Raw genomic sequence first — 101,746 nt, 5'->3', positions numbered from 1 at the left:
TTCCTCTCAGCAAATTTCAAGCTGTAGTAACAAAGTAGGATTAACTATAGCCAGCAAGCTGCACAGAGCTCCCCAGAACATACTCGTTTTATGTCTGAAAGTCTCTACCTTTGGATCAACATCTCCCATATATCTTCACCACGTCCCAGTTCCAGATAACCACCATTCTACTGTCTGGTATGACTAAGTGTCACTTCTTCATATTCCACATGTAAGCTAGCACATACGTGTTTCTCTCTCTCTTAATTCACTTACAATAATGTTCTCTACATTCATCCAAGTTGTCTTAAGTGACAAAAATCTACATTTTTATGGCTGAATAGTATGTCCATATATAGATATGTGTGTGTGTGTGTCTGTGTGTGTGTTAGTACATAACTTACCTGGAACCTTGGGGTCTTTAATTAATAGAAATAATTAACAGACCAGAGGACAAATTCAGGCAAGGCTTTATTGGGGCTCCTGCTGCAGTAAGAGCAAGAAAAAGTAGGTTTCCCTTGCTGTTTTCCAACAGGTGGGAGTGGGAGGTAGGCTGGTCCCCTAAATGGGGTGAGGGTAGGGGGAGATTGGTGGGTTGGGCAGGACGGAAGCTGAGGTGATCTGCCCCTCCACTCCACACCCTTTGGGGCTGTTGTGGGCAGACATCATGGGCACACCCCTGCTTTTGCTTCTGGAACCTCAAATAGCAGCTGGTCTGTGGCCTTTTAATTTCTTATTGTTCAGAATTGCCCTGAATGCGCATGTGGGTGACTACAGTTTCTTTCGTCCCTTCCAGTGTCTTTGTGTTCTGTTGCCCAAGGAGACATTTGTCCAGGAGCAAGCCCTGCAGTAAAGGGCCTCAGGTCCCAGTCTGTCTCACGTGCTGTGTGCTCAGACACTTCAGTCGTGTCCTACTTTTTGTGATGCTATGGACCTTAGCCCACCAGGGCCCTCTGTCCATGGGATTCTCCAGGCAAGAATACTGGAGTGGATTGGCATGCCCTCCTTCAGGGCATCTTCCCAACCCAGGGGTCAAACCTTCGTCTCTTATGTATCCGGTAGGGGCAGGTGGTTCTTAACCAATAGTACTACCTGGGAAGCCTGTCACACACACGTTTTTGTAATTGGCTTGTTTGCCAAAAACGTTTAGGTTATTTCTACAACAAATGATTGTTGTGGATAAAGAAATATTGGTTATACAAATGCAGGTAACTCGTTCAAATCACTGACTTTTCACAGGACATTCTGGTGGTCACAGGAATTCCACGTTAAGAATCTGCCTTGCAACTAAGAGAACTCGTGTTCAGTCCTTCGTAAAAGCAGGGCACACCTCTGCTTTTGCTTTCGGAGCCTCAGAAATAGCATGGGGACTTAAGCCTTTGACTGTGTGGATCACAATAAACTGTGGAAAATTCTGAAAGCAATGGGAATACCAGAGCACCTGACCTGCATCTTCAGAAATCTCTATGCAGGCCAGGAAGCAACAGTTAGAACTGGACATGGAACAACAGACTGGTTCCAAATAGGAAAAGGAGTACGTCAAGGTAGTATATTGTCACCCTGCTTACTTAACTTCTATGCAGAGTACATCATGAGAAATGCTGGACTGGAAGAAGCACAAGCTGGAATCAGGATTGCTGGGAGAAATATCAATAACCTCAGATATGCAGATGACACTACCCTTATGGCAGAAAGTGAAGAGGAACTAAAAAGACTCTTGATGAAAGTAAAAGAGGAGAGTGAAAAAGTTGGCTTAAAGCTCAACATTCAGAAAAAAAAGATCATGGCATCTGGTCCCATCACCCCATGGGAAATAGATGGGGAAACAGTGGAAACAGTGTCAGACTTTATTCTTTTGGGCTCCAAAGTCACTGCAGATGGTGACTGCAGCCATGAAATTAAAAGACGCTTACTCCTTGGAAGAAAAGTTATGACCAACCTAAATAGCATATTCAAAAGCAGAGACAGTACTTTGCCAACAAATCCATCTAGTCAAGGCTATGGTTTTTCCAGTAGTCATGTATGGATGTGAGAGTTGGACTGTGAAGAAGGCTGAGTGTTGAAGAATTGGTGCCTTTGAACTGTGGTGTTGGAGAAGACTCTTGAGAGTCCCTTGGACTGCAAGGAGATCCAACCAGCCCATTCTGAAGGAGATCAACCCTGGGATTTCTTTGGAAGGAATGATGCTAAAGCTGAAACTCCAGTACTTTGGCCACCTCATGCGAAGAGTTGACTCATTGGAAAAGACTCTAATGCTGGGAGGGATTGGGGGCAGGAGGAGAAGGGGACGACAGAGGATGAGATGGCTGGATGGCATCACTGACTCAATGGACGCGAGTCTGAGTGAACTCTGGGAGTTGGCGATGGACATGGAGGCCTGGCGTGCTGTGATTCATGGGGTCGCAAAGAGTCGGACACGACTGAGCAACTGAACTGAACTGAACTGAACTGAACTGAACTGAATAATTACAGAGCAGATCCAGGCTGATATCCCCCTTGAAGACTGGATGGCATTCCGATAATGACAGCAGTTCCTGGAGGATGGACCTGAGGCAACTTTACCCAGTCATAGCAACTGTTTACTTAGAATGTGGAAATATGTTCGCCTTAATAAAAAGGGACGGGCACTTCGGGAGGCCAAAAACAACTTTTTTTGACTCAGTATTAAAAATGGACCAACTTGCCAAAAAAAGAAATAATAATAATAAGAGTCAATTCTTGGTTGCTTAAGGCAAGTATGAAGTGTGTTTTCAGTAAAGAAGATATGAGGAATGGAATTGCACTTTGTGAAGGGAAAAGGAAGTAAGCCTGACTTACAGGTGGCTTTTTAGGATGGAAGAACAAAGTAATAGGTACAGAAAGTGATAAGGTTTGTGAAAAGTGAACCATGAGAAGTGAGTTTTGTACATGGTTTAAAATAAGTGTAAAATAAATTGAATTAAGTTCGCCTTTTAAATAAAGTAAAACTTATTTAGCTTTGAATTTTGCTTCTCCGTCTGTTGCAAAACTTGAATTTAGCTTTTCTGTCTCTTAAGATGACACATTTTCTTCAGATGGTGAACTGCATTTGATAACAGATTTAAATTTCTTTATCTCTTAAATGATCTGTTCTGAAATCTTTTATTGTTACCTTAGCTATGTGAAAAGCTATTGTTTCACAATGACCTATAATCCTATCTGACTGAATGTGCTAAACCTTTTTGATATTTGTTGACAAAACTTCCTAAGTCATTGTAATGAAGAACTTGATTTCTAGCTAACTTTTGGATGCTTCAGAGGACCCTGAAACACCCCAAAGAGAGATATTACACCAATTCGGCTCATGTTAGATACAGAATGATATGGGAAGTATTGTCAAGTGAGGAATAAGTATCGGGTTATATTGTATGGTAAATGTTACTAATATAGATATTGTAGAAACCATACGGCACTCCTAAAATTCTGATATGTTTGGGTAAAGTGTTATCAGGCATAATTCTAATTACTATCTCAAAATATTGTCATAGTACTAACCAAGTTTCACAAAAATACTTGCTCTTCAAGAAGATGTACAGAAAGGACTTTCAGATAAATACCACTTTCTGAACTGGGTAAGGATTCTAATGGAAAACCTGAAGACTTCACAAAGCTTAACAGAAGGACTGATGAATATGCTTATAACTTTTATGGTTTGTATCTGAAAAATTGCTGGTTAGAATAAGTGTATTCCAGGTGTAAGGGAAAAAAAAAACCTCCCCCTGAAACTAATTATGACAGCAATTTGGGAAAATTATATTTTATACACAAATTGAAACATTTATCTTTTCTCTCTAAATGAACCCTTTTGGAATGCAAAAGTAGGAAGTCAAGAAACACCTGGAGTAACAGGCAAATTTGGCCTTGGATTACAGAACGAAACAGGGCAAAGGCTAATAGAGTTCTGCCAAGAGAACACACTGGTCATTGCAAACATCCTATTCCAACAACACAAGAGAAGACTGTACACATGGACATCACCAGATGCTCAATACCGAAATCAGATTGATTATATCCTTTGCAGCCAACGATGGAGAAGCTCTATACAGTCTGCAAAAACAAGACCAGGAGCTGACTGTGACTCAGATCATGAACTCCTTACTGCCAAATTGAGACCGAAATTGAAGAAAGTAGGGAAAACCACTAGAAATCATTCAGGTATGAGCTAAATCAAATCTCTTATGATTACACGGTGGAAGTGACAAATAGATTCAAAGGATTAGATCTGATAGAGAGAATGCCTCAAGAACTATGGACAGAGGTTCATGACATTGTACAGGAGGTAGTGATCAAGACCATCACAAGGAAAAAGAAATGCAAAAAGGCAAAATGGTTGCCGGAGGAGGTCTTACAAATAGCTGAGTAAAGAAGAGACATGAAAGGCAAAAGAGAAAAGGAAGATAAACCCATTTGAATAAAATGTTCCAAAGAATAGCCAAGAGAAATAAGAAAGACTTCTTAAGTGAACAATGCAAAGAAAGAGAGGAACGCAATAGAATGGGAAAGACTAGAGATCTTTTCAAGAAAATTAGAGGTACAGAGGACAGAAATGGCATGGACCTAACAGAAGCAGAAGAGATTAAGGAAAGGTGGCAAGAATACACAGAAGAACTATACAAAAAGGATCTTAATGAGCCAGGTAACCATGATGGTGTGATCACTCACCTAGAGACAGACATCTTGGAATGTGAAGTCAAGTGGGCTTTAGGAAGCATTATTGTGAACAAAGCTAGTGGAGGTGATGGAATTCCAGCTGAGCTATTTCAAATCCTCAAAGATGATGCTGTGAAAGTGCTGCACTCAATATGCCAGCAAATTTGGAAAACCCAGCAGTGGCCACAAGACTGGAAAATGTGAGTTTTCACTCCAATCCCAAAGAAATGCAATGCCAAAGAATGTTCAAACTACCACACAATTGCACTCATCTCATCCGCTAGCAAAGTTAAGTTCAAACTTCAAGATTAGAAGTCAGCTTCCATCGTCAGCTCCGCCTCCTCATCGGGCGGGGGAATTTTCTTGTCCTTACATGGTCAAGCTTGGACTCTCATGGCTCAATGGAAATGCACAAAAATTTGGTAAATCATCTCAGGTTTCAGCATAATGTCACCTTTTCCTTATATTTTTGTTTTTAGTGCAGACAAAGAAGCATGTGCTAGGGGGTCATTAACTTATTGAGCCCACTGGGCAGGATGTGGGGCTCATGCCACTGCTGTTTTATTGTTTGGGGGCAGGTCCTGTGCCTTTGCCACATGGTTTTGTTGCTGAGCAAACCTGCTTTCTTGACTGATCATTTAACTTACAGAGTCTCCAATACTTTTTTCTTTACTTACAATCTCCTAGTGGGATTAACTATTTAATCACCTACTCTGTCTATTTTCTCTATCCTTTCCAACTTGATTTACTTTAGTCTACTTGCCACTCTGGGTGACCCAGGTTCCTGTGTAGGGTCCCCATGTGGGGAGGTCTGACAGCAGTCTTTATTTTTAGCATGAATCATGCAAGTTTGAGGGGCTTGCTCGGTGGTCTTCCACAGGTTAGCCTCCATTATGAGCTTGTGAATCCTTTGTGGCATCTCTCTTGGTGTGGGTGCTGTTACTGTGGTGTGGCATGGTGTGCAAGAGGGCCTCAGTAGTCAGGACAGTTCCACATGCACACATCTCCCCCGGGTGTGGTGTGGTCCAGAGTGAATCCCCACTCCTTTTCTGGATACACCACCTGGTATTTTGACAAGTTGATCTGCAGTGACCCTCTCATGGCTTGAGAATCGCCTGCCTTTGCTGCCTGCCTTTGCAGCGTGGTCAAGTGAGAGACGTACACAGTGGTGGGCTGCCCCAGGGTGAACCGCTCGGTTTCCTGAAGTCTGGCACAAGGAGTTGCCACAGCTCGAAGGCTAGGGGGCCACCCTGAACACTCTGTTTTGGTTGAGAAGTAAGTAGTGGGCCGAGGGATGTTCCCCGGAGCTTGAATTAATATGTGAGGCTCAGGCCTTGTCCCTCAGGGACTTACAGTGTGAAAGGTTTAAGTCTGCTAGTTCCAAAGCTGGAGCCGAGTCTAACCTTGTTTTTATCATTTCCCAGGCTGTTTGGTGCTCTTTTGTCGAAGTAAGAGCTCAACATATGTTCTTTTAAAGCCTGAATTCGAGATCCTAATTGGACAGAATCCTGTCTTTCCCAGAAGCCCCTCAGCTCTGTGTGTCTTGGGTGTTCCCAAGCTGGCAGTTGCCCATTTTCTGTCAGGCAGAGGATGAAACCCAAGTACGTGACTTGTTACTTACAGATTTGAGCCTTCTTCTGGGAGCCGTTCCATCCACAATTGGCCGAGTTCAGGGTTCTTATGGTATTTTTTAGACACTTTGCTTGTTGTGAGCAAGTCATCCACACACATTGGAGTATAAGCCCGAGCCAACATTTCCCCAAACAAGGTAGGGGAAATCTTCAGTCCCTGAGGCAACGCTGTCCAGCAGTACTGCTGGACTCCCTGTGTTTCTGGGTCCTGCCACCAGAAAGCAGACAGCTGCAGTGGTTCTTCTGCAGTAGGAATGCAGGGAAAAGCATGCTTCAAGTCCAGAACTGAGAACCAGCAGTATTGTCCCACAGTAGCTGTGAGCACAACATATATGGATTACTTACTACAGGCTGCCAATCTTGGGCTGTCTCACAAATGGCCCTCACGTCTTGGACAATGATTCATACACTGCTGAGTTCGCCTCTTTGGGAGGATAGGAGTTTGATATAGGAATCTACAAGGTTTAATTAGTCTCAGTTAAGCCAACTTTTCAAGAATTGTCTGAATTATCTTTGGGGTCTCTTGCCTCAGAAGGTATTGTTTTACATTAGATGTCCCAGTGTCCTTTTTTATTTTCTTTTTTAGCTGTCCCACACAGTTTGCAGGATCCCAAGTTCCCTCACCAGGAATTGAACCCAGGCCACTGCAGCAAAAGTGCCAACTTGTAACCACTGACCCACCAGGGAATCCCTCCAGTGTCCCTAATAACAGGATTTGTATTGGCCATGTGTTTGTTGGCCTTCCCTGTGGTGCTGTCAGTCCACACTTCCTGCCTTACCTTTCTGTATACTTGGGGAGGGGGAATCAGTCTCCTTCTCCAGAGTGTCCACAAACATCATCTGCCTGCTTACCGGGTGCCCTGACAGGATGCAGAGGTCAAGCTGTTCTGGTGAAAAAATCATTTGTGCATTTAATTTACAGAAGAGGGATTGGACATGTTGGCATATATAAGAAACTGTGTTTCAGGTTGAGGTCCCCTAATCGGCATTGCAGAGGTTGTAAGAAAGAACAGCTTTGCACTTCTCCAGAAACTCCTGTGACCGGGATGGACTGGGTCGTTCTCTGCGCCATCTTGCTGTCTACCAGAGTGTGCCGCACTGTAGCTATCAGAAGGTCAGTCAGCTTGTCCCCACTGTCACAGGTACCCGGGGCTCCCGGGGCATCATCAGAGTGTTCATCTCTTTCTACTGCAGTGACAGGCTCCTGTCTGTTACTGCTTTCCTTCTTACTCCTTAGCCAAGGACAGTCTGTTTCCCAGTGTCCTCCTTACACTAAGCGCGTTGTTGCCTCCCCCATGGTGGCTCACCTCTCCTCAGGTTACTCGTGCTCTGGGAATCCACTGCTGCCACCAGGTAATGTGGCTTTCAGTCTTGTATCTTCTTGCTTCTCTTGTTGTTCCCTGTTGTTGAACACTTTTAAAGCAACATCTGCCAGTTGAGAAGGGATCATTCCAAGTGACCTTCTAAGTTTTGTGATTTTCTCAAGTCTGGGGAGCTTTGTCCAATAAAGGTTATGTTTACCATTCTCATTATTTTCAGAGGCCTCAGGGTTTGCATCAGAGCAGTGCCTATAAGTATGATAAACTCTTTCTAGAAACTGATGGATTGTCATTGGGTTTTTGGTGTATCTCTTAAAGTTATCTAAGCTCTATTGCCTTGGTACTCCTTTTAAAAGTCTTTCTCAGATACACTTACTCTAATGCTCTCAGTTCAGTTCAGTCTCTCAGTCATGTCTGACCGTCTGCGACCCCATGGACTGCAGCATGCCAGGCTTCCCAGTCCATCACCAACTGCCAGAGCTTACTCAAACTCATGTCCGTTGAGTCAGTGATGCCATCCAACCATCTCATCCTCTGTCGTCCCCTTCTCCTCCCGCCTTCAATCTTTCCCATCATCAGGGTCATTTCCAATGAGTCAGTTCTTTGCATCAGGTGGCCAAATTATTGCAGTTTCAGCTTCAGCATCAGTCCTTCCAATGAACACCCAGCTCGGATTTCCATTAGGAGGGACTGGTTGGATCTCCTTGCAGCCCAAGGGACTCTCAAGAGTCATCTCCAACATCACAGTTCTAAAGCATCAATTCTTCGGCACTCAGCTTTCTTTATAGTCCAACTCTCACATCCATACATGACTACTGGAACAACAACAGCCTTGACTAGATGGACTTTTGTCGGCAAAGTAATGTCTCTGCTTTGTAATATGTTGTCTAGGTTGGTCATAGCTTTTCTTCCAAGGAGCAAGTGTCTTTTAATTTCATGGCTGCCATCACCATCTTTAGTGATTCTGGAGCCCCCAAAATAGTGTCTCACTGTTTCCATTGTTTCCCCAACTATTTGCCATGAAGTGATGGGACAGAATGCCGTGGTCTTAGTTTTCTAAATGTTGAGTTTTAAGCCAGCTTTTTCACTCTCCTCTTTCACTTTCATCAAGAGGCCCTTTAATTCTTTACTTTATGCCATAAGGGTCGTGTCATCTGCATATCTGAGGTTATTGATATTTCTCCTGGCAATCTTGATTCCAGCCTGGCATTTCGAATGATGTACCCTGCATATAAGTTAGATAAGCAGGGTGACAATATACAGCCTTGACGTACTCTTTTTCCTATTTGGAACCAGTCTGTTATTCCATGTCCAGTTCTAACTGCTGCTTCCTGACCTACATACAGATTTCTCAGGAGGCATGTCAGGTGGTCTGGTATTCCCATCTCTTGAAGAATTTTTCATAGTTTGTTGTGATCCACACAGTCAAAGGCTATTCAATGAAGCAGAAGTAGATGGGAGGACTATTCTATTTAAGGGGCAGGGTTTCTGGGGATTGGGCCTCTGCCTGCCTTTTGGCCTTTTGTGGTTATCCTGTGATCTATCATTGTGCCTGAGCATGTGTCATTTAGGGGATGTCTTAGAGTGAGAGTGTAATGAGGCTAAAGGTCAACTGGAAGTAGACTCTTCCACCATCTTGTGCCTAGTTTTTGCCATATCCTTTTTTTCTCAATGACTGTGGCATCCTGTCCTCCCACTTCTTTTAATGGTTGTGCCCTGCCCCCTTCCTTCTGTCTCATTGTGATCCTTTAGAATATTGAGAATGTTGTCTTCTAAGGAGTGATGTGGCTTGGTGCCAGAGGAAGAAAAATTGATCTTTATGGTTGAGCAGGTTCTTCCTTCGAGGTTTGGTTAACAGAGGGCTCATGCAAAAGGAAGGAGGGGGCCAAAATGGGCAGAGGGAAAGTTTGGATTTAATTTTCCTGTCTTGCCTTAAACTGTTGAGTTTTCATTTCATCAGTGCTCTCTCAGAAGGCAGACATCTTTGTGCATCCCACCTACTCTGAATGTGTGGGCAAGAGGGATCAGGAGACAGAGTGACTGAGAGAAATAGAAACGTGAGGAGAACAGAAGAGTGGGTGAGATCTGAGGGCAGTGTGGAGGATGGGTGTTTCACAAAGAGATGGTAAGAACGAAAGAATAAACAGTGAAAGAAGCAGATGGTAAAAAACAAAGTGAAAGAAAGCTGGGATCTCTTGGGACATGAAGGAGTAAAGACAGAATAGGAGAGGAGCCCCTGATCAGTATGAAAAGGGAAGGTTCGTCCCTTAGTCGTGTCTGACTTTTTGTGATTCCCATGGACTGTCGTCCACTAGGCTCCACTGTCCATGAAATTCTCCAGGTGAGAATACTGGAGTGGGTTGCCATTTCCTGCTCCACGGCTGATCAGTATAGTGAGGGTATAAAAGGGTGGAAGACATGACCTAGGGACAGACTTGATGCTGGGAGAGAAGGGCTGGAGTGGAGACAAAGTGAACAGAGGAAGAGAGGGTGGAAAGGTAGTTCGGCCACCAGAGGCGGGGCAGAGTGGGGTTGAAGGGCGTGTCACGTATTCCATGGTGGTAACCTGGAGGACTGAAAGAGAGGGACACAAGGAAACAGGTCAGAAAGGTTGAGGGGGAACAATGTGCAGAGAGGCAGGACAGCAGAGGGGAACAGAGAGACAAACCGAAAGGGAAAGACGTGGAAGTGAGGCGGTGGAGATCTGGACCCAGATGAGTGCTGAGCTGTTTGCTTATGCATGATTAAGTTGTGATGTATTTGATTTGTGGCTTTGGACTCCAAAAAATACCTTGTAAAATTATTCTGATAAGGATGAGAATTGAAACTGTCCTGTCTGTATGTGTGCATCTTGTAATTATTTGTATCATAATAGAGCTTCCATCTGCCATCTTGTTCAGCCCAGGGGACAGTTACTGGACTCAGACAGCTGTGGGTCACTCCTTCTGTTTCCTGGTGTGGAGTAGAGGATGGGGAGACTGGTGGAGCCAGAAATGACATCTGTCACCATGTGGTGCCTCTCTGAAGGAATGTTAAAGGTGCTTTTATTCCTTCTGGTGATGGTTTTGCTTTTTTGCTTTACATTGAATTGTTTTCTATAAAGAATTATTCTGAAATGTACTTTGCTGCCTTCCTATAATCCACTCATATTCTTATACTATATTCTAAAAGCTTTAGAATATAGCTTCATTGTAGCATGTGGGATCTTAGCCACTGGACCACTAGGATAGAAAGACTGTGACACCAGATTATTTTCTAATTAAAAAAAAAACTTTATAGTTTTTTTTTTTTCATTCATTTCAAGTTTAGCTCAGGACTTGTATGCTTTCTCCTCTTTATGTTACATTTGAAAAAGTTCGTTGGTAATAACTTAATAATTTTACACTTTTGATGAGTACCTGGTAAGAAGTATTACCAACTACTTGGAGTGTAGTCTGCCAGGCTCCTCCATTTATGGGATTTCCCAGGCAAGAATACTGGAGTGGGTTGCCATGCCCTCCTCCAGGGGATCTTCTGGACCCAGGGATAGAACCGGGGTCTCCGAATTGCAGACGGACTCTTTACCATCTGAGCCACCAGGAAAGCCCAGTAAAGAATGTTGATGATCATTTAACAGTCTCTTTTCTTCCCTTTTTAATAATGTAAAACAGTGAGCTGTGAGGTACTAAATAGACATTCACCTAAGTCCGTTCTCCGTAACTGAGAATCTGTCTATTCATGATGAGATACATAGACATGTCTGTTCAGCATATTTCTAACATAACTCCATTTCAGTGTTTTCCTGAGGAGTAGCTATGTTTTTGCAACTCAGTATTTTTTTTTTAAGTATTTTATTAGATTTTTCTGGCAAAGAGGAATTACATGGTTGTTATCTATGTGACTAGGGATTCCTTGTTTGCTCAGTGGTAAAGATTCCACCTGCCATGCAGGAGGCACGAAAAGACCCTCTAGAGAAGGAAATGTCAACCCACTCCAGTGTTCTTGCCTGAAGAATTCCATGCACAGAGGCGCCTGGCAGGCTCTATAGTCCATGGGGTGGCAAAGTTGGACACTGAGCAACTAAACCACCACCAGTGTGATCAGATCTTGAAAGAGAGCTTTCCTTTGTGCTTATGGACACAGACAATGGCCCCAGTGTTTTTAAGTGGGATGCACACTAAGGACAAATTCCCAGAGACTAGCCCATCATGTGACCTGTCCAGAATTCAGTTATACCTGGTTCTTTCACTCAACTCAAGACAGTTTCAGAAATGTCTCCCTGGTGGGCCTGAGGGAGATTGAGAGACCCCTGAAGTGATTGGCTCAGTTGGGTGTGTGTCTGTGTGTTCACGAGGGTAGTGCCTACTTCTAATTCAAATTTTGAATGGATCCCAATACATTCTCTGGCGGTCCCATGGTTAGGACTCAGTATTTTCACTGCCTCCAGCAGGGACTTAAGGAACTAAGATGCACAAGTCGTGTGGAATGCCAGTCCTTTCAGAATGAAAACCAAAAAATGCCAGAGTGCAGGCTGGTGGAGTCATATGTCTTTCTCTGCATTAGGATAAACATGAAAAATTATGTGCTCCACGGGCTTCTAGTTGTCTGTCCTCTGGACATGTAGTCACAACCCCACCCTAGGCATGGGCCGTTTTCCCATGGTTCACTCTGCTCCGGTCAATTTCACCTTTGCTTTCTCAAAGCTGAGTTTCCTGTTCCTCTCCTTTGTCTCTCAGATCTTCAGGTCTAGGCTCAAAGATATTTTCCCATCCATCATGTAATTTTACCATGGTTTTATGGCCTCCCTATCAACAACCTATCAACAACCACATCAGAACTGCCCATCTCGTTTGACTGAGTTTTCCTTCCTTTCTCTTTATCAATGGGCACATAATGTTTATTTTCTTCCCTGAATGCCTGCAACATGTCACTCTGGGGATGTGTGTAGGCATGTGTGCAGGGGTTAAGACAGTAATCCTTAGGAAAGACCAAGGGATCAGGGCAGGTCTGGATGGTTCCATATTTGTTCTGCAAAGTTCAAATGAACAACCAGTGTCCTTGGATTTGCAGCTTGTGTGCATTCCTGTTGTGACACCTGTGCCTGGAGGGAGGAGAGTGTGGTGCTCTCGAGGAACCCAGTGAATGGTGTGCATCACAGGTGATTGAGGGATCAAGCAGTGTGTGGGCGTCTCAGGTCTGATTGGAAGCCTGAGGCTGAGTTTATGGGTAGTTTCAGGATCAAGGAATTGGTGTGAGGTGCCACAGTGGGTGGTGAAACTCAGATTTGCATGCCTGGGGTTTTAACTGGGTAATTGATAATCATATCTGGCACAGAAAAGAAGGAAGCAGAATTAGGCAGAGAGAATATTATTAGAAACCAGCCTTGAGCTGAGCTCACATGCAGTGTGCTCAGTGAAGAACAGGGACCTTGGCCCTGTGATATTTATTCTTTTTGATATGGCAGAGTGGGAGTTAAGGAAAACTCCCATTTTCCTGCCATTCCTTAATTTCTCTTTCTGACTTTTAGCGTATAGAAAATGCAACAGATTTCTGTATGTTTAATATCCTGCAACTTTTATCAAGTTCACTGATGTGGGCTATAATTTTTGTTTTGGTGATACATATTTATAATGTCCCCAGACAGTGACAGTTTTACTTGAATAAAAGCGGTATTGGGCATCTTTGCCTTATTTTTTGATCTTAGAATGTTTTCAGCTTTTCACTCTCAACTGTGATGTTAGATGTGAATTTTATGAAAAGGTCTCTTTTGCATGTAACATTTACTTGACTGGAGTCTTTTCTTATGAATGCCACAGGTGTTACTTTGTTTCTGCAAAAATCCCACAATCAAAATGTTCATATGGTCTGGTATCACATGGATGAATTTACAATTATTGAATCTCTCATTGTGCCCATGGGAGATCCACTTGATCATGGTGTTGATTCCTTTTAACCGTTTCTTTTACCAGGGTGTTTGGTGGAGGCCTTGTTGAATAAGTCTTAGAAGCATCCTTCTCTCTAATTTTTGGGAATAGCTTGAGAAGAATCAGTGAAGTCTGATTTAGAAATCACCCTGTAAGCCGATCTGGTATTTTCTTTATGGTTCATATTTGTCCATTTCATTGGCCTAGAGTTTTTTTATTCTTATGTATTTTATGGTGTTGATTGTAATTTATTTTTCATTTTATTGATTTTGACCCTCTTTTTTCTTGACTTCATCAATCTTTTTATTATCTTCTAAAATTTCATTTCTGTCTGTTCTGATCTCTTTGGGTTTTCTTCTTTTTCTAGGTATAAAGATTCTTTGAGATTTTCCTTAGGTGGTAGGTATAAGTTTCCTGTTGGGAGCCAGCGTGGGGAACTCCGCCCATGGCAAAGTCATGAGGAAGGAAGCTTGGCATAGGCAAATTCGTGATCAAGCCTCAGGAAACCCCCTGTTCCTGAGCATTTACCCCCAAAACCAGAGTACTATATGGGGAGCTCTCCCTCATAACCATTTCTCTCAGAGAAGGAGTTAACTTGCAGCTCCAGTTAATAAAAATTCCTGGGCGTGACAAGAGTGTTTCAACTTATGAACTCTGAAGTTTCTCTGGCCTGCCTGATCAGGCTCGTCCGGCCGCATGTGATTGTTTACAGCCTCCCAACTGTGAGAGGCACGAGATGCTTTAAAACTTTCTAAATACAGACTCTTTTGAGAAGTTAGAAAATTATTAGTATAGTATAGTGGGTTGATTAGAAATTATATTGCTGAAGGGTTTTTTCATTTGTCGTGCCAATAATTACTGCTAATTCCCTGCCCTGGGTGTGACAAGGATGTCTCAGTTCAAACCTCTCTGCTGACAGACTAGCTCTTGTGACAACCTCCCAACCATAAACAGCACAGAGAGTCTGGAGTATTAGCGTAGAGCTTTTTTCATTGATGAGTCAATGATTGGCATCAGGCCTCCATATCCTTAGGCACCTGGGAATATATTAATCAATGTATTTGGAATATAGAAAAGGAAATATAATAATTTTTGATGTTAGCAATACTAGACTTTTTGAGTTAATGAATTTTCTCTTTTGTTATAGATCACTGTACTTTGTTATAAATCACTGTGTCCTTGCTATGCAAAAATGTAACTTTATCACTATCTTAAGACTAAATAGATCTTAAGGAAAACACTGGTGAAGGGTTTACATTTGTTGAGCCAATATTTGCTGCTAAATCTCCATATTCCTGCCCTTATAATGAATATAACTAGCATATAGGAGAAATAAGTATTAACCTTTAAAATTAATCATGTTAAACATTAGGTTAAGTAAATTCCTTTCTTGATTGTAACTCACTACACCCTCACCCTATAGGAATGCAACTTTATTTGGAGGGTGGTGCCTGATTTAAGAAAAAATCACCCCTGGAAAATAAGTTTTCTGGTTAACTGACCGGTAACAGAAAGGGCCATAAAATGTCAGCAGACCTCATGGACAGAAGATGATGAAACTCATAAGACCTTTGTATAATTTTAAATGAAGCACCTGATTGTGACAAGGGTCAGGTCTGCTGACCCCCGTGTGACTCTGTATTCACCCCTATGTATAACAAAAAGGTATATAAACAAACCTGAAAAACTAAGAAATCGGATCAGTTTCTGGAAACACTGATTCCCCCGTCTCGTTTCTTTCTCACTCCCTGTTTTCCTGGCTGAATTCCCATCTGGTACAAGGGTACCCACCAAGCCTACTCACTTTGCCGGGGCTTTTAAGATCGGACCAGGGAGGCCTCAGAGCCTCCTCTCCCTCGGGAGAATGGAAAGATGCCGTGGCCTTCGTAGGTGGTGATTAGTATTCCACATAAACCAGTTATTCAGCCTCCTTTTCTCCATTAATTCTACTACCCTATCTGTTTCTAATCTCCCTCTATATCTGTAATTAAATAAGTTTTTTCCAGGACGCCGATTCCATCCCCACCTTCAAATTACCCTGGATCTACTGGCAGTTTTCCACATGTGAATTGTGTTTTCCTTTCATTTTTGTCTCAGTTCAGTTCAGTTCAGTTGCTCAGTCGTGTCCGACTCTTCGCGACCCCATGAATCGCAGCACGCCAGGCCTCCCTGTCCATCACCAACTCCCAGAGTTCACTCAGACTCGCATCCGTCGAGTCAGCGATGCCATCCAGCCATCTCATCCTCTGTCGTCCCTTTCTCCTCCTGTCCCCAATCCCTCCCAGCATCAGAGTCTTTTCCAATGAGTCAACTCTTTGCATTAGGTGGCCAAAGTACTGGAGTTTCAGCTTCAGCATCATTCCCTCCAAAGAAATCCGAGGGATGATCTCCTTCAGAATGGACTGGTTCGAGCTCCTTGCAGTCCAAGGGGCCCTAAAGAGTCTTCTCCAACACCACAGTTCAAAAGCATCAATTCTTCGGTGCTCAGCTTTCTTCACAGTCCAATTCTCACATCCATACATGACCACTGGTAAAACCATAGCCTTGACTAGACAGACCTTTGTTGGCAAAGTAATCTCTGCTTTTCAATACGCTATCTAGGTTGGTCATAACTTTTCTTCTAAGGAGCAGGCGTCTTTTAATTTCATGGCTGCAGTCACCATCTGTAGTGACTTTGGAGCCCCCAAAAATAAAGTCTGACACTGTTTCCACATCTGTTTCTCATGAAGTGATGGGACCAGTTGCCATGATCTATGTTTCTGAATGTTGAGCTTTAAGCCAACTGTTTCACTGTCCACTTTCACATTCATCAAGAGGCTTTTGAGTTCCTCTTCTCTTTCTTCCATAAGGGTGGTGTCATCTGCATATCTGAGGTTATTGATATTTCTCCCGGCAATCTTGATTCCAGCTTGTGCTTCTTCCAGTCCAGCATTTCTCATGATGTACTCTGCATAGAAGTTAAATAAGCAGGGTGACAATATACAGCCTTGACTTACTCCTTTTCCTATTTGGAACCAGTCTGTTGTTCTACGTCCAGTTCTAAGTGCTGCTTCCTGACCTGTGCTGCTTCCTGACCTGCATATAGTTTTCTCAGGAGGCAGGTCAGGTGGTTTGGTATTCTGATCGCTTTCAGAATTTTCCACAGTTTATTGTGATCCACAGAGTCATAGGCTTTAGCATAGTCAATAAAGCAGAAATAGATGTTTTTTGGAACTCTTCTGTTGACTTCACAAACTAAACAGTTTTATCACTTACTGGATCTGAAAATGCCACACACCAGTGTACCACTAACTGAGAATTCAGCTTGTCTTTTGTGGCCTTTAACAAGCATGACCAAGAGGATCTGCCCACGTCCAAGTTCAGGGGCAGCAGCTGAGAGGACCTACCTCACGTCCAAGGTCAGGGTGGCGGTGGAGAAGAGCTACCCCATGTCCAAAGTTAGGGGTGGTGGCTAAGAGGAGCTACCCCATGTCCAAGGTAAGGAGCAGAGGCTGTGCTTTGCTGGAGCAGCCATGAAGAGATACCCCATGTCCAAGGTAAGAGAAGCCCAAATAGGACGGTAGGCACTGAGAGAGGCTATCAGAGGGCAGTCAGACTGAAACCACAATCACAGACAACTATCCAGTCTGATCACACGGACCACAGCCTTGTCTAACTCAGTGAAACTAAGCCATGCTATGTGGGGCCACCCAAGAAGGATGTGTCATGGTGAAGAGGTCAGAGAGAATGTGGTCCACTGGAGAAGGGAATGGCAAATCACTTCAGTATTCTTGCCTTGAGAACCCTATGAACAGTATGAAAAGGCAAAAAGATAGGACACTGAAAGATGAACTCCACAGGTCGGTAGGTGCCCGATGTGGTACTGGAGATCAGTGGAGAAATAACTTCAGAACGAATGAAGGGATGGTGCCATAGAAAAAACAACATCCAGCTGTAGATGGGACTGTTGATAGAAGCAAGGTTCAATGCTGGAAAGAGCAATATTGCATAGGAACCTGGAATGTTAGGTCCATGAATCAAGGCAAATTGGAAGTGGTCAAACAGGAGATGGCAAGAGTGAACATTGACCTTTTAGGAATCAGGGAACTAAGGTGGACTGAAATGGGTGAATTTAACTTTGACCATTCTATCTACTACTGCAGGCAGGAATCCCTTGGAAGAAATGGAGTAGCCGTCATGGTCAACAAAAGAGTCCAAAATGCTGTACTTGGATGCAATCTCAAAAACGACAGAATGATCTCTGTTCGTTTCCAAGACAAACCATTCAATATCATGGTAATCCAAGTCCATGCCCCAACCAGTAACACTGAAGAAGCTGAAGTTGAACTGTTCTATGAAGACCTAAAAGAACTTCTAGAACTAACACCCCCAAAAGATGTCTTTTTCTTTATCGGGGACTAGAATGCAAAAGTAGAAGTCAAGAAACACCTGGAATAACAGGCAAATTTGGTCTTGGAGTACAGAATGAAGCAGGGCAAAGGCTAATAGAGCTCTACCAAGAGTTTCTCTTTTAGTCCTCCATTAATAATAATATGATTCCTAATAGATAATAAATTATTGTTACTCTAAGGTGTTTTGTCTCTTACTCATGGTTCTCTTCTACACCTCAGCAACAGCAATCTTGTCCAATTATTTCAGTAGTTGGCACCAATTTACACTTGTTCTTCACTAAAAGGAAATGTGTCTTCTCTATCAATCAGAATGAACCACTCTTGCCTAAACAAATACAACGTCACCTTGGATAATCTCTCTTCTAGGATTATATGGTAATCAGTGTACCTACATCTTATTTAAACATTCATTGGCAACACTGACTGATGAAATGAAACTAAAGACATGGTCTGCGGATATTGTGGGTTCATTTCCGAACTACCACAACAAGGCACTTATCACTGGGTCATGGTGGTGCTAGTGGTAAAGAACAATTTGATCCCTAGGTCAGCAACATACCCTGGAGGAGAGCATGGCAATCCACTCCAGTATTCTTGCCTGTAGAATCCCATGGACAGAGGAGCCTGGGGGCGCTACAGTCCATAGGGTCACAAAAGTCAGGCATGACTAAAGCGCCTTAGCAAACACACATGGTGCATACAAAAGTTACATTTTCACTATTCTACAGACTAAACTATGCCACAGAATTATGTCTTTAAAAAAAGTCTAAATACATTAATGAAATGTTTATTCTTTTTCTTTTTCTTCTGGGAGGTGGCCCACTGGACCCAGAGATTTATTGGATTGGCCAAACAGTTTTGTTCAGGTTTTTCTGTTAAGTTCTTCCAACAAATCTTTGTAAGTACACTGAGGTCATCCTAACTGACCAGCAGCATTTGATTTTTGTGGGCACAGAGCTGGTGGATGGCCCTACTCTCTCAGAATTACTATATGCAGAGTCCACCTGCACCTGGTCTGATGCCTGAGGTGCCACCTCAGGTAACTTCCCCTCAGCTGTTCCCCCAGAAGTACAACTGGGACAAGGTGACTCGTCCCACGCTTTGTGCCTGCCTGCACTTCGGCCCTGTCAACTGCACCAAGAATTACTGTAGCCATGCCAACAACCTAGGCCTCAGTGTAGCAACATGGTGAAGAGATCTTTGAGGCGAGACAACGTGGATTCAAGCTCCAATTCAGTCACTTCCTGGGATGGGGTGCTTTTGTTCTGTTCAAGTTCCTTCATATGGGAAACGAGAAACAACGTCACTACTTATTTTGGAGTTCAAGTTCAAAAAGATAGCATGCATAAAGTATTAAAACAGGGATTCTCAAACTGTGATATAAAAGTGATTTTGAGTCGAATTTAACATCATTTATCAAGGAAAGTATTTTCTGTTGGGAACAAAGAACACATCTCACTTTCTCTGCAAGATCTTCGGGCTCTGAATGTGAACACAACACTGAGAAACGGCAGGATGCCTTGCAAGCATTTGGTACTGGAGACTATTTCCCTGTCACAAAATACAGTTGGAATCCGTAGTCACTCCCTTCACTGTGTGCTTGTTCAGTTCTGCTCACTTGACTTTCAAGCACCTGATCACAGCCAACTCCCAAATTAAACATTTCATTTCACCATTTTGCCATTTCAGTTTTTTCATGGAAGTGAATCCCACCCCTAAAGAAACTCAGCTTCTTCACTGCACCTACTTTGTACACGCCATGGCATTTATGAGCATATTCAGGTCACAAAAGTTTGAAAACAACCCACTGATTTATATATACCTTGGTGTAAAGAGGACAGACAGCTTCCGGGAGCACCTGTTCATTTACCATGTGGGATACTGACCAACCCATGAATCAATGAATAAGGCCATAGGTATCTTTTAATATTTACTTGTGAAGACCAGTGATCCCTGATTAAAGGAGCCCCACAGGAATGGGGAAAACAGAGACTTCACTCTTAACAGGTGCCGACGAAGCCTCATGCACACTGAGACGAAGCTGAGATGAAGAGCAAAACACAATCGTTTGCTAGGATCCTGGATGGTGTGACCTGCCTGCTGGTCTTGAAGGATCTCCGGGGGGCGGGAGGTGGGCTGTGGCTCACTGTGGGGACACAGATCCTGAGGGCAGAACTATGAGAGAGCACTCATCTGCGTGAGGTCTCCATCTTGGCCCGACACCGGCTCCACTCAGAACCTGTAGGCTACAGCAATGGGGCCCCTAAGGCCAAAGGATGAAAGGGCCAGGATGCAGCCCCAACCATCAGCAGACAGGCTGTCCAAAGGCTTCTTGTACACATGCCTTTCAATGTAACTCTATCCACAAAAGGGTCAAGACCCAGTTGTAACCATCACTGTGCAGGCACAAGCCTCCAGACCAGCCTCACCCAGCAGGGTTGTTGGTCAGCTGCTCAGTCGTGTCCGACTCTTTGCGACCCCATGGAGTGCAACACGCCAGGCTTCCCTGTCCTTCACCATCTCCTGGAGTTTGCTCAAACTCATATCCATTGAATCGGTGATGTCATCCGACCCTCTAGTCCTCTGTTGACCTTTTCTCCTCCTGTCTTCAAACTTTCCCACCATCAGGGTCTTTTCCAATGAGTTGGCTCCTCACAGCAGGGGGCAGACACCAAAAGCAAGAAAAGTAGAGACCCACAGCTTTAAAACCGAGTTCACAAATACACGTGGGACACCACCCTGGGATCAGATGTCCTCTGGCACTTGGATCGGGAGAAGGATGCCTGGGTTATCTTCTGCAGATGGCCACTTCTCCAAGGTCAAGAAACGTAACTACGCTACCAGAAAGATTAAAATACAAATAGAAATTTACACAAAATGAGGTGACAGAGCAATATGTTTCAGAGGGAGGAACAGGACAAAACCCTAGAAGAACTAAGTAATGTGGAGATAGACAATCTACCTGAAAGAGTTCAGAGTAATGATAGTAAACATGATCAAAGAACTTGGGAGAAGAATGCATGACCTGAGAAATGAGAAGTCTTTAACGAAGACTTAGAAAATATAACAACCAACCAAACAGAACTGAAGAATAGAGTAAATGAAAAGAATTAAAAAAAAAAAACAAAAACAGAAACTAAAATGAATCAGAACAGACTAAATGAGGCAGAAAACACATCAGTGAGCTAGAAGAAAGAGCACTGAAAATCACCACTCCTGAACGGAATAAAAAAGAATAAAAGGAGGACATTTTAAGAGACCTCTGGGGCAACAAGTCACTAATATTTGCCCTGTAGGGTCCCAGAAGAAGACAGGAAAATCTTAGGAGGAGAAAACAGCTGAAATCACTCTAATCTTGGGAAGGAAATAGTCACCCAAGTCTAAGAAACACCAGGGGCCCATAACTAAATAAAAAAGTCACAGTAAGGACAAGCCAAAAATCTGTGATACACAATGAAAATGCACATGAAAATACCCTCAACAAGAGATGTTATGGGGAGGGAGGTGGGAGGGGGGTTCATGTTGGGGAACGCATGTAAGAATTAAAGATTTTAAAATTTAAAAAATAAAAAAAAAAGAAAGAAAAGAAAATACCCTCAACATCCTGAGACTGTCCACTGTGTCAAGCTCATTGGTGCACCCATTTACCAGGTTGTATTCTGTCCAATGCATCAATCATTGAATAAAGCTAATTAGGGACTTCCCCAATGGGTCAGTGGGTAAGAAGCCACCTGTCAATGCAGAGGATACAGGTTCCATCCTTGGTCTGAGAAGATCCCACATGCCACAGGGTAATTAACAGCGTGTGCTGCACCTACTGAGTCCATGCTTTAGAGCCTGTGAGCTGCAGCTACTGAGCCCTCACACCCAGAGGCTGTGCTCCCCAACAAGAAAAGCCAACACACACAGCAAATAGAGAAAGCTTGCATTCAGCAACGAAGAGCCAGCACAGCCAAAAATTAAAATAAAATTAAAATAAAGCAAATTAGACCTTTAAATTTATTTGATGCAATTTTTTCACATGAATGGACGTCGGTCTAAAATGCACTGCTGTGCTATTTGGATTACAGCCATATGAATGTTCTGGTATAGAGTATAAAGAGAGTAACTTTAGTTACAAATTATGACTACGTACCCCCCAAATTTTATGTTGTTTGATTCCATGGTGACAAGAAATTGTTCTAGATTTATTTAAACCTGAGAGCCTAATGCTGCCTTCTTAGCTGCTGTTACAAAGTACTGAAGTGAGATAAAACTGTGTTGATGGAATAACACAATTCGCCCAAAGTTATGACACAAGTGTTTCTATTTTATCCATGGGAACAAGAATCCTTGATACATTCAAAATGTAGTTCTTTAAATACAACAGTAGCAAATGGTAACGAGAGGTGTTAAATATGATTCATACACATACAGATATTACCCTGGTTCTGATCAAATTTGATGCTCAAAATAATTGCTCTGTGTTAGGGGACATTCAACTTTAAGGGATCCAATATGTTATTTTCTTCTTGCATGTGTCGTTTCTCAAGGACTCTCTATTCCTTATCAGTTCCAGGAAAACAGAAATGAGCAGAGCTGCACGCAGTTGTCAAGACTGAGGTCCTGAGAAAGGGCATCTGCTTGGATTCCTTTCAGTGACTCCCTTCAGTGACCTTTTACTTAAAGGTAATCTATTCGGCTATGTCCCTCTTCCTCAGGATATGGAATGATTTCTGGCCCTTTCAAGACTGTTATTTGCTTGGCTTTGTTTTTGCTCAATATTTTTTACTGCCTAAAGCTGCCTTGTATGAAGATATAGAAACATGCATTTCTGCAAATAATGCACACTTGTTTCATTCGAGACTTGGGTCCCCTGCATCCTTCTTCTCATCAACTCCAGTCCCCAGGTCCTGGTCTACAAAGACCGTGACAAGTGGCGCCCAAACAGGGACCTGGTGAACGCCCTTGGCAAGCGGACAGAGTGACTGTTAGGACCTGAGGAGGTCAGTAAGTGCGGGGCTATAGGACAAACGGCTGGAAAGCCCCACCACTTTTCTACTTTCCTTCACCATTTATTTAAGGTTCAAGGACTTTCAGTTTTGTGTCAATGGATACAGGCTTTTCTCGAAACAGTGGTTAAATATAAATCCTGGTTCCCTGATGAAGGCAGTCTAGAGTTAGAAATTTGGAGACGGGTTAAAGAAAATGTGAGCAAGCCGCAAGATGGGGAGAAAATATTCCAATAAGTTTCTGGCCCTTGTGGATCCTCATTAAAGCCATGACCATGCCATATCAAGGTAATTCTAGCCCCCTTGATATTCGTCAACAAGCGGAATGCTCATTATGCGAATATAAAGTAGATGATCAGACTTTACAGAAGGCCCAATTACAGCAACATAACATGTTTTAAAACTTTCCCACCCTCCCTGCTCCGGCTGGCCCAAGCGCTCCTCCTCCTCCTCTTGTAACGGGCATGAAACCGAAGGTCCCCTCAATTAGAGGACAAAATTAATCTGATGATGACTCTTCTGATGCTCTCTTTGACACTAAAGCCAACAATACTTTTTTTTTTATGACAATGATAAACCCCTAACACACACTCATATTTACGAAAACAGATGATCCACTCATTCTCCTTCATGAGGAAGGCTTTCTGATTTACTGGCTTTGCAATCTCGAATCTCTGAGGCCGATGATCTTTTTGCCTTTCCTGTGTTAGGAAATGTTTATGCTCAAGGGCAACTAATATCGCAATATGAAGGCATTGAGTTTTCTCACATGCAAGAGATGAAAATGGCTGTAACTGTGTATGGCCCTCATTCACCTTTTACTGAAGAACTTCTAAATGCTATGGCATCTTCTACTGGAAACTTTATTCCTATGATTGGCTAATTTTGATAAAAGTTCTTCTTAAACCACAAAAATATCTTCAATGGATAATGCGGTTTCAGGATGTGACCCGAGATCATGCCAGTTCTAATGCTCAAGCTGGCACTCCCCAAAATCAAATTACTTTTAAAATGTTAACCGGTGTTGGGCAATTTGATTTGGTGAAAGCTCAGATACAATGTCCTCTTTTGTTGCATGAACAATAGAAAGAAGTTGCCCTTGAAGCTTGGGATCGAATTACTCCTCAAGGGGAACCTAATAGTAACTACAGAAAGATATTACAAGGGCCTAAAGAAGCCTATGTTGATTTTTTAACTAGACTGGGAGTTGCTATCTCCCATAATGTGGTTGGAGAAGAGACAAGAGTGCAATTAGAAAAACTGCTTCCATATGAGAATGCAAATCAGGAGTATCAAAGAGCCATTGCTCCAATTTGTGAGGCCAGGAATGTTACTGATTATTTGAAGGATTGTCACAACTTAGGATCAGAAACTCAGACAAAGCAAATGTTAGCTGAAGCAATGGCTGCTGCCTTTAAAAAGGGGGATGAAGGATGTTTTGTTTGTGGAGATAAGAGCCATTTAAAAAACGATTGCCCTAAAAAACACACAGAAAAAAAATAAAACTACTAAAAAACCTGCAGAAGTCTACCCTCAGTGTCATAAAGGGGTACATTGGGCTAAAAAATATCGATCTAAGTGTGATGTTTAAGGGAACCCTATTTAAGGAAACTCAAAGATGGGGACTCCCCGGGTCCCCACCCACAAAAACCAGGGGCAAACTCCATCTTTTCCCTCAAACCTTCAACATCCAGCAATGCTGCCATCAATATACCAGCCCTAAATGATTTTCTTCTTTTTCCTCAAGCAGTCCCTTCTAGAATACCTACCAGCCTTTATGGACCCCTACCCCACCAACCTTCAGCCTTATACTTGGCCAATCTAGTCTGACTTCTAAAGAAATTACTATTCACCCTGAAATAATTGATTCAGATTATGAGAAAAAATTCAAATTATGATGTCATCTCGGATACTATGACAATTCAAAAAGGGGGACAAAGTTGCCCAATTACTTCTTTGACATTTCTATTAACTCCTCTAATAGGTGGATTTGGTAATACAGATCAAAAGCAATCCTTGTGGACAACGATAGTATCTGAATATGCACAACCAAATATCAATATCAAAATTAATGGCAAAAGATTTTCTGGTCTTGATACTGGATCTGATATTACCATTATTTCCAAACATTTATGGCCCAAATCTTGGCCTATACAGAGAATTTCTTGCTCAATTGCAGGAATTTCTCAAAACAAAATATAAGAGATTTATCAAAATGTTCATATATATCCATATGAGGAACCGGTAGGCCAGCCTGCAACATTACAACCTTATGTGATAGAAGCACCCCTTAATATAATAGGAAGAGATTTCCTTATGCAATGGCAAACTCAAATATATATTCCACATATTTCCTAGGGGCCACCACTCATTTAACAAACAATACAATTATTAAAATAACTTGGAAAAATGACGAGCCTATTTAGACAGAGCAGTGGCCCCTTACAAAAGAGAAATTAGAGGCTGCTATGGTCTGTCTAGTCAAGGCTATGGTTTTTCTAGTAGTCATGTATGGATGTGAGAGTTGGACTGTGAAGAAAGCTGAGCACCAAAGAATTGATGCTTTTGAACTGTGGTGTTGGAGAAGACTCTTGAGAGTCCCTTGGACTGTAAAGAGATCCAACCAGTCCATTCTAAAGGAGATCGGCCTTGGGTGTTCTTTGGAAGGAATGATGTGAAAGCTGAAACTCCAGTACTTTGGCCACCTCATGTGAAGAGTTGACTCATTGGAAAAGACTTTGATGCTGGGAGGGACTGGGGGCAGGAGGAGAAGGGGATGACAGAGGATGAGATGGCTGGATGGCATCACCGACTCGATGGACGTGAGTTTGAGTGAACTCTGGGAGTTGGTGATGGACAGCGAGGCCTGGCGTGCTGCAATTCAGGGAGTTGCAAAGAGTCAAACACGACTGAGCGACTGAACTGAACTGAAGGAACTTATAGATACACAATTGAAATTTAAATATGTTTAGTAATCTTGTACTCCCGCGGAATTCTCACATTTTTGGAATAAAAAAGTAATCTGGCAAATGGCTTAACAGATCTTTGAAAAGTTAATACATCTATGAAACCTATGGATGCATTCCAACTGGGAATTCCATCACCTACAATTATTCCTCAAAACTGGCATATTATTATTATAGATTTACAGGATTGCTTTTTCAGTATACCCATGGATGTGAGAGTTGGACTGGGAAGAAAGCTGAGCGCCGAAGAATTGATGCTTTTGAACTGTGGTGTTGGAGAAGACTCTTGAGAGTCCCTTGGACTGCAAGGAGATCCAACCAGTCCATTCTGAAGAGGATCAGCCTTGGGATTTTTTTTGGAGGGAATGATGCTGAAGCTGAAACTTCAGTACTTTTGCCACCTCATGTGAAGAGTTGACTCATTGGAAAAGACTCTGATGCTGGGAGGGGATTGGGGGCAGGAGGAGAAGGTCACGACAGAAGATGACATGGCTGGATGGCATCACTGACTCAATGGACATGAGTCTGAGTGAACTCCGGGAGTTGGCGATGGACAGGGAGGCCTGGCGTGCTGCGATTCATGGGGCCGCAAAGAGTCGGACGTGACTTAGCGAATGAGTTGAACTGAACTGCACCCTCTTCCTTATCATAATCATATCAGGCGTCATGAACGGTATCAATGGACTGTGTTGCCTCAAGGAATGATGAATTCTCCCACCATGTATCAATGTTATATAGCCAATGCCCTTCAACCTGTGAGAAAACAATTTCCTGACTTTCTTGTTATTCATTATATGGATGATATATTGTCTTCAGCTCCATCTATTTTAGAAACTCAACAGATGTTTGACATAGCTCAACAATGCTTAAAACCTTCTAAATTAATCATTGCCCCTGAAAAGATTCAAACATCTACACCTTACTATTACCTAAGATTTGTTGTTAAGAGACAACATATTACTCCCCAACTAACACAGATTCATATTAATAAGTTATCAACCTTGAATGATTTTCAAAAACTTTTAGGTGATATAAATTGGATTAGACCCTCTTTCAGTTCAGTTCAGTTCAGTCACTTAGTCGTGTCCGACTCTTTAACTAATTTATTTAACATTTAAAAACAGATCCTGATTTAAATAACCCTCGTTCACTTTCACAAGAGGCATGAGAAAAACTGTTCAATACAAAATAAATTGCAAAAACAATTTCTTACTCATATTAGACTTGATTTACCTCTAGAATTATTTATACCCCCCTCTCATCGTTCTCCCACAGGACTTCTTACCCAACAAGAATACCCAATAGAATGGATCTATATCCATTTTAGAGGGACAAAGTCATTTACACCCTATCTTGATTTGATCATGCTAATCATTATCAATGGAAGAAAGAGAGCTAAGACTCTAAGTGGCTCTGATCCTCATAAAATTGGAGCACCTATTAATAAATCTCAATTCAAGAATGCATTACAAATGTCTACTGATTTCCAAATAGCCTTTCTGGAATATTTTGGAGAAATTTCATTTCATTATCCTTCTGACAAACTCTGGAATTTCTTCAAAAATACTGAATTTATTCTCTTTCACATTGTCACATCACAACCTATACCTCAAACTGATGTTTTCTGTATAGATGGGACTAAAAACTCCGAAGCCTCATTTTGGTCTCTCAAAGAATATAAAATCTTTTATATTAAATTTCACTCTGCTCAACAAAACGAATTAGATGCTCTCATTCAGGTTATTCATCTATGTTCTTATCCTATTAATATAGTTTCTGACTCCTTACATTCAGTTTTTGTATTAAGAAATATAGAAACTTCTACCATAAATTCTAATCAATCTATTATCCAACAACTTTTTCTTGAACTACAGTTATTGTTAAGAACCACACTTCCCCCATTTATATTCAGTTGATTTCAGTTCAGTTCAGTCGCTCAGTCGTATCTGACTCTTTGCGACCCCATGAATCGCAGCACGCCAGGCTTCCCTGTCCATCACCATCTCCCAGAGTTCACTCAAACCCATGTCCATCGAGTCGGTGATGCCATCGAGCCATGTCATCCTCTGTCACCCCTTCTCCTCCTGCCCCCAAACCCTCCCAGCATCAGAGTCTTTTCCAATGAGTCAACTCTTCACATGAGGTGGCCAAAGTACTGGAGTTTCAGCTTTAGCATCATTCCTTTCAAAGAACACCCAGGGCCGATCTCCTTTAGAATGGACTGGTTGGATCTCCTTGCAGTCCAAGGGACTCTCAAAAGTCTTCTCCAACACCACAGTTCAAAAGCATCAATTCTTCAGTGCTCAGCTTTCCTCACAGTCCAACTTTCTCATCCATACATGACCACTGGAAAAACCATAGCCTTGACTAGATGGACCTTTGCTGGCAAAGCGATGTCTCTGCTTTTCAATATGTTATCTAAGTTGCTCATAACTTTTCTTGCAAGGACCCATATTCAAACACAATCTTGTCTTCCTGGCCCGACGGCTCATGGCAATGAACAAGCTGATAAACTTGTCTCTTTTGTTACTCCTGAAGAGCATCATGCTCTATTATACAATAATGCTGGCTCATTACATCAAATTTGGAAAATTCCATACCAACATGCCAAAGAAATCATTAATAATATCTCTACTTGTAGGCTCCTACATCTTCGACCCTTTGCACAAAGTATCAATCCTCGAGGATTACAACCCAATGAACTATGGCAAATGTATGTAACTCATTGCCCTTAACTTTCTCCCTCTTCCTTCGTATATATCTCAATTGATACAGATTCTTATTCTATATGGGCCACACCTCCCCGAGGTGAAGCTACACATGTTATAACCCACCTATTAACTTGTTTTACAATAATGGGAACACCTAGTTCTATAAAAGCAGACAATGGCCCTACCTATATTTCTAGGCCTTTCAAACAATTTTTACAATCATTTTCTATTAACTATATTACAGTTATTCCTTATAATCCACAAGCATAGTGCATAGTTGAATGAGCACATCACACACTGAAACTACAAATAAAAAATTTTTTTTAAAGGGGATATACACAGGAACACTTCTATCTTCCTTATCTGTTATGGTCTTTACAGACTGAGACCTGAGGACTAGAGTCGATGAAAAGAAGGCAAAAGAAGGAGGCGGGGGACCCAAGTCTCAAGTGAAACAAGGGTACTTTATTTTCAGAAACGCATGCTTATATATCTTCAATAAAAATGATTACTCAGCCATTAAGAATGAAATTCCATCAGTTGCAAGAAAATGGATAGTCCTATAAGTAAAAGGTCACTGAAGGGAGTCACTGAAGGGAATCCAAGCAGGTGCTCTTTCCTATGATCTCAGTCCTGAGAACTGGGTGCAGCTCTGCTCATTCCTGTTTTCCAGGAACTGATAAGGAACAGAGAGTCCTGGATCCCTTAAAGTTGAACGTCCCCTGAGAATTTCCCCTTTTTATTTTTTTCATGATTGGGGGTGACTGTAGATACTTTTTGTGAAAAAGGCCCTGACCAGCTGAGTTTGTTTAGTTTGAACAATTTTAGTTGAAAAGCATCAGTATACTACAAATATAATCACCAGGATAATTATCAGCATTATAGCTCCAGATCCAATACTACATGTAATTCTTTGAAGCCATCCTTGAGGGTCTAGCCCAGATAATTGATCAGCTAGCTGTTCCGCTAAGCTATCCAAATTGTAGGAAGAAAGTAGACTCTTAGAGAAGGTTTCAAAGATTTCCTTTTGTAATAATTATATATTTAAGGAAGGATTATCATGTATGTCTTGCAAAAGAAATTTGATTTGTTCCCAATAGTAGGCACTATAGTTGAACCAAACAGGGGTAAGACAAAATTGAGCAGAATTCCAGTCACATTTTAGTATAACTTGTTTTTGTAAATCTACCCCTTTCCCTGTAAGATAATTTCCCAGATTTCCATTGCTTAGTTAGCCCGTCTGGATACCAAATGGGCAGAGGAAGAGAGGTATCCTTTAATTCCTCGAAAGGTTTTTCTGCTCGTGTTAAGATACCTCCTTGAGGTAAGTTTAAAAATTTTTTAAACAAATAAAGCTGTATTAACAATAGTTATAGGGTTAGAGAGTATCTAGTGTTGAGATATAGTAAAATCTTCTCTGGATAAGGAAGATAGAAATGTTCCTGTGTATTCCCCCTTTTTAATTTTTTTATTTGTAGTTTCAGTGTTTGATGTGCTCGTTCAACTCTGCCATGTGCTTGTGGATTGTAAGGAATGCCTGTAATATGTTGAATAGAAAAAGATTGTAAAAATTGTTTGAATTGCCTAGAAGTATAGGCAGGGCCATTGTCTGTTTTTATAGAGTTGAGAGTTCCCATTGTTGCAAAACAAGCTAATGGGTGGGTTATAACGTGCTGTGTAGCCTCACCTTGAAGAGAGGTGGCCCATATAAAAGAATCTGTGTTGATACAGACATGTAGGAAAGAAGATGGAGAAAGTTCAGGGCAATGAGTTACATTCATTTGCCATAATTCATTGGGTTGTAATCCTCGAGGATTAACACCCTGTGCAATGGGTCGAAGATGTAGGGGTCTACAAGTAGAGGAATTATTAATGATTTCTTTAGCATGGTGGTATGCAATTTTCTAAATTTGGTTTAAGGAGCCAGCATTATTGTACAATAGAGCATGTTTTTCCTCGGGAGTAGCAAAAGAAACAAGTTCATCAGCTTGTTCACTACCATGAGTCATAGGGCCAGGAAGGCAGGAATGTGTTCGAGTATGGGTAATATAAATGGGGGAAGTGCAGTCCCTAATAAGACTGTAGTTCGAGAAAAAGTTGTTGAATATTAGATTGATTGGAATCTAATAGAGCTTTCTATATTTCCTAATATAAAAACTGAATATAAAGAGTAGAGACTATATTAATAGGGTAAAGATGTAGGTGAAAAACTTGAATAAGAGTATATACTTCATTTTGTTGAGCAGAATGAAATTTAGTATAAAAGACTTTGTATTCTTTGACAGACCAGAATGAGGCTTTGGTGTTTTTAGTCCCATTTATATAGATAACATCAGCTCGAGGTATAGATAGTAATGTGACAATGCAAGAGATAATAAATTCAGTATTTTTCAAGAAATTCCAGAGTTTGTTAGAAGGATAATGAAATGAAATATCTTTAAAATATTCCAGAAAGGCTATTTGGAAATTGGAAGAGGTTTGCAGTGCATCCTCAAATTGAGGTTTATTAATTACAATTTTATGAGGATCAGAGCCAATCAGAGTCTTAGTTTTATTTCTCCCATTGATAATTATTAGAGTGATCAAATCAATATAGGGCGTAAGTGACCTTGTCCCTCGAAAATGGGTAGAGATCCATTCTATCGGGTGTTCTTGTTGGGCAAGAAGTCCCGTGGGGGAAGGGAGAGAAGGGAGTATAAACAACTTGAGAGGTAAATCAAGTCTAACACAAGTAAGAAACTGTTTTTGCAATTTATTTTGTACTAAACGAGGGCTATTTAAATAGGGATCTCCTTTCAAAGTATTCAATAAATTAGTCAGTTGATCATTTGCAATGCCTAAAGTGGGTCTAATCCAGTTTATATTGCCTAAAAGTTTTTGAAAATCATTCAAGGTTGATAATTTATCAACATGAATCTCTGTTAGTTGGGGAGGAATACATTGTCTATTAACAACAGAGACCAAGTAATGGTAAGGAGTAGAAGTTTGAATGTTTTCAGGAGCAATGGTTAATCCAGAGTCTTTCAAGGATTGGTGAGCTATGTCAAACTTTTGTTGAGTTTCTAGAACAGATGGAGCTGAAAACAATATATCATCCATATAATGAATAACAAGAAAGTCAGGAAATTGTTTTCTCACAGGTTCAATGGCTTTGGCTACATAATATTGACACATGGTGGGAGAATTCATCATTCCTTGAGGCAATACAGTCCACTGATATCATTTATTAGGCCTGATATGATTAGGATAAGGAAGAGAGAAAGCAAATCTCTCTGGGTCTAGAGGGTGTAAAGGTATAGTAAAAAAGCAATCTTGTAAATCTATAATAATAATATGCCAGTTTTGAAGGATAGTGGTAGGTGATGGAATTCCTGGTGGCAATGCATTCATAGGTTTCAGATAGTATTAATTTTTCTAAGGTCTGTTAAGAGATGCCATTTGCCAGATTTCTTTATTACAAAAATAGGAGATTCCAAGGGGAATAAGATTCCTCAGTATGCTTTGATTTCAATTGTGTATTGATAAGTTCTTTAGTAGCCTCCAATTTCTCTTTTGTGAGGGGCCATTGCTCTGTCCAACTAGGCTCGTCATTTTCCCAAGTAATTTTAATAATTGCATTGATTGTTAAGTGAGCAGTGGCCCCTAGGAAAAATGTAGAATATATATTTGAGTTTGCCATTGCATAAGTAAATCTCTTCATATTATATTGAGGGGTGTATCCATCTCATAAGCTCGTAATGTTGCAGGCTGGACTTTTAGTCCCTCACATGGATATATTTGGACACTGTGATAAACCTCTTGTACTTTGGCTTGAGAAACTCCTGCAATTTGGCAAGAAATTCTCTGTATAGGCCAAGATTTGGGCCATAAATGTTTGGAAATAATAGTAATATTGGATCCAATATTAAGAATACTAAAAAACCTTTTGCCATTAATTTTGATATTTATATTGGGTCATGCATATTCAGATCCTATTGACGTCCATAAGGATTGGTTTTGATCTGTACCACCAAATCCACCTGTGCAGATGCCATTAGAGGAGTTAATAGACATGTAAGGGAAAAGGAGTAGTTGGGCAATTTTGTCCCCTTTTTGAACTGCCATAGTATCTGAGATGACATCATAATTTGAATTTCTCCCTTATCATCTGAATCAATTATTCCAGGGTGAACAGTAATTCCTTTAGAAGTCAAACTAGATCGGCCAAGTAACAGGCAGAAGGTTTGTGGGGGCAGAAAGAGTATCCACCTCACTAGTTTAAGTGGGACCTTATATACTTCTCAACTAGCTGCTGAGAACAGATAAAAAGAATACCTCAATGTTGTAAGAGGTCTATTAGGCCCTTTCCTAAGACATACATCCTGAGATAACTTTGGTACAAGATTAGCCAGGGAGAACAGGTTCCAGACAATGTCTCTATGCAAGATATACTGTTGCTGTGTAAGCAGGGGCACAAGTCTTGAGATATAGGTTCCCAGGCAAGATTTGTTACAATTATAATCATTACCATAGAGCCTAAGAAAAGCATTTCCATGAGGAAGACATTCGGCTGTGTAACCATTAGTTCTGGACCTAGAGAAAGGTCAGTTCTCTGGCAAGATATGTTGTTGCACAAGGCTTAAGGAAAGCATGAGTGAGAATGTTTGTCTCCTCCTTACAGGGCCTTGGACTGCCTGCCTAAGCATTAATTCTTTCATTTCCTCCTGCTTTTAGGAGAATAGTGTTGCCAGGGAAAGGGGTGGAGAAATTGTTCTGTAACTTCTTCCTGCTGGGAAGGGGTGTAGACCCTAAATTGTTGAGGTAACATATTGTCCTTATCCTCATATGGAGGGTCTCTGATCCAGTGGCCCTGAGTAATAGCTAGAGGAGGCAGCAGAAACGGCAGGAGCATGAACAATCACTTGTAACTTAAATGCCTAAGCCACTTACATACAAAGTTCATTATATAGTTACAGATATAAAAGCAAACAGCAAGAACCAGATGACTACAGTTATTACAGTCAAGATAATTATGCACCAAGCAGGACTTTGTATTTGAGCTTCTATAGCATCACATTGCCCTGTACGGGTTAACATTTCAAAAGTAATTTGGTTTTGGGGAGTACCAGCTAGAGCATTAGAATTGGCATGATCTCGGGCCACACCCTGAAGCCACACTGTCCACTGAAGACATTCTCCTGGTTTAAGATGAGCCCTTATCAAAAGTCACCCAATCATAAAGTTACAAAATTTCCAGTGGAAGATGCCATAGCGTTTAAAAGTTTCATAGTAAAAGGCAAATGAGGGCGTACGTAGTTACAGCTTTTTTCATTTGTTGCATGTGAGAAAAATCAATGCCTTCCTATTGAGGTATTATTTGCCCTTAGGCGTTAGTATTTCTCAAAAACAGGAAAAGCAGAGAAACCATCAGCCTCAGTGATTGGAGACTGCAAAGCCAGTAACTTAGAAAGCCTTCATCGTGAAGGAGAATGAGTGGATAGTATTTTCTCACAAATACGAGTGCGTGCCAAAGGCTTATCATTGTCATCAAGAAAAGTATTGTCAGCCTTAGGGTCAAAAAGAGCCTCAGAAGAATTATCGTCAGGGTCATCTTGTTCTTGAATTGAGGGGACTTTTGGTTTTGTGCCCATTGCAAGAGGAGGAAGGGGAGCACTTGGGGCAGGGCTGGTGGGAAAACTTTGAAATCTTTTATGTTGTTCTAATTGAGCCTTTTGCAAAGCTTCATCATCTAATTCATATTCATGTAACAAGTGTTCCACCTGTTGTGGAATATTGGGGAGGAGAGGGGCTACAGTTACCTTGAAATGGCAGAATCACAGCTTTATTAATAAGAGCCCATAAGGGCCAGAAATCTATTGGGATAGTTTTTCCCCATCTTGAGCCTCGTTTAGGATTCTCTCCAATCTGGTTCCAAATTTCTAAATTGAAACTGCCTTCATCAGGGAACCAGGGATTATGTTCAACCACCGTTTGGAGATAAGCCTCTATTTGCTGACATGAAACTGAAAGTCCTTGAACTTACACAAAGGAGGAAAATGCAACATATTGGATCCCTTAAAGTTGAACGTCCCCTTACACTTATCCAGAGCAGACTTTACTAGATTCCTGTCAGGGAATGTACACTACAGGAGGATTCCTATGTGCTGTTTCTCATAAATCCTCTGTTCCTTATCAGTTTCTGTTGTCAGAAACCAGTGGAGTAGCACGCTGCTCCCAGGACTGAGGTCATAGGATGAGACAGGCTTGAATCTCCTTCAGTAAACATTCTCCTTACAACAAAACTGCTTAGTTTTGATCCTCTGTCTTAAGATATGGATAGTCTCCTGACCTTGTGACCATTATCAATCCCTTGTTCCCTTGGTAACGGTTGCTGTACGTTTGGTTTTCTGATCTTTATCATTATCAAAAGAAATTTCTTGTACAACAGTCTATATATACTCACAGAAATATTAAAGCACCTTTGCACCATCAGAGCTTGGGTTTCTGTGTTTTTCTTTCTTTCTGTCTCTCTTTTTCTCTCTTCCACTTTCTTATCATTGACTCCGGACCGCCAGGTTCTGGTCCGTTAAGGACCCAAAGTGGCGTCCAAACAGGGACTCTGGTATACCTGGCATTTCAGACAGAGGGACTCAGGGCCTATTGAGGTTGGGACCTATTGAGGTTGGTAAGTACTAAGACATAGGTCAAATGGCTAGAAAGCCCCATCTTTTTTCCACTTTATTTTACCATCTGTTTAAAGCTCAGGGACTTTTAGCTTCGTGCCAATGAACAGAGGCTTGCTTTCAAACAGTGGTTAAATGAAATCCTTGGTTCCCTAATAAAGGTAGTTTTGATTTAGAAATTGGGTACCGGGTCAAAGAAAATGTTAAACGAGTCACCAGGCAGGGAAAAAATATTCCAGTTGACTGCTGACCCCTATGGGCTCTCATTAAAGCTGTAATTCTGCCATTTCAAGGTAAATTCTAGCCCTCCCAATACTCGACAATAGACAGAACATTTATTGCATGAATATCAAGTAGATGATAAAACTTCCCAAAAGGCCCAAGTAGAACAACATAAAATATTTCAAAATGTTCCTACTAGCCCTGCCCGGCTGCTTCAAATGCTCCTCCTCTGCCAGCAGGCACAATTCCAGAAGTCTCTCCTTGGTTAGAACCTAATGATTCTGACAACGACTCTCCTAAGTTGTTTTTTAAAGGTTCTTCAGACTGCCCTCCTGCAAGCTCCTGCTTTGAGCTTGCCCACAGTGTCAGAATTTAATTTGTTTGTCAATGAAAGAAAAGGTGTGGCCTTGGGAGTTTTGCCACAACCCAGAGGGCCTCACCAGCAACTTGTTGCTTATCTAAGTAGAGAATTGGATGTAACTTCACGTGGGTGGCCCCACTGCCTAAGAGTAATTGGGACAGCAGCTTTATTAGCACCTGAAGCTTTAAAAATAATTAATTGATGAAATCTTACTGTTCTGATTTCTCATGATGTGAGTGGAATCTTAAATTCTAAGGTTAATATTTGGATGACAGACAGTAGGCTTCTTAAATATCAGTCATTGTTGTTAGAAGGACCAGTAACTAAGCTTAAAGTCTGTGGACATTTAAATCCTGCCACTTTCCTTCCTGAGAAGGAAAATGAAACACCTGATCATGATGGTTCCCAATTTCTAACTTTTAACTATACAGCTTGGGAAGATCTAATGGATACCCCATTAGACAATCCTGACATGGAAATATTTACAGACAAAGAGCAGCGAGTAAATATTTACATGGATTCTAAGTATGCCTTTTTGACTTTACATGCTCATGCTGCAATATGGAAAGACAGTTTAAAACAGCAACAGGAGAACCTACTAAGCATTTCAGAGAGATTGAGAGACTTTAACTGCTACATATTGTCCTAAAGAAGTAGCTGTTATGCATTGCAAAGGGCACAGCAGGGATGGGAGTAAAGCAGCTGAAGGTAATCAGCTGGCTGATTGTCAAGCCAGAAAAGAGGCACTTTAAGAAACCCCTTCACTACAGACACCCTTGATCTGGACAGGTCCTGTAGAACAGGAAAAACCGCAATATACTGAGCCAGAATTAGAAAGATATAAGAGGAACTAAGATTATGGATAAAGGATGGTTACAGTCCGAGGATGGACGATTAATAATTCCTGAAAATTCTCAATGGAAAATCCTTAAGGTTTTACACCAGAATTTTCATTTGGGTGCAAAGAGTACTTACCAGATGGCATCTCGTTTGTTTGAAGGTAAAAATGTAATGAAAACTCTAAAGAACATTATCCAAAGGTGTGAGATTTGTCAGAAACATAACCCAAAGACTGAAAAGCTAGCAAAATCTGGATTACAACAAAGTGGAAAGTATCCCGGAGAGGACTGGGAAATTGATTTTACTCATATGCCAAAAGCTAATGGGTATTCTTGGTTACAAGTTTGGGTGGATACTTTTACTGCATGGATCTTTGCATGGTTCAGCAATGACCTTTCATGCTCTTCTGAACAAAAAGTCCTTGGTACACACTCATATTTGCAAAAAATCAGCACTTACTCACTCTCCTCTGCGACTGAGGCTCTCTGAATTACAGGCTTTGCTATGACAAGTTTCTGACGCCGATGGTTTCTCCATCTTTCCAGTTTTAAGAAATCCTGACACTCAAGGGTACATAATACCTCAATATGACGGTATTAAACTTTTTCTACATGCAACAAATGAAAAAGGCTGTAACTATGTATGGCCCACATTCTCCTGTTACTAAAGAGCTTCTAAATGTTGTGGCATCTTCTATCGGAAATTTTATTCCCTATGATTGGTGAACTTTAATAAAAGCTCTCCTTAAACCAGGAGAATATCTTCAATGGACAATGTGGTTTCATGATATAGCCAGAGATCATGCTAACAAGAATGCTCGAGTTGGCACTCCCCCAAACCAAATTACTTTTGAAATGTTACCTGGCGCCAGGCAATTTGATACCATAGAAGCTCAAATACAATGCCCTCCCTTATTGCATGAACAATGGAAAACAGTGGTCCTTGAAGCCTGGGATCGAATTACTCCTCAAAGAGAGCCTACAGGTAGCTACACTAAAACATTACAAGGACCTAATCAACGTTATGCTGGGTTTTTAGCTCGATTAGAAACTGCTATTTCCCGTACTGTAATCGGAGAAGAAGCCAAAAAACAGCTAGAGAAATTACTTGCTTATGAGAATATAAATCTGGAATTTCAAAGAGCTATCGTTCCAATTCGTGAGACTGGGACTATTATTGATTATTTGAAGGCTTGTCGCAATCTAGAATCAGAAACTCAAAAGATGCAAATGCTAGCTAAGACAGTGGCTGCTACCTTCTAGAAAGGGAAATGAAGGATACTTTACATGTGGAGATAAAAACCATTTAGAAAGGGACTGCCCTAAGAAGGCTAATAAAAAACTTCGAAGAATCTGCCCTCGCTGCCATAGAGGAATGCATTGGGCCAAAGACTGTAAATCTAAATTTGATATTGAAGGAAAACCTATTCTGGGAAACTCCAAACAGTGGATCCCCCCCTGCCCCCGCCCCCAGGTCCCCTACAACAAAAACCAGGGGCAACTTCTATCTTTTCCCTCAAACCCTCAACATCTGGCAGTGTTGCCATCAATATACCAGCCCTAAATGATTTTTCCCTTTACCCTCAACCAGCCCCTTCCAGAATACCTACCGGACCTTTTGGACCCCAGCCCCCACAAACCTTCGGTCTTTTACTTGGCCAATCTAGTTTGACTTCTAAAGGAATTACTGTTCACCCTGGAATAATTGATTCAGATTATAAGGGAGAGATTCAAATTATGATGTCATCTCAGATTCTATGGCAATTCAAAAAGGGGGACAAAATTGCTCAATTACTTCTTTTGCCTTACATGTCTATTAACTTCTCTAATAATGTATTGGACAAGCAGATTCGGCAGATCAAAAACAATCCTTATGGACATCATTGGTATCTCAATATGCCCGACCACATATAAATATCCAAATTAATGCTTCAAGATTTTCTGGTCTCCTCAACACTGGATCTGATATTACTATTATTTCCAAACACTTATGGCCCAAAACCTGGCCTATACAAAAAAATCTCTTGCGAAACTGCAAGAGAATTTTGGAATTTTTCAAACCAAAGTACAAGAAATTTATCAAAATAGTCAAATCTACCCATATGAAGGACCAAAAGGTCAGCCTGCAACATTAAGATCTTATGTGATAGATGCACCCCTTAATCTAATAGGAAGGAACTTACTTATGCAATGGCAAACTCAGATATACATTCCACAGCTTTCCTAGGGGCCACTGCTCATTTAACAAACAAAGCAATGATTAAAACAACTTGGAAGAATGACGAGCCTATTTTCACAGAACAATGGCCCCTTATGAAAGAAAAATTACAGGCTACTAAAGAACTTATAGACACACAATTAGAATGAAAACATATTGAGGAATCTTACTCTCCTTGGAACTCTATTGTTATAAGAATGAAATCTAACAAATGACATCTCTTAACAGACCTTAGAAAAGTTAATGCATGTATGAAACCCATGGGTGCACTACAACCAGGGATCCCATCCCCTACTACTGTTCCTCAAAATTGGCACATTATTATTACTGATTTACAAGATTCCTTTTTAAATATATCTTTACACCCTTTAGACCGAGAAATTCACTTTCTCTCTCCCTTTTCCTAATCACATTGGGCCTCATAAAAGATTTCAATAGACTGTGTTACCTCACAGTATACTTAACAGTCCTATTTGTCAAAAATTTGTAGCCAAGGCTTTACATCCAATGTGACAGCAATTCCCTCATGCATATATCATTACTAATATACTGTAACTACAAAAAGGAGAAGTGATATTTTTGACACTGAATGGCCATGATATTCATTCTTTAGACTCCAGAACAAACTGATTAAAATAGTCCCAAAGCATTGGACACGACTGAGTGACTTCACTATTCACTATTTAAATTCAAGTTCATATGAACTGAAAAATATTCAATATTAAATGTTTATTTAAATATAAATTAAATATAATTGTTTGCTAGTCTAATTAAGACATGTCTTAAATCATCATTATATAATACTTTTATTGTGCCTAGATTTTAGGTAAACTAAGTTTGTCGACAAAAAAAGTAACTCTTTATATATATATATGAATATATAAATGAGATGAAAACTTTTAGATAAACTCTAATAAAAAAAGTTATATTTTCAAAATGTCTACCTAAAATAATCTCTTAGGATTGGGTTAACTTAAATTCATATAACTGTACTAAACGAAATAAGAAAAGTGTATTAAATAGCTAGGTCATTTCCAAATAAAGTAAGATTTTAGAACACTACTGAACACTATTTTAGACTATTAATAAATATATATTTTATTTGTCATAATGATGAATACAAACATAGAAAAAATCTTCTGACAAATGAAAGAGAATTTTATGGCAAATGGATGGAACTCATTGCTCTGACTTTCTTCCTCTTCCTTCTTACATGTCTCGATGGATACAAATTCTTTTACATGGGCCACACCTGTGAGATGAAACTACTCATTATAACCCACCTGTTAGCTTACTTTGCAATAATGAGAACACCTAATTCTATAAAAATAGACAATGACCCTGGCTGTATTTCTTAGCATTTCAAACAATTTTTACATTCATTCTCTATTAAACAGATTACAGACATTTCTTATAATCCACAAATACAAGACACAGTTAAACAAACACACTACACACTGAAACTACAAATAAAAAATTAAATACGGGGGAATACACAGGAACACTTTTATCTTCCTTATCCAGAGCAGAGTTTACTAGATTCCAATGCAATATGTTCTTTAAGCCTGTAACTATTGTTAATATAGCTTTGTTTTAAATTTTTTAAACTGACTGCAAGGAGATATCTTGACATGAGCAGAAAAACACTTCGAGGAACTGAAGGACTCTTCTCTTCCTCTGCCCATTTGGTACCAAGACAGGTTGAATAAACAATGGAAATCTGGGAAATTAATCTTATAGAAAGAGGGGTATGCTTGTATTTCCCCAGATGGATCCAATGAACTCACATGGCTTCCTCTTTGGAAGATCTGACCCAAGGGGGCCTCAGCCTTCAACATAGAATGAGACAACAAAAACCCCAGAAGGAAGAAATTCCAATACAGGCCATGGTGGCTCTAAAGATCTCCAGAAAGCACCGCCCTCGGCGGCATCAACCTTATGATCTCCTGTCTTGGGGAACAAATAAAAACCCTTACTAATCAAGCTGAGGGGCTTCCCTGGTGGCTTAGATGGTAAAGCGTCTGCCCGCAATGCTGGAGACTGGGTTCGATTCCTGAGTCGGGAAGATCCCCTGGAGAAGGAAATGGCAATCCACTCCAGCACTCTTGCCTGGAAAATCCCATGGATGGAGGAGCCTGATAGGCTGCAGTCTATGGGGTCACAAAGAGTCAGACACGACTGAGCGACTTCACTTCACTTCAATCAAGCTGAAAATCCGGTTTCTCAATAGAGAATGCCTCAGAGTCCCGAAAATAGTTTTGTTCCCTACTTGCTTTGCTTGCTGGCACCTTCCTCAAACTCAAATTGAACTAATCAATCACACTGGGCTTACATACCCAACCCGCCTTTACTTCAGGGTGTAGAATGGACAGAGAAAGGACCAAAGTAATAACCAATGACTCCATGCATATGCCTTCTCCCTGGAGCCTTAAAGGGCCCTCATAGCCTGAAGAAGGGAAACTAATATCTCTCTAGATTATGAAGTCCTTCCTTTGTGTATGGGCCCAGCAAAATTATGCATAAACGTTAGTAGACAAATTTGGGCTTTTGCCCTGCCTCCAAAAGAGGACGTTCGGATGTTCCTTAGATTATTTACTGCCCTTTCTTTGTCCGTGAACCATGTTTAAACTACTGAAACTTTAGGGAAAGAGTTAGGGAAACAAAGAACACTATGCAAAGCGTTTACTAATAAGAACTTTAAATATACTCCAGTTCATTGGGACAGGTGTCAGGCCAAATCAGGAAAATTAATGTTTGTGGCTAATCATATAATTGTCGATTGGGGACCCCATAGTATGTGGTTATCTAACTGCTCAGATATTAACAGCACTGCCTGTGATTATGCTACTCAAGTAGCAAAGAAGGGTAGTAGCACTATAATGGAACATTACCGTGACAAAGGACTTCTTGGGTGGCTTGACTGTGGAATGGCACCCACCTCTTCCTCGAAAAAACCACATTGGGCCTGAACAATGGGACACCTGGAAACTTGCTGCGAGCACAGAACTTCGGACTTGGACTAGACATTTCACGGGGACTAACTGTAGTCTCAGAAGCTATTTCTTTCGTTATAGTCAAACATATTTCATATAAGCTTGTGTTCCGCTTCCTTTTGTTATAGCTATAGGAAGTTTACAATTCAATAAGACTTTACGTTCTGTAACTTGTATAAATTGCAAATTATATATTTGTCTTAGCTCTTCTGTTTCCTTAAGAAATGAATCCCTTTTGATTCTTCAATCTTGACGTAGTCTGTGGTTACCAATAAATCTCCAGCAGCCCTGGGAAGAAGGGCCCATAGCTGGACTTGCTTCCTAGTTACTTACTAAACTGCTCCAGTGATCGAGACGATTCATTGGATGGCTGATTCTTGGCATTTGGGGATTAACAGCTATTTGCACCACTGCTGCCATCACTGGCATTGCTTTACAAACCTCAATTCAAACACATAATTTTACCCAAAATTGGACTAAAGATGCTTATACTATGTGGGCCACTCAGGCTCAGACAGATGAGGATATTCAAAATGAAATACAGGAACTAAAATCAGTCATCAAATGGGTTGGAGATCAATTAATAGATGTACAAAAACAGGTGATGCTGTGACTGGAATTCTACTCAATTTTGTGTTACACCTGTTCAATTCAATAATAGTACCTAGAACTGGGAACAAATCAAGTGGCTTTTTGTTCATTTGCAAAACATACATGATAACGCCTCTCTGAAAGTACAATTATTACAAAAAGAAATCTTTGGAACCTTTTCTAAAAATCTGCCCTCTTCCACTAATTTGGAAACTTTAGCTGAACAACCAGCTGATCAATTATCTGGGTTAGACCCACGAGGATGGTTTCAAAGCATTACTCACAGCACTGGGTCTGGAACTGTAATTTTGGTGATTGTCTTGGTATTTGTCGTTCACCATTGCCTTCATGCAAAATTGTTAGAACTAAACAAACTCCAATGGTCAGAACCCTTTTTACAAATATTATAAATAAGGGGGAATTGTCAGGGAATGTTTAACAGGAGGATTCCAACGTGCTGTTCCTCATAAATCCTCTGTTCCTTATCAGTTTCTGTTGTCAGAAACCAGTGGAACAGCACGCCGCTCCCAGGACTGAGGTCACAGGATGAGACAGGCTTGAAAGGCCTTCAGTAAACATTCTCCTTAGGAAAAAGCTGCTTAGTCTTGATCCTCTTTCTTGAGATATGGATTGTCTCCTGAGCTTGTGACCATTATCAATCCCTTCTTCCCTTGTAAATAGTTGCTGTACATTTGGTTTTCTGATTTTTATCCAAAGAAATTTCTTGTACAACAGCCTATATATACTCACAGAAAAATCATTAATGCACCTTTGCTTCATCACAGCTTGCGTGCCCGTGTCTCTCTCTCTTTCTCTCTATCACTCTTATCGTCGACTCTGGACCGCCACATTCCAGTCCATTAAAGGACCCCAACAGATTCCAATGCAATATACTCCTTAATCTTATAACTATTGTAAATACAGCTTTATTTGCTTAAAAGTTTTAAACTTCCCACAAGGGGATACTTTGACAAAGCAGAAAAACATTTTGAGGCATTGAAGGATACCTCCCATCCTCTGCCCATTTGGTATCAAGACGCATTGATTGAATAATGGAAATCTGGAAAATTAATATTACAGGGAAAGGGGTATGCTTGGATTTCTCCAGAGGGACCCAACGAAATTGGTTGGCTCCGTCTTCGGAAGATCCGCCCCAGGGGAGCCACCGGCATTCAAGATAGATTAGAAACGGTGAAAACCCCAGGAGGAGTTTCCAGTACAAGCCATGGCGACTTGAAAATTTTCAAAAAACACTGCACTCGAGGTCATCGACCTTATGATTTCCCCACTTGGGGACCCTTACTAATCAAGCAGAAAATCTGGTTTCTCAACAGGGAATGCCTCGGAATCCTGAAAATATTTTTGTTACTATGCTTGCTTTTGCTTCCCCCGCTCAGGCTGACTTGAATAATCACACTTATTGGGCTTATATACCTAACCCCCTTTATTGCAGGTTGTAAAATGGACAGATATAGGACCGGCTGTATCCACTAATGACTCAGTACATATGCCTCCTCCTTGGAACTTGGAGGGGCCCTCTCATCCTGAGGACGAAGGAAGATTAATTAACATTTCTCTAGGCTATAAAATCCTTCCTTTATGCATGGGCCCAGCAGAATTATGTATTAATGTTAGTCGACAAATGTGGGCTTTCATCCTGCCTCCAAAAAAGAACTTCCACACATTGTTTAGACTGTTTACTGCCCTGTCCTTTTATGAGAACCATGTCAATACTACCAAAACTCTAGGACAAGGATAAAAGTTGGAATGTAAGGGGTTTACTTATAACGATTTTAAATATACTCCTGTTTACTGAGATAGATGTCAAGCTAAATCATGGAAATTCATGTTTGTGGCCAATTACACCATTGTTGATTGGGGACCCTATGGTATGTGGTTATCTAACTGCTCAGATGATATTAACAGTCCTATGTGTGATTATGTTACTCAAGTAACATGAAGATTACCAACAGTTCAATGGAACACTTCCATGACAAACGACTCCTTGGCTGACTTGATGGTGAAATGGCACCTCCTCGCCCTCAACTTGTCCTCAAAAAACAAATTGGGCCTGAACAATGGGACATCTGGAAACTTTCTACAAACACTGAAAACTTGGAACTTGGACTGGATATTTCACAGGGACGAGTCATAGTCATAACTATTCCTTCCATTATAATCATTCATATTTTATACAAGCTTGCGTTCCCCTTCGTTACTGCCATAGGAAACTTACAATTTAATAAGACTTTACGTTCTGTAATTTGTATAGACTGCAAATTGTATACTTGTCTTAATTCCTCTATTTCTCTAAAAACACAAATCCCTTTTGATTCTTCGATCTCAATGTAGTCTGTGGTTGCCAGCAGATCTCCAACGACCCTGGAAAGAGGATCCCATGTCAAGACTTACCTCCCAGTTACTCACTAAATTACTCTGACGATCTAAGTGATTAATTAGATGCTTGATTCTTGGCATTTGGGGATCAACAGCCATTTGCACCACTGCCGCTGTCGCAGACACTGCTTTACAAACTTCAAACACAAAACTTTATTCAAGATTGGACTAAAGATGCTCATACTATATGGGTCACTCAGGTTCAGAAAGATGAAAAAGTTCAAGATAAAAATCAGGAATTAAAAAACAGCCATCCAATGGGTTGGAGATCAATTAGTAGATTTACAAAAACAAGTATTTTTAAATTGTGATTGGAATTTTACTCAATTTTGTATCACTCCTCTTCGGTTCAACCACAGTTCTTACAATTGGGAAAAAATCAAATTTCATTTGCAAGATATGCATAATAATGCTTCCTTAAATGTACAATTGTTGTAAAAGGAAATCCTTGAAACCTTAAGAGTCTACCCTCTTCCAACAATTTTGAAACCTTAGCTGAACAGCTACCTGATCAATTATCTGGGCTAGACCATCAAAGATGGTTTCAAGGCATTACACATAGTATTGGATCTGGAACTATAATGGTGATAATTATCCTGGTGATTATAATTGTAACATACCGATGCCTTTCGACTAAAATTGTTCAAACTAAACAAACTCACTTGCTCAGGGCCTTTTTTGCAAAAGTATCTACAGTCATCCCCAATTATGAAAAAGTAAAAAAGGGGGAACTGTCAGGGGACATTCAACTTTAAAGGACCCAACATGATATTTTCTTCTTTTGTGTGCCAAATCTCAAGGACTCTATTCTTTATCAGGTCTGGAAAACAGGAACAAGCAGAGCTGTATGCAGTTCTCAGGACTGAGGTCATGAGAAAGAGCATCTGCTTGGATTCCCTTCAGTGACCTTTTACTTGAAGGTAATCTATTCAGTTATGCCCCTCTTCCTCAGGATATGGAATGCTTTCTGGCCCTTTCAAGACTGTTATTTGCTTTGCTTTGTTTTTCCCCAATGTTTTTACTACCTAAAGTTACCTTGTAGAAAGATATATAAACATGCGTTTCTGCAAATAAAGCACCCCTGTTTCACTCGAGACTTGGGACCCCTGCTTCCTTCTTCTCGTGGACTCCAGTCCTCAGGTCCCGGCCTACAAAGACCATGACAGCTCTGTCTTCAATTTCCACAAAGAAGATTAACTCTTCTTTAATCATACATACAACAGTTCTTTCTATCCAATGGAGAACATGACCCTATTCCTATGCATTGTTCCTAGCACACCATCAGTCCCTGGTAACTCTCCCTCTCCTCCCTACGAAAAGCCCAGGCCTTTTAACATCTTGCCTACTCTGTTCAAGGTCAGTTGGTAGAACATTATGTTTTATAACAGGCTGGACTATGTACGGAAGGGCTTCCTGATCCCACTGACAGTGATGAGTCATGTCCTATTACATTATTTTCTCCCCTCCCTGTTGCTAATTCACACAAACTATTGAATTTTGTAATTCAGGCTGTGTGCTTTTCCAGGAAAGATAGATGTGAATGAATTGTATCTAATGAAGTTGGTCCCTTCATCTCATTGAATCCTTCCAAGAGACCATCGTGAAACGCATGTAGCAAATGCATTTGATCAATGTATTACCAATGCCAAGCTCTTAGAGCTCACCACACAACAGGCCAATAAACTGAGAGACTACTTTTTGGGAAAGGAATAGTGACTTTATTCAGAAAGCCAGGACCAAAAAGATGGTGGACTACTGTCCGAAAGAATCATCTTTGCTGAGGTAGAATTTGGGTTTCTTTTACACGAAAAGATCTCTATAGCTTCTCTTCAAATATGGACTTATTGCAGTTGCAGAGTACCCGAACTAAAGTCATCAGAGAATACATAGAGTGAAAAAGGTAAAGGATTTGCCACAACCACTGAGTCTGGGAAGTATGGCTCCACTATATTCCTATCTTGTGACTTTGGGGTAAGATCCTTGCCACACACATTACATTGCTGTGTGTTTTCTCCAGGATAAATACTCTGATACTACTGGTGAGATGTGAGGATAGGGGTTTTTTTTTTTTAACATTTGTGGAATTGGTGAGGAATCTTTCATAAATACATTTATATCTCCCTTCTATCCAGTATGAATTTTCTCATGAAGCCTAAGATGTTGCCACACTCATGATATTTGTATGGTTTTTCAGTAAGATGAATTCTCTGAGCAACTGTAGGGTGTGAATTTTGAACTTTAAATTTCAAGAGTTCTACCATATATGACATTCACATGAGTTTCTCTCATGTATGGATTTTCTGATGTTTAGTGAGTGCTGAGACCTGAATAAAGGATTTTCCACACTTGAAACATTTGAAAGGTTTCTCTATATGTATTCTCCAATGTTTTTTAAGGTGTGAATTTTGACTGAAGAACTTGCCACACTCATTACATCTGAAAGGTCTCTCTCCATTATGAATTCTCCAGTGAAGTTGAAGATGTGGTTTTCGACCGAAGACTTTTCCACACTCATCACACTTGTAAGGTTTCTCACCAGTATGAACTGTCTGATGACTTAAAAGGGTTGACTTCAGACGAAAGGCCTCGCCACACTCATCACATCTGTAACGTTTCTCTCCAGTATGAACTGTCTGATGGCTTAAAAGGGTTGACTTTAGACGAAAGGCCTTGCCACAATCATCACATTTGTAACGTTTCTCTCCAGTATGAACTGTCTGATGGCTTAAAAGGGTTGACTTTAGATGAAAGGCCTTGCCACACTGATCACATTTATAAGGTTTCTCTCCAGTATGAACTGTCTGATGCCTTAAAAGGGTTGACTTTAGACGAAAGACCTTGCCACACTCATCACATTTGTAAGGTTTCTCTCCAGTATGAACTGTCTGATGACTTAAAAGGGTTGACTTTTCACGAAAGGCCTTGCCACACTTATCACATCTGTAAGGTTTCTCACCAGTATGAACTGTCTGATGCCTTAGAAGGGTTGACTTTAGACGAAAGGCCTTGCCACACTCATCACATTTGTAAGGTTTCTCTCCAGTATGAACTGTGTGATGACGAGCAAGCTTTGAATTTCGGCTGAAGACTTTGTCACATGTATCACATTTAAATAATTTCTTTCCTGTATGAATTTTCTTATGTCTCCTGAGGTATGAGCTGTCAGTAAAGGCCTTACCACACTCATCACAAGGCTTCTCTCCAGTATGAACTGTCTGATGACTTAAAAGGGTTGACTTTAAACGAAAGGCCTTGCCACACTTATCACATTTGTAAGGTTTCTCTCCAGTATGAACTGTCTGATGCCTTAAAAGGTTTGACTTTAGACGAAAGGCCTTGCCACACTCATCACATATGTAAGGTTTCTCTCCAGTATGAACCGTCTGATGACTTAAAAGGGCTGAATTTTGGCCAAAGACTTTGTCACATATATCACATTTAAATAATTTCTTTCCTGTATGACTTTTCTTATGTCTCCTGAGGTGTGAGCTGTGAGCAAAGGCCTTGCCACACTCTTCACATTTGTAAGGTTTCTCTCCAGTATGAACTGTCTTATGACTTAAAAGGGTTGACTTTACACGAAATGCCTTGCCACACTCATCACATTTGTAAGGTTTCTCTCCAGTATGAACTGTCTGATGACTTAAAAGGCTTGATTTTACACAAAAGGCCTTGCCACACTCATCACATTTGTAAGGTTTCTCTCCAGTATGAACTGTCTGATGACTTAAAAGAGTTGACTTTACACAAAAGGTCTTGCCACACTCATCACATTTGTAAGGTTTCTCTCCAGTATGAACCGTCTGATGACTTAAAAGGCTTGACTTTACTCGAAAGGCCTTGTCACACTCATCACATTTGTAAGGTTTCTCTCCAGTATGAACTGTCTGATGACTTAAAAGGGTTAACTTTACACGAAAGGCCATGCCACACACATCACATTTGTAAGGTATCTCTCCAGTATGAAATGTCTGATGTCTTAAAAAGGTTGACTTTACATGAAAGGCCATGCCACATTCATCACATTTGTAAGGTTTCTCGCCAGTATGAACAGTCTGATGACTTAAAAGGCTTGATTTTACACAAAAGGCCTTGCCACACTCATCACATTTGTAAGGTTTCTCTCCAGTATGAACTGTCTGATGACTTAAAAGGGTTGACTTTAAACGAAAGGCCTTGTCACACTCATCACATTTGTAACGTTTTTCTCCAGTATGAACTGTCTGATGACTTAAAAGGGTTGACTTTAGACGAAAGGCCTTGCCACACTCATTGCATTTGTAAGGTTTCTCTCCAGTATGAACTGTCTGATGCCTCAAAAGGGTTGACTTTACACAAAAGGACTTGCCACACTCATCGCATTTGTAAGGTTTCTCTCCAGTATGAACTGTCTGATGCCTTAAAAGGGTTAACTTTACACGAAAGGCCATGCCACACTCATCACATTTATAAGGTTTCTCTCCAGTATGAACTGTCTGATGACTTAAAAGGCTTGACTTTACACGAAAGGCCATGCCACATTCATCACATTTGTAAGGTTTCTCTCCTGTATGAACTGTCTGATGAATTAAAAGGGTTGACTTTACACGAAAGGCCTTGCCACACTCATCACATTTGTAAGGTTTCTCTCCAGTATGAATTGTCTGATGACTTAAAAGGCTTGACTTTACACGAAAGGCCTTGCCACACTCATCACATTTGTAAGGTTTCTTTCCAGTGTGAACTGTCTGATGACTTAAAAGGGTTAACTTTACACGAAAGGCCATGCCACACTCATCACATTTGTAAGGTTTCTCTCCAGTATGAATTGTCTGATGACTTAAAAGGCTTGACTTTACACGAAAGGCCTTGCCACACTCATCACATTTGTAAGGTTTTTCCTTGTGTGCTTTGAGTTCTTGTGTTGTTACTGAAGGATTCATAAAATCATTCCCAGATATATTAGAAACACTGGTTTGGACACAAGGAGGAATTCTTTGAAGTGGTGAAAATGAGAAACTGTTGTTGACAGAACTCTTAACTTCATTATATTCAGAAATTATTCCACCAGTTTGAAACATCTGCAGTTTATCCTGAAAGTTAAATCCAAACCTGCTTGCAAAGGGCCTGATGCCTCCATCCTTTCTATCATGCAAATCTCTTCCATCAGGCACATTTCCATTAAGGCTTACAGGTGTGCCTTTGTAATTTCTTTTGTCATCTCTCCCCTGACACTCGAAGTCACACATATTTTCCTGACTTTCCCAAAGATGAAAATGTTTGATTTCACAGCTTTCAGGTCTTCCCAGCATCAATGTTTGGAATGTTTCTAGTTTATCTCTGTTCGCTTGGGGTTGTAAAAGCTTGATCACATGTGTAGGTGAGATATCTACAAGATAAAAAGAATCATAGGTATCCTGCTCACAATAATTCAAAAATAAATGTTTCATGTTGAATATGTATTACACCAAAAGTAATACTTACATCAGGTTATGAAACACCACAATGATCACCTTAAGTGTTTAGAAACACTAAAGGAATATAATTCTTAACTTAAGAAAGCATAACATAAATTTACCATTGCAGTAGCCTAGTATTAAAAACCATATGCCAAACACACTCACATTGGACAATCTTATGCCAACTCTCAAAAACAGAGTGTTTTTCTACCAGGACCCTTAGGAACGTATTGCTGGGAGCCAGCACGAGGAGTCCCGCCAGTGACAAAGGTCATGAGGTTAAGGGGTCTGACAGGTAAAAGCGAGTCCGTCCTTAAGGGAGCCTTGTTGGATTTTCTTGAGCATCTACCCCCAAAACCAGAGTCTGCCTGCCGTAGTGCATTATGGTTTTCGCTTACGCTTCTGACATTAACAGGGGCTGTCCCCCACCACCTTCCCCTAAAAGGAATTAACATAGAGCTCCAGTCAATAAGTCTCCTGGGCATAAAAAGAATGTCTCGGCTCTGATAGCTTTCTAACTTACCTGACCCATCTGTCCTGACTTTTACAACTACGCATGTGATTGTTTACAGCCCCATAACCGCGAGAGGCATGAAGCTTAAAACATCTTAAAGATACAGAGCCTTTCTTAAAGAGCTAAGAATTAATCAGTGTAGGTTTTCACTGTTGAGTTAATGACTGCTGCCAGGCCTCCATATCCTTTATCTTTTAGGCACCAGGAGGATATTAATCAATGTAATTAGGATGTAGAAAAAAGAACATAGTAGTTTTGATGTTAGCAATACTAGACTTTTGAGTTAATGAATTTTCTCTGTTATAAATCACTGTACTCCTCTTTCCTTGTTATAAATTGTTGTGTCTTTGCTATGTAAGAATGTAACCTTAATTAGTGCTTTCTGAGAGTGACACCAGACTTTAGTAAGAACAACACTTTTAGGGAAAGTAAGTTTTCTGGTTGATGGACCCTTATCAGAAAAGGGCCATGAAATGCTAATAGGCCTCTTGGCCAGAAGGTGATGTAAATCACCTAAGACCTGTGTATACAGCTAAGTATGCAGAGAGAAAGCCTGGTGTCGATAAAGGTCAGGGCTGCTGACCCTGCATGACTTTGTATTATCCATTGATATCTATGTACAACTAGAAGTATAAAAGCTTTTCCTGGAAAACAAAGGATGGACCAGTTTCTCGGACCAGTTCCTGGAATGACTGGCTTCCCTCATGTCTTGTTTTCTTTCTTACTCTATTTTCTGGCTGATTCCCGGCTGAAGCAGAGAGACTCATCGTGTCTACTTATTTGCCTGGGCTTCTAAGACCCACATGAGAGCAAGCCCAAGGCAGGGCACCCTCCGCTATTCAGGCGGGCACCTGTGGCCTTACACAGACGGTGAAAGTCTCTTGTCTGAGGCTTTATTGTCTTTCTATGTAAACCAAGGAATACAGCCTCTTTCTCTCCTCTCTTCTCTTAACTGCAAACTCTTTCCTTATCTCTCTCTAAATCTATATATCTCTTTCGCCACGGTGTCCTCACTTTCAATTACCCTGGATCAACTGGGGCTGGTCCCCGGCAACGTATCAATCAACAATTGTCTCAAATTGAGAAGAAAAATACAACACTATCATTGTATTCTGCAAACTTACTGTACATAAATACATTCTAAACAATATAATACATATTTTAACAGTAAATAATCCAAAACCAAGCTTACCCAATTAATAATTAACTTTTCATAATTGGTTGTTTACAATTGAAAACAAATGAGAAAATGAAGACTATGACTAAAACAATTTTTTGGAAACAACATAGTTTTTTAAATCTGCTATAGAACTACATACCCAAAAAGAAAGGGCATTTTACAATGTTAACAAGTAGTATGTGTTAACTGTATTGCAAGAATACATGCTAAAAGACCATCATCTGTAAATGACACATAAATTAAGATGTAAAATATTCACTGGTTTTCTAACAACCAATAAACAATGCAGTCTCCACCTATGTTGTTGTTGTTCAGTCATTCAGTTGTGTTTGCTCTTTGCGATACTGTGGACTGTAGTGCACCAGACTCCTCAGTCCATGGGATTTCCCAGGCAAGAATAGTGGAGTGGGTTGCCATTTCCTTCTCCATGGGATCTTCCTGACTCAGGAATCAGGAAGCATCTTCTGCATTAGCAGGTGAATTCTTTACCACTGAGCCACCAAGGAAGGCTAATCTCTAGCCATGCACTATTCTTAATAACCTAGTTTAATGGCACCAAAATATAACAAATAAAAAGCGAGTGCTCTGTGTATTGATTGACCAGGGTCAGACACAATATTGCTGAAAAACGTTGCAAGTGAAATGCATACAAGATATAATGTAGTTGAGGTCTGACAGAAAACAAAATTTGGTAAAGCCATTATCCTTCAATTAAAAAATAAATAAAATTTTAAGAAGATATAATGTAGAGCTAGAAGAAATAATTTCACAATTTGTATGGAAATACAAAAAACCTTGAATAGCCAAAGCAATCTTGAGAAAGAAGAATGGAACTGGAGGAATCAACCTGCCTGACTTCAGCCTCTACTAAAAAGACACAGTCATGAAGACAGTATGGTACTGGCACAAAGACAGAAATATAGATCAATGGAACAAAACAGAAAGCCCAGACATAAATCCACACATCTATGGACACCATATCTTTGACAAAAGGGGCAAGAATATACAATGGAGTAAAGACAATCTCTTTAACAAGTGCTGCTGGGAAAACTGGTCACCACTTGTAAAAGAAAGAAACTAGATCACTTTCTAACACCATACACAAAAATAAACTTAAAATGGATTAAAGATCTAAACGGAAGACCAGAAACTATGAAACTCCTAGAGGAGAACATAGGCAAAACACACTCCGACATACATCACAGCAGGATCCTCTATGACCCACCTCCCAGAATATTGGAAATAACAGCAAAAATAAGCAAATGGGACCTAAATAAACTTAAAAGCTTCCGCACAACAAAGGAAATTATAAGCAGGGTGAAAAGACAGCCTTCAGAATGGGAGAAAATAACAGCAAATGAAGCAACTGACAAACAACCAATCTCAAAAATATACAAGCAACTCCTGCAGCTCAATTCCAGAAAAATAAACGACCCAATCAAAAAATGGGCCAAGAATTAAATAGACAATTTCTCCAAAGAAGACATACAGATGGCTACCAAACACATGAAAAGATGTTCAACATCACTCATTATCAGAGAAATGCAAATCAAAACCACAATGAGGTACCATTTCACGTCAGTCGGAATGGCTGTGATCCAAAAGTCTACAAGCAGTAAATGCTGGAGAGGGTGTGGAGAAAAGGGAACCCACTTACACTACAGGTGGGATACAAACTAGTACAGCAACTATGGAAAACAGTGTGGAGATTGCTTAAAAAACTGGAAATAGAACTGCCTTATGACCCAGCAATCCCACTGCTGGGCATACACACTGAGGAAACCAGAACTGAAAGAGACATGTGTACCCCAATGTTCATCGCAGCACTGTTTATAATAGCCAGGATATGGAAACAACCTAGATGTCCATCAGCAGATGAATGGATAAGAAGGCTGTGGTACATATACACAATGGAGTATCACTCAGCCATTAAAGAGAATTCATTTGAATCAGTTCTAATGAGGTGGATGAAACTGAAGCCTATTACACAGAGTGAAGTAAGCCAGAAAGGAAAATACCAATACAATATACTAACGCATATATATGGAATTTAGAAAGATGGTAACGATAACCCTGTATGCAAGACAGCAAATGAGACAGAGATGTATAGAACATGCTTTTGGACTCTGTGGGAGAGGGAAAGAGTGGGATGATTTGGGAGAATGGCATTGAAACATGTATAATATCATATATGAAACGAATCGCCAGTCCAGGTTCGATGCATGATACTGGATGCTTGGGGCTGGTGCACTGGGATGACCCAGAGGGATGGTACGGGGAGGGAGGAGGGAGCAGGGTTCAGGATGGGGAACATGTGTATACCTGTGGTGGACTCATGTTGATGTATGGCAAAACCAATACAATATTGTAAAGTAATTAACCTCCAATGAAAATAAATACATTTATATTTTCAAAAAAGATATAATGTAGATAAAGTCATATCATATAGAACATGACAGAATATAGATATTACCTTTTTTAGACAAATAAATTTTGAGTATTTACTATAAAACATGTACTACTGACAGCACTAATTTGCTTTAAAAGGCTTGAGGTAAACTAACAAGCTTTCTTCTAATCAGAGTAGTAGACACACCCAATTGGCCCACAAAGTGGTAAGAGAACCAGGATATGAATCTGAACCTACTGGGACGACTGAAAAAACTTATTTGTAAACATGACCACTCACCAAATGAATAGACTAGAAAATATTAAAAAATACATACAACTTAGAAAGAAAATATCAAAGAAGATACAAGACAGAAGTAGTCTGTTTAACTATTATTCAACCACCCCATCTCAAAATGGGTTGTGAGTCATCATGGATGCACAGAGTGATTTAGGTCATGTCCTGAGAAACATGTTCAATAAATGATCAGACATTATCTTTACAGTGAGAGTATGTAGAAGGTGGAGGGACGTGATAGGTAAGAACAATGTTTCCATCCATATCAAGGTACTATGTAAGGACTGGTCAGGACTAAGAAAGGGCCTGCGTGGAGCATAGGGTACACAGGTTTATGGCAGATATCAGCTTGTGACTGCATGTCTTTGTGAAAATAACGGAGAGCGTAAACTAATATACTGACCTTAAAAGAAAAGAACTGGTTCAGCAACTTTATGGGCATTATACTATGCGTATGGGACAGAAACAAGAGAGATTTTAAAAGTGTGATATATGGAGAAAGCAGGATAATACCTCTTATACTATTTACAATGTAATGTATCCAACTCTGATTTTGTAATTTACAATGGAATGCTTATATTCAAGAAAAGCATACACAATATTCCAGGATATTGTGTAAGAATCTTATTAGCAGAAATCAGAAGGAAAATCCAGGAAAAGGCTATCTAAACCTGGGTTCCTCTGCCAAGTATGATTAACCTCTCCATTGGACATTTACTTCGTTTCTTCTTCCACACATGGTCATCTCAAGATCGAGGAGTATCAAAGGAAAGGAGGGAGTGACACTGACTCTGGAAGACCTTCCCAGTTACAAAAGCCTTTCTGAGGCATCCAACTCTTTTTTGTAGAAAAAGGCTTTATTCTCCTAGACCTTCCCTGAGTTCAAAAGAGCAGATTCAAACAGTTACTACCACATTAAAGGACATTCAAGGATCATACCACGATCAAGTGGGATTTATTGCAGGGATGCAAGATTTCTCAATATCCACAAGTTAATCACTATGAGCACCACAGTAACAGTTGAAGACTAAAAACCATATGATCATAAATAGATGCAGAAAAGGTTCTGACAAAATTCAAGTGCCATTTATGATAAAAAGACCCTTCAGAAAGTCAGCACAGATGGCCCCTACCTCAACATAATTAAGACTGTATATGTCAAACACACAGCTAACATCATACTCAACAGGGAAAAACTGAAAGCACTCCCCTTAACAACATGAATAAGACAAGAATGTTCACTATTGCCACTTTAATTCAACAGATTTTTGGAAGTCCTAGCCACAACAATCAGAAAAGAAAAAGAAATAAAAGGAATTCAAGGTAAAAAAAAAAATAAAGGAAAAGTAAAACTGTCACTATGATGCTACACACAAAAAATCCCGAAGATGCCACCAGATGACTACTAGACCTCATCAGTGAACAGGGTAAACTTGCTGGATACAAAATATATAGAAAGCTGCTGCATTTCTATACACTAATAATGATATATCAGAAAATGAAATTAATGAAACAATCCCATTCACCATCTCAGAGAAAACAATACAATTCTAAGGAATAAACCTACCTAAAAAGTCAAAAGAACTGTACTCATGAAACTATAACATGCTGATGACTGATACCAAAGATGACACAAACAGATGGCACAAACATATACCATGTTCTTGGACTGTCAAAATGACCATACTATCCAAGGCAATCTACATATTCAATGCAACCCTTATCATATTAACAATGACATATTTCATAAAACAAAGAAAAACTTACTTTCTACCAAAATACAAATAATACAAAATACAAAATACAGATACAAAATATCTAAAATGATCTTGAGAAAGAAGTACAGAGCTGGAGGAATCATGTTCCCTGAGTTCAGACTATACTACAAACTGACAGTCAACAAAGTGAAAGTGAAGTCGCTCAGCTGTGTCCATCTCTTTGTGACCCCATCGACTGTAGACTACCAAGTTCCTCTGTCCATGGGATTTTCCAGGCAAGAATACTGAAATAGGTTGCCATTTCTTTCTCCAGATCTTCCTGACCCAGGGACTGAACCCGGGTCTCCTGCATTGTAGGCAGATGGCTTTACCATCTGAGCCACCAGGGAAGTGGTATGATGATGGCACAAAAGAGAAACACACATCAGTAGAACAGGACAGAAAACCCAGAAATAAACCAATTTACTTAGAGTCAATTATTCTATAACAAAGGAGGAAAGAATATAGAATGAAGAAGTCTCTTTAATAAGTGATGCTGGGATAAATGGATAGTTACATGAAAAAGAATGAAATTCCAACATTCTCTAACACCACATACAAAAATAAACTCAAAATGTGTTAAACATCTAAATGCAAGACCAGATACTATAAAATTCATAGTGGAAAACAAATGCAAAACACTGACTAAATGTCAGCAAAATTTTTTTGAATTTTATCTCTTAGGGTCATGGTAATAAAAGCAAAATCAAACAAATGAGACCTAATTGAATTTAAAACCTTTTTGCAAAGCAAAGGAAACCAAAAAAAGAACAAAAATTCAACTTGTGGACTATGCGACTATATATGCAAATGATGCTACCTATAATAAGGGATTTATTTCCAAAATATACAAACAGTTCATACAGCATAATATCAAAACAAATAACCCAATCAAAAACTGGGCAGAAGATCAAAACAGACACCTCTCCAAAGGAGACAAACAGATGGCCAACAGTCACCTGAAAAGATGCTTGACGTCTCTACTTATGAGAGAGATACAAATCAAAACCACAAAAATGTATCACCTCACACTGGTCAGAATGACCACCATCAAAAAGTCTACAACAATAAATGCTTGAGAGGGTGTGGAGAAAAGAGAACCCTCCTACACTGTTGGAAGGAACATAAATTGGTACTGCCACTTGGGAGAATAGCATGGAGTTTCCATAAAGAACTAAAAATAGAGCTATCACATGAACCAGCAATTCCAATCCTGGGCATATATCCAGAAAGGATGAAAACTAATTCAAAATGATACATGCACCCCAATGTTTTTAGCAGCACTATTTATACCAGCCAAAACACGGCAGCAACCTAAATGGTCACTGACAGACAAAGGGATAAAGTATATGTGGTACATATATACAAGGGAATATTGTGACGTGAAAGTAGCTCAGCCGTGTCCAACTCTTTAAGACCCCATGACCTGCAGCTGCCAGACTCCTGTCCATGCAATTCTCCAGGCAAGAACACTGGAGTGAGTTGCCACCTCCATAGCAGAAAACACAATGAAGTAATGCCTTTTGCAGCAATATAGACAGACTTAGGGATTAGTCTAAGTGAAATCAGACGGAGAAAGACAAATAGCATAGGATATTATATGTTGAACTGAAATAAATGATACAAATGAACTTATTCACAAAATAAGCTCACCAGAATAAAAAATAAACTTATGGTTACCAAAGGGGATAGTACAGGATGGTGATGGGGGCAGGAAAGGGAGAGATAAATTAAGAGTCTGAATATTTACAAACTAATGTATATACAAAATACATAAACAACAAGAACCTACGATAAAGCTCAGGGAACTATATTGAATATATTGTAAACTGCTGTATACCTCAAACACAAAATTGTAAATTAACTATACTTAAAAAGTGGAGAAGGAAATGGCAGCCCACTCCAGTATTCTTGCCTGGAGAATCCCAAGGACAGAGGAGCCTGGTGGGCTACTGTGTATGGGATCGCACAGAATCGGACACAGCTTAAGCAAATTGGCATGCATGCCTTGGAGAAAGAAATGGCAACCTACGCCAGTGTTTTTGCCTATAGAATCCCAGGGACAGAGGAGCCTGGTGGGCTGCCGTCTGTGGGGTCGCACAGAGTCAGACACGACTGATGCAACTTAGCAGCAGAGGCAGCAGCATACCTAAAAAGAATGGTTAAAACAAAAACAAAAACACCTCTTGTGGAGATGTTCCTAAAAGATGTTTAACAAGGGTGTAAAAACTACTAAATGGGGGAAGCAGTCTATGAAACAAGACATGCTGACAAAACTGAATACCCACCAACAAAAGAATTTACTTGGAACATTATCTTACACTACAGACAAAAACAAACTCAAAATGGTTCAAAGACCTAAACCTAAGTCCCAAATGTATAAAACTCCTAGAAGTAAATGTGCAGGAAATGTTTCTGCAAATTGGACCCACAAATGATTTACCAGATATAACACCAAAAGCACAGGCCACAAAATAAAACCAGATATTAATAAATTGAACTATATCAAAATTATAAACTACTCTGCATTACACTGCAGTGAGTTTGAAAAGACAATCAACAGTAGAAGAGAAAATATGTAGAAATCATACATCTGAGAGTAAGTGAGTACAAAGAATATATAAAGAATTTTAAGAGGGACTGATCACCAGTTCCACCATAGGGACCATTGCCCGATCAAACATCCACCCTGTTGCAAATACAAAACAGAAACACAAAGAGTAACACAGAAATTTGAACTCAGTGTTAAATTTTAAAAATAACTACAATGCACAGAACAACAGTGCAGCCAATAGCCTCATAGATACGAGAATGTGAACTTGGACAAAATTGTCCTGGGTTAAATTCCCGTACCATTTACAAAGGCTAAAATATATGGTCCTTGATACACATCAACAACACTGTCATGGTGCCCTTGACAGAGTCTCCAAAGCCAGAAAATAACCTGGAAAGATATATCAGGCTCTCGTGATACTTTCTCTCCCATAATCCAAGAACTAACCACTGTACAGGATAGCTTCAAGTGGAGACTTCAAGTGGTGACTTTGTACAGAGCAAGAAAATAACATTAGGAATAGTGTCTCCATCACAGTTTTCTTTTACCTACTAAATCCACTCCACAGAGACTCACCAGAGGCTGCCAATTAAACATAGGTGGATTATCACAGCAAGGAAACCAGATAAACTTTCAGAGCCTCAGAAATATATTTCAAAGAAATTGAAGAGGTAAAATGATACAAAGTAAGGAGAATGGAACATCAGGAACAGTTGACATTCCCAGACTGGGTAGAGCAGCACAACAGTAAAACTAATACAACATGAAGGTCAGACATTACAGCATCTTGAGATGGGACCATGCACTCGACCTACAGATGGCAAGCTAAGAGCCTGCAAGACTCACATATGCTCCCCTCGTAGGATCTAGGATCAAAAAGATGATCTCTCTACCCACTCTTACAATTTACTAAGTAACAACGACAGAGGATCCAATCCACCAACTTGTCCCACTCCTAAACAGAAAAAAACAGTCCTTTTGAGATACTCGATTTTCTTTATGTGTTGTAGTTTTGGCTACTTTTACATCACTCCCCACTGTCCAGAGCTTTTTCTCAGGCTCCAATGTGGAGATAATATTCAGATCAGAAACAGAAATTCTGGGACTCCCCTGGTGATCCAGTGGTTAAGACTCTGCATTTCCAATGCAGGGGGGGAAGGTTTGATCCTTAGGCAGGGAACTAAGATCCCACATGTAGAATGGTGCAGCCAAAAAAAAGTAAACAAGTAAGCAAAAACAATAAAGTAGATATTCAGCATAATCAGAAGAAAGAAATCTAAAGTGCTGTGGATTTTTTTAAACCCTGAGCCAAAAGTCAAAAGGTAGAAAATAGGAAATCGGGTTTTTTGGTATTGCTTTGTTAACATTTGCTAGTGAGCTTTGTACATAATTAAGCTCTGGGACAACCTCAGATATGACATGAAACTGACACAGCATCTGAAGAGGGTCAGCTTAACCTTGTGAAGCTGTGTCATGCCCCAGTCACCAGAACTCTCAGATGAAAGACATCAGGGCCTCCCAAGGGGCACACAGGGAAAATGCAGATACCCAAGGGCAGCTCTGGAAGGAAGTCATCCTCACCCACAGACAGCAGGTTCCTGTAGGTCTCCAGCATCACGTCCCTGTATAAGGCCCTCTGAGCAGGGTCCAGGAATTCCCACTCCTCCTGAGTGAATTCGATGGCCACATCCTCAGAGGTCAGTCGTTCCTGAAATGAAACCACATGTCACCAAAAGGGCCATGAAAAGTTCTCATTTTCATGCAAAAGAGAAAGGGTAGTAAGGGGTATGGATTGACTTGGTTGAAGTATGTGTTCTAACAGATCCATGCAGGGGTATCTGGAGAAATTATGCATCTCTAACTTTAATTTCTTATGCTGTTTCATATGGCCTTATGAGATCCTCCAATTAATATGGATTTTTCATCACTGTTCAAAATCCATGAAATATATGAAAATAAATCTCAACACTGTTTGGGCTATACAGAAGTGTCAGATATTATGTTCTACCTAGGGAGTGCAACTGATTATCTAGATGAGGTACAGCATGAGTGGTGTCTTCAGAGATGACAAAGTCCACAGCACTTTTAACGGAAAGGTCAAAAGTTTCAGGTATGATGTTGATAACAGCAGCAAGGACTAAAAGTGTCTGAAGGCTTCCTGTTGCTCTGAATTACTATAGTATTACTCTAAACATTAAATAAGTACTTTACAGGCAAGAACCTGTCATCAATATAATAGCTCATTAAAGAACCATCTGTTCCCACCTTAGAGAAGAAAACGTGTGTCACAGACACTCTGAGAAACTTGAATCAGACCAAGAATGTAAGAAATGTTACATGAAGCACCTGAACTCAGAAGCTTGGGCTCAGCAACTGAAGCTTAAGCATCTAACAGTTAATACAGAGAACATTACAAGTCCTTTGACAGAGGGCTCCTAAAGAAAACTTGAAAGAAGTCCAAGGTGAGCCTTCTCCCTGACCCTCTATCTTCTCTGCACGTGTAGCAGCTCTCGGGCCTTGGGCCTTCATCCCTTGAAAATTGACACGTGTGCCAAATTAGGCTCTACCCCCTCCCTGATCGGGAGAACCTCCCCCCCTGTTGAGTGATCACTGTCCACAGAGGTGGTGAAGGACTGGAGACATTGACTGATGAGAGCCACAGCAGCTTGGCAGCCCCAGATCCCGGGACCATCTCACGTGTTCCTACCCAGAGCTTCCAAACCAGTGCCATTTCAAAGGACTTTGACACAGCAGCCAAGTTCCCTGGAGCTGGAGCTGCCACAGCAGGGGTGGCTGGCTCTGGGGCTGGAAGTGGGACTGTGTTCGGGAGCTTCATCACTGTTACGCCAGGAACCCTTCTCTGAAACAGTAGCTCTTGTAAGCCACGTGGCTTGGCCCTCTCAAAGGCCATGGGGCTCTTTTGCCTGATGGTGGTCTAGCTCACCTTCTTCACGATATGAAGGAGCTGTTTCCACCTCCCATAGTTCTTTCTCCTATGTCTGCCCTGTATGTTCCCTTTCCTGTAACTCCCCAGGCAGCCTGGCCAAAGTGGTGGGCTCAGGGTTTGACAGAAGGTAAACAAATAAATATTGTATTAATATGAAAAAAAAAAAAAGTCCAAGGTGAACAATGTGAAATGGCATGAAAGGTCATTATAGATGTGGATACAGAAACACAACTGTTAGTAATTTACTACTTAAAACACTAAGGATTGTTTAGAAAATTTCAAGGCCACAGATTATACTGATAACATAATTTCAACTGAAAAAAAAGGTGATATTTAGTTTTTAAATCATGATGTCTTCTATCTAAACCAGACTTGCACATGCATGCATACTTATCTATAAAAAATTAACTGAAATGAGAGGATTCGTCTTTTGATAGATTTTTTTGGACAATTTTATATCATCCTTTTATTCACATGTATTTCAGCATCCTTCAGATGATAAAAATGTATTTTTTGTACTCTGCTGACTTTGTCAACAGGATTCTATAATAGGCTACCAAAAGAAAACCGGTAAAAACATTAAAGAAAAAAAAAGCCAAAGACTTTCTTTGCTTTTTTTTCCATTAATAAAACTGATTTCAAATTAGAAGAGTCATTAGATTATGACAAAAAAGAATTATCACCTCAGCAAAGTAAAAAAAATTCTTGGAGAATTAAAAATCATGGCAAAAAAGAATATGGAAAAAAATACAGTCATTAAGCAAGACTATCTGAAGAAACATCATGATAGGAAGGAAACATTCAATACATTCCCTCTGAAATTACAGCGGCACAAAAGGAGCTGTCCAGGGTGCCTGTCTTTCACCACCATAGGATGCACAGGAGCAGGGGCCACTAGAAGAAGTAACAGGAGGAAAAAAACCAGGGCAAGAGACACAGAGTTTGTCAGAGAGTTGAAACAGGTAGTACTCACAAACCTAAGGACATGGAAAGGTGAAAAGTGAAAGGATAGAAAAAGACAGTCCATCCTAAAGAGAGCAGGGGAGACTGTTATATCAGACAAAATAAACTGAAGAAAAAAAAAAGTGTAATGAGATAAATATTGTATAATGATAAAACGGTCAATTTACCAAAAAGCTGTAACAAGTAAAAATATATATACATCTAACATTAGATATCTCAGAAAAATGAAGCAAATACTGAACAGGCATGTACAGATCACACGGCCCAAGAAAAGCAGAAGACACATGTATCTCAAGGACGCAGAAACCATTCTCTATGAGAGACCACATGTTAGGCCAAAATTAACCATTTTAAGAGATTGATAACATAAAAGTATCTTCCCTAACAATAACGAAATAAACACAAGAAAAAAAGAAACTTCCTCACATGTGGACTTTAAACAACTCACTGTTACACCACAAATGGCTCTAAGAAAAAAATCACATCAAAATTTTAAAATACATGGATCAAAACGAAAAGACAACATTATAAAATTTATAACACACAGAGACCACTGTACTAAAAGGAAAGTCTGAAAGGTTAAATGCTTACCATAAAAAAGAGAAAAGATCTTAAATCTGAAATCTATTTTTAGACCTTTAGGAAGCAGAAAAGGGAAAACAAACTAAACTCAGGTTTAGTAGAAGGAAACATGTAAGTAAGAAAGATTAAACCAGAGATACAATAGAAAGTAGGAAATATAAAAATCAACAAACCAAGAGTTGATGTTTTGAAGAAACTGTATAGGAAAACCCGCACCTAGACTAAGGACAAGAGAAAAAAGATCCAAATAACTAAAAACAGATATGAAACAGGAGTGATTACAACGGATGTCAAAGTTTCCAAAGATAAGGAAGTACTATGACCAATAATACCTATAAGTGACAGTATATAGGAGATACTGGCAAATTCTTAGAAACATACAAACTATTTTACTTATTAAGAAATGAAAAAATTGAGAAGTGTTGAAAGTGAAAGTGTGAGCCACTGAGTCATGTCTGACTCTTTGTGACCTCATGGACTGTAGCCCACAAGGCTCCTCTGTCCATGGAATTTTTCCAGACATGAATACTGGACTAGACAGCCATTCCTTTCTCCAGGGAAGCTTCCAACTCAGGGATAGAACCTGGGTCTCCTGCAATGCAGGCAGATTCTTTATGATCTGAGCCATCAGGGAAACCAATTATAACTAGAGAGATTTAAAAAGTAGTCAGAAACCTCTAAGAAAAATACAGGACCAAATTCGACCAAACATTTACAATAGAATTACCACTAATCCTGCTAATTCTATGAAGCAAGCATGAATCTAATAGTTTGCTGATTTCCCAAAGACACAAGAAAGGAAAACTAGAAACCAATACCCCTGATGAATACTGATGCACAATTAAAATACTTGCAAACCCACTTCAACACATATTAAAAAGATCTGGAGAAACAGACACAGAGAACAGATGGAGGGGGAGGGGAGGAAGGAGAGGGTGAGATGTATGGAGAGAGTAACATGGAAACTTACATTACCATATATAAAGTAGAGAGCCAATGCGAATTTGGTGACTGACTCAGGGAACTCAAACAGGGGCTCTCTAACAACCTACAGGGGTGGGATAGGGAAGAAGATGGGAGGGAGGGGACATATGTATACCTATGGCTGATTCATGTTGATATTTGCAGAAAACAACAACTTCTGTACAGCAACTATCCTTCAATTAAAATAATTTAAATAAATAAAAAGATCTGACACCATAACCAAGTGGATTTTATTCATGTAAGGCAAGGAGAAGTCAACATACAAAAATCAATTAATATGACACAGTACATTAACAGATTAAAGGGGAAAAGAACAGGATCATCTTGATGCAGAAAAAAACATTCGACAAAAATTTGACAACCTTTCAAGATGGAACACTCAACAAACTACAAAAAATAAATTATACCAACATCAACATAACAAATGCCATTATGAAAAGAGCACAGCAATGGGGAAAGAATGAAAGCTTTTCCTCAAGGACGCACACTCTGCACTACACTTCAACAAAGCACTGAAACCCTTTAAGCAATTAGATGAGAAAAGGAAATCAAAGGTCTCCAAATTGAAAAAGAAGGAAATGTATCTTCTTTCCCACATGACAAAGTTTCCTCAGTAAAAATCATAGAGATTAAAAAAGAAACATGTAATAACATGAAAGAGTCTTTAATAACCACACAAAGGGTCAATCAACCAATTAACTCATTATGAAAACTGCCATGGCAGTCTTTGTAGAAGCAGAATAAAAAATGGTGAAAGTCACAGAACTATTCAAAGAGCAAACAGCAAAACTCTTGAAGAAGGAAGACGGACATCTTTCTATTTTAACACCTATTACAAGGTAATCAAGGTGATGTGGTACTGGTATAAAAACAGACAAATAAGCCAACTGAACAGAACACAGTACTCAGAAATAATTCTTTGTGTATATATATGTAAGGTATATTCACAAGGATGTCAAGATACACAAAAGGGAAAGGACAGGCTCAATTGATCTCACTCCCAGATTTAACCAGCTATTGTGCATACTAACACCTGACTTCCATGGGCAGTTTCCTTACCCTGGTTGACAGAGAGAAGACAGCTCATCCAGATAGGCCCTAAGCAATCCCTGCTGCCAACAGCACTGAGACCCCATCTCCAACCTGTGGGTGAGAAGCCCTGCCCAGGACGGTGACCAGGGGAGCCTCCTCACAAGTGCCAAGTCACCGGGCCATGGGGAGACGGGATCTAGGCGGCGACAACAGGACCTGAGGGAAGGCCCCGGGTGAGTGTGCGTGTACAGGAGTCACACCGGACACTCCAGAGTCAGACACAATTAGTGAGTCCAGAGAAGGGCATTTCAGGAAGGACAGACTAAATATGACCTTACCTGAGAAAGAGCCATGCCTCACTCCTTTTCTTTCCTCGTCCTTAACTTCAGGGTTTCCTCAGGCAACACGAGTCTTCAGAGGTCTATCATGAAAGTTGAAAACATGCTGTTTAATGCTTAGAGTCAACACATCCCCTTCTGCCTGGAGCCAGCATGGGGAATCCCGCCCATGGCAAAGGTCATGCGGAAAAGGCCTGATGGGCAAAGGCGAGATCAGGCCTCAAGGGGAACCCCTTCTAGAGCATCTATCCCCAAACCAGAATCTGTCTGTTTTACTACTTCATGCCTTTCACCAACTCTTCTGACATTAACAGAGGGCTATCCCCGACCACCTTTCTCTGGAAAAATCAACTTAGGGCTCTAGCTAATATGTCTCCTGGACATGAGAGGAATATTTCAAATCAAAACCCCTCTGTTAGCATTCTAGCTTGCTGGGCAGGTTTATCCAGACTCTTACAGCTATGCATATGATTGTTCACAGCCTCCCAGCTGTGAGAGGCACGGGAAGCCCAAAACATAGAGCCTTTTAAAGAGTTAAAAGTTATTAGAGTAGTCCTGGTGTAGGATTTCATTATTGGGCCAATGCTTGTTGCTAAATTCCCATATCTCTTATCCACTGTGCACCTGGGACTGCATTAGTTAACATAGTTGGAATGTAAGAAAAACAAGTGTAGCCTTGAAATTAACCACATCAGACTTCTGAGCTAATTGGTTCTTTCTTCTAACTCACTGCACTTTTGCTCCCTGAGAAATGTAACTCTGTTTAACATTTTCTGAGGCTGACATAGATTAGAAATATAAAGAAAAAACATTTCAAGGGAAAATAAGTTTTCTGGTTGAACAGCCTTTATCAAAAGAGGGTCATAAAATGTTCACAGGCCTCCAAGGCCAGAAGATAACGTACACAACATCATTTGTGGGAAAGGTATAGAAGTCCCTTTTGAAAATAAAAGTAACGGGCCTCGCTAGAAGAAGCTTGGTCACCCTGTGTCTTTTTTTACTCTCACTCTTTTTTCTGGCTGATCCCTTGGAGCATAGAGGCTCCCTGCCTTCAATTAATGCCCGGATTTCTAAGACCTGAATGGGAAGACGTTCTGTGTCTTCATTCCCTCGGGAGACCGGGAGGGCACCTGTGGCTTCCGTGAACACGGCAAACTCCTTGTCTGGGATTTTATTGGCTTACTATGTAAACCAAGGAATATCAGCCTCTTTCTCTCCTCTATTTTCTTATCTACAACATTCTTTCCTTATCATTCTCTAAATCAATCGCCGACTCTGTCCCCACTTCGAATTACCCTGGATCCACCGGGGCTGGACCCCAGCACCCTTCCTGAGCCCCAACCACACACACAGGGAAGCCCTCATAAAGAGGAACAGACAGTCCCCTGTGGCCACTGTCTCAGGAGGGACTCAGGACAGTCAACTTCCGCAGAGAGACCAACATGGAACTTTCCCACACTTTCCCTCAGATCACACTCCCCTCCTGGTGAGGCCTCATGTACACAGCATCAGGAGTCACCTCCACTGACCAGGCAATCGCCTTCAGGTCACACAGCAGGCCCTGATCCATCCCGACTCAGAACAGAGCACCCCCTCCTCAGCCCATATCTCAGCCCTCAGGACTCGGAGGACTCAAGAGTCCTGATCCTCAATGAGGGATCCAGACTGAAATCAACTGGGCCATCTTAAACATTCTTGAGCTGTGGACCAACACAAACTACCTGAAGGGGAATCTCTGGTCAGAGGGTACAAAACGTGTGTTGGGAGCCGAGTTAGGCATTACTGAGAAAATGGAGGCATGGCTGCAACCCCCTCTCCTTGTCCCGCAGTCACGGACCCGGGATGAAGGAGTTAGGTCTTGTGATTGTGACTTGTTTCTGCTTTCCTCGGTTAAGTTGACTGAAAGAATGTTAAGGTGCTTATTGTCCTTGAGAGGAGGAGGAGAAGGCACAAAGCCTTCTGCAGTTGTGCCCAGAGAATAATCTATAAAGTTAACCATTGACATTTCTTCAAGGATCTTTACAAAGAGTGTTCCAGGATGAGCATGTAGGCCGCAGCTTGTGGCCATGGGAAGGATGGTCATCTGAGACCTATTTGTGAGGGAAATGTTCATGGCAAAGGAAGTTTGTGGAACTTTGGGTTTAGGAATAATTAAGAAATGGAGTGGCCGTCATGGTCAACAAAAGAGTCTGAAATGCAGTACTTGGATGCAATCTCAAAAACGTCAAAATGATCTCTTGATCTCTGTTCATTTCCAAGGCAAACCATTCAATATCACAGTAATCCAAGTCTATGCCCCAACCAGTAACGCTGAAGAAGCTGAAGCTGAACGGTTCTATGAAGACCTACAAGACCTTTGAGAACTAACACCCAAAAAAGATGTCCTTTTCATGATAGGGGACTGGAATGCAAAAGTAGGAAGTCAGAAACACCTGGAGTAACAGGCAACTTTGGCCTTGGAATGCGGAATGAAGCAGGGCAAAGAATTGTAGAGTTTACAAAGACAATGCACTGGTCGTAGCAAACACCCTCTTCCAACAACACAAAAGACTCTACACATAGATGTCACCAGATGGTCAACACCGAAATCAGATTATATTCTTTGCAGCCAAAGATGGACAAGCTCTATACAGTCAACAAAAACAAGACCAGGAGCTGACTGTGGCTCAGATCATGAACTCCTTATTACCAAATTCAGACTTAAATTGAAGAAAGTAAGGAAAACCGCTAGACCATTCAGGTATGATCTAAATCAAATCCCTTATGATTATACAGTGGAAGTGAGAAATAGATTTAAGGGCCTAGATCTGATAGGATGAACTATGCCTGATGACTACGGAATGAGGTTCGTGACCCTGTACAGGAAACAGGGATCAAGACCATCCACATGGAAAAGAAATGCAAAAAAGCAAAATGGCTGTCTGGGGAGGCCTTACAAATAGCTGTGAAAAGAAGAGCAGTGAACAGCAAAGGAGAAAAGGAAACATATAAGCATCTGAAGGCAGAGTTGCAAAGAATAGCAAGAAGAGATAAGAAAGCCTTCTTTAGCGATCAAGGCAAAGAAATAGAGGAAAACAACAGAATGGGAAAGACTACAGATCTCTTTAAGAAAATTAGAGATACCAAGGGAGCATTTCATGCAAAGATGGGCTCGATAAAGGACAGAAATGGTATGGACCTAACAGAAGCAGAAGATATTAAGAAGAGGTGGCAAGAATACACAGAAGAACTCTACAAAAAAGAGCTTCACAACCCAGATAATCACGATGGTGTGATCACTCCCCGACAGCCAGAAATCCTGGAATGTGAAGTCAAGTGGGCCTTAGAAAGCATCACTACGAAGAAAGCTAGGGGAGGTGATGGAATTCCAGCTGAGTTGTTTCAAATCCTGAAAGATGATGCTGTGAAAGTGCTGCACTCAATATGCCAGTAAATCTGGAAAACTCAGCAGTGGCACAGGAGTGCAAAAGGTGAGTTTTCATTCCAATCACAAAGAAAGGCAATGCCAAAGAATGCTCAAACTACCGCACAATTGCAAACATCCCACATGCTAGTAAAGGAATGCTCAAAATTCTCCAAGCCAGGCTTCAGCAATACGTGAAGCGTGAACTTCCTGATGTTCAAGCTGGTTTTAGAAAAGGCAGAGGAACCAGAGATCAAATTGCCAACATCCTCTGGATCATGGTAAAAGCAAGAGAGTTCCAGAAAAACATCTATTTCTGCTTTATTGACTATGCCAAAGCCTTTGACTGTGTGGATCACAAAGAACTGTGGAAAATTCTGAGAGAGTCGGGAATACCAGACCACCTGACCTGCCTCCTGAGAAATCTGTATGCAGGTCAGGAAGCAACAGTTAGAACTGGACATGGAACAACAGACTGGTTCCAAATAGGAAAAGGAGTGTGTCAAGGCTGCATATTGTCACCCTGCTTTAACTTGAATCCAGAGCACATCATGACAAACGCTGGACTGGAAGAAACACAAGCTGGAATCAAGATTGCCGGGAAAATATCAATAACCTCAGATATGCAGTTGATACCACCCTTACGGCAGAAAGTAAAGAGGAACTAAAAAGCCTCTTGATGAAAGTAAAAGAGAATGAAACAGTTGGCTTAAAGGTCAACATTCAGAAAACGAAGATCATGGCATCAGGTCCCATCACTTCATGGGAAATAGATGTGGAAACAGTGGAAATAGTGTCAGACTTTATTTTGGGGGCTCCAAAATCACTGCAGATGGTGACTGCAGCCATGAAATTAAAAGACACCCCTTGGAAGGACACTTATGACCAAGATAGATAGCATATTGAAAAACAGAGACATTACTTTGCCGACGAAGGTCCGTCTAGTTAAGGCTATGGTTTTTCCAGTAGTGTTGTATGGTGGATGTGAGAGCTGGAGTGTGAAGAAGGCTGAGCGCCGAAGAACGATGCTTTTGAACTGTGGTGGTGGAGAAGACTCTTGAGAGTCCCTTGGACTGCAAGGAGATCCAACTAGTCCATTCTGAAGGAGATCAGCCCTGGGATTTCTTTGGAAGGAATGATGCTAAAGCTGAAACTCCAGTACTTTGGCCACCTCATACAAAGAGTTGACTCATTGGAAAAGACTCTGATGCTGCGAGGGATTGGGGGCAGGAGGAGAAGGGGACGACAGAGGATGAGATGGCTGGATGGCATCACGGACTTGATGGGCGTGAGTCTGAGTGAACTCCAGGAGTTGGTGATGGACAGGGAAACTTGGCATGCTCCGATTCGTGGGTTCGCAAAGAGTCGGACACAACTGAGCGACTGAACTGAACTGAAGAATAGTTAGAAGCTAAAAATTCAAGGAATGTGGTAGTGCTAGCATGTTTTACTATAGCTTATACAGATTAGGAATCAGAGATATTAATAGCTAGAAGCCATTTTAGGTGATAGTGAGCTTAGGATGCTAAGGGCAAACAGGATTTAGAACGACAAGAAATAAACTGAGGAATCTGGTTTGCAGTCCAGACATAAGCATGAGTTACAATGTAATCACACGTTAAAGTAAACAGGATTCTGAGAGAACCGCTGAAGCAGAAACTCCATTGAAGGGCAACAATCTTTTATGGAGACAATAAATCTGGGTGAGGAGAAACTGAAAATGCCAAACCTCTGATCTAATGCTTTTCTCAAAGTATAAAACAGAACCTGAAGCTTGAAAATTACATGCAGTCCCGTACCTTGAGTCAGAGGCTGCATCATTCTCTGCCGACACCGCTCATCTCTTCAGGATGATTCCCTGGCTGCTGGCGCTGGACTCCAGCACATGTGTATGCAAAATGCGTCATCAATGAAACGTGAAGCCTGGAGTGAGCACCATTCAGAAGAGAAAATCATCGCCACCCCCACCCCCCGCAACTCTCTTTTTCTTTCCCAGCCTTACTAAGGTGTAACTAACAAAATTGGTATAAATGTACTGTGTACAAAGTGATCATGTGATAGACTCATACACTGAATAATTATTATAGTCGAGGAAGTTACACGTCCACCTATGACTACACTGTATTATTTCTCTCTGGGCAAATTTCAAGGATATAGAAACACTACCGGCAGCATGCAGTACCTCAGATCCCCAGAACTTACTTATTTTACAATGGAAAATCTCTACTCTTTCACTACCAGTGCCCCATTTTCCCCTTCAGCCACCTCGTGGTAACAGCCCTATTACTCGATAGCTCTATGAGTTTGACAGTTCTAGCTTCCACATAGGGTCTGTCCTCATTTGTCAGGCTTATTTAACTTGGCATAATGTTCTCTAGGTTCATTCATTCTGGCATAAATGCAGGATCCTTGATTTTTACATTTATATACAGAGAAACAATAGTTCATGAATACACAGTATATAATAAGTATTTCTATACCACACTTTTTTGTAACCCATTCTTTTGTTGAGAGACATCTGGGCTGTGTCTATGCTTTGGATACTGCAAATCCAGTCACACTCTCGGGACTGTGGACATATCCCTGAAAAACTGATTGCTTTTCCTTTGGATATCTGTTCCCTGGGACAGCAGTGCTGAGGCTGACATGTGCCTGCACAGGTTTGATACCTGAGCAGCAATGAAGAACATAGCATTCAGCCAAAAGAAGTCTTTTCCACTGTTAGAACTGTGGTCAGAAATGAGTTTGACACACTGTAGGCCTGTTCTATATTAATTTTTTAAGGAACTTCCATTTTATTTTCCAACATAGCAGTACCATTTACATTACCACCAACAGTGCAGTTAAGATTCCGTGTTTTCTGTACTGTGCTGTATGTGTGCTTATTTTGGGAGGGACAGGAGTGCATAGAACTCAGCCTGGCAGCAAGACAGTTGCAGCTGCATCTTCTAGAGGACAAGGTTACAGGACACCGATCACTGTGACATCACTGCCCTTGGATTTTTCAGAGCCATCCTCCCCTATGTCACAGGACTTTATGACTCTTCTCAGGTTGGGCCCAGAGATTCCTCCCAAGCAGGACCACCTTATAACAAGCATTCTGTGATCTTAACCTTAGTACTCCTATTTTCCCAGCAGGACTCAAACAAACTTACAAACTTTCATGGTGTCCAACAGAGTGTCCACAGAGCCCATAATGAGCCTCTAATGCTCTTATACAAACGCAAAGCATTCCAAGCCCTGATTGCTCATGCATGAGGCAAAATACAAAAGAGGACACCCAAGGATCCACAGACACAAGACACTGTATTTTCATTTACAGTGAGTGATCCAGGTCAAACATCGAAATCTCCAAAGACCATGAAAAAGAGGGATAATTCCAATGATGCACATGGCCCACTGAGACCTCAGCATCTTCCAAGGAAAAAACTCCAGATTCTCTTGGTATCTTCCCAAATGCACATGAACCTTTCGGCACTGGCAACCCCAAGTACACAATGATACCAAAGTTGATGCAAAAGATGACCTGAGATTTTCCCAGTTACTCTACAGTGCCTGCCTGCTAAAAGAGCCAACAAAAGCCAGGGCATGGAGTAGATGCTGGGGGCACCTGCTAGGAGTAGATGCTGGGGGCACCTGCTAGAACCAGCCCCTCAAGCCCAAGGCTCCCATCCTCCTGCACCCACAGCTACCTGCAGGCTCAGCCCAAGCCACAGTTCTAACAGTGGAAAAGACTTCTCTTGGCTGAATTCCATGTTCTTCATTGCTGCTCACCTGTGGTCATGAGTTGTCAAATCAAACCTGTGCAGGCACATGTCAGCCTCAGCACTGCTGTCCTGGGGAACATGAGCTCAGGCAGTAGAACCTCAAACCACTCCATGCGGGCTCTCCAACAAACCCGCTTCCAGGTGCTCCAGCCTGGAACAGAGACATTCTCTTCCAACAGATCCACACACCCCTTGTTCCTGCAACTACACTTGGGATGGGTGCACACTCCATTCACTCCTCGTGCAGACCCCACCAGGCTCCCTCCGCTTTCCCCACTTGTCTACCTCTCCTCCCTTATGACTGGACTAAGCAAGACTAAAGCACACAGGGGTTTCCGGGGGGGTCACAAGAGGAGTGCCCACTAGCTACCACCCAAAGGACACTGCACATGCAGTATGAAAATCAAGAGACTGGCGCTCCTGTTAAAGTCTACCACCACTGGGGACATTATGGAGTCCACGTACAAAGGCATTTGAGATGAGGAATTCTCAAAGGAAGGGTCTCCAGGTCTCACTCTCTCCTGTTTTCTCCACTCACACCTACTTGGAAGATATTCGAGCTCTTGGGGGCACAGGGGGCAGCGTCTCCTTCCTGCCCCATTAGGTTTTGGATTTCTGCTCATCCTCAGTGCACTGAAATCACAACACTGACACTGAGCACATGGACTCCTAGATGGCAAAGCTGCTGTCCACGTTGGTGACTGGTGCTGTACCGACAGAACTTATATCTGGGGGCTGCAGACGATGAAACCCAGCAGACTAAACATGGGGACATCTCAGCCCACTGCTTGAGGACACCAGTTCTGTAGGGCTTTTCAGGACTTCCTATATTTCTTGGCTCTTCTTTTGAGTAATTAAGTAGTCACATGGGGTAAAGATCAATTACAGCTGAAATGTCCAGAACACATGGGAAATATCTTCATCACCTGCCCTGTTCTCTTGGTCTTCCCTGAGGATTATTCAGCCCAACCCATAGTCCTGTCATCTACAGACATTTCCAGTAACAGGTACTGCAGCCACACTGGGAAGAAGAGGAATACTATGAGCCCTAAAAAAGGGGAACCAGGAAGGACTCAAAATAACCCATGAAGAAGGGCATTAATTTCTGCTGATGGCAACTGATACAGAGGCAATAAACCTGGGTAACATGAGACTGTTAGGAGGGGATAGAGACCTCTCTGAGCCTAGACTTGAAGGGTGACAAAGGGCCTGAGGCACGGTGACCTGAAGGTGAGAAAAGGAACTACAATGTCAGACAGAAATGGTTTGGGTATTTGGAAACAGAGAAAAGGTAAATGAGACCAGGACAGGCTGAACCATGAGCAAAGGGTCAACTCCCAGAATGAGGTTGGAGACACTGACAGGGCCCTGAGCTTGACATACAGCTGTGGAGAAACAGCGAGGAGTCAAGCTTTTGACCCAAGAACAAATGAAAGCCAGTGGAGGTCTGAATGTCAGGACATTAAAAAAAAAAATCTCCCTTCAGATTTAGCCTTATTCATAGAAGTCATCTAATTCTGAGCCTGTGATCCTGCCTCTATCCTACAGTTTTTCTTTTCATTTTTCATTCAGGGAGGACTGGGATCTATTTAAAATTCTCATTACTACCAGAAACTCCCTCCCAACCAGAACTGCCACACACAGACACACAGCCAATTTGGCTAATCATTTCAGGGGTCAGCGTTGCTCACACTCAGAGATTCCAGTCTAGTTTCTCATCTGCATGTTACAAGTGGGCTCCCTCAGGCCTGTTTATGAGAAGGTCTGAACTGAGTGAAGAGAACCGGGTATAACTGAATACTGAAATGGGAGGCTGAAGGGCAAGTGGGCCAAGTTTGTCCTCAATGCCCATCCCATTTAAGACCAGGAACATCTGTCATGTATCTGAGCAAAAGAAACTTTTCTTTCAAGATTGGGTCAAACTGATACCAAGCAGGTAATTCTTTATTATATGACTGCAGTAAAATATTTTTAAAATACAGAATTGCAAATATATATCCACTGGTACAACAAACATTGTAAGGGGTCAGCTTGGGAATAGGATCTGAGCAATCTTTTTCACTATGAAGAGAGAGGCTCTGTTGGAAGGTTCCAGGTCAATCCAGCCCATCCTTCCTCATTTGCACAGAAAAGTCACAAAGGGACCTGAGGGAAACATCTTCATATCACTGCACAGCTCACTTTTTTTCCACTGATCATAGAAAATGGAGAAAACAGACCATTAGACTAACCAGTTAAACTAGGTGTTTTTTTTTTTTTCATTTTTTGAAAGGAAAGAATAAAGCATTTTGTTGGTTTTATCATGTTAAATGTTCTTTTATTTTTCCATTTCTCAAAGAAATGCCTTTAATTTCACAAGATCTAATGTCATACCTCTGTCATTCTCTGGTAAAGAGCTGAGACCAGAAATATCCATTTGTGTGTGCACAAATAAACACATACACACAATTCATGTCTTTGGTAAAACCACAGTTGAAAATATGTCTATGTTATTACACGATGTGGAGAGGGTAACAGGCAGGAAGGCCAGGGGTCTCCAAAGGGAGGAAATAGGCTGCAAGTGTCAGACATTTTTCTCTCTCTTAAGCAGAAGGAGGAAACAAACTAGCGATATTTTTTTCCTTCGCTATAAAATCTAAAAGGATGTTTCTCTTAAAATACTGTGTGGTCATAATGACACCTGGGGTCAGACTCTCAAGACAATCAGGAATGAAGGTGCCCGGGGATCCCCACATAAGCTCCTGTCCTAATTACACCTGAGGAACCCCGGGTATTAATAACTGTGGGGGGCCAATCCGTCGATTTCCTTTTAGATACTGGGCAACTTCCTCTGTGCTTACTGAAGCCCGTGGCCCACATCCTTCCCAAACTGCTTCCATAATAGGACTGCCTGGACTAGCCAAAGGGTATTATTTCAGTTATTCTTTATGTTGTAACTGAGATTCTGGGCTATTTTCACACGAGTTTCTGATTGTGCCAGAGTCTACCTCACCCCTTTTGTGGAGGTATATACTGAACAAGGTCCATGCCTCTGCTTTCATAAATATGGAGCCCTCCCTTTCTCTCTCTTTAGTTGAACAAAATGTAATCCTAGAGTATGGGCTGATGGAATATCTGTGGGTCAAGCACAAAATGCTATTCCTGTAGTTGTCAAGCTCAAAGACCCACTTATTTCCACATAAGAAGCACTATCCACTGAAACCTGAGGATAAAGAAGGATTAAAACACATCATCAAAAATTTTAAGGAGCAGGGACTATTAGCTCCCTATAACAGTCCATGCAACTCTTCTATTTTGGGTATAAAGAAATCAAATGGTAAATGGAGACTAGTTCAAGATTTGCAAATAATAAACGAGGCTGTAGTTCCTTTACACCTCGTGGTGCCTAATCCTTATACTCTATTGTCTGAAATTCCTGAACGAGCCAAATATTTCTCAGTAATTGATTTGAAAGATGCAGTCTATTCTGTTCCTTTGGCAGAGGAAAGTCAATTCTATTTGCCTTTGAAGACCCTATGCAGCCAGCTTCTCAGTTAACCTGGACAGTTTTGCCCCAGGGATTTTGTGACAGTCCTCACTTATTTGGACAAAGTTTGTCACAGGATCTCCAAAACTTTAATAGCTCCGAAGCAGGCGTGTTACCATATGTAGATGATATTTTGCTCTGTGCTGAGACAGAGGAAGCCTGTTCCGGAGCCTCAGATTTCTTAAACTTTCTGGCAGGCTGCAGTTATAAGGCATCAAGAGAAAAGGCTCAGCTTTGTCAACAATCTGTTAGATATCTGGGCCTAATCATATCAGAAGGGACTAGGGCCATAGGCCCTGAGAAAACTAAACCCATACTAAATCATCCCCTACCTATGACTTTAAGACAATTGAGAAGATTTCTGGGAATCACAGGCTACTGTCATATTTGGATTCCGGGTTATAGGGAACTTGCCCGGCCTTTATATATAAACTTATAGCTGAAACTCAGCAGGCCCAGACAGACAAACTGCTTTGGTCTTCAGATACTCAGAAGGGTTTTAAGATTCTTCAGACTGCCCTCCTGCAAGCTCCAGCTTTGAGCTTGCCCACAGGGTCAGGATTTAATTTGTCACTGAAAGAAAAGGTGTGGCCTTGGGAATTTTGACACAAGCCTGAGGGCCTCACCAGCAACCTACTGCTTATTTAAGCAGAAAATCAGATGTAATTTCACGTGGGTGGCCCCACTGCCTAAGAGTAATTGGGGCAGCGGCTTTATTAGCACCTGAAGCTTTAAAAATAATTAATTGATGAAATCTTACTGTCCTGACTTATCATGATGTGAGTGGAATCTTAAATTCTAAGGTTAATATTTGGATGACAGACAATAGGCTTCTTAAATATCAATCACTGTTGTTAGAAGGACCAGTAACTAACCTTAAAGTCTGTGGACATTTAAATGCTGACACTTTCCTTCCTGAGAAGGCAAATGAAACACCTGATCTAGACTGTTCCCAATTCCTAACTTTAACTATGCAGCTTGGGAGGATCTAATGGATATCCCATTAGACAATCCTGACATGGAAGTATTTACAGATGGCAGTTCTTTTGTTCGGGATGGAAAGCATAAAGCAGGTTACGCCATGGTGACTGCTGAACAGGTTTCAGAAACAAAATCTCTCCCCCAGGGAACCAGTGCTCAGCGGAGCTTGTGGCTCTGACCCAAGCTCTAGAGTTAAGCAAAGAGCAGCGAGTAAATCTACATGGATTCTAAGTATGCTTATTTGACTTTACATGCTCATGCTGCAATATGGAAAGAAAGACAGTTTAAAACAGCAACAGGAGAACGTATTAAGCATTTCAAAGAGATTGAGAGACTTTTAACTGCTAAGCTGCTGCTGCTGCTAAGTCGCTTCAGTCATGTCTGACTCTGTGCGACCCCACAGATGGCAGCCCACCAGGCTCCACTGTCCCTGTCTTCTCCAGGCAAGAAGTGGGTTGCCATTTCCTTCTCCAATGCATGAAAGTGAAAAGCGAAAGTGAAGTCGCTCAGTCCTGTCCGAGTCTTAACAGAGCCATGGACTGCAGCCTACCAGGCTCCTCCGATTTTCAAGGCAAGAGTACTGGAGTGGGGTGCCATTGCCTTCTCCGTTTAACTGCTATATATTGTCCTAAAGAAGTAGCTGTTTTGCATTGCAAAGGGCACAGCAGGGATGGGAGTAAAGCAGCTGAAGGTAATCAGCTGGCTAACTGTCAAGCCAGAGAAGCTGACACTTTATTAAACCCCTTCACTGTAGATGCCTTTGATCTGGACAGATCCTGTGGAACAGGAAAGACCACAATATACTGAGGAAGAATTAGAAAGATATGAGAAAAGACGAGCAAAGGTTACAGATAAAGGATGGTTACAGTCTGAGGATGGACGATTAATAATTCCTGAAAGTGCTCAAAGGAAAATTCTTAAGGGTTTACACCAGAGTTTTCACTTGGGTGCAGAGTATTTACCAGATGGCTGCTCGTTTGTAAGGAAAATGTAAATGAAAACTTGTAATGTAAATGTAAAAATGTAATGAAAACTTTAAAGAACATTATCAAAAGGTGTGAGGTTCGTCAGAAACATAACCCAAAGACTGAGAAGCTAGCAATATCTGGATTACAACGAAGTGGAAAGTATCTTGGAGAGGGCTGGGAAATTGATTTTACTCATATGCCAAAAGCTGATTGATATTCTTGCTTACAAGTTTGGCTAGATACTTTTACTGGATGGATTGAGGCTCTTCCCTGTCATATTAAGCAGACTAAGGAGGTTATAAAGATTTTAATCCATGAAACTAACCCCAGGTTTGGGCTGCCACGGAGCCTTCAGAGTGACAATGGCTCCGCATTTAAAGCTGCTGTAACTCAGGGAGTATCTAAAGCTCTAGAAATAGAGTATCACTTACACTGTTCCTGGAGACCCCAACCCTCAGGAAAGGTTGAAACATCTAATGACATTATCAAAACACATCTGCGAAATTAACTCAAAGGACCCAGGACAATTGGATTAAAGTCCTACCCATAGCTTTAATGAGGGCTTGAACTGCCCCCAAAAGGAGGGACTGTCCCCCTTTGAATGTAGTTATGGAAGGCCTTTCTTACGCACAGACATCGTTATAGACCCTGAAGCCTTGGAATTAACTAGTTATGTAACTCAGCTCTCAGCTTTTCAATAGGCAATAACAGAACTCTGGGAGACGACTCCTGACCCAGCCTCTGAGTCAAGCAAGCCTTTATTTGAGCCAGAAACCGAGGTCCTCATAAAAACACTGAGATCTGGGGGCCCATCCCTCGAGCCCCTCTGGGAAGGCCCTTACCAGGTTATTCTTTCTTCTTCCACAGCTGTCAAAGTGCCAGGAATTGATTCGTGGGTACATCACACTTGAGTTAAGAGGTGGCAACCTGACCAGAACTAAGTGACTTCATTTTATGTCTTTACTTTCTATGCTCTGACTTTGTACTTTTCAGATGTGCTTGATAATCTATGTGAGCCTACTTCTGCTGACTCCAAAAATCCTGAGTGTGCTGTTTGATCCTCAAGACAATGCCTTCCTGTCCTGGGCTCACTCCTACGCTGCATTCCACAATTGGTCTAACTGCTGGGTCTGCAGAGCACTCCCCTCTTCATCAGTGAAAGGATCCTGTGGTGGACATCTCCACTTCACGAAAAAGACTTTCTCCAAGTCTCTGAATACCTTCGACAACAATCATATGTGATGCCTCTTCTTCATCTGATGACATCTACCAACCTTAAAATGGACTGATGCAACACTTTGTACTTTAACTATGGACATAAGGTGACTTTTAATTTTGATTATACATTGCCTCGGTTTAATGACTATTTCGCTACACATAAGGCAAATAGGTCTGGATCTAATGGTTTTTTACCTGACGTTTATCAAATATGGGATGAGGTTACATGGCTAACTCCTGAAAAAGGATGTCTAGTATCTACTGCCCCTATATGCTGGGAACAAACAGAGCCATCCCCAAAAGTTAGCCAACAACTTCATTACAATGATTGGAAACAATTGGGATTTTTGCCTCAGGAAGTATGCAATGTAATCATTTCCATGTCTTCCAACCCCAATTCAAGTCCTCCCTTTGTCTGGCCAGGCACTAATTGGGACTGGATATCTCAGTCAGCTGGCTTGCTCCAAACGGGACCTATTGGATATGTGGCTCTTACCTATGGGCATGGCTTCCCCTTGGTTGGATAGGGAGATGCACCCTGTGTCTAGCCTTTATTCACGGCTTTATATTTTCAGAGCTTCCAGAAAAGCCTGCTAATTTACCCCACCTTAAAACTCGGTGGGCAATGTCTGTATTTCACTGGTATGATTATTTGGCTGCAGTCTTTGTTCCCTCTTTGGGAACTACAGATGTTATGCCATGAGTGGATCTTTGACAAATTTTACTCAACAGGCATTACAGGATTCTCAAAAAGCTATTTCCGCTCTTAATGCAGAACAAGCACAAATTAGAAGGGTGGTTTTACAAAACAGATCAGGTTTAGATATTCCGACAGCTGTGCAAGCAGGAACTTGTGCCATTATTCATACCCAATACTGGACATATAAACCTGATATGAGCACTAATGTTATTCATTTGACTAAACACACGAACAAGATGATTGAGGCTATGGATAGTCCTGAAGCCTCAATTGCCTCATTTTGGGAGATGTTAACTAGGGCCCCATGGTGGAAAACTATCTTACTTACAATAATTCTGATTGTTTTGTTTTTGAGGTTTGCTCCCTGCATCTGTAACTGTGTAACTGGATTTGTTTCTAGTTTCATGAAAGCTTTTAAGTTACAAATGGTTGTGTTAGGGGAAGCACACTGATTGAAACCACCCACCCTGGCCAGGCACCATAGTAACTATTTGCATGAGTTGTTTTATGACAGGAGATCCTGATAAGGAATACAGAACTAATGAGCCAATTCCAACCTGAAGAGTTCACGAAAGGTCGAAAAGAGACACGGAGTGTCTGTCCACTTCCCAGAATCTCTCTGGCTAGCATCCATCTTGGCTGAGCCATGCGTGCGCCACGAGGAAAGACTCTGAATTAGAATGACTGGCCAAACACCACCTTGAAACTAAACTCATCACCATAAAACCCGAGACTGCGACCCACATGGCTGAGCAGTTCTCCTGGGTTCCCTTACCCTACTGCTCTCTACCCAGGTGCCCTTTCCCAATAAAATCTCTTGCTTTGTCAGCACATGCATCTCCTCAGACAATTCATTTCCAAGTGTTAGACAAGAGCTCAGTTTCAGAGCCTGGAAGGGGTCCCCCTTCCTGCAACAGTTGCTCAAACTCCTGCTACGGCTGCAGCTGCTTCCAACTACTATTTGGGGGCCCTGGATCAGACATCTTCGGTATGAGGGTTAGGAGAATATGTTGCCTCACCAATTTAAGGACAACGCCCCTTGTCAGCTTGGAAGTAGTTATGGAACAAGAACGATGCCCCTTTTTCCTAGGCAACATAATTCTTCTAAAAGAAAAGGGGGGACTGAGAGGGTAACAGGCAGGAAGGCCAGGGGTCTCCAAATGGAGGAAATAGGCTGTAAGTGTCAGACATTTTTCTCTCTCTTAAGCGGCAGGAGCAAACAAACTAGTGATACTTTTTTCCTTCTTTATACAAATTTAAAAGGAGGTTTCTCTTAACATACTTGTTGCCATAATGACACCTGGTTTCACCTGAAGTTAACTATTCTCAAACCTTGAGTTAACCAATCCATTTTTCTTATGGAAATGTTTGTCTTAAGCTATGTGAATGGACTATGCACCTACCCCAGACTCTGTCTTCAAGTCGGTTCCACCTAATGGCTGAGAACCTACTTCACAGACCAGTAGGTTATACTCAGATACTGTTCCCCTAATCTATGTAAACAAAACGATTTGTATGGTAATCTGCCCTTCTACAAGATTCAAGTTAATGATTGTATGGCCTGGGATGAATCATCTGGTGCCAAGATTATCCCAAAATGCATTTTATGGATGAGGGGCCTGGTGCCATTCTGAGTTTTAAAACCTTCCTTTTCTTCATTAACAGACTGCTAGTGACTATAATGGCACCCCACTCCAGTACTCTTGCCTGCAGAGAGTACTTGCCATGCAAGTACTCTTGCATGGATGGTGGAGCCTGGTAGGCTGCAGTCCATGGGGTTGCTAAGAGTCTAAGAGTCAGCCATGACTGAGCAACTTCACTTTCACTTTCATGTATTGGAGAAGGAAATGGCACCCCACTCCAGTTCTCTTGCCTGGAAAGTCCCATGGATGGTGGAGCCTGGTAGGCTGCAGTCCATGGGGTCACTAAGAGTCTAAGAGTCAGACACGACTGAGCGACTTCACTTTCACTTTTCATTTTCATGCACTGGAGAAGGAAATGGCAACCCATGCCAGTATTCTTGCCTGGAGAATCCCAGGGACAGAGGAGCCTGTTGGGCTGCCGTCTGTGGGGTCACACAGAGTCGGACACGACTGACACGACTTAGCAGCAGAAGCAGCCCCTCCATTCTTAACCCTCTTCCACCTCCCTCCTCACCAGATCTCTCTGGGTTGTTTCAGAGCACTGGCTTTGGGTACCCTGCTTTGTGCACTGAACTTGCACTGATCATTCTATTTTACATATGGTAATTTACATGTTTCAGTGCTATTCTCTCAAATCATCCCACCCTCGCCTTCTACCACTGAGTCCAAAAGTCTGTTCTTTACATCTGTGTCTCCCTTTCTTGCCCTGCATGTAGGATCACTGGTACCCTCTTTCTAAATTCCATATACATGCATTAATATACAGTATTTGTCTTTCTGACTTATTTCACTCTGTATAATAGACTCTAGGTTCATCTACCTCATTAGAACTGATAAGCGAGGTGACATTTTTGCTAAGTATGGCACAAAATAGTCTAAGATGATTTACTACTTACCAAAGAAAATTTCAAATGTATGAGATGAAGGGAAGAAAGCACTCAGGCAAGGAATGAATCTGAAAAAAAATTTAAAAAAAAAAAACAAAAACAAAAAACAAATATTTCTAATCTAAAAATCTGGTGTCAAAGTTAAAAATATGTGGAGAATAATCATAGTTAGAAAAGGATGATAAGAGTAGTATACTGGAAACTAGAAAAGCTTATTTCTGAACTTAAAATTGAGTACAGAAACTGAATGAATTAAGACCTATTCCAAGCTACAAAAAGCACCATACATAAAGAAAACAGAAACTGTGAATCCGTTTTAAAACAAAGTGTTTCTTTAAAAATGTTATCCAATAACGATACAGTGGATAAGAGTCTGCCTGACAATGCAGGGGACATGGGTTCTCTCCCTGGTTCAGGAAGATCCCACAAGTACAAGCAACTAAGCCTGTGCACAACTACTGAGCCTGTGCTTTAGAACCTGGGAACCACAACTCCTGAGCCCATGGCACAATACGGCCCAAAAAATTCATTAAAAACACACAAAAATGCGACCACAGAGTGACACTCTAGAGTCAGTCATTTCTTGCCCCAGGTCTCTCCTTCCCTGACCTCTATCTTATGACAGGACAAGGGAAGGGGGTCACTCACAACTCAGTGAATCAAGCCTCTGCCCCAGGCTCAACAGGGTTTGCAAATGAAAGTCATCTTCTGCCACAAGTAATAAAAAAAGACACAAGCCTTATAGACAGGAGTTTTGAAATTCTCATCCTCCTCTGTATAACTAAAAAAATCATCTGTATCCAAATAACTGGCCACACCTGGATTGAGCTTACCCCTCTGTTCACCTAGCTCCCTATTTCATCTGGGTCTGGTGTCTCTTTTTCTCCCCCTCTGCTCTCCTGCTGCTCCTGTCCTATTTCCTCCCTCACACGTGTCCTGTCCCAGGCTGCTGCAATTCGTTTCCCCTTGAAATGCTCTCTCCCCAACCTTCCTGAGTCTTTCAAAAATCCATACCTATGTCTGCCTCTTTCTTCCCCCATTTCGGCTCTCTCTCTGCGCTCCAGATTACTCCTCTTCTCTCGCTGTGACTCTCCCTGCCTCCCCACTCCCTGGCAGGCCATGTGGCTATGCTTCCTTCCAGCCCTTTCTTCCTCTGCTCCTTACCCTTTGGCCTCTTTCTCCCCTAGCACCATGATAAAACCGGCCACCTCAGATTGAGACTTGAACCCTTGTGGCGGGACTCCAACCGGGTGAAAACACAACTCGGGACTTTAACCCAAGAGGCCCGGACTCAAACCCCGCCAAAACCCTGTTATGGACTCTCCACCTCTGACGTCCCTCACCGCCCTTCGCCTCCCCGTTCCCATCACTGAGACAGGGCAGTTCTCCCTGTGCTGTTTCCCAGTCCCTGGAGATCTGGCTTTCTAATGTACTAATACTTCTCTATTTTACAGCACTGGCTGTCACATGGCTGGCCCAGGTCACCTACCCTATCCGGGCTGAGGGGACGGGCTGACAGGAAAGGGGGCTGCTGCGGGGCAGAAGGACCGGCCTCAGGAGACGCGAGGACAGAGAGACTGGGAGGGAGGGGGCTCAGGAGCGGGGCGGCCTCTCCGGAATCCCGGGACCGGGGAGAGGGCGCGCGGCCTATCTGGGCTCTGCCTCCAGCGGTCGAGAAAGCGACGCGGCGGGCGCGACTCCAACTCGCGAGAGAGGGCTTTACTTGGCGAGGCAGAGGTAAACAAGGGTTTTAAGCAGGAAAATGTCGCCAGAGGCGGTGTCTACGCGCACCGAGGGCCGAAACCGCCTCAGAAACACTTAAAACCCAAACGAAGAGACAACTGGGCCGCAACGGCAGCGGCAGCGTTTATTCGGGGCCGAGCACGGGGTGCCAGGGTTTTCAGGTCGCTGGCAATTCCCACACCATAAGGACGAGTGAGCGGGGCGGAGGTGGGGACTGGAGGGGTGGCGAGCTCTGCAAACTTACTGTAGAAGGAAGCGTAGGCGCCGCTCGGGGACCTCGGCTCCGCGCCCTCCAACTTCCGGCTCTGTGTGAAAGGGCTTCAGGTTTTAGAGCCCAGGCTTCCGACGAGGGGCGGGGCGAGCATTCGCTCTGCGCAGAGTTCGTGGGAGGGGCGGGGCGCGGAGGGGGCGGGGCCTGTTACCTTGACAGCATTAAGTTACCCTCTGCAACACTGCTCAGGTAAAAGCTTCAAGTTATGTTGGAAGCCAAGATACTTCCCCTTAAAAGGGTTTATTCTCAATAAAAAGCTGTTTTCACAGCATGTCGTGCTCAGATCTGGCTAGTGAGGCTGAAGCAATTCAGGGATCGGGGAACTTGGGCAGTTTAAGAAACAAGAATGGGACTAGTCTCTATATTACAAATACAAAACTCTGCCTGGGTAGAAATGGGCCTCTCCCTACTCACACGCTACAAAACAGCAAACACAGAATAGGGCTGAGTTCAACAAATTCAGGGTCAGTACCTGGGTGTCTGAGATGGAGGACTTAAGGGATGTGATCATTTGGGTCACTAACCACAGCCTTTTAAGAGCAAGACACTTTAAATGAGTATAAACTGTTATTGTTATTGTTTCTTTTATCCAACGTGTTTTAATTATTTCCCGTTTCTAAACCCAACTCTTTAAACAGTGACATAAAGGGGGTTGTATAAGCAACTCTTACAATGACAAATATCATTGTGTAAGTTTAAGCTACAGACAAAAAATTAACTGATACCTATACTGTGAAACGATTATCACAATAAGTTTGCCTAGCATCCATAATTTCGTATAGATAACCTAAAAATGACTCTCGACAGTGGATTCACCAATGATTTATCAGATACAACGCCAAAACCTCACGCCAACAAAATAAAAAGAGGTAAATTGCACACATCCTAATTATCAAATATTGTGCAGTAAACCATCCTCAGCAGTGAAAAAACAATGTACACTATAATACAAAAAAATTGCCAAGCATATATTCAATAATAGTTTAACATCAAGAATACATAAAGAACTCTAAAAAGTACAGATCACCAATTCCATCATAGGGGTAGAGGAGCTTTCTTAACCAACCATCCCACATACTGCAAATAAAATACAAAGAGTAACATAAATTAGAAACTTAATGACAAAAATAAAAGACAATCATTTATAATGCATACAAATATAAAAAAAAGGAAAGTAGTTATGCCTTGAAAAAAAAAATGATGGTTCATCACTGAAGTTATCACTCCACTGCATAAGCTCTGTCATTAAGTTGCTACAAAATTAAATGTGGAGGCAGAATGATCAACAGTACCCAGGTGACAAGCATGCAGCATCAGCAACAGCTTAGTCAACGGCCTCACAAATATGAGGGTGTGAACCTGGACAGTACCCTTGTCAGGAGAAGTTCCTACACCTCTTGGTGAGGCTCAAAGGGCATGGTGATAGTACACGTGAACAACACTATCACAGTGCCCTTCACGCAGGCTTCTCTGACATCATTCAAAGCCAGAAAAAGATGTACAGGTCAAGGTCTTCAGATACTGTTTCATATCACAGAACACGCTGACCTCTATACTAAGTAGCTTCAAGTGGTAATTCTGTATGCAGGAGGAAACTATTACAACCAATAAGGGAAAGCATTCTCCTTTAAAACTTTTCTCTTACCCAGTAAACCCACACCACAGAGAGTCCATGAGGAGCTGTCCTGTAAACACAGGTGGATGGCCACAGCAAAGAAACTGGACATGACTTCAGACCCTAGAGCCACCTACTTCCAAATCAAATTTAAAAGGAAAAATTATACAAACTAAGGAGAAGGCAAAGTCAGGAAGAGTCTACACTCCCAGACTAGATAGAACAGTACAGTGCTCGCTTCAGCAGCACATATACTAAAATTGGAACGATACAGAGAAGATTAGCAGGGCCCCTGTGCAAGGATGACACACAAATTCGTGAAGCACTCCATATTTTTGAAGCGATGCTCAACATCACTCATTATCAGAGAAATGCAAATCAAGACCACTATGACGTACCATTTCACACCAGTCAGAATGGCTGCGATCCAAAAGTCTACAAGCAATAAATGCTGGAGAGGGTACGGAGAAAAGGGAACCCTCTTGCACTGTTGGTGGGAATGGAAACCAGTACAGCCACTATGGAGAACAGTGAGGAGATTCCTTTAAAACTGGAAATTGAACTGCCTTATGACCCAGCAATCCTACGGCTGGGCATACACACCGAGGAAACCAGAATTGAAAGAGACACGTGTACCCCAATGTTCATCGCAGCACTGTTTATAATAGCCAGGACATGGAAGCAACCTAGATGTCCATCAGCAGATGAATGGATAAGAGTGTGGTGGTACATATACACAATGGAGTATTACTCAGCCATTAAAAAGAATTCATTTGAATCAGTTCTAATGAGGTGGATGAACCTGGAGCCGATTATACAGAGTGAAGTAAGCCAGAAAGAAAAACACCAATACAGTATACTAACACATATATATGTAATTTAGAATGATGATAATGATAACCCTGTATGCGAGACAGCAAAAGAGACACAGATGTATAGAACAGACTTTTGGACTCTGTGGGAGAGGGAGAGGGTGGGATGATTTGGGAGAATCACATTGAAACATGTATACTATCATGTCAGAAACGAATCACCAGTCTAAGTTTGATACAGGATACAGGATGCTTGGGGCTGGTGCACTGGGATGACCCAGAGAAGTGATATGGGGAGGGAGGTGGGAGGGGGATCCAGGACTGAGAACTCATGTACACCCATGGCAGATTCATGTCAATGTATGGCAAAACCAACACAGTATTATAAAGTAAAATTAAAAAATAATTAATTAAAAAAAAAAAGACCAGTACAAGAGTGGAAAACTATGAGATATGGGGGTCTTATACCCTAAGACCTTGAGATGGGACTATTTGGTCCACCCAGAGATGCCAAGCTAAGAGCCTGAAAGATTCACACGTATTCCCTTTGTTGGACTGCTGTCCTTACAGTTTTCCCAAGTAACAGGCACAGAAGATCCAATCCACCAGCTTATTCCACACACCCTGACATGTATGGTACCAAAAGGAGAACAGAAGAAACGGCTGAGTGATCTCAAGAGGCAGACAGGGACTAAGACAGTTCATTACAGGTTCTGAGGTGCCGGATAAAATTAAAGAGCAGCCAGTACTTTCCCATTTGCCGATTCTATCTTCCAAATATGACAACCGTGATGAAAGCAGCACTGGATCAGGGGTTAGACGCTTGGGGCATCAGCTCTGATCTATATGGACTAAGAATTGAGTAGCCAATAGATCCAAGCCCACAAAGAGAGAAGAGGGGGCAAGGCAGCCAACCTCATGCTCCTCACACTCAAGAACAACCAGCTCACAGCAGGGAGATGGCAACTGTTGTGGATACAAACCTTGCCTTTGTGTCTGATGGAGCTGCAGCACCACTGGCGGGTGAAAGAATACATGATACATGTTGAAGGACAGGCTGAGGACTCGGGGAAAGGTTAAGCTTCCTCTGGGACTCTAATAAACAAACTTCTCTTTGGCCAAAGAGCTGAGAGAGTCAGTTCTGAGGTAGGTTGAGAAGTCCGGGGTACCCGAGGAGGAGAAAGGGGTCTGGGGCTCTCGAGGAGGATAGAAAGTGGTCTGGAATTATCAAGGAGGAGAAAAGGACAAAGTATTTTCTTTAAGCCCAGAGCTGATGATTACACAACAAAATAACTCTATTAAACTCTGTACTAAGCAGAGACATTACTTTGCCAACAAAGGTCCATCTAGTCAAGGCTGTGGTTTTTCCTGTGGTCCATATGGATGTGAGAGTTGGACTGTGAAGAAAGCTGAGCACCAAAGAACTGATGCTTTTGAACTGTGGTGTTGGAGAAGACTCTTGAGAATCCCTTGGACTGCAAGGAGATCCAACCAGTCCATTCTAGAGGAGATCAGTCCTGGGTGTTCTTTGGAACAGAATCTATGTCAGATTTTAAAGCTGAAACTCCAATACTTTGGCCACCTCATGTGAAGAGTTGACTCATTGGAAAACACTCTGATGCTGGGAGGGATTGGGGGCAGGAGGAGAAAGGGACGACAGAGGATGAGATGGCTGGATGGCATCACCGACTTCATGGACATGAGTTTGAGTGAACTCCGGGAGTTGATGATGGACAGGAAGGCCTGGCATGCTGCACTTCATGGAGTCAGAAAGAGTGGGGCATGACTGACCAACTGAACTAAACTGAAGATAATATAACAACGTTTCCTGCTTGAGGACAGGTTTCTCCTTCTTGAGAACCTTCTGACTAATCCTGTCATCTTGAAATGTAAATTCTGGGCATGGGTCTGGTAAGAGCTTTACAACCTTGAGAACTTCTTTTGACTTACTGTAATAAGCAGTTGAGAAACTATATAGCTCCCTTGCTACGAACAGCGAGGGGGGCATTCTCCATTCCCCTTCTGATGTGTATGTCAGAAGCTTTCTCTGTCCCATTTCATACTTTAATAAAACTCTGCTACAAAAAAGCTCTTGAGTGATCAAGCCTGGTCCCTGGTTCCAAAGCTATATCTTCTTCTTCGGAGATCATGAATCTGATGTTGTTCACCGTAAGCTATCATTTCTATGTACCATTACAAGACATTTCCAACCACTATTAAAGCGGTGCTTTCCTCCCTGCCCTGAGATCTCATGTCTGTTCACACTTTTGATACATTCCCGTCCATTTGGGGTCTTGTTTTGTTTTCGAAATAAGTATCTCAAACTAAAATATATGATGTATGAAAAGAGCACACCTAACATTGTTCTCAATGGTGAAAGACTGAAAACTTTGCCTCTGAGAGTGGGAAGAAGGCAAGGACGCACACTCTGCAACACTGTTCAACAAAGGACTGAAACCCCTAACCAGAGCAATTAGACAAGAGAAAAGAAATCAAAGCTTCCCAAAGTGAAAAATTAGAAAGTTACCTTCTTTCCTAGAGGACAAGGTCTTTTATGTATAAACTGTAGATTCCACACAGACACAAAAAACCCCCTGCCATATCAAACAGCAAGTTTAGCAAACTTGCAGGATACAAAAGTCAATGTGCAAATCAGCTGCATTTCTATACACAATGAACAATGTTAAAAGAAAATCACAAAACAATTTTATTTACTATTATACTAAAAATGGATGAAATATTTAGGAATAATTCACCTAGGGGTGAAACATATACACTGAAAACTACTTAACCATTTCTAAAAGAAATCCAAAATAAATAAATCTAGTAGTCATGGACTGCAAATCTCAGCACTCTATATTTCCAAGTTACTCAAAGTGTTCCACAGATTTAATGAATTCATTATGAAGTATACAATAGAAATGCTGGCAGAAATAGAAAAAACTTGCCAGAAATCATAAAGAACCTCAAGGCGATGACAAACTGCAAAAATAATCTTCAATAAGTACAAAGATGAAAGATGAAGGCCACCCTTTTTAAAATTTCAAGCCATATCACAATATCATCCAGATGGTGTAGTACTGGCATAAACACGGATTTATACACTAAGGGAACAGAAGAGAATGTTCAGAAATAACCAATTGCATATATTTGCCTGTATTTAAAATATAACCATATGCATATAAATATTTGCATATATTTAAAATCTAATGACAAGGATGCTAAGAAAACCCAGTGGAAAAAAGACAGTTGCCATAACAAATGGTGAATCTATGGGTTAAACAATGAAGAGGAAACCTCACCTGCATCAAAAGTAAAAACATCTCTGTGCCAAACCACAAAATAAACACAGTGAAAAGACAAAATCTGAAGAATGAAGGCAATGAAAGTGAATTTCCAGCTCTCAGAGATTTAGATTGATGTCACAGTTTCAAACAGATGATGGAATAGCACACCCTTTATCACTGATACCTGATTCTGAACTTTCCATCCCATTTCCAATCAGGATTTTGAAATCAGTGACTCACTCACTTCGCTTCAATCACCTTAGAACAAATTTCCCTTTTTAGGTCTACTTCCAAATTTTACCAGGTACTGTGCATGTTAATACCTGACTTCCACCCACAGCTTCTTAATCCTGATTGACAGAGAGCAGACTGCACAGCCAGAAGGACCCGAGGCAATCCCTCCTGCCCAACAGCACTGAGAGACCTTCTCAAACCAGCCCTTCTCAAACCTGCCCAGGATGGTGCCCTCCACACAAGGTCCAGGCCACTGGGTCGTGCAGAGATGGGATCTAAGTGGAGATGACAGGCCCTGAGGGAAGTTTCCCGGTGAGTGTGCATGTACAGGCTTCAGGAAGGATACTTCAGAGTCAGAGATGATTAGTAAGTCCAAAGAAGGGATTTCAGGAAGGACTGACTGAGAATCAACTAAGAATATGATTTTACCTGGGAAAGAGCCATTCCTCTTTTCTTGCCTTTTTTCCTCCTCTTCCCAGCTTCTTCCTCAGACAATGTAAGTGTTTAGAAGTTGATCTGACAAGTGGAAAACAGGCTGCTTCAGGCTTAGAATCAACATTCCCCCTTCGTTTGCCACAACCACAAAAACAGGAAGACCTCCCTATGTGGAACAGTCCTTTGGTGTCCACTGCCTCAGGTGGGATGCTGTTTCTGCCCTCCTATTTCTTCCCTCACACCTGTCCTGCCCCCCTCAGCAACTTGTTTCTCCTCTTGCTGCTCTTCTCCCCACCCCCACCCTTCTAATTGTTCTAAACATCTATACATCTGTCTCTCTTTCTCCAACTCTGCTCCCTCTCTGCCTTCTAGTCACACCCCTTCTCTCCCTGTTACACTCCCACTCTGGGGCACTCCAGGTGTCTAGGGTTACTTCCTTCTCTTCTCTTCTCGTCAACACCTATCCCTGTTTCTCTCCTAGGATCACCCCTGTCAGCCCTCCTACCGCAGACGCGCGGCCCCTGACTCCTTGTCTCCACCTCCTGGAGATCCCACGCCTTTGTCCATTATTCTTTCACCCACCCACTGCTTTAAGGGCTAACTCTATTTCATTTTACCATCCCTTTGCAACTGCCTCAGCCATCCCGGGCGACCCCGTCGGTTCTCTCATTGTATTTTCCACTTCTGAGTTTGCCTTTCACTCTCAGTCACTGCTTCTTCTGATCCCCCTCGCCCACGTATCTACAGAAACGATGAGTATATGAAACGCCCGCCTATCAAAAGAGCACCTTTTCCAACGAGACGGACTGGTGACGGAAAAACACTGGGTGTCACACGTCCAGCCCAGGGGTGAGGAAAAGGGACTGACCAGGAAGGGAGGCGGGCGGGGCAGAACGATCGGCCTGAGAAGACGCGAGGGCAGAGAGGCTGGCAGCCAGGGGGGCTCTCCAGAATCCCAGGACCGGGGAAGACGACGCGGCTTCTCCAGGAGCGGGGCTGTCCACGCGATCTCCAGGGGCCGACAGGGTGAGGTGGTGGAGGTGGGCGTGCCCGAATGACCCTCGCTCCCGGGGACCTTACAGGGCACAGGCGTAGGTACTAACGGTTAAGTTTCAAGCAGGAAAATATCCCGAAAGGCGGTGTCTCAGGGGCCGAAGGCCGAAAAGCCAACCGCAAGGACAAGCCTTAGAGCGAGTTCGAACACTCGACGTGCAACCGCGGTCTCTGGGTTTATTTGCTGTGGACGGCGCGGTAGTGGGATGTTACTTCCGCAGAACCAGCGGGACCCTGAAGATGGGCTGGCGAGGGCGGGTTGGACGGCTAAGCGCACAGCACACCTTTACAGTAGGAGAAAAAAACTCAAGGGCCGCCGGGCTACCTTCTCTCGCGGCCTTCCGCTTCCGCAGGAAACTGCGCATGCGCGGATTCCAAGGCGGAGCTTCCGGGTCGGGGGCTGGCCGGTTCACTGCAGGAGAGGGGCGGGGCGAGGAGCGTCCAGGTCCCCAGAGCGAGAGCAAGGCGGGGCAAGGGGTCGGGAGGTGTTTAACAGTCCTGTGATGCCCCATAAATTACAGCCTGTTTTTTTAAATTTGTTGCCTTTAACATCTAAATAGATAGCATAGTCTTCTATAATTACAATATGGAAATGTCGATGAACAAAATAAACTTTTTGTCATATGTTGAGGAAAGAACGGTGGTAGTAGTGAATGTCGCTCAGTCGTGTCCGACTCTGCGACCCCATGGTCTATACAGTCCATGGAATTCTCCAGGCCAGAACACTGGAGTGGGTAGTCTTTCCCTTCTGCGTGGGATCTTCCCAAGCCAGGGATTTAACCCAGGTCTCCCGCGTAGCAAGCGGATTCTTTACCAGCTGAGCCACAAGGGAAGCCCCTGTTAGTAAGACTCATCCAGTGTTTTAGCAACATCTAAGCAGCCAGGGTATGGGGACAGACTTAAAAATCTGGAATCCGTGCCCACCTTTGAGTTCTTCTTTTCGTGCCTATTGGCTGCTAGACAGTTCTGTTCTCCTTAAATTCTTCCGATTTAATTTGAATTTTATACATTCCGCACAGCCTGCTGGAAATTTTGAGGGCTTGGGTCACTTTGCGCTCCCCCTCGGGATGCGAGGAAAACGTGCACTGGGCACAGTGGAGAGGAGGAAGCTGGCGGGTTCCGCGGACCAGAGGCACCGCTGCAGCGGGGCTCCACGCGGCCGTGCAGGCAGAGGCGGCCTGCCTTCCCAGGTCGCTGTTGTCACCCCGTTACACTTTTAAGGCAAAAGCCTATAACTTTGTAGACCGGTATGCTGGAAACTAGGATATGTCCTCCTAACAAGAAGAAAAGTTTCAATAAAGATTTTTTTTTAAATTTTTTGAAATGACAAAAGTATGACAAAACATTTACACGAGGCTTTCAAAATAGTTACAAACAGTTCCACTATATATTACAATTTTTTCAGTGGACAAATTAAGAATTTTCGTTCGAATTTCAATATTAAACTCTCAAAAATTAATAGAATGGACAGGAAAGTAGGGTATACTAGACCCGAAAAGAATTATGAACCAATTCAACATAATTAAGACTTATACAATTTTCACACAAGAGCAGGATACAAATTTTATTCAAGTTCCCATAGACTATTAACCAGGAGACACTGGAACATGACGTAAAACAAGGTGCAAAAGTTTCATGGCCTAAATAAAGAGTACTGAAATCATACAGGGCCTGCTCTCTTATTACTGTGAAACTGTGAGAAATCAATACCAAAAGGTATTTGAAAACAACCCACGTATTTTCAAGTGCAATAAATAAATAAAGAAATGGTTTTGTCAGCAGGTTCTTGCCTGTCCTGCTCTTGGCAATTCAGGGGTTGGGAACCTGGGTCTCCGAAGAGTTCCTGTAGGGTGGTAATTGGATGCAGATCATTTCCTGCCATTAGAATAATTTAACCATCTTAAGAAAACAAGAAAATTTTCTGAATTTCTCTCTGTACTGCAAACTAAAATAAGAAATACAAAACTATCCCTGGGGAAAACGTGCCATTTTACAGTGATATCCTGTATAACAACTTTTCCTCTTTCCACATGGCTCAGTTCCACAGACACAAGGTCAAAACCTACAGTCTGAGACTGCAGGATGAAGGTATGGGTTGGGAACTTCTGGCGGTACCTTGTTGTTTTTGTTTTTTTTTTAATTTTGACATTGACAAAGTTTACTAACCATTGCTTTAAAAAGAGCAATTTTCGTTGATCAGTTGCTAAGTCGAATCTGACTCTTTCCAATTCCATGAACTGCAGCACACCAGGCTTCCCGGTCCTTCACTATCTCCCAGGGTTTTCTCAAACTTGTGTTCATTGAGTGGATAATGCCATCCAACCATTGCATCCTCTGTTGCCCTCTTCTCCTGCCCACAATCTTTCCCAGCATCAGGGTCTTTTCCATTGAGTCCGCTCTTTGCATCATGTGGCCAAAAAGAGCAATACATCTTTAAAAATTGATGAAAACCTCATTGTTCCTTTAATACACATTCTAAACTTCTACTGGGAGAAGGCAATGGCACCCCACTCCAGTACTCTTGCCTGGAAAATCCCATGGACAGAGGAGCCTGGTAGGCTGCAGTCCATGGGGTCGCAAAGAGTCAGACATGACTGAGTGGCTTCACTTTCACTTTTCACTGTCATGCATTGGAGAAGGAATTGGCAACCCACTCTAGTGTTCTTGCCTGGAGAATCCCAGGGATGGCGGAGCCTGGTGGCCTGCTGTCTATGGGGGTCACACAGAGTCGGACACTACTGAAGCAACTTAGCAGCAGCAGCATACATTTGGTTATACAAGAAACAATAATATTGTGAAACAGGCAAAATACAAATAGTATAGCTAATAACATTAGTGGGATTAAAAGTAAATAATTTAGCCATGAGCCTGCCACACCAAACCAGTTTTTTAAAAGATCATCAAGACTGGGGAATGGTCACTTAAAGCAGAAATCTGGTTTTTCATATGGTTCATCAAATGTGTCACATTAAAGGATTTATCAGGTATGAAATTATAACATTCACTTTGAATTGTAGCACTGATATCTCCCTGAGATGCTGTAAGGTGTCAAGGGCTTTGGAGTGGTGCAGCATGGTCTTTCTCACCATAGAGATCTCAAAATTCAATAGGTTAATAGCCCGGTTACTATCATTTAAAGCTTATGTAAGTTGTCAAGCCTTTGATATGGCAAATTACATCCTCCAGTCCCACTGAAGGCACACACACACACACAAAGAAAACAGCTGCTAAATGGTCATATCAGAAGAACACAGATCTTTTGACCCATTGGGATCATACCAGTGGTAGGTTTGGTTGGGGTTACCTCTAATTTGTTAATGTGTATGACTTTAAATTCATGGGAATCCCAGGCTACACCTTTGTACCCATCCCTGTAGATGTCAAGGCCATAAATTAGTGCCGCAAATCCACTGAGTTTTACACCAATCACTCTCTCTAAGGGTAATAATAGGCATAGTTCATAAGCACCTGGCTGTGTCTCATAATATAACTAGGTTGATCATTTTTAGCATGATTTAATTGTTCGCAACATACAGGAGCTTTTAAACTTAAATAACCATAGCCTTGTGTTAACCATACAGAATACATCCCATAATTGTGAGAGATTTCCTTTTAATAGATGAGAGGTTAATTTTGAGACTTAGCTCATCACTCTGATTTTGAATGACCTTAAGAGAAATTTGAGCTTGAACGACCCTAAGAGAAAATTTAAATCTATGGCTAACATCACTCAGTCGTGTCCGACTCTTTGCGACCCCATGGACTATAGCCTACCAGGCTCCTCTGTCCATGGGATTTTCCAGGCAATAGTACTGGAGTGGATTGCCATTTCCTTCTCCAGCAGATCTTCCCGACCCAGGGATTGAACCCAGGTCTCCTGCATTGTAGACAGATGCTTTACTGTCTGAGCCACCAGGGAAGTAACATCAGAGCAGGTATTATTAACTGGCCAGGTGAGAGGATCCTATTAGTAATATCATGAATAGGCAGAACAGGACTGAATGCTCATCTGAAATAAATTTCCTAGGTGGTATCCAATCAGAGCCCTGAAGAACAGAACGCCAGCAAGGTAACCCAGAAGTACTAGACACAGATAATTGGCCACAACCCAACAATTGGATTGAGTTTTAAACTAGCATAGAATTGTACCTATGATAGAAAACATTTGACTGATATGCACAGGTTCAAGGAATCATGAAAACATTATAAATGATCATACGAGTCAGGTCAGCATCTTGGGCAAGCTGTCTACTGATGTCGTCGTTTTCTCATCCTACTGTAGTGCAGTTTCATCTGTTTGAGCATTGCTTTAAGGTGACTTTGAGGTCAACAGGCCTCTCTATAGACTAGTCCAGCTTAGGGGCCTTTGGAAGTGGGAATTAATCTAAGAGTCAGTTTCCCTTCAATTTCACCATGCATGAGCTAGTTAAGAGTACCTATAAAAAGGTCCTGCCATGCAGGTTTGAGACAGTTTCTCAACTTAAGTCTTTTTCCAGTCTTGGTTGCAGGTCGTGCATGAGACATCTGATCTTCATCCAAAGAGAGATTACTGAGATAACCTTCAGAGACAAACCTAGAGTGTCCTTAATAATTTAATTAAAATTTACATTAATATACCCTAACAGCAAAGAACTATCCAGGGAATGAGTCTTACTAGATACAGACCACCAGAGGAACCAGAGATCAAATTGCCAACATCACCTGGATCATGGAAAAAGCAAGAGAGTTCCAGAAAACATCTATTTCTGCTTTATTGACTATGCCAAAGCCTTTGACTGTGTGGATCACAATAAACTGTGGAAAATTCTGAAAGAGATGGGAATACCAGACCACCTGACCTGCATCTTCAGAAATCTGTATGCAGGCCAGGAAGCAACAGTTAGAACTGGACATGGAACAACAGCCTGGTTCGAAATAGAAAAAGGAGTACGTCAAGGTTGTATATTGTCACCTTGCTTACTTAACTTCTATGCAGAGTATATCATGAGAAATGCTGGACTGGAAGAAGCACAAGTTGGAATCAGGATTGCCAGGAGAAATATCAATAACCTCAGATATGCAGATGACACCACCCTTATGCCAGTAAGTGAAGAGGAACTAAAAAGACTCTTGATGAAAGAGGAGGGTGAAAAAGTTGGCTTAAAGCTCAACATTCAGAAAAAGAAGATCATGGCATCTGGTCCCATCACCCCATGGGAAATAGATGGGGAAACAGTGGAAACAGTGTCAGAGTTTATTTTGGGGGGCTCCAAAGTCACTGCAGATGGTGACTGCAGCCATGAAATTAAAAGACGCTTACTCCTTGGAAGAAAAGTTATGACCAACCTAGATAGCATATTCAAAAGCAGAGACATTACTTTGCCAACTAAGGTCTGTCTAGTCAAAGCTATGGTTTTTCCAGTAGTCATGTATGGATGTGAGAGTCAGACTGTGAAGAAGGCTGAGTGCTGAAGAATTGATGCTTTTGAACTGTGGTGTTGGAGAAAACCCTTGAGAGTCCCTTGGACTGCAAGGAGATCCAACCAGTCCATTCTGAAGGAGATCAACCCTGGGATTTCTATGGAAGGAATGATACTAAAGCTGAAACTCCAGTACTTTGGCCACTTCATGCGAAGAGTTGACTCATTGGAAAAGACTTTGATGCTGGGAGGGATTGGGGGCAGGAAGAGAAGGGACGACAGAGGATGAGATGGCTGGATGGCATCACTGACACGATGCATGCGAGTCTGAGTGAACTCCAGGAGTTGGTGATGGACAGGGCAGCCTGGCATGCTGTGATTCATGGGGTCAGAAAGAGTCAGATACGACTGAGTGACTGAACTCTACTGAACTGAACCAAGGGCATTGCCAATGAGTGAACGGCAAAAGTATTTACCCTCTGCCTCCACGGAGATTGAACCCCATTCTGCTAAAGCTGTTGACTTTCAACAGCCCTGGAGGGACTTCGGAATGGAGTGAGGCACTCTGTTCCAGGGACTGGTAGGACTGGTCTGTAGATAGTTGTATGTTTTTAGGAACACATTTTATGATCTCAATCCTTGCGTCCCCTCCTATCTAGAGAAGCACTAAATCCCTTCATGGTGACATCAGATCCTCATGACTAACAAAAAACCTTCTGTGAAACGAGTGCTTCATGGTATTGAAATTCCCCTTCACCAAAACCTTATATATTGAACTTCCCCCACTGTTGCTTTGGAGCAGTCTCTCAGACTGCTCAGACTATTCTACTGGTATGAAAGTGAAGTCGCTCAGCCGTGTCTGACTCTTTACGACCCCATGGACTGTAGCCTACTAGGCTCCTCCGTCCATGGGATTTTCCAGACAAGAATATTGGAGTGGGTTGCCATTTCCTTCTCCAGGGGATCTTCCCCACCCAGGGACTGAACCCAAGTCTCCTGCATTGTAGGCAGATGTGTTACTCTCTGAGCCACCAGGGAGGTCCTGGTGATATGATCATTTAGCAAATATGACCCTCCTTGGGGGGCATTTCATGACCATTTGGTCCCGCATTGCTGGGAAGGCTCATTCCCAGTTCTGAAGAAGGTTTTTGCTGATACACCACTCAATGTGCTATTACTGGACTAGGTCTTAATAGTCAAAGATCTCTGGACACCTGTCAGAGCTATCTGAGATGATGCCTCCCTGGCTGCAGTCCTCATTTTCCCAAAATAAAACTTAACTTGCAACGCTCAAGTTGTACATCTTTTTTAGTTGACACACCCTCTTCTGACAACACGAGATAACTCTACACAAGGACATCACCAGATGGTCAATACCAAAATCAGATTGATTATGTTCCTTGCAGCTGACGATGGGAGAGCTCTATCCAGTCAGCAAAAACAAGACCAGAAGCTGACTGTGACTCAGATCATGAACTCCTTACTGCCAAATTCAGACTGAAATTGAAGAAAGTAGGGAAAACCACTAGACACCATTCAGGTATGACCTAAATCAAATCTCTTATGAATACACGGTGGAAGTGACAAATAGATTCAAGGGATTAGATCTGATAGACAGAATGCCTGAAGAACTATGGACAGAGGTTCATGACATTGTACAGGAGGCAGTGACCAAGACCATCACAAGGAAAAACAAATGCAAAAAGGCAAAATGGTTGTCTGAGGAGGCCTTACAAATAGCTGAGAAAAGAAGAGGTGCAAAAGGCAAAAGAGAAAAGGAAAGGTAAACCCATTTGAATGAAATGTTCCAAAGAATAGCCAGGAGAAATAAGAAAGCCTTCCTACGTGAACAATACAGACAAATAGAGGAAAACAATAGAATGGGAAAGACTAAAGTGAAGGGTTAATGCAGCCACAATAGGGAAAGTGGAGATGTGCCTGCAAACGGGGCTCTCTGCTTGGGCTGAATGTGCTTGCAAACGAGGCGTTCTGCCAAGGAGTCTGGACACAGCCTTGAGTTTAATGGTCCCTTGCAAACGAGGGAACATTCCCTTCTTGTGATAAGAAGAAAGAAAGGGCTCTGGACAGACTCTGCAGTAAGCAGAAATTTCACTCCCTTTTGCTGTACGATAACATTTATGCACATGCACTATACTGAGAAGGCTTAGTCATACAGTCTGGAATTCTGCCCAGGGGGGCTATATAAAAGTAAACCGCAAGCTTGCTTGCTTGTGCAGTGCTTTTTCCTCTGGCCAGAGTGGTGTCTGTCTCTTGTGTGTGTCTTGTCTTTGTGTCATTTCACTCGCAATCTCTGACATCTGGGGCCCAACGTGGGGCTCGAGTGAAACCAAAAGGGTGAGTAACCTCGGGGGGATTTTAAATCCATAGCAGGGGAACTTTCGGGAAAATCATGGGGAATTCCTCACCCTAGCAGGGGAACTTTCAGAAAATCATGGGGAATTCCTCATCATCATTATGGACACAATACATGGAGTTAGTCAAAGGACTTCTCCACTCCATAGGCGTTAAGGTCTTGACTCGTCAATTGAGAGAGCTCTTTCACTTGGTGGAGAAATATTGTCATTGGTTTCAATATCAAACTAAGTTACAGTTAAATTTGAAGGAATGGAAAATAATTCAAAAAGAATTGAGAAAGCAACATCAGAACGGTAATGTGATCCCTTTGAAGTTATGGACTTTATGTAATGCTATAACACAGGCTTTGATTTTGCTATCTGCTGATAATGAGACTAAATCTAATGCTTCAGTGAAGGAAGAGGCAATTTATGAGGATGTGTCAAACGTTGGTGGGTCTTCTGCGTTGCCTGAAGGCAAGGATACAGGTGAACCTCCTCCTGTAAATGGTGAAACATCTGATAGCTCAGAATCAGAATCAGAGGCTTCTTCGGTTTTGACAGAGGAGGGCAAAGAGATTAAAGAAATGACCCATCTATTCCAGGAATGGTGGAAATCCCGTAAGGAGGAGAAGAAATCTGCACCTTCTGCTCCTCCTTGTGCTTCTCTTTTCCCCATGCGGTTGATCGGCCCGATGTGAGCAGGGAACATTGTCGGTTCTCCTTTCCTTTGTCTATGCTTCATTATGATGACTTACCTGCTCCCCCTGTTGGTTTTATCAATCCTCCACAATTATTTCCCATCCAGAGACAGCAAAATGACAATGTGATAAATGTTCAATACACTCCTTTGGAATATAAATTTTTTAAAGATTTTAAAGCTGCAGTAGTGCATTACAGTCCTGAATCTCCCTTTGTTTTGGCTATGCTGGAATCATTGGGAAAAGGCAAATTAATCATTCCATTAGATTGGGAATCTATTGCCCAAGCTGCCTTGGAGGGTTCTCAATGGTTGCAACTTCGTAGCTGGTGGGAAGAAGAAGCTAGAAAGCAGGCTCGGATTAATGAGGGACAGAATCCCCCTGGTCCTCTCAAGGACAAGCTAATGGGAGAGGGCCATTATCGGGCTTTAAGAGAACAGGCTCAGTACTCTGATCAGGACTTACAACAAATCCACCAGGTCTTTTTATGAGCATGGCGCCGTGTGGTGCCTACTGGCCATGCCCAGCCCTCTTTGTTAAAACAATGCAAGGCCCCAATGAACCATATACTGATTTTCTAGCAAGATTGAGGGTAGCTGTGGAACGAGCTATAGGGAGGGATGAAATTTCAGAGATATTATTACAAACTTTGGCATTTGAAAATGCAAATACTGAATGCAAATGTATACTGGGACCATTAAAGGGACAGGGTGCATCTACAGCTGAATATATCACAGCCTGCTGGGGAGTAGGAGGAACAGAGCATCAGGCTAATGTCTTTGCTACAGCCTTGGCCAAAGCTATGAGACCACAAAAGGGAGGTAACTGCTTACATTGTGGAAAACCTGGTCATATGAGAAGAGAATGTCGAAATTAAAAACTGATCAAGGTGCAATTCCTAAAGACAGATCTTTTGCTGGGAGGAATAAGAC

General features: G+C 41.6%; 1 protein-coding gene, 1 non-coding gene and 1 pseudogene across 13 annotated transcripts; 2 read left to right on the top strand and 1 right to left on the bottom strand.

Annotated features, from left to right (window-relative positions):
- Positions 1 to 46,537: 46,537 nt before the first annotated feature.
- Positions 46,538 to 92,729, bottom strand: LOC138419205 (zinc finger protein 665-like). 12 transcript variants are annotated; one of them, XM_069551647.1, is made up of 7 exons: positions 92,176 to 92,729; positions 91,302 to 91,388; positions 82,920 to 82,978; positions 71,020 to 71,096; positions 65,818 to 65,900; positions 60,553 to 60,679; positions 46,538 to 50,210 (listed from the first exon to the last, which is right to left on the bottom strand). In XM_069551647.1, the coding sequence occupies exons 5-7, from the start codon at positions 65,830 to 65,832 to the stop codon at positions 47,128 to 47,130; spliced, it is 3,225 nt and encodes a 1,074-aa protein (XP_069407748.1). In that variant the 5' UTR covers positions 65,833 to 65,900; positions 71,020 to 71,096; positions 82,920 to 82,978; positions 91,302 to 91,388; positions 92,176 to 92,729; the 3' UTR covers positions 46,538 to 47,127. The 12 variants fall into 12 exon arrangements, with proteins under 12 accessions (XP_069407748.1, XP_069407746.1, XP_069407745.1 ...); XM_069551645.1 differs by having other exon boundaries at positions 71,020 to 71,091; XM_069551644.1 differs by lacking the exons at positions 91,302 to 91,388; positions 92,176 to 92,729 and adding exons at positions 72,995 to 73,138; positions 84,898 to 84,965 and having other exon boundaries at positions 71,020 to 71,091.
- Positions 78,627 to 81,374, top strand: LOC138419614 (endogenous retrovirus group PABLB member 1 Env polyprotein-like; annotated as a pseudogene).
- Positions 86,770 to 86,876, top strand: LOC138419877 (U6 spliceosomal RNA). The gene has a single exon (XR_011249128.1). It is a non-coding gene; the product is annotated as a U6 spliceosomal RNA (small nuclear RNA).
- Positions 92,730 to 101,746: the final 9,017 nt, after the last annotated feature.

The sequence above is a fragment of the Ovis canadensis genome, chromosome 14, assembly GCF_042477335.2.
Source record: "Ovis canadensis isolate MfBH-ARS-UI-01 breed Bighorn chromosome 14, ARS-UI_OviCan_v2, whole genome shotgun sequence".
Classification (NCBI taxonomy): domain Eukaryota; kingdom Metazoa; phylum Chordata; class Mammalia; order Artiodactyla; family Bovidae; genus Ovis; species Ovis canadensis.
Note: the sequence above shows the minus strand (reverse complement) of the source record. Positions and strands in the feature narration are given on the sequence as shown.

Excerpts from the sequence above, each read along its gene's own strand:
- LOC138419205 (XM_069551647.1), bottom strand. Across the intron at positions 50,211-60,552 it reads CAGGAACCTGCTGTCTGTGG|ATATCTCACCTACACATGTG; the intron begins GTGAGGATGACT and ends TTTATCTTGTAG.